Source organism: Mustela putorius, unplaced genomic scaffold, assembly GCF_011764305.1.
Source record: "Mustela putorius furo isolate JIRA1106 unplaced genomic scaffold, ASM1176430v1.1 tig00000430_pilon_pilon_pilon, whole genome shotgun sequence".
Classification (NCBI taxonomy): domain Eukaryota; kingdom Metazoa; phylum Chordata; class Mammalia; order Carnivora; family Mustelidae; genus Mustela; species Mustela putorius.
In genome coordinates this window covers 5,252,850-5,396,629 of record NW_025421377.1, presented here as the reverse complement: position 1 = coordinate 5,396,629, position 143,780 = coordinate 5,252,850, and the positions used below count along the sequence as shown (strand labels likewise).

At 45.9% G+C, this 143,780-nt stretch overlaps 1 protein-coding gene, 1 long non-coding RNA gene and 1 other non-coding gene across 4 annotated transcripts; 1 reads left to right on the top strand and 2 right to left on the bottom strand.

Annotated features, from left to right (window-relative positions):
* Positions 1–2,342: 2,342 nt before the first annotated feature.
* LOC123392030 lies at positions 2,343–4,661 on the bottom strand. Its single transcript, XR_006606708.1, has 3 exons — positions 4,544–4,661; positions 4,130–4,262; positions 2,343–3,148 (listed from the first exon to the last, which is right to left on the bottom strand). It is a non-coding gene; the product is annotated as an uncharacterized LOC123392030 (long non-coding RNA).
* On the bottom strand, positions 3,539–3,660 carry LOC123392091. The gene has a single exon (XR_006606752.1). It is a non-coding gene; the product is annotated as a small nucleolar RNA SNORA26 (small nucleolar RNA).
* Positions 4,662–35,604: 30,943 nt separating the features above from the next.
* Positions 35,605–92,911, top strand: USP46 (ubiquitin specific peptidase 46). 2 transcript variants are annotated; one of them, XM_045079743.1, is made up of 9 exons: positions 35,605–35,819; positions 58,793–58,873; positions 61,359–61,572; positions 62,991–63,220; positions 75,812–75,888; positions 82,504–82,587; positions 84,717–84,914; positions 86,166–86,244; positions 87,326–92,911. In XM_045079743.1, exons 1-9 carry the CDS (start codon positions 35,784–35,786, stop codon positions 87,425–87,427), a joined length of 1,101 nt encoding a protein of 366 aa, XP_044935678.1. In that variant the 5' UTR covers positions 35,605–35,783; the 3' UTR covers positions 87,428–92,911. The 2 variants fall into 2 exon arrangements, with proteins under 2 accessions (XP_044935678.1, XP_004765011.1); XM_004764954.3 differs by lacking the exon at positions 35,605–35,819 and adding an exon at positions 38,191–38,300.
* The last annotated feature ends 50,869 nt before the right edge of the window (positions 92,912–143,780 follow it).

Genomic DNA, 143,780 nt, shown 5'->3' with positions numbered 1-143,780 from the left:
TAAATAGCCCCATGTGACGTGTGACTTGGGCATATTGGGCAGCACAGTTCTAATATCTATAGTTCTAAATTCTGAACTCTGAGGCCCATTAGGAAAAAAAAGTAGTGTCCTTTTTTTTTCCCCCTGTATCTGGCTTAAGACTGCTTCCATCTTCCAGCTGCTATTGTTTAGTCTAATGGACTTAAAACTTTTTAGCACCCAAACTTTTTCTACTGGGGGGCACCTGGGTGGCTCAGTTGCCTTCCGCTCAGGTCATGATCCCAGCATCCTGGGATCCAGTCCCACATCGGGCTCCTTTCTCAGTGGGGGAGTCTGCTTCTCCCCTCTGCCTGCCACTCCCCCTGCTTGTGCTAGCTCTCTGACAAATACAGAAGATCTTTAAAAAAAAAAAAAAAAAAAAGGCAACAAAAAACTGGAAAACCAAAGTGTAAACTGAGGTTTGGTAGTGGGAGAGGAAGGGGGTGGGTTGGGGGAGGACCAGTGGCCAACCCAGGGTCTCCACCTGTTCACCCAGCCCGGGGTGACTCTTCTAGGGGCAGTGGCAGCGGTTGGTGACACCAGTGGTCATTCTGGGCAAGCGTGTTTGCTATTCACACCATGCGACAGTGGCTGGAAAACAGTGTTCCCTTGGCCCCTTATCCCTGAACCACTGTTGATGTCATGTTTTACCAGAACTTGGGGCTGCTTTAGGACTCAACATTCTTCTTTCCCTTTTCCCACTTAGCACTTGAAGTCACCTCATACAGGCCTTTTGTTCTCCCAACCACCGGGCACCCCCCGCACCGCCATCCTCCACCTTGCTGACTAGTTCCTACACTGAGCAAGGAAGCCTCACGGGTCTTTACAAGGGAGGACTCCATCAGCGGATCAGTTCCACCAGTAGTCATGGACTTTTGTCTGCTTTATTCACTGATGTGGTCACAAAACCTACAGCCAGTACTTGGCCCATGATACATGCTCTAGTATAGAAATCAAAGCCAGCATTTTGGTATAGAAATAGTAAACACCGGCACTGTCATTTTATTACAAGGACCATAGAATATTATAGAAATGATCCTATAGTTCTACCAATTAATGACATTTACTGAGCACTTACTACTCACCAGGTAGTTACTATGTATAGACTCAATTACTGTGTAGGACTGAAGTCAGAGCCCTGTGCTGGTGCCTCTGAAAAGACTAGTTTTATTAGTTATACTATTCAGGTTTTTTGTTGTTTTAAAAAGACCCCCAAAAATCCAAGTCTGCATTTGGTGGAACATAAGCCAAAACTAATTGAGTTTAAACTATGAGGATTAGCAAGAGACTGAACCTATGTTTAGTGTTGTGCCCCTTCTAGTGTTCTTACTGGCTCTAAGCCACTCACTTGAGTGCTGTATATAATTCAACCATTATTGATATTAGGCTTAATTATGATACTGCTCCTTGTAGCATACTCGTGATGGGTTTAGGGTTCAAATATACCAGAATCATAATGACAGGAGCTTGATTAGCCCCTGAGAACATGATAGAAATCTAGATTGGGGGGCACCTGGGTGGCTCTGTGGGTTAAGCCTCTTCCATCTGCTCAGGTCATCTTAGGGTCCTGGGATCCCCCACAATGGGCTCTCTGCTCAGTGGAGAGCCTGCTTCCCCCACTCTCTCTGTTAAATAAATAAAATCTTGAAAAAAAAAAAAGAAAGAAACCAAGATGGACTTCAGTAAAGTAGGGGCAGGGCAGTCAGGTAACCATCGACTAGATTTTTAAGTATGACAAGGCTGTTATAGGATGCTAGAGATTTCTAGAACAAGAGCACTAATGGGGGGGGGTGAGGGGAGAGATGATAGTGACCACAGAGAAGTTGGTTAAGAACAGGAAAGAGTATGGGTGGTGCTAGGGAACATTTCTGGGTAAACATTACAGCATTCAGAGACCCAGGAGGCCAGAAGGTTATGAAATACCATCTTAGCCTGCATACAAGCGGTCATTTCTCTGCAATTTCACTTTGCTTCCCCCCAAAACCTTTACACACTTCTCTCTTGGGGCCTTTTTGTTTTCACTCTGCCCAAAACATTCTTCACCCAAATACATACAGAACCACAGCATCTCCAGATCCCAGTCCCCGTCCTCCTTGGCCAGGCCTGAGCTCATGTCCTTTACTTAGAGTGCACATACATGCAGTTCCTCTCTCCCTTTCCTACTTTCCTCCCCTCTAGCAATTGCCTTCTCACGTAGTTGTTCAATGGATGACCTGAAAAATAACCCCGAGGCTGGATTTCAGTGTCATATGCAAGTGTAAATGAAGTTTAGAAGGAAAGGCTGGCACAGTGTTATGAAATAAGCATTGAGAGGGACTCCAAGGTGAATATTCAATATCTTTATTGAAAACTTCTGGAAAATGAGGTATTTGCAGACATTCAGGGCTGGTCATGGCAAACAACACATACTAGGCTCTGTTCATCTTGCTACACTATCTCATTTCTTCCCACAGGAAAACTTCCCCATCACCTTCAAGATTTCCAGATTCTAACCATCTAGCACCACTTTATCCTTTAAATCCCCTCACAGCTCCTTATGCTCATTCACCAAAAACCCCGAACATGCAGACAGATGCCCCCTTTCTGCCAAATTCTGGGTAACTCCCATAGGTTTGATGTAATTAAATACTAAGAAGACCTTATATTCTTAACAGCTCTAACTGTGGTCTCCCCTGACCAAACCGGCCTCAGCTATTTCAGTATTACTATGGTACCACTAGAACGTTAAATGCCGAGAGAGAAGTGACTTTCCAGGAGGTCACATGGCGAGAAAGTTATATTAGGACCCTTGTTCAGGGTTACACATGTGGTGGGATCTTGAGTCAGTACCTAACCTGTCTGTTGCTTCATCTGTAAAATGAGAACAGTTCTGACCTCACACAGTTGTCAGAACTAAAGGACAAGATGTAAATAAAAAAACACCTGCTATGCTGCCCGATCACTACCAGCACTGTCCTGTTGCTAACAGCTGCGAAGGCCATGCTGGACACATGGCTGATCCAAGTGAGGAGCAATATTTGACCTCATTAGAGGCGTGTGTGTACCATAAACTGCAGAATTGGTATAAGTCAGTAAATATACCAGCATTGGAATATCCCAGCTTCCACCGCTTGTGCCTGTGGTTTTCAACCTATAAAGAAGAAAAAATTCCAAATGACCTTTCAAACCGAAAACACCTTGTGTAGACTTTTTTCCCCACCTTCAAAGATAAGCATCTCTGGAAGTATCCTCAAACTACGGTTGGGTTTAAATTCATCACTGTGCTAGGAACTGAATAAAAATATCATGAAGGAGCTCTTGGGTAGCTCGGTAGATTAAGCATCTGGCTTGGGCTCAGGTCATGATCCCCCCGGGCCTGGGATGGAGCCCTGGGTTGGGCTCCCTGCTCAGCAAGGCGTCGTCTGCCAAGCCCCCACCATGCTGCTGACCTGTGCTCTCCACTGCGTGCACGTGCCCAAAGATTAATAAAATCTTAAAATCACCAAGGTGCTTGAACCAAAAGAAAATGCCCCTCTGGTTCAGCTGTGACTCCAGACAGGATCCAAAGAGGAGGTCTACGATCTCTTCCCTGGGTTTTATGGAGACTTACTTTACCCTTCTGTGTTAGCCTCTTAAGGCACTGCGTCAGCCTTAAAAGGGCACAAGAAAGGGCCAGTGGGTTTTCTACAGGGTTCTCTAGGATCCCTGCACTCCTCTCCTCTATCCCCTGGATCTCAGCGCTTGATTTTTTTTAAAAGATTTTATTTATTTATTTGACAGTCAGAGAGACATCACAAGTAGGCAGAGAGGCAGGCAGAGAGAAGGGGTGAAGCAGGCTCTCTGCTGAGCAGAGAACCCGACGTGGGACTCGATCCCAGGACCCTGAGATCATGACCCGGGCTGAAGGCAGAGGCTTAACCCACTGAGCCACCCAGACCCTCAGCGCTTTCTTGGAGTCCGAAAACCCACCGGAAGCAGCTGCTGTGCTGGGGGAGCCCGGGAACGCGCATTCCCCAATCTGAAGGGCCAGACAATCTGGGGTCCACTGAACCCAACACGTGGGTGCCCCGTCGCCACCGGCCACGTGCTCCGGGCCTGGGTCCTGGCATTTCTCTCCAGGACGCGGACCTACCTGCGCGTAGAGCTCAGCCCACTCAGCCCTGCACACGTCGGTGACAAACTCTCCGGTCCCCGGGTCGGGCCGGGCTCCCGCAGGCGCAGGCGGGCCGGCCCCGAACCCGCTACGAGGTAGCCGCGGCGGCGCCCTGGGGGAGCAAAGCGCGAGGTTGTTAGGGCGGCGGCCTCGGGCGCGGGGAAGCCTGCGGGAGGCTCCGCGCGGCGCCTGTGCCTCGCGCGGCCCCGGGACGGACTGGGCCGCCCGTCCCCCGGGCCTCGGAGGAGACTGCTCTACCCCTCCGTTCTGGCCGCCGGGAGCAGCGGAGCTCGGGGCGGGCAAAGCTCGAGGGGACGCGGGGCGAGCGTAGCCCCAGCCGGGCCCGCAGGCCGGGCGCCCTCCCCGCCGCACCCGCGCGCACTCACGACTCACCTTCGCGGGACGCGGGCGGCGCAAAGACCCGCACGGTCTCGCGGGCTGCAGGACTACCGCGCGGCGAGCAGGAGGCGGAGCGGCGGGCAGCCTATCCCGGGAAGCCGGCCGGGGGCGGGGCGGGGCGGGGCGGGCCCGGCTATTGGCGCTCGCGGTCCTCGGCCCGCCCAGGTCCTTCGGGCTCTTCCGCGGCTGGAGGACGAGCTAGGCCTGCGCGCGGAGCATCCTTCTTGGAATCCGGAGTCCTGGCGCCTCCCCTTGGCCCTCGTGGTTCTGGTTCTCGCGGGCGGGGTGCCTTCCTCGGGGTCCCTCCTGGGGGAGGGAGCGGGTTCACGGTCATTGTAGGGCTGGGCCAGGACCCAGAGAGTCCCTTTCCCACGACTAGACCTGCCTGGCGTGTGTTCCGAGTCCGTCCTGATGAACCGTAAGCTCCAAGAGAAGCCGGACCGAGTCTCTATGACCACGTTCACCCAGGGCCCCTCCTAAATCCGAGAGGACCATTATGCATTCATCAGCCGAGCTCAGTATGTCCACCATAAACGGCAGGGGTTTGGGGAACACCATAAACCCTCCCTAGGTGACAGTCTCAAACTTGACAAACAAGGGGAATAAAATCGGAGTACATGCGAAAATAAGAGAACTCCGATTACAGTCCTAAGAATTTGCCATTTGTTAACAGATTTAGCCTTAAAAGTATGTTTTCTCAGGCCCACGTTTTAAATGGGGAAACACACGCAGAGTAGCTTTCCGAGGTGACAGAGTAGCTAGCAAGTGGTGGATCTGGGATTTCAACCCCAAAAGTCTTATTAAAAAGTAGAGCCCCTCAAAACACTACCACACTGCCTCTCCCCAGGTGTGTGGAGCCGGATGGGAAACCAACAGCATTTCCATTTGACTCTCTGATCAGGAAAGGCCTTCTCTGTGTGGCTGGGGGTCAGGAGGCCCAAAGAGCAGGAAAGCACTTGACCTTTTCAGGACCCAAAAGTATAAATGGAATTTAAGGATGTGGGAGCAGAGTGGCCTGAGATGAGGGTGCACGGGGGCCAGACAATGCTGGAGGCCCTGGTAGAGTGTGTCTTTTATGCAAAGAACAATGAAAATCTATTCAGGCAGTTTTTAGGAGGGAAAATGATAGGATCCGAGGTAGGGTGTGGTTTGGGAGTCATTAAGATGCCTTTGCTGAGGAGAAGAAATGGAATAAATTTTTTTTTTTTTTTTAAGATTTTATTTATTGGGTGCCTGGGTGGCTCAGTTGGTCGGGCAACTGCTTTCGGCTCAGATCATGATCCTGGACTTTCAGGATCGAGTCCCCCAGTCGGGCTCCCAGCTCCTTGGGGAGTCTGCTTCTCCCTCTGACCTTCTCCTCTCTCATGCTCTCTCTCACTCATTCTCTCTCAAATAAATAAAATCTTAAAAAAAATTAAAGATTTTATTTATTTATTTGACACACAGAGATCGACAGCAAGAGGGAACACAAGCAGGGAGAGCTGGAGAGGGAGAAGCAGGCTTCCCACTGAGCAGGGAGTCCGATGCAGGGCTTGATCCCAGGACCCTAGAATAAATTTTATTAATAAGTCCCAGCAGCCAGCCACCCCCTACTTTGTGGATATTCGTAAGATGAATGTAAAATGAGTTAGTGGCAGAGGGCATATCACGTTGCTGTCCCTTTAACTTATCTCAGAGTCTTCTAATCATGTCTCTAGTTTTGCATCTGTTCTAGTTACAGTCCCTCTGGGTAGCAGAAAGGTATTACCTTTCCTTCAGTTATGGCAATGAATGTGGACAAGTTAACTGCCTGGGAAGACTTGTCTGCAAAGAGATGAATGTAGGAATTCAGGAGTGAACCCGCGGGCGTGGGAGTGGTTGTGCAGAATGTCTTCCTCCTGAGCCAGGTGATAAACACTGGATGAGGCCATGGAAGAATGACAGTTAAGGCTTCACTTGAACTTGGGAGAAATCCGCCTCTGTCTGAGGACTTCACACCTCTGAGCAAACAACTGTAGTTCATTTGAAATGGTAAAAACCATTGTTTGGGGTAGAGGAAAAATGTCTTCTCAACTATTAAAAAAAGCCAATTCAAATTAATACAGACATGAAATTAACTCATTGTATAACTGGTTTTTGAGTTAAATTCAGGGTCCTCTATGTTTGTTGTGAAAAATGCTTCTAATTCAGGTTGAAGAAAATAGAATCATTTCTTTATGATTATTTGACCTGATTATTTGAGAGAAATCTCTCCAGCCTGAGAGAATTTAGCTCGACTAAGAGGACCAGGGAGCCAGGTAGAAAAGCACAGGAAACCTGATGGGTGGGTACTGCCTTCATGCTTCCCAGAACTCCCACCTCTGTAAACCGGTACCTCTACCTTCCACACCATTAAATAAATCCCAGCCTCTGGGCTCCAGCCTCCATTCCGTCCAGCTTCCCTCCACCTCACAAGCTACCTGTTATTTGGGGGTATTTTTCCCTCCCTGTCTTGTTTCTCACTTCTCTCTGGCTCTTAGTTTCTCCATATATACACACTCTGTCACTTTCAACCTGAATAAACGTTCCCTCCATCAAATATGCCCCAGTCCCCAGATGTCACACTCTCCTCCCCTTCCTAACAGACCTTCAGAAAGACCACGCTGACGTAGGCCTCCATTGCCTCAACCTTATTCAGCCCCTAGGTCAGGTCAGGATAGTCTGACTGTCTTCTTCCCCAAACCCCTGAAACTGCTCTCCAAGGCCACCAGCGACCTGGCAGTGAGACCTCCTAGCCTCTCCCTGGCATCGGACATAACTGACCGCTCCCTCCTTGATTCCTCCTTCCCTCTGGTTTCTGAGTCTCCACTCATCCCTGCTTTTCCTCCTACACCGGTGGCTCCTCCTTCTTCCTCTTTGGTCCTCCCTTTTCAGGTGTGGGTTCGGGGTACGTTCTTTCTCGGCTCTCTTCTCTTTTTACTCTGTTCACTCTTGCTGACCAACTTCCCAGGAGTGACAATAATAGAAGCCATTTCCGGAATATCAGTCACTTAACACATGCCGGCTCTAATTCATAAGACAATCCCTAATTCATTGGAAATCCCTAAATGGCTCCTCACTGCCACCAGGACCAAGACCAATTCCCTGTCTGTCTTTCTGCCTCCCCCGACCACACACACGTGTTATGATTCCAGCCATGCGGAACTATTTGGAACTCCCCGGATGCTCTGGCCAGCACTGTTCCATACAACTCTCTGTGATAATGGAAATGTTCTATAATGGCCCTGACCAATATGGCGGCCACAGGTAGCTAGCTAGTCAGTATGTGACATGAGGAACTGATTTTTAGTTTTTATTTACCTTTAATTTAAATTTAAATAGTAACAAGTGACTGGTAGATACCCTATTGCATTAGCACAGCAATTTAGATCAAAGTGTGAGCCAACAGCATAGACCTCACTGAAAGCTTGTTAGAAATAATGAATCTTGGGTCCCACCTCTGATCTGCTGATTCATAACCTGCTTTTCAACCAACGTCACTTGTATGAACACTGAAGTTTCAAGAAGCACTGCACTAAGAGCATTTTTTTTTTTTTGAAAACAAAAAAATAGCTTTCCTTATAATTGAGTATTTCATCCTGAAAGGGGCTTCTCCCTTTCCTCATTGACTGTCTTTCCCCTTTTCTTTTCTTTTCTTTATTTTCTTTCTTTGTTTCTTTTAAGATTTTATTTATTTATTTATTTGTCAGAGAGAGAGGGAGAAAGGGAGAACACAAGCAGGCAGAGGCAGAGAGAGAAGCTTTTTGCTGAGCAGAGAGCCCGATGCAGGATTTGATCCCAGGACTCTGGGATCATGACCTGAGCCGAAGGCAGCAACTTAACCAACTGAGCCATCCAGGCGCCCCCAATTTTTTTATTTCTTTTCAGCATAACAGTATTCATTGTTTTTGCACCACACCCAGTGCTCCATGCAATCCGTGCCCTCTCTAATACCCACCACCTGGTTCCCCCAACCTCCCACCCCCGCCCCTTCAAAACCCTCAGGTTGTTTTTCAGAGTCCATAGTCTCTCATGGTTCACCTCCCCTTCCAATTTCCCTCAACTCCCTTCTCCTCTCCATCTCCATATGTCCTCCATGCTATTTGTTATGCTCCACAAATAAGTGAAACCATATGATAATTGACTCTCTCTGCTTGACTTATTTCACTCAGCATAATCCCCTCCAGTCCCGTCCAGGCTGCTACAAAAGTTGGGTATTCATACTTTCTGATGGAGGCATAATACTCCATAGTGTATATGGACCACATCTTCCTTATCCATTCGTCCGTTGAAGGGCATCTTGGTTCTTTCCACAGTTTGGCGACCGTGGCCATTGCTGCTATCAACATTGGGGTACAGATGGCCCTTCTTTTCACTACATCTGTATTTTTGGGGTAAATGCCAGTATGCACTAAGAGTTCTTGCTTCCTTGTCTTTGCATGTGCTGATTTCTTTGTCTGGACTGCCTATCACCTCTCCTTTGTTCCTTAACTCCTATCTATTCCTCAAGACTTAGCATCTACAAGCACAACATATCCTTAGTATGATTATCTGGAGCACAGAGGGTGGTGGGGAGGGGTGAGGAGGAGAGAGAAAATGTCTATGATAAAGCCACACGTATCTTGTAATCCCAAGTATCTAATATCTATATACTGTATCTATATCCATATGCACACATACTATAGTCTGTATGTCCTCATGCAAAGAACGTTACTGTTAATGGTGGTTCTCTCAAGGTGGTGGGACTTCGTGTATTAATTTCCTTCAAATATTTCAGAATTATTCAAATTCTTTACAATGAGCCTGTACCATTTATAAACAGAAAATAAAATAATCATCACTTTCATTACAGAAAATAAAAGCAGCTTAGTTTAGCCTTCTGTAAACACTTGTATGAACATGATATCAGAACAAAGTAGAGTTGACCTTTGAACAACGTGGGGGTTGGAGGCACTGAACCCAGAATAGTCAAAAATCCACAGATAACTTTCGACTACCCCAAAACATAACTACTAATAGCCTCTTATTGACTGGAAACCTTACCCATAACCTTAACAGTCCATTAACACACATTTTATATGTTATGTGTTTAATATACTGTATTCTTTAAATTAAGCTGGAGAAAAAAATGCTATTAAGAAAATTGTAAGGAAGAGGGGCACCTGGGTGGCTCAGTGGGTTAAAGCCTCTGCCTTTGGCTCAGATCATACCAGGGTCCTGGGATCTAGCCCTGCATTGGGCTCTCTGCTCAGCAGGGAGCCTGCTTCTTGCTTCCTCCTCTCTCTCTCTCTGCCTACTTGTGATCTCTGCCTGTCAAATAAATAAATAAAATCTTAAAAAAAAAAAAAAAGAAATTGTAAGGAGGAGAAAATAGATTCACAGTACTGTACTATATTTATAAAAAAAAAAAAAATCCACATATAAGCAGACCTGGGTGGTTCAAACCCGTGTTGGTCAAGGGACAACTGGATAGCAGTTGTCCCTTGCTCATACTTCCCACAGTTAGGGATTGCTCTAACCTTCCACAGTTAGGGACACTCACTGACTTAAGGGCCAGGAACAGCCTGGGCACCAGCCACCCCTCACTGAAATCAAACGAAGAAAACATCAGGATCTCCCTTGTGATGCCTTTGGTGCTCTCATGTCTACCCTGTGTCTCAACAGACATAATCCTGCAACAGTGATGACAGTCTGCCCTCCATCCCCTGTCTGGGTACAGGGGCTGCAGACTGAAAGGGGCGTTAGGTGTACTAAGAGGGTCACCTGGACTCATCAGAGGGAACTGCAGAGACATTCGGACGCCTTGGATGGCATCTTAGTTGGCCCTAAGCATCAGGGATTTGCTCTATTAAGAACTGATGATTTTGTATATTGGCTGTTGGATTCCATTCTTTTCTAAGTTGTGGCGATTTTTTTCCTTCACCGAAGCAAGCGTGACAGTTACCTATAGAGAGGCTTTTTTAAATTCGTGGCAAAATGTGTTCTGCTGAACTGGGGAATGCAATTTCTGCAAAGACTTAATGGGCTCAGCTCTGGAAACCCATGGGCTCCTTATAGAGTAGGGCCACAAAGAGCCACCTGCGCAAACAGAGGGGGCAGCATAGCCTGGGGCCAAAACATTCCGTGCAACAATTCATCTGCAAAAGCAGGGAGTGGTGTGAAATTTGATTAAACAGCAAGGTGAAGAAGGCGGTTTTTGGAGAGAGAGCTACCTCTTCAGGGTAGGATGTAATGTGTTCTTTTTTTTTTTTTTAATATTTTATTTATTTATTTGACACAGAGAGAGAGAGATCATAAGTAGGCAGAGCAGCAGGCAGAGAGAGCGAGGGGGGGGGGGGAAGCAGGCTCCCTGCAGAGCAGAGAGCCCGACGTGGGGCTCGATCCCAGGACCCCGAGACCATGACCTGAGCCAAAGGCAGTGGCTTAACCCACTGAGCCATCCAGGCACCCCAGGATGTAATGTGTTCTGAAGACAGATCAGAACATTTATACTCTTTCTTTTAGAGCAAAGGTGGCTCATCTCAGCAAATGAAGGTGTTTTTGTTATTTTTAAATTTTTTAATAAGTAATAAATAAATAAATAAATAAATATTTACTTATTTATTTGAGAGAGAGAGAGAACAAGCAGGGGGAGGGGCAGAAGAAGAGGGAGAAGCAGACTCCCTGCTGAGCAGGGAGCCGGACATGGAGTTTGATCCCAGGATCCCGAGATCAGGACCTGAACTGAAGGCAGAGGCTTAACCCACTGAACCACCCAGGTGCCCCAGCAAATGACAGAGTTTTAAATCAATCTTTTTAACATGTACAGTCCTATCTATAAGTCTATACCCACCTGTCAATCTCCCTGCTGTCAGCACTGGTGTGGCCATGTAGTGGGGGCGCCAGAGACATAATAGGACTTGATAGCAGGTGCAGCCAAACTTTGGGAGGCCTGAACTCAGATGATTTAAATGATCATCATCTTTGTCATCGTCGTCTTCTTCCTCTTTTCCTTTTTTTTTGAAATTCTCAAATCGATTTTTTTTAAAGATTTATTTATCCGTTTTAGGAGGGGGAGGGGCAGAGGGAGAGGGAAAAAGAGAACCTCAAGCAGAGTCCACCCCCAGCGCAGAACCCAACGTGGGGCTCGATCTCATGACCCTGAGATCAGGACCTGAACCGAAACCAAGAGTTGGATGCTTAACCAACTGAGCCACCCAGGTGCCCCTGAAACTCAAATTCTTAAACGATCTCTTGTGTATTTCCTTTGGTTTCCTCATTCATCTTTAGAGGGAAATAGTGTAGACCAAGAGTGGAGAATCTACCCTCTGAAGTCAGACCACGTGGGTTCAGACCTTGCTCTGCCACTTACTAGGTCCATATACGTGGGCGATCTCCTCAACCTCTCCGAGCTTTGGTTCCCTCAGGTACAAAATGCCATCATAGTAATGCCTATGTTAAGAGTCCTCACCTGCATGAGGGTGATCTGTGTCTGGTGCAGAGTTTTCTTCTTAAGAAAAAGAATGCAAGAACATCTTACTTTTATGCATCGGACAAAAATACACAACCATGCGAACATACCGTAGAACCCCTACTGGGCCTGGAACCTAAACTGGGCTCCAGTAAATGCGTTATAAATCCGCCGTGAGGCTGGGATGCTTGGGGGAAAGGTACGCCCTGTTCTCCTTCAGTAACATCCCCAGCACAGCATAGCTAAGGAGAAAATCCTGTGTTTGTACCACTGAGCCTTCTTGCTGACTCATCAGAATAATGGCCAGCTTGCACTGCATGCCTATGATTGTGGGCCAGGTGCTGTTCTACGTTTCTGTATTGCCTCCTTGAAGCCTCATATGAAAGCTGAGAAATATGTGATGTTATGATCCCTTTTTATACATGTAGAAACTGAGACCCGGGACAGGTGATAACTTGCCCCAGAAGATGCACCAGCTGTGTACTGAAGCCCAGGAAGAGGCAGAAGCTGGTTTCCAGTGTTTGAATTCCTGCCACGGTGCCCTTTCTGTCCAATTCTAGGACTAGAGGAAGGCGGGGAGGGGTCCTGAGTCACCATGCTGAGACCCAACACATGACTAGGAAGAGCTTGGTAAGAGTGGGCGGTACTGTAAGTGACTGGTTGGTCACTAGAAGACGGACCCATTTACCAGAACTGGGCAGAGGGTCCCAGCCAAGTTTGGAGGGCAGGTGTGGAGAAGCTTGGTTTTGAGCCCCAGGAATCTCCCCTATATAAAAGGAGATTGGGTTTAGAGATGCAGAAATGATAGGTCAACCTACAGAAAGCTTCCCTGAGAGCCAAAACTCAAACATAAAAAACGGTCGATTGCCAGGGGCAGCTGGGAGGCTCAGTCGGTTAGGCATCTGACTCTTGATTTTGGCTCAGATCATGATCTCAGGGTCATAAGATCAAGCCCTGCTTTGGACTTCGTGTTCAGTGGGGAGTCCGCTTGTGATTCTCTTCCTCTCCTTCTGCCCCTCCCCCTGCTCATGCTCTCTCTCTAAATTAAATAAATAAAATCTTAAAAAAAAAAAAAAAGATCCATTGCCTGCCCTCTCCCAACAGCCACCAAGCCCTCTGGATAAAAAGGGTGAACAGGCAACAATCTGACACTGCTTTTCTCCACCCTGTTTGGGATGGGACACATTTCACATGGGCTTGTTTTTTCCCACTTGCACACAAACACATTAATCTCAGACCATCTCGGAGGCCTCGTGTTGCTTCCCCCCCCCCCAAAACGTACTGGAAAACAATGATCCCTCAATGATGCACCGAAGCTCTCCGAGTCTTGCCCTCTTTCTTCTCCTCACGTTTTGCAGCAAACCCAGCTCGCTGACAGGTGATAAATGTCCAGAACGGAGCCAGACACCCACGCGCAGAAGAAGGAAGCAGTACCTGTGCAAAGGGAAACTCTTAACCAAGTACTTAAAAGCAACCCGTAATGTATCTGTAATACTTTTTATATTTGTTTTTGTATTTGCTTATTTATGATTTGTTTATTTATTGTTTATGCCCCCATTTTAGTCCAAAGAGGAATTAACTGTCATCTATAAGAATGCATTGCAATGAGTTTTAAGAAAACAGTGAGGAAATTGAAACATGGGGGCTAGTACACAAAATATTGTCCAGGAGGCTCTATACACTTGCTGGACGAAGGCCAAAGTCCTCCCCTGAGCTGCCTGGCAGTTGACGCAAAAATCAGAAAATAGAAGCCAACCAGATGCTCAAGAGAAGCACACATATTCCTGAAAGAAATTCCTCCATGGATCTTCATAGAGAGGGCACTGCAACCAACCTCCTGGAAAGAATCAGTATCAATATCCTGAAAAGAATCCCTCAAACGTTTACGTGGCCAAGATTTTTGATGTCCAGGTAGAATGTTTCCCAGTCAACGTTTTTGTCAAGTCCTAATTATCCTGTGGCAAGAGGGTTCTCGGTCAGGCGAGGTGACACTGGAGAAGAATGTGGGGTTCTGACTTTGAAGCAGATAGGTCATCCTTCCAGGTCATACTGAAATCGGTGTCTAAAGACAGATGGCAGGATCCCGTAAGAGAGATGGGATAATTTGGATGAATTCCCTGGTCAAAGATTCAGCATGAAGTTATATGTATATAAAGTATTATATAACATATATATAACACTAAGTTATATATGTGTGTGTGTGTATATACAGTCACAGATCTTTAAGGCAAGTAAATATCTCTAGTAAGATTATAAAAGTAAAATTCAGTTCTGAAACAATAGATTCCCATAGGAAGTGCTACACAATAAAATGCGGAGCCCAGGATATTAGACACAAATATATTTTGATGTGAAATTAATTTCTTGCTTGATGTATCAGCTATATATTTAGTTAACAATAATTTCATCCTCTTAGAACTTCAAAAGGCTTTTGAGGACAGACTTTCAATAGGGTTTTTCTTTTATAAAATGACCAAAGAACTTTGAGTCCAGGGCCTTTCTGTTTTGTCCATTTCATTTCTCTGAATTCAAGGAAGTATTCAAAATTCTCCCTCTGGCCTTTTCCTGCTGAAAAGCTCAAAACTAAAGACCTACCTCTAATATTTGCCCTTCAATTTCATCCTAACCCTTGGAGTATTTAAGCATACAAACTGAACTGAAATTTTTGAAATCAAAACAAATGAAGATAATTTGGAGTTCCTTTATTCTAAACTTTTATCATGAAAATATCCAACTATGCACAAAGATAAAATTCAACATACCCCTGTGTATTTATTTTTCAGCCCACAACTATCAACCAAAACCACCCATTTTGCAGAATATTTTGTCAAATCATTTTAAAGAAAACCCAAGATATCATGTTATTTCACCCCTAAGTATCTCAGTATTCATCTCTAAAGAAACAGTATAATCATACCTAATAGGTTTCAGTATGATTGCTAAGAAAAGGAACAATATTTCCAATCCATATTCAAATTATCTCATTGTCTAAAATTTTCTGTTGGATCAAGATCCAAACAAGGTCTACTCACTGTATTTGGTTATATTTCCCATTTCTTTTAAGCCTCTTTTAGTCAAGAAAAAAAATGTCTTCCCCCCCAACACCTTTGTCAAATGACTAAACACAAACAATTGAGTAACAAGATTGATGTCCCCCATTCAAGGGAAAAACGCCTACAGACTGGAGGAGTACAATGCCTGTCAAACAGTGGGTGTTTGTTGGGTGTTTGTTAAGTGTATGTTGGGGTAAGGTTTCTTTGAGAGGTGCTTCCTACATGTACAGGTTGACCCAGGTTTTGATTCATGATGAGGGCTTAGGCCACTGGGGAGGCCTCCATTCTGTTGAGTCCTGATATGGGAATTAACTTTATCAACTTCAACTTTTCTGTTAATAGTGTTGGACATACAATTCAGAGGCCATAAAATTCACCCTTTTAAGGTATATAGTTCAGTGGGTTTTAGTATAATCATAGACTTGGGCAGTCATCCCCCGTTACCTAATTCCAGAACATTTTCATCATTCCAAAATGAAATTGATCTGCTAGCAGTCACTCCCCCACCCTCCCTCCCCACGTCTTCTGGCAACCTCTAATCTACTTCCTGTCTCTGCGGATTTGCCTATTTAGGGCATTTCACGTAAATGGAATCACACAACATGTGGTCTTTGGTGTCTGGCTTTTTTTTTTTACTTACCATAATGTTTCCAAGGCCCAACAGACAAGAGCAGTGCTATGCAGTGCTGGACTCCGTCTTCATTCCTTCTGATGTCTGAATAATATGGCCTTGAAGGGATAAAGCAGATTTTGTGATTTATCAGTTGATGGGTATGATGTTGACTCTTTGAAGAAACCAGGCCCAGCTGTCTTGCAGTGTTCCACGTGCTGGCCGACTGCTTCCTCCTGCTGCTGGTTCAATTGTTGCCCTCTCCTGTTTTTCTCAGAGACTTGAGAGAAACCCCCATGCTTGATAACTTGGCCATCAAATGCTGTGGAAGAACCACTCTGGCCCTCTTCCTTAAGGTATAGAAATCTAGGCCCTATCAGCAGAGAGACTTGAGAGAGGACCCAGGAATCTGTATTTATTTTTTTTTTTTAACACACAAGGTGATTCTGCTGAGGGTATTACCAGAACCCATTCTGAGAAACTCTGCTGGGTGTCCTTCAAACTTGACTTCAGTGGCACTTGACATTTACAGGAAAGCCATAAAAACAATGATCGGCCATTGGCTAAGATGTTTTAAAAAATAAAGTTGGAAATATCCCAGAATTACTCAAAACAGCCTACGTTAATATCCTAACTGATGTCTGGTGGGTTGGAGATAGGCATTTGAAGGAATCCTGGCCAAGAGAGTTGTGTTGTGGGTGTTAATTAGCTACCTCGAGTGAGGGAAGCTGCCAAATTTAGCTTTAAAGGCAGCGAGAGCCGAATTAAAGGACTGCACAGATCTTTCCAGTATTGAGCTCAGAATTTACAAGGGTGCCCAAATCATTAATTAGAGCACTTTTTGATTCAGGAAATTTTAATTCCTAATATGGAGCCATTTTTTTTCGGTGACGAAGAGGAGGGTACATTGTAGATCTCTAAGAGAGCGCTCCCTGTGCTTTAGAAATATGCTACAACAAAGTACAACCATTTTTGCTACAATACTTTTCATTATTTCGTGTATTTTGCACTACCAAAAACTCCTGAGTGGGAAGAGTTGTTTTCCCTTAATTTAATGATGAGTTTTCTTTCACTTAATACATGAGTGATGCTTTTAAGGGTCTTTTAATGGTTCTCAAGCAGCTAAAGCAGCAAATGGAGTTCCATTTACACTGTGCGTCTCATTAAGCTATTATAGCAGGGAGTAATGTGGGTGAGGAAAATGCACCACTGCTTTCTTTTGGGCCATGAGTGGGAAAAAATGGATTTCTGGAGATGAAAACTAAGTTTTGATTTTCAAATGCCCTTCTCGGCGTGTTTATAGGGGAGTTATCACTCTAAAGGAATATTAATTCCCAAGTAATAATAACCTCAGCTTCTTGACTTCTTAGCCTAAAGAGTGGGTGCCTATAGTAAAAGGTATTTTTAAATTATTTAATTATTTATTTATAAGATTTTATTTATTTATCTGAGAGAGAGAGAGAGCAGGAGAAGGGGAAGGGTCAGAGGGAGAAGCAGACTCCCTGCTGAGCAGGGATCCTGATGCGGGACTGGATCCTGGAACTCCAGAATCATGAAGGATGTCGCCTAACCACCGAACCACCCAGTTGCCCCAAAAGGTATTTTTTAAAAAACTTTTTATTGTGGAAAATTTCAAGCTACCTTTGACTTAAGCCAAAATCAAGAGTCGGTCGCTTAACCAACTGATCCACCCAGGAGCCCTACGGTTAGCTTTTTCCATTTGGAACCCAAACAGGATCTATTTGGTTATGTCCTTAAATCTCTTCTATTCTAGAACAATCCTCTTCCTCACCTGACCACTGCTTTGTTCTAGAAACTGGGTCATTTGTCCTGGAAAATGACCTATGTTCTGGATTTGCCTTCTTGCTTCCCTTTGGTGTCATTTAACTTGGTTCTTTATTTTCTGTAAAAGGGCTTGATGAGATCTGAGTTGAATGTTAGGGGCAAGAAAACTTCCTTCTTCCTAGTGTATCACATTATGAGGCACCTAGTGGCACAGTTGTGCCGTTCTTCTAGGCTTCCTTGGTGGGTCTGGGTGGTGTCCCTGGGATTCTTCTTACACAGTTGGCCATCATCCTTTACTGAATGTCTTCAGCTTTCACTTCTGTTCATTCCTTATATTCTTTATCCCATTAGTAGCTATAAAATAGTAATTAGAAGTTCTTCAGAAATAATTTCTTCTATGTTTATTAGCTAGACTTCTGTAAACAACAACTTTCCCTTGGGGTGCCTGGGTGGCTCAGTCAGTTAAGCATCTGCCTTCAGCTCAGGTCATGATCTCAGGGTCCTGGGATCGAGCCCCACGTGGGGCTCCCTGCTCAGTGGGGTGTCTTCTTCTGTCCTTCCTTCTTCTTCTGCGGGCTGCGCTCCCTGCTCTCTCTGTCAAATAAATAAATAAAATCTTTAAAAACAAAAAAACACACACCTAGTTCCTTCAAGAAGGACCCAGCTGATAAGAATAATGTTATACGCTGTCGGCCTCCCTGCTGTGCTAGTCCATGGTTGCGACAATCTAGGTTCTTTTTGTTTTTGTTTTTTTAAAAGATTTTATTTATTTATTTGACAGAGATCACAAGTAGGCAGAGGCAGGCAGAGAGAGAGGGGGAAGCAGGCTCCCTGCTGAGCAGAGAGCCCGATGTGGGGCTCTATCCCAGGACCCTGAGATCATGACCTGAGCTGAAGGCAGAGGCTTAACTCACTGAGCCACCCAGGTGCCCCCACAATCTAGGTTTTGATGACTCCTTGTTATTAGAATTCTGGGAAACTTTTATGGCCCTAAATCCCATCTGGTGTGGTTCAACATGGCACTGAACTAATTTCTCCTGTGGATTCCCATGGCCAGTGCTGCTCATATCCACAGCTTCAGATCCCACACAGCTGCTGTGCCTGGGCCCCAGAGACTCCTACCTCGGGATCTCTGTCATCTACTCAGGTAACATGGTTCCTTCCTCCATCAGGACATGGCGCACCATTCGTATTTTTAAGTCTCAGTCAGCACTGTTCTCCTATGTTCTATTTTTGAATCGCTCATCTCCTCTAGGGAACTCATTCTCAGTATCTTATTAAAGTCCCCTAATGCCTGACATTTTAAGCCAAACATTTGTTTAGTTGGTTTTCCATAAAAATGATGATCCATTTTTATAATTTCATTGCCCTTTATTTATGGAGTTTTAAATAGCATTGTCGAATGCAGGGACACACAGGAGGAAGAAATACAGATGTTTGAAAGGAGACACAAAGTTGCCTATTTGTTGAATCTTTTTTGCACATTAGAGAATGTCAAAGCCCCTCACTCTGCATTTTTCTTCCCACATACTTTGGAAGAAAGAATGGGGATCAGGGTCCTAGGGCATAACACAAATCCTGGATCTCTCTGGATGAAGGAAGTTCCCAGTGTGTACCGTGAAGTTCTGTGTCCTACCAGTATACTGCCAACGAAGGGCGTGGCAGGGGCCATGATTGCACAATCCTGCAGGGAACCAGATTCTTCTAACTGTTGCCCATGTCTGGATTTGTTGCTTCCAGGCAGAAACCTGGACTTGAGGTTACTCCGTTCAGTCTCGTCTGGCTGAGGCCAGGAATGTGGACCCTGAACAGCAAGAGCTTTTGGCATTTCAAAGAGAAGCCAACAAACTGAATGCACACGTGAACTCTCTAGATTTCAAATGTTGGCATTAGTTCGAATGCATGTGAAACTAAAAATGTCTGTGGGCCACCATTTTGGGGCTTTTGATTTAGGGGATACTGTACTGTAAATTAATACCACAATGAAATAGACGAGAACTGGTATTTCCCACATCATCATCACATCAAGATGAGTACAAGTTAGAGCCTAAAGCCAGTTTGCTGATGCCATTAGCAGAGACTCAAATCATAAACCTTACAGGGATAGGTTAGCTCTATTCTGGTCACTGGCCAGAGGCTAGAAGTTTGCAGCTGTGTGCTATTTGTCATCTAGAAGCTCTGGATGGATGCATTCAGATCAGTGCAGAGCCATAACTCAAAAGTTCACGCTCTATTGATTATAGGTCAGTGGTGACATCTTCCTACAAGGAAGCGATTCCATTACGGAGCTAGCCCCCCTTCTCGAATCCTCATAGGAAAACAGAGCTGAGTGTTGATGTGGATTGCTTCATGAAAACTCTAAGGCTTGATGTGCAGGACGAGAAGGTAGTGGGAATTTAGACAGACTGCTTTTGTCTTTCTCAAGAGTGATAGCCAATAACATATTCTGCTGGGATTAGATTTCAGTGTCAAGTTTTCTTCTAATTAGTCGGAGGGAGAAAGCATGGTGATATAATTACAGCCTTTGGACTGTTCAAAAGAAACAATGGGTCCAAAATGGAGTCCCTTATGTTAAGCCCCACAAAGACTTAATACCTTAATACCTACTGTAGTTTTGACCTCTCCTATGAGTGGAATTTTAAATTCGGTCTGGAATTTCCTGATCAGCACTAGTAAGGTAATCTGCTTAAGACTCCCCTGTTCTTCCCTCTAAGGGAAGGTCACCTTCCCTGAAACCCCTGAAATTGTCCTTTTTTTTTTTTTTTTTTGGTAAATAACTCTCTTGTCCTGCCCCAGTTGTGCATAATACCCAAGCACTCCATTTTCCACAGTCACTTGGAACATTCTGTGGGATGTTGCCCCGTTTGTGAAACATTGAATAAATCCAATTGGATGTTTTAATTTACTCCATTGAATTTTGATCTCTCTCTCTCTTTTTTTTTTAAGATTTTTATTTATTTATTTGACAAAGAGAGATCACAAGTAGGCAGAGAGGTAGGCAGAGAGAGAGGGGGAAAGCAGGCTCCCCACTGAGCAGAGAGCCTGATGTGGGGCTAGATCCCAGGACCCTGTGATAATGACCTGAGCCAAAGGCAGAGGCTTAACCCACTGAGCCACCCAGGACCCCCTGAATTTTGTTAACAGATTTGGTGGCAGTGGTGAATTGAAGAGAACTTCTGGTGTGGTGCCCACGAACCCTTCGTGTTCTCATCCTATTCCCAAGGGCTGTTGGTAACTTCTCAGCTCTGAGTGCCTTTCTCTTTGCTTTGAGCTCCTGGTCTGACATTCCACAGTTCCCTGTTTTATCCAAAAATCCAGCCCTTGGTTCTACCCCCAGATCCCACACGGAGACCTGCTGGTAGCAGCTGTCTGGAAACAGTCTGCACTTCTTTAAGGTCTGCTGGTTCCCATCTTTCTCCAGTCCCCAGATTCCACACAGTGCTGGTGGTTATTACTGACCAGAGTTGTACTGGGTCCAGGGCCACACTGGATCCAATTTGGGCGAGATGGGGTCCAGTGGAAGGCCTCAGGGGAATATTAAATGAGGGCTAGCTGCTAATAGGAATCTCAGAAGTCAACAAAGCTAGTGAGCACAGATAGCATTTAAAGGAGGTAAGAGCATGCGCCAGCCCAAGAAGATTCCCATGATAGGCCCCCTTTGGTATTAGCTGGGCTCCAGGAAATCCAAAGGCCTAGCTAAATTAAGAAATGGAATCCTTTATATCCGAAGCGTTGAGTGCACCGCCTTCCAGCACACCTGCTAATTTTATGTTTAAGAAGTATAGTCTGGGGGCACCTGGGTGGCTCAGTCGGTTAAGCATCTGCCTTCCACTGGGGTCATGATCCCAGAGTCCTGGGACTGAGTCACTCATCGGGCTCCATGCTCAGCGGGGAGTCTGCTTCTCCTTCTCTCTGCCTGCTACTCCCCCTGCTTTGTTCTTTCTCTCTGTCAAATAAATAAATAAAATCTTTTTGTAAAAAACCTTAAAGTAACAAGAAGTACCTTAAACAAAAAAATAATGAGACTGATGTGACCTCTACTGCTCCCCCGCCATTCTGTCCTTTTTTAGAGTACTCACATTTTTACTAATGGTCCGTCTGAACTGCCCTTCCATTCTGAAGAAACCATGAGACAGATTCCTTTTAAAAGAAAACTTTGAGGCCACAGGTGAACCTCCTCAGGTACCCTGCACACCTTGGCCAAAGATGGAACTAAGGGCCATAGTTAAAGAATGCCGTATGCCTAGGGAGGAACCCTAAATTGTTAGACGAATTTAGAGTCATCATCAGGGGCTGTGACCCTGGGCTACCCGTTCTCTATCAGCTTGCACAGATGTTGGTGTGATCTGAGGGAGCAAGACGGCAAAACCCTAGGATGATGTTCAAACCCTTGGCCTTCAGCAGCTCAGGGACCAGCAAAAGCTCACAAAATGGCCGCCACACTTTTATAAGCCGCCGGTAGGCTCGCCCCTGCCCATCCTGTTTGATCTGTTATGTAAACTTGCAAACAACAACAACAAAAATAACTCTCTGGCAGACTTTAAAGCTTGCGTGTAGACCATTTTCTATGGCATTTGGGGTTCCAAGCAATAAATAAGGCCACCCAGCCTGCTCTGGCTGCCCTCTTGGTACATGGCTTATCTCCCGAGATTAGTGGTTCAATAAAAAGGCAGAAAACAGGATAAGAGGCCTCTAGTCTGACTGAACTCGTGACCATAGCAGAGCATTTTGAGAGGACCCTGGAGCAAGATTGCAAACAAAAATCTGCCAAGCTATTAGCTTTACAGCTCCAAGGGCAGACACCCAAAGCAACAGCTGGGCCTCCAACCCTGCACCTTCCTAGGGGTCGTTATCAAAACACTGGTCCAAAGATCAAGGTCACAGCTGTCATCGATTGGGGCATTGGAAAAGAGATTGTCCTCAAAGGTCCTAGGCAAATTCTTTTCTTTTCTTTTTTTAATTTTTTAAAAAAGATTTTGTTCATTTATTTGAGAGAAAGGAGAACAGAGAGAGAGAGAAGCAGACTCCGCATTGAGCAGAGAGCCTGACGCAGGACTCGATCCCAGGACCCCAAGATCATGACCTGAGCTGAAGGCAGACACTCGACCGACTGAGTCACCCAGGGGCCCAGGCAAATTCTTCTTAAATGCCCCCATATTTCCCTGCAAAGGAGAGCCCCTCACACAGTTCAAGGGACTCTGAAGGCTTCTCTGCTAAACCATTACCAGAAACTCTCTTAAATAGCCAAGCAGAAAACTGAAGTCAAAATTAATGGGAAACCTTGGCAAATTTTAAGAGATACCGGAGTTACACTTTCTACCCTGAACTCCACGCTCAAGCTGACAAATCGCTCAAGGTAAAAAGGAGGTTTCCATCGTTGGGGAGTAAGGGGCGTCCGATGAAGTTCAGACAGAATTTTTATCTGTGGCACATGTGGACGAAGTCCATTCGACTTCTGCAAAAAATGGCTCTTCGTTGCCAGATGTTTGCTATCCTGCTGTCCTGGTAACATGGCAACACTCTGCGCCGGAATCAGAGAAATAAAGATGGGTGAACAATGGCTATAAATGAAACAAACAGCTGGGCCTAAACCTAAGTCCATTTTTCAGCTTCTGTATTCCCTCCCCCACCTTCAGACATTTATGATGACCCAAATTATAAATATATATTAGTAGGGACACTTCTGTAAAATTGCAAAAACAGTCTACCAGCCATGTCTGACCTGCCACGGCCACAATCCTGGCAAACCCTTTTTGTCCCGGGAAGCCTCAGATCTCCTCCCTCTGGACCCTCAGAATGCCCGCACCTGGACTTCATTCAACTGCCACTTGGTATGGGTGATCAATGTGTCCTTGTGACCATATGTGTGTTTTCCAGGTGTGCTGACGCCCTCCCCTGCCACAAGGCTGATATCCTCATAGTGGCCAAGAAACTGTTGGAAAGTATGTTTCCCACTTGGGGCTTACCTTCTATAATCTCTGGGGATCAAGGCGCCCACGTCACTGGAGCCTTAACCAACACCTTGCAAACCTCTTGGGATTACCACTGTCTTATCACCCTTCAATATCACGCAAAGTTGAGAGAACTAAGGAGAGCCTTAAATTTAGAATGTCAACACTTGCAGAAACCACTGTATTTCCATGGTCACAGTTTTGTCTTTGGTCTTGCTGACTAGTCACAGCACTCCCTTTGGGAAAGCTCCTCTACACACGATAGTCACTGGCAGATCGATGTCTATTGGTATATAACCTTCTGCGGAAGATATACAACTTTCTTTTTTTTTTAAGATTTTATTTATTTATTTGACAGAGAGAAATCACAAGTAGATAGAGAAGCAGGCAGAGAGAGAGAGGGGGAAGCAGGCTCCCTGCTGAGCAGAGAGCCTGATGCGGGACTCGATCCCAGGACCCTGAGATCATGACCTGAGCCGAAGGCAGCGGCTTAACCCACTGAGCCACCCAGGCGCCCAAGATATACAACTTTCATGCACGAATGCCCACCTACAATAAGGCTTATGCTGATGTCTCCTGCTTACGCATGTCATCAACAGATTAAAGCAGATTTTCTGGATCCCATTTCAAGGGATCCTGTTGGTCACAGTTTAGAGTGATCAGAGGATAGCCTTGTTGTGCCTCATTGGAAGGGATCATCCCAAGTGCTTCTGACCACACTCAACTGCAAAACTAGAACACCTGGAGCCTTGGGGACATGTCTGACTGATAAAGAACACTCTGCCTGACATCTGGCCCCGGGCAGATGATGCAGACCTACAAACTGAATTGATAAGGAAGAGAAGCGGCCGATTGAACTAGACTGCCTTCACCAAGATACCGGATCAAGAACTCATACTTGAACTAAACATGAAAACCCTTTCTCCTTTCTTTACTCTGGCATTGGCCTGGAAAGATAATACTTCTCATTGTATCACTCAGGCCATTGCTAAGGGGCAGAGGTGGGGGTGGGGTAACTCTCAGATCTCTAGATTTGTCACGATGCAAGAAGTCCTCCCTGGGACCAATTTCTCGTGGAATCTCAATGTCAATCCCCAATCCCCCCTCCCCCGTGCCCCACTTAGAAGTATCCATCCAGTTAGACACATTTCCCCTTGTGAATCTTAGCACATTCTGACTCTTCTGTTCCCATGATTATCTAGACCAGGTCCTCCCCCACTCCCTGAGACGGCTCACTAGCAGCACCCATCTTTGTAAGGCACTCAAGATGACTTTTTATTTCAGGTTTATTTCTTTATAAATAAATATATATAATACACATTATATTATATATAATCAATATAAATATTTATAAATAATCTTTATTTCTTCCTATATTTGCTAAAACACTGACCCCGGGTTTAGGAGTAAATAGAAATGAGCATATGACTAAAAACCTCTCTTTCACTCTTGGAGACCCTGCAGATTCTGCTGCTAAGATACCAGCTGCCCAGCAAAGATCCTTGGCTGAAGCTGTTGGGAATAGGGAGGTATCTGAGCTGTGGCGCCCAGAACCTGTTGTACCTGGATTAGCACTTCTGGGGAAGCTGCAACTCAATTAATTTGAGATTTCTGAGCAAGCCCCTTGGCTTAATAGCGTGATTTCTTCAATGGGGTCATTCATTGATGGGTTCGGTCTTGGGGACCGTGGCCCCAAAGTGCACTCCGAGTGTTGGGAATTATCCTGCTTATAGGTACAGCGATCTCCCTGGTGTGCTGTATTCTCCTGAGAGCTTTAAATGCATGTCTGCAGCCACCAAACAAACGATCTCCCTAAGGTTGGAATGACAACAAAGGAACAAAGAGAATGACCAACTACCAAATTGTGAGCCTGAAGTCATGACCCGAGAATGCCACAGAGAGTCAGAAAAACTCAAGACGAATGAAAGCTTCGAGAACTAGAGCAGTAGCTGAGAGTGGTGTCAATGCCTTGAGTTTTGATCACATCTCTCAGCCTGAGAGTTGGAGCAAGAGAGGGGAACCGTTAAAAAGAAACACCAGGCCCCTAAAGGAGTCGCCAAGACTTCGTGTCTAACCTAACTGCAGTTTAGGCTTCTCTGGATTTTAAACTCATTGGTTGGAATTTCCAGATCAGCCCTACTGATCTGCCTGTCTCCCTACCATTTGTTTCCTGCCCACTCCCACCAAGGGAAGGTGCTCTTGCCTGAAACCATCCTTTCTTTTCTTTTGCTAGTTAACTTCTCCGTCCCACACCCATCTGCCTATCTAAGGCTCTCTGCCTGCCTCTCTGCCTACTTGTGATCTCTCTTTCTCCCTGTCAAATAAATAAATAAAAATCTTAAAAAAAAAAAATAAGGCTTCCATTGTATACAACTCCTTGGAACAGCCTCCTGTTTGTTAGATGGGATGCTGCTGACTCCTCATTCTGAAATAAAGCCAATTAGATCTTTCAGTTTGCTACGCTGAACTTTCTTCTTTAGCAAGACATAGTGGGCAGCGCCTGGGTGGCCCAATCAGTCAGGTGTCTGCCTTGGGCTCAGGTCATGATCTCAGAGTCCTGGGATTGGGGAGTTGGCTTCTCCCTCCTGTCCCTCCCCCTTGACACCACATACTCTCTGTCTCTCAAATAAATAAACATCTTAAAAAAAAAACACACACAAACAAAACAAAACCCAACAAGACAGAGTGGTCTTTTTCATGGTTAACTTAGTGCACTTACAAAATTAATCTGAACTTTGGGAAATTAAATTTAAAGAATTTCAGATTTCAGAAAGTCAGTCCGTGGACTAAAATTCCGGGTATCCTGTGAAAGGCTAAGGGTGTATGGACCTGAATTCTACTTCTGGCTCCGTTGCCCTGGATCTGGGTTCTCATGTAACCTCTCTTGGCTTTAACTTGGTTGAATGAGATGAATCTAATTGTAATGGTCAGTTCTTCTACCGTTTATACTTGGCTTTTAAAAATTTCGTGGTTTTCTGTTATTGCTTACAGTTATTGACTCTTTCTCTACCTTGTTTTGTTTCAAGAAGCTATCAGGTGAATCCTTTTGTTGGCTAGATAGGTCAGATGGATGGGTCACACCTCAATATCATTGTTTTTGTATTAGCTAGGTCATGGACTGATCATTGAGATGGACCGAAGAGGAAACAGGCTGATGTGCACTCATTACCGAAAACATTGTAATGATTTTTATGAAATTGTACGTGGCTCTCCCTGTTCTGCTATAAAAGGAAACACAATTAGTTGTTCATTAAAATACAGTACTCTAATAACCACCATGAAATATAGCTATATACACACACAACCGTATATACACAACTATATCAATATATACACACAGGGGTGCCTGGGTGGCTCAGTGGGTTAAAGCCTCTGCCTTTGGCTCAGGTCATGATCCCAGGGTCCTGGGATCCAGCCCTGCATGGGGCTCTCTGCTCTGCGGGGAGCCTGCTTCCTCCTCTCTCTCTCTCTGCCTACTTGTGATCTCTGTGAATGAATACATAAAAAATCTTCAAAAATATATATATACACTCACAATTACATGAATATATATACACAATATATAATATATATTTATATACATATACATTTATATTTATAACTTATATATAATTTTATATATTTATAAGTATAAATATATATATATATTTATATACACCCTTGCCAAAATGGCTAAAATTAAAAATGGCTAAAGTTAAAAAGCTAGTACTAGGTATGGGGAGGATGTGGAGTTTGGGACCTGATACTCGGGTAGTGGGAGCACCAACTGGACCATTTTAGAAAACGTGTTTGGCATTATCTGCCCAGGTTGAACACACTCGATGACAGCATCTCATGCCTTGTATGCGCCCAGCGGAGATGTGTGCATGTGTATGCCAGAGGACACAGAAAGAATGCTCATAGGAGCATTTCTGGTCATAGCTTCCAGGGAGAAAAAACCTAATACCTAGCAGTGTTGAATTTGTAAACAGACTATTGGCTCTTCAGACGATGGAATGCCACACAGCAATATGAACTAAGGAACCACAGCTTCTCTGAGCAACGTGGCTGAATTGCCTAAACATGATATTGAGCAGAAGAAACCAGGCAAAAAGGCTACATCTCACATGTGCGTGCACCCCCCGCCCCCACCCAGGACCCAGGCAAAACTAAGTGCAGGTGTTAGAAGTCATGACAGGGCTTACGCCTGGCAAAGAGGGCTCAGGGATCTGGAGGAGCGTCGGGAAGAGCTTCAGGGATGCTGTCATGTTCTCTTCCTTCCCCTGCGTGGCATCTGCCTGTGTGTGTCTGCTTTGTGACGATTCCCTTAAGACTTAAGCCCCTTTCTGGATGCATGTTTTAGTGAAAAATATTAAAAACAGAAAAATGTGATGGTTTCTGCTTAGTCAAAATAATAATAGCTCTTTTAAAAGTTATAATAACCTGTAGGACTCTGTAACAGCTGCTGCTGAAGCTCATTATTTTAGAACACTGACTTTGACCAAATGGCTCATAATTAACCCCTCTCCCTGGGGGGGGGGTGGGGAGTAAAAACTAAGCTATCTTGAATTGTCCTTATTTATTCTTTTTAAAGTCCGCACAGCAATGAGTGTAGCATGCCTAAAATTAAAACATCTACAGTATCATCATTGCAAAGGTTCCAAGTGAACCAGAATACCAATGAAACAGCAAAAACCATTTGTAATTATTTGAGTTAAATAGTATTCTTGAAACTTTTGAATCCATTTGCCTAGCTCGTGTAGATCTTGAAGGGCTTACTCAATGCCTACAGCCTTCTAAGCCAGTCAGTCGCTTACAGTCTACATCTTTGGGGTCATCCTGATGGTGAGTGATGGATAGGGTGTGTATAGAGATTTACAAGGCACAGAGTGGCACGGTCTCCACCAGGAGCATGCCGCTCACTGGCCTTGTCAATGGCATCCTTAATCTGGCCTCTGTTTTCTAAGAAGAAATGCAAGAGTTGAGCCTTAAACTGCCTCCCCCCCAATGCTGGGCACAAAGCTGAACAGACAGTTCAGGACAGTCATATCTTGTTTCCAGTGGTTGCCAACTTTCTAGAAGGGCAGGGTGGAAGAGGAGAATTACAGGCACTGCCCCCTGAAGGGAAAACTCCTTCCAGGGGCCACATGTGAATCCCTGCCCTCCCACCAGGTGGCAATGGGGTTTATTAAAAAGATGGAGATGATCACATGTGGGCCGCTAAGGGGAAGGGTATAATTTGGCAAAAAGACCTACATTCCCTTTATTGAAAATAGTGTTTGTGGATATGGAAGGACTGTACATGCCCCCAAGGAGAGCCCGTTCTATTGCTGATCCGGCTATAAAAGAACTATTCACCTTACCTGGAGAGTCTCTACTTGGAGGTCTTCCAATCTTCTTTCAAACACTTGAAATAATATCCCCATTCAACAAATATTTACTGAGCACCTACTATGTGTCCCCCATTCAACAGGTATTTACTGAGCACCTACTATGGGTCTTACTATTCTAGGGATATAGCAGTGGACAAAGCAAAAACCTCTTCGAGTGACCATGGAGTTTGTATTCCTTCCTGCCTACTTTACAGAGAAGGAGGCTATTTCCTGTTAATTTCCTCAACGTAATGGATGGACTTGTTCCTTTCCAAAGCTCTAGGGCTCCTGATCTGTCCCTCTACCCTACTAATAACTACCTTCATCCAGTCTCACTGCTAGGTTCACTAGCCCCCCATTCTTTGATGACAAACACTCAGGGTTCTCCCCACACTAATAATCAGGATAAAAGGGACAGATAATATGGTCAAACCTTCAACTGATTACCTTGCCTCCCTTAGAGCATCGGAGACCTCTCTTTATCACCAAATCTCTCTAGAAAATCACATTTATTTCCTTCCTTCCTTCCTTTTCTTTCTTTCTTTTTTTTTTTTTTTAAGATTCTATTTGTTTGAGAGAGAGAACAAGCGGAGGGGAGAGGGAGAAGCAGGCTCCCTGTTGAGCAGGTCCCAGGACCCTGAGATCATGACCCAAGTTGAAGACAGACACTTAACTGAGCTACCCAGGGGACCCTCTCTAGAAAATCTTTTCTAAGGGAGGCTCATTTGCTTCAACTTCCTTACAGCGCACTTCCCTTCCAAGCCCCGCCCTCCCCTCCCCGTGAAGGCTGTCAGTTCTATAGAATTCGGATCAGAACGTGGAGAAAAGAGAAAACCACCGGGAGAGCAGGACAGTGAGTAAAATGCTTCTGAGCAAGTGAGCCAAGCATTTCACTTAAAATAATTACCTGCGAAGCGAGAGCCTCTTGTTGGGTGCTTGGCATTGTGCCAGGAATTTGAGGCTTGCAGAGAAATACAAAAAGTGACCTTTGATAAAAACTTAGCAAGGGAAGATGAGGCTGAGAAGGCTTCCTCGGGAAGTAAGGTTTGAGCTGAGTTTTGAGGAATGAGTGAACTTGCACTAGGAAGAAGAACTGGCTGAGGGTGGGCTGAGGGGCGTCACGAGCCTGAGGACATGGAAGCAGGACACAAGGATGATGTTTGGCTTAAAACTTGGAAGAAGTGGGGCAGAGCCAGGGTAGCCATGACCTTGTAGACCAGGCAGAGCCACCCATTCAAAGTACTTTTGAGCATGTCAAGCCTCTACCACCCCTTCTCTTTCCCTTCAAAGTCAAACATCTTTACTGTCTTCTCCCTCCCTTCCCTTTCGCTTACCAGCCCATTCCAATAGTTGCTCTATCCTAGCTGCCCCCTGCAAACTGCCCTGGAGAGAATTCGAAGGACTCCTGAGTAATAGGCTTTGCTGAGAGGATATTCTCAGGGATGGGGCAGATTACGTAACACTCTGAGCCTCAGTTTCCTCTGAAATGGGGATGACAATATTGCCTTCCGCAAAGGGTTGTCGGAAGGATTAAATGCATCTTAAAGCCTTGCTCAAGAACTGAACATTGTTACTGTTATTGTTTCTCTTCCTTGAGCTCTTAGCTGCATCTGACTGCGCTCTCCATCTTGGAATCCTCTTCGGCTTTTCCTTTTCCTGGCTTTCCACTAGTTTTCTTTAGATCTTCCTCCTCCACCTGATCCTCGCATGGTGGAGCCCCTCGTGACCTTCCCCTTGTCTTTTCCCACTCTACACACGCTCCCTAGGCAATTTCATCCATAACTCCATGTCCTGTGCTGGCTTCGATATATTAATTAATATTACATGCATCTCCAATCCGGACATCTCTTCTGAGCCCCAGACTTGATAGAATTCAGGTTTATCATGGTTATCTGAAACTCAATACCTATGAAATAATCTCACTTCTTTCCAACCATCAACACCTGAACCTTCTCCTTCAGCATTCCCTATGGTAAAAAATAACATTCTTGGGGAGCTTGGGGAGCTCAGTGTTAAGCGTCGGAGTATTGATTTTGGCTCAGGGCTGTGAGATCGAGCCCTACCTGGGGCTCTGCGCTGCGTATGGAGCCTGCTTAAGATTCTCTTCCTCTTTCTCTGCCCCTCGCTCCCCCACCCCCCCAATATATTCTTTTTCATTCCAGTTGGAAACCTGGGACTCATCTTTGTCTCATCCTTGTCTACCACTTTAGCCCACTGTCTCCAAAAGGAGTCTTCAGTTAGCCCACTTCTGTTTCTCCACTGCTGCTCCTAAAGTAAACCCAGGCTACTGATAGCTCTGGGACTCTCCTGCCCCAGATTTCTAACTGGCCTCACAAAGAGTGCTTTTGCTCCTTCAACCTTTTTTTCCCTGGCTGGTAGCCAGCTTTTCTTCAGTTAATCAAAATGTCTCAGCAAATAAGAATCTAATCAAGTTCCAACCTAGCTTCAAAATCTCTCCATGGCATTTCAGTTGCCACTTCAAAATAAGCCAGTTGTTCCAAAGGCTTAGAGACTCTTAACCACCCATGAATACACTCATGATTTTCGAGGTAGTGTCCCTCTAACTGGAACTCTAATTTGATGTTCACTCCCAAAGTTAGCTTAGCCGTATGTTATCCTTATTGCATGTGAAATGTAGCAAAGATAGTCATGAACAATGTTAATATAATACTGCAGTAGAAATCAACCAGTATAAAACTGGGGCTGCCTTCTTTTATCCTAGGATCACCAGTGGCTCACACAGCTTTAGGCACAGGTATGTGTTTCGTAAGCAGGTGTCTGATGCATGATGAAAAGGAAAACGGCTGCCATAAAGTTCCTTACGGAATTGAAGTATCATCCACAGAAACGGCTTTGGTTGCAAACTCGACAGCCCGCAAAATATTTTCCCCAGGGAGGGCCAAATGTTTACTAGCATTTGCATATCAAATGAGCTGCGATAACCTATTTGGCGATGAGGGGAAAAAGAAAGGAAAGAATGTGCCAAGCACAGTGCCTGAGACCTGGTGAGATTTTTCACAAATGCCCGAGACAAGCTTCTTTCTCTCCAGGAGCTTCCAGGCCACTTGGAGAGAGGCCAAATTGTCCAAAAATTTAACGTTCAGTCTCTTGCCGCCTCCTCCTATGGAAAAGGCAGTGGTCTTCCTTTAAATGTAAAATGGCGAGTGAAAACAGGGCTGGCTCTCAGTCTCATTATGTCTCATAAGGGCTGAGAATCAGACATTAATCAAATAATCACGGGCATAATAATAGCTGCTATTCTATCTAGTGACTAGTATGTGCCAGGCATATTTTTAGTCCTTAAATAAATTAATGCAGTCACATTCTATTGAACTCTTACTATCGTCAGTTCATAGAGACAGAAACTGCAGCACAGAGAGGTTAAGAAACTTGCCCAAGGTCATACAGCTGGTCCAGGCAGTCTGGATCCAGCCTCCGTACTGTATAAGATATGGCATAGACATATTTACAAGGTCCACAAAGGGAGGGTGGGTGATGCTGTAAGAACATCTAACAAGGGCATCTCAGTTTGTCTGAAGGCTGAGTAGTGTCAACAACCAAGCAAAGAGGAGTAGTGGGAGAGGGAAAGACACGAAACTGGTAGGAACAGGAGGGGAGAGTGTGGAACCACCTGGATATAGTGGTTGATTGGTAGTGGTGATGAGTGGAGGGAAGGAATCTGGAAGACCTCATGGAGGAGGCAGATCTGAAGGAAGACCGTGAAATAATTGGTTTAGTTTGTAGAGAGGATAGGAAAGGGGAACATGATCTCAGACTGAACCTAATTAATTTGGGGGAGAGGAAGACACTGGTTATGAGGATTCTTCCAATCGCCAGCAGACAGACACTCAGATGGAACTGGACAAAGAAAACAAGGACTTCACTGGCTTGAGCTGCGGAAGAGTCCGGAATATAGACTTGGCAGCGGGGAGATGAATGATGTTAGGGTCGCTCTTCCATTCCTCAGTTCCATTTTTCTATGTTGGTTTGGATCGCAGGCGGTGGGAATATGGAAGCTCTGGATTTTATCCTACCACTTCGGCAAACTCAGGAAGTGGGGTGCTTGTTTCTCTAAAGACCCTGTGTGCACCCCCGTTAGCTCAGCTTATACTACGTTCTCCTGGTTGAGTCAATCACTGTGGCTGGACCATGAGAGGTCCTCCCATTGGCCAGGCCTGGATTACATGCCTTCCCCAGGAAGCAGAGGGCAGGGTCGGCCATACCTGAACCATAGGTTTTGAAAAAGGGACAGCTGCCCAAAGTAGAATCTGGGAACCAGGCAAGCAAAAACTGAGAATGCCATCACGAGTGATTGGCTGGACGGGTGTTCCTCACACGTCATACACAGAATCTCATCTAATAGGTTTGGGCTGGGACCTTAGAGGCCACACTTCTAACAGCCTCCCGGGTGAGGTCAATGCTGCAGGTTCTCCAACCGCGCTTCATGCGGCAAGGGGCATACCACCTGTGACTGTCTCCCTCAAATTTCTTTACGTGTGAAATACGTTTCTTCCCTGTTCTCTCATTAACGTGTCAACATTTTTATGACTTTGCCTCTTATTTCCTCCAAACGTTTACTCGCTGAGTGAAGCTGGGGTTAGGCTTCTTCCTCTTCAGCTGATGCTATTTCCAATTTGGACCTGTGAATACTAACCCTGTAGTAGTGTAAAAATGTATTTAATTATTCACAAGCCTGACAAGACCTGCTGTGTTCATTGATTTGTTGTGTGTGTAAGTCACTGCCTGAGTTTCAATCTGGGTGTTAGTCTATATTGAACACTTCGGTTTTAGGCTATAGGCTGTTAGAAGGTATGCAAAATACCCTTTGAACGTGCTGATGTAGCACTCGGTAATCAGGTGATGTCCAATTTTCATTGTGTCAGCAGTGTTTTCAATCTTCTGGACTTTGCAAGCCACTGTGCCGACACTGGCAGAAATACGGAACTCAATTATGGTACACAATTTCTGTAGCATTGAAGGCTTTGGATTAATGCCTTTAGAAAGGAATGTCTGTGAAACTGAGGCCCAGAGCCTGAGTTTTAGACTCAGGTTTGCTCCTGAACTTGTTTTGTGACTTTGTTCAAGTCTGGAAACCTCTCTAGGCCTCTTATTGGACTAGACGCTATATTGGGTGTCTTGCTGCCCTCCACTCTCCCATGGTGCTCGGCCAACTTAGCAGACTCACTTCATTTGTAACATGGGGGTGACCCCATGGAGGTAAGACACCTGACTCTGGAAGCCTTCTTTTATCCATCTGTCAAAGACAATATTAATCATTGACGTGACCATGGCAATGGGAGGTCACGAATGTATAGAACATCAAGACGGACAGTGGTAAGAAAATCATAGTTAACTATGATCCATCGCTAAGTTTTTGGAATGAAGGTGTTGGCTGAATGACTTGACATAAGCAGGAGTATTATTCCTTAAATCCATTGAAATATACAGAGCCACCATGACCCCAGGGACTGTCACTCAGCAGTTGTCTTTTCTTTACACCCATGTTCTGGAGATATCAACAATCAATGGCTCACACACCTGACACAAATCAACATAAATCGTACATCAGGGAGGATAGGAAGCATGATGTTTTCGCAGTATGTTAGCCTTGGTTAGGAAAAAAACTACCTTCAATTAGTTTCTATCCTCATTCAATTTGTCATTAAATATATCTATCGGTTTACGAATTATCACGGGTTCCACTTGTACAACCTCCGTTGAAAGCATTGAACTGCAACTTTGTAGAATTGTTTCACGTTCGGGAATGGAATCCCCCCACTTCACCTGAACAAATCGGCTGAACGGTGTAGATTGGCGCTTTGAGCCAGAAGCCACGACCTTTCATGCGGGAAACGCGTCTACACCGATGCAGCAAAACCTTCTCAGAACCTAAAGACGCTGGGTCCCGGAGAGGTCTGCTTTTCTTGATGCGGAAAAGTTTGGTTCTCGGTGAATCCGGATTCCAGTCGCTGCTTGGACGGTCTCTAATCCTCCTCCAGGATTCAGACTTCTGTTTTGTACCTGCTACTGCCACAAACTGCCCGAGCGCGCCGCGGCTGGCCTCCGCCCAGACCCAGATTCCTCTCTCCTCCCGGCGCCCTCGACCAGGCAGGCGTCCCGCTGCTGGCCAGGGCTCTCCCACAACCCCGCGTCCTGACCCCATTTACTCCTTGGGTCCCCGCGGGTGCCATCTGGCTGGAACCGCGGGGGAGAAACTAAAGGTTGGACGTAGTCATCCCTGCTCTCTGCCGTCTTCACGCGCCCCAAATGAAAAACCGGGGCTGCTGGCGGACGAGAGGCAGGAAGGAAAAAGCTTAGACGGGAAACGGCCTCGGGGCCCCGCCGGCCCTCTCCGCGGCGCCCGCCTTCCCCGGCTCGCGGGCCGCGGCGCCCCCCGGAGTCGCCCCGCGCCCGAGGCCGTCCCCGGGTCCCCGCCGGCTGCTGGCGGCGTGCGCCCCCTCGTCGGGGACGGTCCGGGGGACGCGCGAGGAGCGGCTGCTGCAGCCACGCGAGCGAGGGCCTGGCCCCGCGCTCCGGCCCTAAGAGGGTGAAGCAGGAAATAGGCGACGAGCGAGGCCGGGGCGGGGGAAGGGGGACCCGGGGCGCGGGCGGAGGGCGGAGGGCGGCGGGGGCGGGGCGGGGGCCGGGCGCGCGGCGGGCGCACTCGGAGCGCGGGCTGCACGCGGCGCGCTCGGGCCGCCCCTCCTCCCCGCGCCGCCGGCCGCGGCCCAGGCTCCCTCGCTCCGCCACTCCCCGCCCCTCCGCTCTCCCTCCCGCCTCCCCGCCTTCCCCGCCCTCCCCGCCTCCTCCACCTCCTCCTCCTCCTCCACCTCCTCCTCCTCCGCCACCTCCTCCTCCTCCTCCCTCCCGGCCTCCCTCTCCCAGCCAAACTGCCCGCCGGACCCCAGGCCGCCTCCCCGCCGCCGCCGCCCCGCCGCCCCGCCGCCGCCCGGCCTCCCCGCGAGCGCTCCACCATGGACAGTCCTGTTTTCACCTTATAAAGATGGCGGTGCGGGATCGCTGCAACCTTTAGACTAATGACTGTCCGAAACATCGCCTCCATCTGTAATATGGTGAGTGGCGGCCGCCGCCGCCTCGGGGGTCGCGCCGGAGGCACGGCGAGGCGAAAGAAAGGGAAGCCCGGGCCGCCCACCCGCCGGGCGCCGGGGTGGGGGCGGGGGGCGCCGGGGTCCGCGCGGCGCGGCCAGAAGTTCCCGGCCCCCGCGCCCGGCGGGCGGGCCGCAGCCCCCCGGGGCGGCCGGGGGAGGGGCCCGATTCCCCCGCCCCCCTCCCAGCCCCGGGACCCGGGAGCCCGCCCGCCGGTGCCCGGGCGCGCCGCCTTGCCTCCGCCCTCGGGCTGCGGTGGAAGCGTCCTCGGGGGGGATAAGCTGAGGATGGGGGGGAACCCATCCCGCCTTTGCGGTAGATAAAGCCCTACGGGTCTCCCTGTCCGCCCTCGTCTCATTTTGACTTCGCTCCTTAAACTATATTTAAAATTCACTTTTGCAAAGGCAGTCGGTGTATCTGGAGAAATTTGAAATGTAATAAAGCTGAAAGTGCAGAATTGTGGTTGGAGAAGTGAACTTCTACCTGGTTTGGAAAGCACGGTCATGTGCTTTGGATGCCTCAATTTCTCCACCTGTGAAAGAGGGACAAGGTTATTTGGCGGTAACATTTGGAGGCCCTGAGGGCGGGGCCGTCTTTGGGCGTGGAGGAGGTCTCCAGGGTTATCTGGCCTGATCTGCTGCAGACCCCTCCGAGGCTGGTGAGCGTGGTCTGGTGAGCGTGGTCACAGCAAGCGGATGTCTTCGGGCTCTGGCGGGGCTGGGTCCATGATGCGGTGCTCACTTTAACTTGGTTTTCTCCCATTGCTACTCTCCCTTCTTTTTCAGTGTTTGCAGGAACAGCTTCCAGCCCTTGGGTTCCCAGGGTGTACCTTGCTGGCACCCCCACTTGTCAGAGCTTTGGGAAGCTCAGCTTGCCCCCCTGGAATAAGGCAGTGGCCCTCCTGGGCAGGGTGAGAGTGTGTGTGTTTTGCCTTCACTCTCGGGTGGTGGGGGCATTCCCCTCCATCAAAGGGCCCCTCCCCCGGCTGGAACACGTGTTCATTTAATGCCAGTTTGGGGGAAACCTCCCTTGAAGCTCTCATACAGGCCCCAGAAGGGAATCTGAGAAGGCAAGATTGAGAAGCCCTGGGGTAAGGTGATCTGGCTACCCTTCCCCCATCGCACAGCTTTTTAAATCTTCTGTCCCACATTCTCCTGCAAGATTAGCACAGAGGGCAAAGGAGCATTCAGGAGCCATGTGTTCGCTCAGGGGTGCAGTCAGGACCCACTGGCGCTGGCTTCAGTTCTCAGCACCGCCAGCAGAGCAAATGCTGGGGCTTCCCGGAGTGAGAGCTGCAAAGGTACTGGCGCAGGACCAGTTAGATGTGGTGGGTGGCTCCTGCAGGAGTTCCGTTTTCTCTCCTTTCCTTCCTTCTCCGCACAGAGACAGGTCTCCTGCTCCTTCCTGTCGAGTGGTGTTAACATTGGTTTGGTGCAACGAAAGGGTGATGCCTTGCTTCCTGGTTTTCCTAAGACCAGTTTGTGAGGGCCACCGGGAAACCGGAGCATCTCTGATCCTCCCTCCTGCCTGCTGTGTGGCCTCAGGCTGCTGGGCCAGTGAGGCATAGTCCTAGCTCTTGGTGGTGTTCCTTTCCTGCCTGGGTGCGGTGACACCCCTCTGTAGTGAAATAGCCTGGGAACTTGAGAGCTCACAGGTCCCAAAAGGAAGCCAGCATCTAGGCCGCCCCCCCTCCCCCATGCAGCTGGGGCTTCTTGGCACACCTGGGCAGAATGGCACAACCAGGTTCCAGCAAAACTCAGGCTGCAGGGAAGACATCAGTACTGTGTCTGCAGAGTTGACACCTCGTGTGGAGTCCCTGAAGCGGCACCAAAGTTAGGGTGGTCACCCGGGTGAAGTGAGGAGCCAGTAATTCCTAAGTAGGGAGTTTTCTGTTCCTAGTTGGACACTGTCTGGAGCAAGTGCAGGTTCTGGTTCGAACATGTACCAGCTTTTTGTCCTTGAACAAGTTGCTGTCTTACTTTCCTCACCTAGAAAAGGGATGACCGTGGTTTCCTCCCTCATTAGGCTGTTGTATTAAATGAGCTCCTGTACTACAGGGCCTAGTACAACGCAAGCATTCAGTGAGGGCTCGCTGTTATTATTAACATCTTTCTCATTATTATGCCACCTTCCAGTGTGGCTTAAAGAATAATGAAGATGATAGGCTCTTGGAAGCAGCCACTAATATAAACAAGCCCACGTTCATTTGTGCAAGTTCATTTATGCAAACCAAGCCAAAGGGCAGGATGCAAAGGCTGGGATGAGAATCCTTAACCCCGCCCCTTATAAAAGCGTGCTCAGGTCAGCCCTGCCCCTCCCAGTCTCCCTTCCCACGGGAGGGAGGGAGGGAGAAGGCTTGGGGATGAGGAGACTGTCTTCACCTGATCAGATGTACATTTGCACCAGACCCCTCCTTAGGTTCTTCCTGGATGATGAATTGTTTCCAGGTAGGTCTTCTCTGAATCTCTGTTGACTGGTTATAGTTTCTCTCTGGGGCTCTCCTTCGTCTTTTCTGCTCCTAACATGATTAGGTCCTGGCTGGTTTGCGTAGTTGTAGAAGGAGCAAGTGGCAATTGCCTTTTCTTCTATGCAGAAGAAAGTTTGGCGTGTTTTAACCAGGTGGATATGTCCAGAAAGGGTGTTAAGAGGTACCATTCTCCTAGGTGAGACTTGAACAAGCCAAAACCTAGCTTGGAACAGCGGACTTGTTTCCTCTGTCAGACAAGAAAGGACCCAGCCGAGCAGAAACAAAACTTGTAGCAAATCCTTTATGTGATTGAGGAATGAACCCCTTCTCTTTCCCTCATACTTCTCCCTGGTTTAGATACGGAAAAGATCTACATTCCTCGGCTTGTCTCCTTATACACTGAGGTTTTATTGTCCCTTGGGAGGGTAATGCTGGTTCCTACCGATTTGTTTGAGTTTTACGTTCGTGTGAAATCCTGCCGCCATGGTTCTTGATCAACTTGCTTGTGTCAGCTTTAGCCACCCGGTGTGTCTGCTTCTGAGATAGTAAGTAAGCTTGTTTGGCTAGTGTGTTGTAATTTTTAAAATGTACTAGCTGCTACCAAGCATGAGGAAATGTGCCTTGTTGGTAATCCTCTGATTTTTGTCCAGATAAATGGATTTAACTTCCTATTAATCACCTTGCAAATGGAAAGTTTTTTGGTTTCACCCCCCTGCCCCCCCACCCCCCATAAGATTTCGGTTTGAAGAGCTTGAGAAATTTTCTCTAGAGGAAGCCTTTGCTGGGAGAAACCAAATGTGTCCTCTAGACTTGTACCAATGCAAATTGGTCTGAATCATCGAATCTTCATTTCATTTGTTAATAGTGCTGTAAGATGTACCATAGAGAACATGCTGGGTGTCAGATTGACTACGTTTCTGTTCCCGTAAGCAACCATTTGTTGAGGACGTGCTGTGTTAGCGTTGGCATGTACTATGGGCAGGTGCTCCATAAATGAACGAGATGAGGCCCAGCAGTTTCTTATTTTGTGGGTGTGACACTGGTAAAGACTGAACAGTTTCAGTAAGGTGCATTTACCTGCACAGCTGAAGGTGCTGCAGAGTCTCAGAAGCAGTACAATGAAAAGGCTGATACCACAGCAGGTGTTTCTTTAGTATAGTTTGCATTTGGTCCGAGTTTGGTTTTTTTTTTTTTTGTTTGTTTGTTTTATATGAGGACATGAATCTAGTTAGTGTACCTTCGAATGGGCATCTGTCGCAGTGCCTGTCTCTTCAGTTAAGCATGAGCGTAATGGTAACGTTGGACAAATTGTTGTCTTTCTTGGGACCCAAGTCTTTCTCACCTTGTAAAACTGATGTGTTTTTGGGGGGCTGTCCAGAGCTTCTTAGTGAACAGTATTTCTTCGAGTCTTTATAAAAAAAAGTTCCTTCCCAACATGGGGCAAGCATCTGAAAGATAATTCAAGGCACTTTGTGAAAAATCTGATGATGTGGGAGGGGCCAGGTGTTCTAGAGGCCCATGAGTTGATCCACGGTCCATCCCTGACGATGCGGCTGTCAGAAGCTCATGGAAAGATACAGGCTTTGGGATTTCTCAAAAGAGGGTGCGCCCAGGGTGGGGGCGGAAGGGGTCTCTCTGGCCTGGGGGTTCACTTTCTCTCTCAGTCGTCTTTGGGCCAGTGGCACCTACTTACCATCGACTGATGAAAAAAGTTCAGCACACAGATGGGAAGTCTTGTGGAAGGCGGAATGTCCTGTGAGGACGGAATGTCCTGTGAGGACGGAATGGTGGGCCTTGGCCTCACCAGCATCGCAAACCAAGGGAGAAGTTCCCGTCCCTAGATGGGCACTGACCTGTCCTTTCTTCACTTTGAAACTCCTCAACACACTATGTCATGAACCAAGCACTATAATTTCTTTTTTAACTGCTTTATTGACATATACATTTGGCATATATTTAAGGTGTTAAAAAAAAAAATCCTTAATTGTCTCTCAACCATTGAAGGACCTAACCACCTTATTTAAAACTGTCGAATATACCAGATATTAGCAACTTAGTATTCCTTGAACAGTCCCAGGATATTATTGGATACCACAGTGAGTGCCGTATTTGAATTGTTTTAAATAAATGAAGTTTTTCTGATATGAAGGGTAAGTAGAACTAGTAAAAATTTGAAACAAAGCTAGAGGATTTTATAGAGATTGTTTTATCTTGTTAAGTCAATCAGCTGAGGCAGTATTTTGAGACTAGTTGGGAAAAAATTTTAAAACTATTAAAAAAATATGTACATCTTGTAACTTGGGAGGAGACATAATTTATCTCTTCTTCTAGTACTGTCACTGTTGCTTCCCGTTCTTGAAGATAATTGGAGACTGTAAGCTTGGTTTAACGTATCATCTGGGAGTGGTTAAAGTCACATGTGAGGGCCTACTGTGATAGTCATCAGATTTTAAAAATTGTAGCCTGGGGTGGGGTGGGCTGATGTTTAAAGAAAAATTCTCTTCTTCTGGTCTCTTGGTGTAACATGTAGATGTTTGTGTTGGGTCAGGACCTGACAATTAGGCCTATAGCTTTTTCTCTGTTTTTTCTTGGAATCCTAGAGGAAAACAAAGTTGAATGCCAGTATTTAGTTAGCATGAAAGATTGTAATATTATTTTCTAAATATCCACTTTTTATCTAGTTCACCGATACAATAAAACCTACTTATTTTTTTGACTAATGTGGAATTTTGGTATTTTGGCTTGTAATAGAAAGTAATTTTCAGTTTGGGTCCTCTTAGCATTTAAGAGAAATTTCTGTGGTTTTCTTGTCCTCTTTTCCCCAGCCTGCTGTGTCTAGTTCATTCAGATGACTTGAGGCTTTATGATAGTGTGTAATTCTGTGGTATCATCAGAAAGGTCTCTCCTGGTGGCTTTATCTCCAACCTATTCATGGAACCAGCCCAAAACAAAGGGACTGGAAGAGTTCGGTGTCTTTTAGGAGATGTAATACTTCTGGCCTATTTTAATGCACATTCTTGTTACGTCTTTGATTGTGATGAAACCAAATGCTAATCTAAGGGTTTGAAAGGCCTGATGATCCTTTAAGAGAAAAAGCCACCCCCAAATGAATGAGCAAATACTTTTTTGAGAGAAATAAATTCTGTATCAACAATCAACCCTGTCATTAAAGGCTTCTTGGAATGTTTCTGTACTGAGCTTGTTGCCAAGAATTTCGGGTATGTCGTAAGTCCTTGACATGCAGTTTTACTACAGTTTTAAGAACGGTTGTTTGTGCTGGATGTTGGTAAGTGTGGAAGAAACCCTGTTGGTTCTCAAAGCTTTGCTTTCCACCTCTTGGTCCAGTCTTCTGCACTTCCAGTTCTGATGCCACTTTCAGAGCCTAATCGTGCTTAAAAGTAGTTTGGACTTCTGACTCTTTTTCTGGGTGATGATAGATTTCAGGCGCACACAAGAATACGGAGAATAAGAGAGGGAACCACCCGTGTGTTTCCATCTACCACCCAGTGAAGAAAGAAAACACTACAAGCACAAGCGAACACTTCATCATCTCACTCCCCCTTCTTCTGGACAGTGACTGCTGCTCCAAACTTGACGTTTATAGACTTCAACTAGATGTGTCCGTCAGCCGGATACATTGTCATTTTCTCCTGTTCGAAACGCGCTCTCTGATACTGAACAGCTCCTTCTCAGTTTGCTTTTCCATCATTATGGCTTTGAGATTTACCCATTGGAATGTGTGTAATTCTGGGTTATTCGCTGCTATCTGAGCTTCCATCACGAATCTGCTCCCAAGTATTCATTTTATTTTATTTTTTATATCAATTCAGTTAGCCAACATATAACGCATTGTTAACTTTTTTTGGTATTGATTTTATTGTTGAGTAGCACTTGGGTTTATCATGTGTTGTGTTTGTCATGACAGCTTTGAACTTGTCGCCCTATGCCTCTGTTTAAAGTTTCTCTGTGGGACCTGCCTCCAGGAGAAATTGCTGGATCCAAGGAAAGGGGCATCTTCAGCTCTTAGTACATTGCCAGGTCGCTCTCCGGAGCAGGTGTGCCCGTGTGCGTCCCACCGGCGGCGCTGCGGAGCGCCAGCTGCTCCGCGGGCTTGCAGACGCCCGGTATCCGGAGTCTGACATTTTGCCAGGCTGATGGGTGGGAAGGGGTATCCTGGTGATTTAAAATGTTTGCTTCCCCGTTTACTAACAAGGCCAGACATCTATCTTTTCCTGTGTTTATGGGGCTGGGTGGTTTTTAATCCAGGGACTCAGGGGACAGTTTTCCCAGGCTTGAGAGTCAGGATGGCAGTGTGCCTTCTGTCTGCAAACGGGGAAAGGGAGGACGCAGGGGAAAACTGGGAGGACCGAAGGGCAAGTCCAGAGCGGGAGGGCGGGAATGGAAGCTGGAGGCTGAGGGAACGGGAACAAGGAGGTGAAAGTCTCCAGTGAGAAGATTACAGACCAGAAGTGAGATGGTGCATTCACGGAGCGCCGGAGCGCTGAGAGTGCGTCTGGGCTGCCTTACTGCGCTGTCCTGGCCTCTCTGTTCAGGGTACGTCGTGCACGCTTTGACCGAAGTCGGCTTTGGTGAACATGTGTCCGTTTCCGGGGCCTCTTCCGTGGAGAGCGGCAGCAAGGCTGGACGCAGGGAGTTTTCCTGTTCACCCAGTTGCTTTTTGACGTTCTTTCAGAAAGGCGGTGTGTTTCTCTGGAAACGGCGCTGCAGTGAACTGCACACGTGCCTTCATTTCTCCAGGACGGAGGCCCTGAAACGGAAGAGCTGTTCCGACGATGCGCCTGGCTGCAGCTTTCCTGGGTGTTGCCAAAGGGGCCCCGACACGGTTGCATGATGTGGAGCTTTTCTGGTGTGTGGCTTCTGTGGCCCTAGTCCCAGAGCCTCTGCCTGGGCAGGGTGTAGGTAGCTCTGGGGTGGGTTTTAGGCACCTGGGATTTTTATTTTTTGTAAGTGCCACAGCTGATTTTGATAAGCCTCTGAAGCTGAGAATCCACCGTGTTAGACGGGCAGCTTGGCAAGGACAGGGCGTTCGGCACAGGCACATCTGTGCCAGCTGCTCAACCAAGGATTACAGGAGAAGGGAGTGGGGGGCTGTATGTAGCGAGCTAGAATGGAAGAGTTGCTGTGCCCGGAGGCAGTGCTCATCACATGTCACTGTCCACAGGAATTACCTGGGGATCTTGTTAAAATGCAGAGTCAAATTCAGTGGGTCTGGAGTGGGGGATGAGATTCTGCGTCTCTAGCATCCCCAGCTTGGGGAGCACACTTAGAACAGCAAGTCCCAAGGGGGAAAAAAGAGACCGACTTCTTTCTTCCCTACAGCTTTCAAGTGCACAGAGTTTTGGATTTGGAATCCTGCTAGGTAGATCTCGAAGCCCGTTTCTTCCTCTCTTTATAACACAAAGAGGAAGGTGATAAAATACCTTTTGCACAGCATTTTTGGGGAGACTCAAAGGAGATCATACTGCCTGTGAAAGCATTTTGTGAACTGCGATGCTCTCACACACATTACGTTCTGTAGTCCTCTTTCTTGTAGGGAATTAATGGTTTCCTTCAGTTTGCTCAAAGCACAAAGCTATTGTTAAAAGAAATTGAACAGATTTAGGGAAAGCTACCAATAAGTTGAGGTAGTTTACGGATACACCGAACACGGGGAAGGACAACACACCGACCTCTGAGACTCCCTGGTTTATTGGAATTCTGCTTTCATTTTGACCGGCTGTCTGCAGTTAGTGGGCATTTTGGGAAGAGTGGGATGGGGGTAGGGGTTGGGCACAAGCAGAGGCAAAATTCACCTTGTGTGGTTCTGAGTGCAGGTGCTAGGAAGCGGGGGGTTCCCTTCTCACTGGTTTGTGGTGGGAGAGGAATGGGCTAGGGAGAGCCCCACAGCTCTCTCCCACTCAGCTCTGCAGATGATAGGACAGTAGGGAGGCCCTCGGATTTATTCCCCAAGTCAGACACTTCTCTCACAGTGTGGAGGGGTGTACTCCAAGTGGTTACTGGGTATTACTGATCTACTGAAGGTACAGGTAGAGTTACTCAGCACAGACCAGGCTTGGGGTCAGCCCCAGGTTAAACCACCAAAGGACACGGCCATTTAAGTGCAGCATTTCAGGGTGCTTTATTTATTGGGGATACTGCCTTATCCACCTGAGAGAGGCAGTGTGGTCTACAGGGGGAGGGCGAATAAAAATAAAAAAGTGACCTTCAGAGCTGGTGTGTATTGAATGCTGCAGTTTCTTCCCATTCCCAGCCTCCACTCTTTTTATTCGCACTTTTTCTCTATGTCTTTGAATCACTTGAATGTCATAGTAGTTTTCCTTAAATCTGTGCAACTTCATTTAATCTGGCCTTGTTTTGTGCTAAGACATCTGTGAGGTAATGGGTTTGATGAGCTAGTTATATGCTTTTCTAATGCATATCAAAAACATAATTGCTAGAGATGCAAATATCAGAATCATTCTGCTGTACACCTGAAACTAATAGAGTGCTGTATGTCGATAAGTCAATAAAAAGACGCAGAATTGCTAGAGTTGGAAGTGTTCATACTGGAGCTACCTAAGATGATCTCACCTCCCTCTGGGATTCATGGGTTTAGTTTGGGGAGGCATTGGCTCAGATAAGAGTTTCTTCATGGCAGGTTCAATTAACTGGCTATTTGAGGAGCCCCCCCCTTTTGTAAGTAATCTCTTTGTCCACCTTGGGTCTCGAACTCATGACCTCAAGATCAAGAGTCTTCTGCTCTACCGACTGAGCCTGCCAGGCACCCCTGGAGGAACACTGTTACACCAGTTAGTAGATGACAGGTTGGTCAGCTTCCTTGGGAGGCCGGTTAGCCTGTGGAGGAGATCTGGTTGGATGTCCCCCGCTGCTGTGGGTTGGGTGTGAGAGTTGCTGTTGTTCCCACTCCCAGAGATGCTGCTTGTCACCCGTAACATGGGGGTGACAAGAGAACTTCCCTCCCTGGGGCATTGTGGGGCTGCAATGGAATCATTAACGTTTGGTGCTTACCCAGGACCTGACCTTTCTACTAGTGTTTTCTTCCAGTGCCCCTGGCTTTTGCACTAGCCCTGGAGTCCAAACGATGTAGCAGAAAGTGCCCTGGTGTCCAAGGTCTCAGGTTCCAGTGTTGACGCTGCCACTCTGTAGCTTTCCAGACACGGGCCTGGTGACTCAGCCTCTCAGAGTCTGAGACATGAGGAGCCCCTCCTGCTGGGAGCAGTGTGAGAAGAGGAGCCCCGCGGGGCAGGGTAGCCTGGCTTCCAGTTAGAGACCAGATGGGGGCCGGGCGAGCACAGAGGGGACAGAAGGAGGAAGAAGCTGTGATTTCCTACTGAAATGTCGATGGTAGACAAGGTGCTGATGGCGTGTGGCGAAACTTTTGTAATCATCAGTAAGATACTGTGTTTTTCCCTTTCCTGATGATGAGGGCACATCATGTAGGCGGAGACTTTTGGCCATCTCATAGGCATCTTACAGACTCTTGTATTACCTGGCGCACACAGTTCGGTGTTCCTAGCTGAGAGACACATGAAGTAGCTGAGTGCAGTTTCTTTTTCTTTTTTAAGATTTTATTTACTTATTTATTTGAGAGAGAGAGAGCATGAGCTCGGGTGCACCTGCACAAGCCGAGGAGGGGCCCAGGGAGAAGCAGACTGCCCGCGCCCCAGGTGGCAAGCAGGGAGCCCTCCGCAGGGCTCTGTCCCGGGACCCTGGGATCATGACCTGAGAGCCAAAGGCAGGTGCTTCACCGACTGAGCCACGCAGGTGCCCCTAAGCTCCGTTTCTTCTAAAAAAAAAAAAAATCGCCTGGGTGGCTCAGTGGGTTAAGGCCTCTGCCTTCGGCTCGGGTCATGATCCCAGGGTCCTGGGGTCGAGCCCTGCGTCGGGCTCTCTGCTCCGTGGAGAGCCCGTTTCCTCCTCTCTCTCTCTGCCTGCCTCTCCGCCTACTTGTGTTCTCTTTCTGTTAAATAGATAAATAAAATCTTTAAAAAAAAAATCAAAAACAAAAACAAAACTTAAACTTTTTTAAAAAAGATGAGTTTCCACCGTAGGAGTTTCCAACTGTGCAGAAGGCTATAATGTTGACGACACACGCACCATCCGGTCCTGGCCTCCGCGCAGTTTCTCCTCGCAGTTCCCTCTGCTTCCGTTCATTGGTATCTTATGCACGTAGAAGCAGATATGTTTATTTCTCTCGTCGTTTTTTAAAAACACAAGCAGTGCTTTTAGCCTGTGCTGGTCTATCCTGATCTGCCCCTGCTTTCTGTGCCTTGGAGGTGGGTAGCGCTAGTCTGGGAAGAGCGTCCCCATTCTTTTTTAATGGCTTGCAGAGTATTCAGTATCTTGAATGTACTGCCCTGGCTTACCTAGCCCCCCACAATGGGCAGAAGGGTAGTTTTCCAGTCTTGGCTTTTACAAACAAGGCTATAGGGAACATCTATCCATCCATATGTCCACATACCATTTTCACGTGTGGGGATAGAGCTGTCACCTCATTTCTTAGAAATGGATTTGCATTTGTAACTTGGATGGATTTCGCCAAGTTGCCCTCCACCAGCAGCAAGCAATATGTGCGACTCGTTACCCGCAGCCTTGCCAAAGCCGTGTGCTCTCCAGAACCCTTGTGGTCTCTGCTAGTCAGGGGGAGAATGGTGTCCTCGTGCACTTGTAGTTTGCGTGCCTCTCCTTAGGGGAGCTTGAGCAGCAATTCACACGTTCAGGAAAACAAGCTCCATTTCATTTAACTGTTTTGTTGTTGGCAATTATTTTCCAAGTCTGTAGGGAAGGACCAGTTTTACTTTGCCTTTCAATCTGTCACAGACTGGTATTTTTGTAAAATACAATAAAAAAGAATTATTAGCAAAATGGAGTTAAAAACTCCCAAGATACATAAGCACACAAACCCCTCTTTTATGATTAAACTTGACAGATACAAAATTACTCTATCCATTCGTCTTACCTGTTCTTAATTTCTGAACTTAGCTCATGGCAGTAATGATACCTTGAGTGATATTGCTGTAAAGAATTCCTGACTCGTCTCTTTTCTCCTATGGCCACCCTGTTTGGGGATGAGAGAAGAGAGAGCAGAATTTTCTATTTTCTTTCTTTCTTTCTTTCTTTTTTTTTTTAAAAGACTTTATTTATTTGTCAGAGAGCGAGCAAGCACAAGCAGAGGGAGAAGCAGGCTCCCTGCCGAGCAAGGAGGGCTTGATCCTAGGACCTTGAGATCTTGACCTGATCCAAAGGCAGACGCTTAACGGGCAGAGCCACCCAGGTGCCCCGACTTTTATGTTTTCTATTTCAGAGTCAGTACTAGATGCTTTCATTCCACTAGAGTAAAATATGTGTGATGGTGCAGGCCTGATTCAGAGGGCAGGGGTGCCGCGCAGACCCATCCGGCTACACCAGCACCTTGCGTTCTCCCATGCTGGGATGGGGCACTGGTGTCCTGGTGTTTCATTGATGAAGAGCTCGAGCTTGAATTACTAGAGGGCGTTGGGTGGGTGGAGAACGCTCAAAATCCCCATATAAGTCAAATTTGCAGAGCTGTCCTCTTTGACCTGGGGCTTTGCTGGGAGCCCGGGCCTTCCTGTGCTGCTTTTCTGGGGAGTGACGTGACGGCAGGGGCTCCGGGGTGAAGTAGGAGCTGCGGAGACCTCATGAGCAGGGTGGCATTCTTGGGGGCTTGGTTGTAGAACGTTGGGTTGGGAAGGAGTTTTGCTTGTAGCACACGGAGTTCAGTGACTGTGGGTGAAAGTTCCTTTTTCTCCCCCTCAGCCAGAAGATAGACACCGACCAGGATCATTTGTTCTGCTTTTGAGTTGAAATTTTCTCTTTGCATGAGGACTTTTTTACACTGTCGCTAGGCATGTGGAGAGCTGTTTTACAAACCGGAGTCTCTGGCTGCTCTTTAATGTCCCTTCCCGTGATGACTGGGGATCATTATGTATCCCAGGGTCATCTTTCTTCAGCAGCCAGACGTCTTTGTTTCTGTGTTATGATCATTAAATGAAGTCATGTTGAGGTTTTTTTTTTCACTTCTTTCCCTACCCAGTATCCTGTAAGGCGTGGAAATGGCCCGCTACGGTGGCGCAGGATAGAAATGTACTTTAACTGCCTTCTTGTGGATGACGGCCCCCGGGGAAAGCCTGGAGAGACCCGGGAGGGGGCTGAGCGCGCTCGCACCGGGAGCTGGGGTTGCAGTGTGACGGTGTTCAGATCCCGGGTTCACAGCAGACCTCTGCTTCATACGACCACCTGACCTTGGCCAGGTCCTCAACCTCCATTAACCTCATTTCCCTTAGCTATGAAATGGGGCTGGGGAGTCCCCGGGAATGATTTTTCTGAATGGAGAGTTTTGTTCAGTGTTGCTCGCTGGGACTGGGTGACCGGTCTGCTGTCTGAGCAGGACGGACATCCATAGCCACCTTGGGCTGTCGCGCCCCCGGGGGTTAGGTGACGAGGGCATGAGTGCCCGAGAGCCAGGGACCACGCGGTCAGAGGCAGCTCTGGCTCTCTGCCTAGTCCCTGGATCTGCAGTTCGGGAATTACTAAAAATATGAATGAGAAGATCCTCTCCCCTGACTGGCGGTCAGGGGCCTGGGCTCGGAATCCGAATGGCCTACATTAGAGTCGTGTCTCTGCCTTTACAGACGGAGTGAAGGTGAGCAGGTTCTTCCCTTTCTTCAGGAGTAGAAGAAGGATAATAAGTGTAATCTGGCTTGGGCTGGACGAGAGCGGACGAGAGGGATGGAATATATGGACGTGCAGTCTCTGAATGCGTGGCCTGTGCTACTTACCCCCTTACCCCGTTTGCACATTATTCAGTCGGCAGATTGATGTCGGCGCCTTATTACACGCCCGAGGCTCTGTTAGGTCCTGGCAAACCAACCAGACCTGATAGAGCCTGGCTTCGTGGAGGTTATGGTCTCATGTAGAGATCACCAGGCTTTTCGGTCAAGGGCTAGATGGTAAAGATATTGGGCTTTGTGGGCCACAGTGTCTCAGTCACAACTACTCCACTATTGTGAAAGTAGCTGCAATAAGTCAGTGGACACTTGTGACCGTATGCCCGTACAACTTTATTTACAAAAGTAGCTGTGCCGGATTTGGTCCGTGGACCATCACTTCCCAACCTGTGGTTCAGTGGGAAAACATGTTAAATAATCACCAGGATGTTATCACAAATCGTGGTAAGCTTTATGACGTTCCATACAGGATTCTGCGAGAGAGAGGTAAAGGAAGCTAGCTTTGAAGAAGTGGCATCGAAGCAAACTGGCGAGGGGAGGGGAAAGTGGGGGCCGTAGCTCAAGGGCCAGGGAAGTGGCCACACCAGTTCTGAGCCTGCATTTCTGCCTTTTAGAGCTACAGTGGATATTTTGTTCAGAATTACAGCCTGCATTTCTATTTTTTAGAGGTATGACAGCTCGCAGCTTCCTTTGGATTTAAAAAAAAAGGAAACTTTCCTGATATATAATTCATTCCAGTTCTCTCCCCCTTCCCCACCCCCTCACCCCGTTATAATCTTAACACTGAGAATTGAGCAAGCTGTATTAATAACACATTTTGGGGTGCCTGGCTGGCTCAGCTGGAGCGTGTGACTTTTTTTTTTTTTTTGGAACAAGAGAGACAGAGAGAGTGAGCACATGAGTGGGGGAAGGGACAAAGGGAGAGGGAGAATCCCAAACGATTCTGCACTGAGCTCGGAGCCCGTTGGGGCGCTCGATCTCACAACCCTGAGATCATGACCTGAGCCAAAATCAGGAGTTGGATGCTTCACTGACTCAGCCACCCAGATGCTCCTGGAGCGTGTGACTCTTGATCTCAGGGGTTGTGGGTTTGAGATCCATGTTGGGTGTAAGAGGTTACTTTAAAAAAAAAAAAGAAAGTCTAAAAAAATATATTTTGTTATGCGTTCTTGTGGTGGGTTCTTTTTCTATGACATTGTTTTCCTTATATAACCGTCAGTAACTAAAAATTTACAAGTTAGAGCAGTAAGATTGCACATTATTTCATTATTAGGTATAAAGTGTTTTACCCCTTAGAACTCATTTCTATTTTGTTTTAAAGATTTTATTTATTTTTGAGAGAGCGAGAGAGCACGGTAGGGGAGAGGGATAGAGGGGGAAGCGGGCTCTCTGGTGAGCAGGGAGCCTGATGCAGGGCTGGGATCATGACCTGAGCCGACGGTAGACACTTAACGGATTGAGCCATCCAGGTGCCCTCATTTCTACTTTTTGATGCTGTTTTCTCTTTTTGCCTTGTTAAACTTAATATTATTTACTTTTCCTGCTTGGCTAAAGGTTCACAGCACTTAAAACCATTTGGGCCAAAAAAAAGTCCGTTTTCCTATTGACTACATCCCGAGTTTTTCCTGACTTCCAACCTCCGTTGTATATTTGCTTTAAACAGGTTGCAGTGTCCTGTAGAGATTTTACAGAAAAGGACAGGTGTGCTGCTCACTGTGGCTATTTCATGGGGTGCCTTGGAGTTAGGGGTTTGCCTGTACAGCTTTGTGACCTCTTCAGGTTTTCCTTCTGCCATTCTGGGGTTCTCTTGACGCTCCTTGAGAGTCAGAACAGTTTCGTGGTCGGGAGCCTCCTGGGGTGAGTTCAAACCCAGTTCGCCGCACTTGGCTGTGCGAACTTGGATAACGTTCACTACCGTCTCTAGGTCCCAGTCCTCTTATCTTTAAAATGGGGACAATAATGGCATTCACCTCCAGAGTTAAATGGTGAGGTGATGGTGACAGGAGTAAAATACACATCCCGTCCTGACGGCAGTGACTGGGCGTAGTAAGGCTGATGTGTGTTATCTTTTGTTGTTATGATGACTAATTATGCAACTCCTCCGTAACCATGCCTAAATTGTGGCAGGTGGCTCCTGACTCATCCTGAGCTCTTGGGCTGTGTCACCTCATTTTCATTTCACTCTCTCTGGGAGGCTGTAAGAATGACCTTCAGTCGTCAGAAGTCAGGGACTGCTAGTCCTTGTGAAAGCTCGTTCTTGGTGTATGTTTGTACTTTGAAAACTTAACTTGATAAGTAGAATAGCCTTTTGAGCATAGACCTAAAAATGTGTTTTCAGCCAACAACATTCACTTTGTCATATATTTTAGCCCTTGGCTTATTATTAGGGACTTGTTCTCTGAGTACTCAGGAAATCCTTACATGTTGTTTTTGGCCTTTTGTGTGTGTGTCCCTTCTTTGTGCAGCCTTGAGCGAGGCTGCCTATCCTAGGATTCGCAGAAGTGGGCTGTCCTGAGGTGATCTTGGGCAAGGAGGCTTACTTCTCTGGGTCTGTGAAATGGGTCTAGCTGATCTCCAGGGATGCTTCCTGGTCTCTGTGGTTTTCTGCTCAGGCACTGCCATATGATGGCGATCGTCTCATTGGCTTTTATAGACCTCGTAGTGTCGTTCTGATTGTATCATTCTCTGGGGCGAGATTCTGTGTCTTTTTTATTCCCCCGTGGAAGACATTCTAATATGCTTTCCTTATAAACTGCTTTTAAAATCGCTTTGAAAAGAAACGCCTTTTCTCTGTGCATCTGAGGCATCTACGCTTCACCCTTCCCGGTTGTTCTTGTTGTTTATTTGCTGATTTTGCAGCCCCCCCCTCGGCAGAATTGCTCTCAGAAGGGCTCTGAAGAGCTAACATTACAGTCTTCTTGTTGGAACTTGTCCCAGCCCAGATTCTATTTTTAATAAAGTGTGGCACATTGTTTTTCAAAGGCCACCAAATTTTTTACTGATGGAAATAAGATCTTTGTGCTTCTATACCTCCAGACCCTGTGATTTACCACCACAGATTGGGTTTTTTGTTCAGCATCTGGCCTCGGAGCGATTACCCTCCGTGCCTCCCACTCTGTCTTTTGTGCGCGAGCAGGAACGCAGGCTCCCGGCTTTGTAGGCTGCCCTGCCGTTGACATCGTGTTGGTGACAGCCCGGGTTCTGCTTGACTCTCCCTGCCTGCCGAGCGGTCAGATGGGCTGGACACCAGCCTCTCTCCCCTCTCAGCCAGGAAACCGAGGCCAAGAGAGCGGAGTGACCAACACCAAGGGCACATTCCTACTGGGAGGAAGAAAATGGCCAAATGCAGTCTGAATTATGTGCTGTGGGCTTTAGATAGCTGGTCTGCTGGCTATTAGTTTGCTAATTTTTATTAAACTTTTTGTATGACAAAAATAATACATGCTCAGAGTAAAACATGTAAATGGTTGAGAAGAGAACCTGAAAAGCCCCTTGGTGATCTCCCAGCCCCGCCCTTAGGCCCTAGGGATGACATGAATGATTTCTGCTGTATTCTGGAAGGGGCTTCCTTTAGTGCAGGGGCGGTGAGTGCGGGCAGGCCTGGTCGGCTGTGTTCACGTGTGGGCCTCAGGTCGAGTGCTGGGCAAAAAGCAAGGCTCTGCGTCTGTTGATGAAATGAGTGACATTTCCAGTATTGGCCTATGCATCGTCACTCTCTAACATGCTTTAACTTACTACTGTATCTTGGACAGATTTTATAGCAGTACCTGTGTGGCAACTTCACTGGTTGCACATGCAAGGGAGTGAGAGAGAGAGAGAGAATCTGAAGCAGATTATGAGCTCAGGGCAGAGCCCGACATGGGGCTTGATCCCACAACCTCGAGATCATGACTTGAGCTGAAACTAAGTGTTGGATGCTTAAGCGACTGAGCCACCCAGGTGCCCATTAACTTTACTTTTTAAACAGCTGCACGGGACTCCGTCATATGGTTCACTGTAACTTTTTAACCAGTTCAGATTGTTTCCACCTTGTTTTCTGTTACAAACCTTGCCACAAGGACCCTCTGAGACATTGCCTGCTAGTTGTTCCCTCATTTTCCATCTTCCTTTTCTATTTTTCTTTAAGATTTTATTTATTTATTTGACAGAGAGATCACAAGTAGGCAGAGAGGCAGACAGAGCGGGGGGGGGGGCAGGCTCCCCACTGTGCAGAGCGCCCGATGTGGGGCTCGATCCCAGGACCCTCAGATCATGACCCGCGCCGAATGCAGACGCTTAACTGACTGAGCCCCCCAGGCGCCCCTCCATTTTCCATTTCTAATGTTCGCTAGTCATGGCTGCTCTTGCCAGCCTCCCTCGCAGCTAGGTAGGGATGCCATGCGGGTGCCCCGGGTGGGAAGCAGGGCTTATGTGGTGGAAGTTTCCTATTGCTGCTGTAAAAAAAACACCACATACTTAGTAGTTTCAAATGACACATTTATTCTCTTAGAGCTCCAGAGGTCAGATGTCCTAAAATCAAGGTGTCACCAGGCTGCACACCTTCCAGAGGCTCTGAGGGAGGATGTGTTCCCTTGCCTTTTCCAGTGTCTGCAGCTGCCTACATTTCACAGCTCACAGCCCTTCCTCCGTCTTCACATCCCCCCTTGGAACTCTGCTCCTGTTGGCGCGTCTCCGCACTGACTCTTGCCTCTTGTGTCCTTCCTCTGTGGACCTTGTGGTTACCCCGGGCTCACCCACATAATCCGGGTCATCTCCCCATCTCAAGATCCTTAAATTAATCACACCTGCACAATCCTGTTTGCCATGTGGGGTCACAGATTCACAGCTCCAGGGACGAGGGCGCAGACGTCTTGCAGGGGCCACTCTACTTTCCGTGACAGGCACTCCCGGAGCCTGGGGGTGGTCAGCGAGGAATTCCCTGAGAGCGTGATGGGGCGCAGCCTGGTGAAGAAGCTGGGGAAGGGCCTTCAGATGGGGGGGGGGGGCGGAATGTGAGGTGTGTGAGGTGTGTGAGGAGTGGAATGAAGTCGGTCCTGACAGGCAAGGCGTGGGTGGCCAGAGCTGACCCCAGAGATAGCAGCGGGGACTTGGTGGTTTTAGAGTAGATTTGTATTTACGGAGAATACTCGTGCTGCCATGTTGATGTGGGGTTAGAGGTGGGGACATGGGTGTTAGGACGCTGTCATAGCTCCAGCGAGAGTGGCCTGGCCTAGCTGGCGATGACAGGAGATTAAAGAGGAGCAAAAGGCCTGAAAGGTGGAAGGAGCGAGAACCCAAAGACAGGGTGGGTGGGTCAGGGAAGGCCCCCGGGCTAGATCTCCTCACAGCCAGAAAGCAGGCAGCATTGTCATTTACTCTGTGAGGAAAGACCAGGAAAGGGTTGGATTTGGGCGAAGGAGAAGGGGAGGCTCTAGTTTGGAATAGACTGATTGGGAGCGCCTCAAGCCATTGGAAATGCCCGTTCACATCCAGTCTGAAAGAGCTCAGAAGTAAGTTTTCTGGGATGAAGATGAAGTTGGAAATGGTAGCTGCTGCTTGAGGCCCCATGAGTGGTTATTGCCCAGACCCTAGAGAGGGGCATGGAGAAGAGGCCTCAGTGCCTGGAGAAGGCCAGCCGCTCAACGTGCGCCCTGGAGTTGGCCGTGTTTGGAGCACGTCAGGGATGAAGTGGGGGTAGAATCCAGACGAGAGATGTGGAGGTGAGGAAAGAGAGACAAGCCTTCAAGAGTATTACGGACAATCTCTAACAAATTGTATTAGTGTCCTGTTGCTGCTGTCACAAAGTACCATAACTCAGTGCCTTAAACAATCCGGATTTATCATTTTGCGGTTCTGGAGGTCAGAGCTCTGAAGTGGGCCTCCCTGAGCGAACATGAAGGTCGTACGGGGTGAATCCTGCCTGGAGGCTCTAGCAGAGACTGTGTCTTCCCTTATCCAGTTTCTAGAGGTTGCCTGGGTTCCTTGGCTCCTGGCCCCCTTCCTTCATCTTTGAGATTGGTAAAGGCCGATGGAGTCCTTCACACATGGCATCACTCTCGTCTACCATTCTGCTTCCGTCTCCCACCTTTAAGGCTCTTTGTGATCACCTTGGACCCACCAAGAGAATCCGGGACAGTCTGCTATCTTAAGGTCAGCCGACTGGCAAATTAATCCCATCTACAGCCTGAATTTCCCTTTGCCATTAAGGAAATATAATCACAAGTCCTGGAAATTAGGACATGGGCTCTTCAAAGGACCATTACCCTGCCTGTATAGGTACTTTTTTTTTTTTTAAAGAAAGATTTTATTTATTTACTTGACAGATATCACAAGTAGGGAGAGAGGCAGGCAGAAAAGAGTGGGGGGGGAGTAGGCTCCCCGCTGAGCAGAGAGCCTGATGCGGGGCTCCATCCCAGGACCCTGAGATCATGATCTGAGCCGAAGGCAGAGGCTTAACCCACGGAGCCACCCAGGCACCCCCTGTACACGTACATGTTGTGGTGTAGATGGAATGGTGTAAGAAGCCCCACTACCCAGCACTCAGCTTCAACAACGAAATTATATCCCCATGTCTCTGCACCTCAGCACTGGATTTTTTTTTGTTGTTGTTTTTAAAGTTTTTATTTATTTATTTATTTGAGAGCGAGTGCAGGCATAAGAGCTCTGCAAAGCTGGGTGGAGAGGCAGAGGGAGTGGAAGAAGAAGGCTTCCCGCTGAGCAGGGCTTCATCCCAGGACCCTGGGATCATGGCCTGAGCCAAAGGCAGACGCTTAACCGGCTGAGCTCTTCAGGGGCCCCTCACCACTGGATTATTTAAAACAAATCTTAAGACGTTCTATCTGACTCGTCTGTAGTTGTTTTGGAATAGAGAGTTCTTTAAAGAAGTTGAGCCGTGATGCGACGGTGACACTGGTGGAGGTCACTGGGGGAGAGGTGTGGGAGAGTGTGCACGCATGTATTTAGTGGGAGAGGCACTGAGGCATGCTAAATTCTTCATGTTGACCTTCAGAGCCCGGGGCAGAAATGACATGGTGTAAACATCTGCCACGAGCCTTTACAACAGGTATGTTCAATTCTGATGGGAAGGATCTAACCGTAGAGGAGACATCGGATTGGACAAGAGAGAGGGCTCCTTCATTAACCGAGGGACATAGGTTGGAAGGTTTGGGAGTGGAATTAAGGGAGTTCCTCCCTGCTGGTTTAGTTTAATTCAGTTAATTTTTTTTTTCTCCTGTATTGAGTTGGAAGCCAGGGAGAGACACAGAGGAGATCTAGGGGATGTGGAGGTTTTGATGAGCTCCGGGAAGGTTGGAAATTGTCGTCGTGGCGTGGAGAATGAGTGCCCTGAAGAGACATTGTTTGAAGTAGGACCTGTTCGGGGCCACTTGAGTGAATTCGGGTGAATCCAGCCAGCGTGGCTGTGTGACTCCCACTAGCATTGCACATCTGTGTGGGGGTATGTGTTCAGAGAAGGTGGACAGTTCGGTTCTTGCTGGGTTGGTTTTCGCTAGGTGGTGTGCCCAAAGGACAAGGTGTAGGTTGTTTGTAAGAGCCGTGGAAGTCAAGATCCCTGGGCTCTAAGCTGAATAAGAAAGAAGGGGAGCGAGAGGGTCTGGGCAGCACATGGAGTGTGGATGCCTCAGGAAGCCGGCAGCCAGAGCTGAGCCTGGGTCGACGTCAGGGCAGCGAGCAGATCCGGAGGACGTCTCTGGGAGCGAGGTGCTCGAGTGGAGTGGAAGAGGAGGCAGCTGGAAAACAGGACCTCCAGGGACGGAGAGAGCGGACTGTGGGACTGCTCCCCCACATGCGGATGGGGACCACCCTGATGACGGCAGCAGACGGAGGGTAAAGGTGGGTCAGCCAGGGAGGACACAGGAGGGCCTTGCCAGCACTGGGAGGCGTGGGCCTCAGAAGGACAGGTGTTTTGAATAGGTTTTTTTCTCTTAAACTTTGCCCTCCGTATGAATGATCACCTCCCCAGCCCCCCCTCCAATGGGAAAGTATTAAGATAGGTTGAAAGAAGCAGACTCGATCCAAGAATTCCTGAATAGCAAAAAGCACGGATCAGCTTGAATATATGGCTGCCTCGTAAAGGGAGATTTAATGAGCTCTGTCTCCGTGTGCTGTACTTTTATATCTGACATTCCTCCTGGGCTCTAAGCCATATATTCTAATGCTCCTTCCGATATGGCTGTGGGGGTATTTAATATGCATTATTTGTATTGATTTATGATTGAGATAGAGCTTTTTTGAAAGTTTTTAGTGATTTTGTCTATGCCATAAAATCCTGCTATAATATGCTAAACATTATTTAAAAGATCCGGCATTGGGGCGCCTGGGTGGCTCAGTGGGTTAAGCCTCTGCCTTCGGCTCAGTCATGATCTCAGGGTCCTGGGATCAAGCCCCACATCGGGCTCTCTGCTCAGCAGGGAGCCTCCTTCCCCCTCTCTTTCTGCCTGCCTCTCGGCCTGCTTGTGATCTCTGTCTGTCAAATAAATAAAATCTTTAAAAAAAAATGAAAGATTTGGCATTATATATGGGGTTGCATTATTATGAAAGGTGGTGAAAACTACACACATACACACACACACAGTGAAACTGTTGAACACACAGATGACCACCGAACTCAAAGTCTCAGAAGACAGGACAAGGAATTCAGAATGTGGGCCGTGTAATGGACCTAGAGGACATGGGAAAACACTTGGCCCTTAGCAGTTTGTTCCATGTGGTTGCTCTCCTAGCATTTGTTAAGATCGTGGGCTCCCAACTGTGACTCCTGGGTTCAGGTCCCAGCTCTGCCACTTATAGACTGTGGTCCTTGGGCGGATTTTTAACTTGTAAACCTTATGTTCCTATTAAATGGGGGTTATGATAGTACTTACCTGTTGGATCGTTTCGAGAGTCAATAGCACAGTCCCTGGCACATAGTGGGACTACCCAGTAACTTCCCACCATCTTGTTGGAGCGTTAAACTTGACTTACTAATTTGATGCATTTGGGAAGTGTTGGGTTTTAAAGGGCATTGCTCCCTTATTCACGATATTCCTTGGACATTTCACTTTCCCAGGCAAGACCCTCCCCCACCCATTGAAAGCGCCGACTGTCCACACTCCACCCTCCTCCACCCCTCCTCCCTGCGGTCCACACCCTCAGTTCCGACTTTACTTTTCGTCTCGGCACTCACGACTTTCCAGTATATTGTCTAGCGTATTTGCTTTTTCTTTCTGGCTATCTTCATCCACTAAAATGTGAGCTCCGTGAAAGTGGGCTTCCTTGTCTGTTTCTTTCACTGTTGGAGTGCCACTGCCTAGAACAGTGCCTGGCACATAGTAGGTGCACAGTAAGTCTTCATCAGAAAGGAGAAATGTGCTTGGAGAGTGGTGATATGAATCTTTAGACCACTAAGTATTATAAAAGCTGTCGAGCTTAAACATGGTTTATTCACAAGTTCTTAATGATAGTTTGCTTCTTTGCCTATCAGACCAACTTTCCTGTTAGAAGATCATCGAAGCCACCAAGTAGAGCAGGTTTGAAGGGATGATTCGGTTGGATGAGGGGAAGAATAAGGCTGATATTATTAATTCATTTGCTGATTTACTTCTGACACGTTTTTTCCTAGCGTGAACATCACCACCCACCATGAGGACCCGGGGATCAACAGAGGACTCTGCTAAGGGTCTGTTGTCCATTTTACCTACAACAGAACTTTTCTTTTCTCTTTCAGGGCACCAATGCCTCTGCTCTGGAAAAAGACATTGGTCCAGAGCAGTTTCCAATCAATGAACACTACTTTGGATTGGTCAACGTAAGTATTCAAAAATTACTATTTTTATCAAATGTTTGAGAGCATTAAAAGCAACTTAATGGTAGTTTTCCTTACTACCAATTTTTAAATAATTTTTCATGTGTCTTAGTTCCTAGGAATGGCACATGTTGGGAAGGGAGAAGTTTAGTCCAGTTTTTAGAAGTGTCAGTTGTCCCAGTAAAAGGGTTTAATTATTGCCTTGTTGGGTTGGATTCTCACCACCCCCCCCACCCAACTTACACGATTTCCTTTGTACACATAACTTTCGGAGCAGTTTTGTTAGACTTTATGTCCAGATCAGCTTATATCATCTGGACGAGCTCCTTGGGCAGTCTCTGTTTCAGTACGCGTCAGTACAGCCAGAGCGTTAAGGGTGTTACCAGCTCATCCCCAGTAACCGTTTAACCATATAAGCTGATGGTGGTACTTAAAACAGAGGTGGGTCGTGGGGGAGAACCGGGACCCATGGATTGCAGAATTCCTTGGCCCCATTTTGTCTGTGCTCGGCAGTGGCTCCCTTGTGTGTGGCCACGGTTGGCAGGCTCTGCTTCCTTGGTAAGTTGATCCTACATACTAAGGCCATATTACCCGCCACCCTTGTGAGCTTTCTTCCTCGCCCGATCCTTCCCCCTCTGGCACGGAGGTTTTCCACACACCAGGTGTTAACTCCTAAGAATCCGGTTTTCGGGAACAATGGCTCTCAGCAGAATCTGCCCATACCCATGTGTTGTAAGTGGTAGTTTCACTGGGGAAGCTAGAAGTGTTCTCAGTGAGTGAATGCCATGTGTGGTTTATGGAAAGAACGTTGGCTTCGAAGTAATATGGACCGAGTCTAAATTGTGCCCGTGCTGTTTACTAGCTGTGTAGTCTTGAGCAAGTCAGTTGGCCTCTCTGAGCCTCCATTTCCCCAGCTGTAAAGTGGAGACCATGCGACCTCTATTTCGTGAGTTAGAGTGAAGGATCGGTGAGAGCTCCTAGTGAAGATCCTGACAGGAGTCTGAGACACACAGTGGACACTCCGTGAATGTTAGTTCCTTTTCTTTCCCGGGAGTCATCCCCTGGCTCGGCTCCAAGCGTTACTGAAGTGTGTCTAGGTCAGGGCAGGGCAGTGAGTCGAAGGGCAGAGGATACATGGGAATATAGGGCGTTGTGTGGGTGAAACACTGACTCCTCTAATTTTATTAGCTTTTTCTAGTCATTATGCACAGGCCTCTGCTTAGCTCTGTGAAGGTAGTTACTCAAGTTGTAAGAAATTCTGCCTTTGCTAGGGAATATACGAATGGGGAGAAGAGAATGAAGGCCATTTCCTAGTTTGTGGAAGTGTTGTGAGATTAAATGTATTAATAGCTTCATTTATGTTCACTTCGAATGGTAATTCATGAAAGTTCCAGCTTCTCTTTAAAAAGAGGTTTGTCTCCTGTTACATAATTGTGTCAAAGTAGATTAAAGTATGTAAAAATAGGAAGTGTTCTATCTTAGCACACGTAGAAATGTCACATTAAGTATGGCGGAGCATCTGTTTCACTCTTGGGAAAATGGCACACCAGCCAACAACCAGTCTTGAGAAGATGTTCATGTTCTATTTTAGTCTTACACAGCGTCTTGAAATCTATGTTATTAATCTTGTGATTCCTTTAAATTTTTCCCTTTTCGTTTTCCTGTGTGTGGAAAACTCTAAAGGGATAGTGATAGTCCTGGCTGTGTTCTGCCACGGAGTCGCAGTCTGTGGAAAACCAGTGAGATGATGGCCTTTTCCCTCTTTGATCATAATCTGAGTGTCCATGGTTCTTGAGAGGAACAAAATATTACGGCGTGGGTCCTCCTGTGAGTACGTAGGCGAGCAGGAACCGAGTGCTGTTGGGTTGGGACACTCGCCATCTTGGCAGAAACCAGATGGAGGGTGACTTAGGAGCTGGAGGGGAAGAGGCTGGTGGGATGACCTAGGGGGGACCCCTCTTTGCCTCCGTTGCTCTGGAGTAAAGGAGGGCTTGCATTCTGAAGCGATGAGCAGGGGCACTAGAATCTTGACGGAGAAAAACTAAAGCAAGTTCCCGTGGAGTTGAGGGTATTTCACCCGAGCAAATGGTTCCTAGTTCCTGGGTTTCTTTCTGATGGATTTTTATTTTCTATCCTAGTGGTTTCCATGTGTTTCAATGGGACCTCTCGTAGCTACTTGCCTGGGTCGCCATATTATGTCCCATCCCCCCCCCCCCTTTTAAGCACCACGTGGTCTCCTTAGATTTTTTTTTGTTTTTTTTTTAAACCAAAGCTCATATCATTTTAGGGACTTTCATGGGCCAGAGAGGCCCCAGGTGGATGTAAATTTCAATCCTTTCCCTGGTGCCCAGATAGTCCCCGGTGTGGCGAGTGGTTTGCTCGTCTCTCACGTGGCGAGCAGGACGCTGCCCCTGGGGGGTCTGGGCTGGTTCCCGGAGGGTGGGCTTCCTCGGACCGTGAGCTGAAGTGCCCCTGTTGTCCCTCGCAGTTCGGAAACACGTGCTACTGTAACTCCGTGCTGCAGGCCTTGTACTTCTGCCGGCCGTTCCGGGAGAATGTGCTGGCATACAAGGCCCAGCAAAAAAAGAAGGAAAACTTACTGACGTGCCTGGCAGACCTCTTCCACAGCATCGCCACGCAGAAGAAGAAGGTTGGCGTGATCCCACCAAAGAAGTTCATCTCGCGGCTGAGAAAAGAGAACGGTGAGTCCTGGGTTTAAGGGTCCGAAATACGAATTCATCGTTCTGTGCCTCCCCCAAAGGGCTTTCCCCTCTGCCTTTTTTTTTTTTTTTTAATTTGGAAGGGAAAAAGAGTCTGGCCAACTCAAAAATCACTTTTTTTTTTTAAAAGAAGATATAATTCTCCATTTCTACCCCGCTAACATAAAATAAATCTGCATTAAAAAACATGTGTATAAATTCAGATTTATCATTCCATTTTGGAACGGTTTTTTATTTGTTCCACCTTGGGAGTTGTTTTTCTGGGTAGGACCTTTGTGAGAGAGAAATTGCCCAAGGCAGCCTTGTGAGCAGAACGCAGGTAGGAATACATAGGTTGGTACAATAATCAAATAAAAGAGTACTTATATAAACTTGTCATAAGTGATTAAAGTAAATGTATATTTTCTAATCAGAGCCTTGCTGTTTTAAAAAGAATACCTCTGACTTTTGCCTAAGACAATTGAAGGATATTAAATTGGAATCTTTATATTATTAAAATGGCCTGCTGTCACCTGATTTTTTTTTTTTCCCCCTGGTTTTTCTATCTTCTTTTTCGGGAAAAGTGGTAGTAGAGATGAGCTTGTTCCGGAAGCTTCGCATTGGTAATTTCTACGACTAGAAATAGTTGATACAGCAACTTGTGTTTATCCTAGATTCCAGCCTTACTGCAGCAGACTTGCACAGTGAATCAGATGTTTGTTTTATAAAGTCTCATTTAATTTGATTGCTGTCTTTTAAAGTTGTTGTAGTTTATATGTACCAGAATAAAAATAATCTGAGCAGGAAGCAGAGCACTCCCGAGTCTCATCGCGAACATGATTAATAATGAAGTTTTCCAGCTGCGTTCGCCTCCTGATTGTTTGTCCTTATGGCAGGGAGCAGCAGGAGGCTTCTGGAATCCTTTGTATTTGGTTTCAGAACTCCGTCAGATACAGGGGTCCCCCATCTCCCATATGTGTTTCCTTTAAGCTGCTTCCAGTCTGGGCCAGGGCTTAAGATGATCTTTGGGAAGAGACCCCAGTTGCTCTAGATAAAATTGCAGAATGAATAATGGATTGTTGGAGGTCACATCATATTAAGTATTGATATTTTATCAGGGAGCGTATGATGTAATTTCTGGGGGTTTCTGTAGGATAAAAATTCTGGTTGGTGTTTTATATATGGGATGACTTTAGGGAGCCTAGGGGAAGTGTAGTTCTTGGTGGGTGGTAGAAAAAAGGATAAAAAAACAAAAATTCTTCCGAAGTTTACCCATTAAAGTTGCAGAATAGAGATGGATAGATGTGGTACCTGTCCAGTTGACATTTCGATATGAAACTTGAAGTGCACGCTTAAAATGAAGCGTTTTGTGTTTGCCTTTCAAGAACCGCAGCTCGCACTCATGACCTGCTCTGTTCCAGATCTCTTCGATAACTACATGCAGCAGGACGCTCATGAGTTTTTAAATTATTTGCTAAACACCATTGCGGACATCCTGCAGGAGGAGAAGAAGCAGGAGAAACAGAACGGGAAGTTAAAAAACGGCAACATGAATGAGCCTGCAGAGAATAATAAACCGGAACTCACCTGGGTCCATGAGATTTTTCAGGGAACGCTGACCAATGAAACGCGATGCTTGAACTGTGAAACTGTAAGCACTGGGAGGGCGTGCGCGGAGCTGGCCTGGGTCTGTCCGTCCGGGCTCCGTTGGGCACGAGTGTGCTGTGGGCTGTAGCACCTGGCAGATGTCTGCAGCAGATGTGGACGATTCTGCTGATGTCTGTGAGCCCCGAGGACAGGCTTTGGGAAGCGTGTTCCCATCCAGGATGTCTCCGCTGGCCCAAGCAGACGGATAAGGGGAAAATCTCAAAAACTGGGAGGGTCCGTGAATTGACCTTCACCAGTTACCTTGAAAAGGGTTTGGTCACTCAGAGGTCATGTGAGACGTAGACTAAAACATCCCCCCACTTAAAGGAATCAGCCGTGGGTTGGTGAACTTGAAGTTGGAAGTCGGGCTTGGCTTTTGATTCCGCCCCAGTTCACTGGGCGTGCGGGCGAGTCCCTCCCAGTGCTGTTGCCAGGGCCGGGGAGGGGTGTGGGGGGGCTCGTGTGTTTGGATGAGTCTGGCACACAGTAGGCTCTTCCTGTCATTGAATTCAAAGACACGGTCTCCAGCGCATGAATGACTCAAAATGTCACGTTTGCTTGGTGTCTTTGATTTAACCCTGTGAGTGGCCTCATCATTCGGTGGTTAAAAGCCCACTTTAGATCCAGGCTGCTGAGTTCGTATGCCGGTTGTGCCAAGCCTTAGTTACGGGACCCTGGGCGTATTTATTATTCAGCCTCTCTGTCTGCACTCTCCTCATCTATAGATTGGGTACGATGAGAGCACCTATGTCATCGAGTCGTTTGAGAGGATGAAATGAGTTAATAGTTGGAAAACAAACGGAGCCTGGGTGCCCGTGCTTGGCCCCTAGCAAATAAGCAATGAATTGTCAGCTCTTATTATGTTCTGTAACTACTCACAACATAGCAAGTCTCTGAGTTCATAAGCAATCTCTCTGTTTCTTCACATCGCTCAGAAAAATTCTGTAGGATTGTGCATCTTTCTGGAGGAGGGAGAGAGCATCTCTCATTAGTTTCTGCAAAGAAACTAGGACCCAGAAATGATTAAGAAATGTGGATTTGAGTGGGAGGTTCTTTGTTTTTTTTTTTTTTTTTTTTTTGGCAGTCTTTCTCCTGTCCTTTTATTAAACAGTTTTTGAATCAATGTTCTGATTTGTTCATTGTAGAAACAGCTAGAAAACATAGCTAAGCAAAAAGAGAAAGAAGAGAGTAAAAGTTACCAGTGCTCTCCCCACCCTGAGATGATGAATTTGTAACATTTTCTAAAAATTGAGATCACATTTGCCCAGAGAGAACCGCTTGAACATTTTGAGATACATCCTGCCAAAACATTTTCTACACATACTTTTCTATCTAGAGATCTTTCCTCCCTCCCTTTTCCTTCTGTCCCTTTATATTTTATATTCCAGTAAAATCCAAATGAGTACAGAAGTAGAAGAGTAGAGTAAATCCCATATGGGCATTACTACGACTGTTAACACGCCGGCCCATCTCGATCATTTCTTGTTTTATGCCTCCTCCCCCACCCTTGCCAACCTGGTCATTTTTAAGCAAATCTCAGAAAACTCATCATTTCCCTTATAGTTTCTTCACCACTTTGTTAGCGATCTCTAAAAGGTAAGGTAAGACATCTTTTTTTTTTTTAAACAAAAGTACTTTACCATTATCACCCCTAAAAATAATTCCTTTACATCGTTATTCCCTTACTGTTCAGGTTTTTCTGATTATGCCATTTTTTTTTTTTTAAGCAGTTGGTTCATTCACATAAGGATCTAAACATCATTCACACACTGCCTGCCTCCCGCCAGTTCTGTCTCGTCTAGAAGGTACCGCCCACTGCTCCCCCTCCCTTCCTTTTTTCCTTGCATTTTAGTTACTGAAGAAATCATGTTGTCCTGTAGAATTTCCCACATTCTGGAAGCATCCTGTGGTATTCACAGGTACAGTGAAATGGCAGTATGTTCCTGCCGTCCTACTCTGTCTGTAGCTAACCCTCTTGTTTTATATTCCTTTGCCTTTCTTGCCGCCTTTTGTATCCGTGATACTATTTATTTATTTATTTATCTGTGCATCGGCGGTACTGTTAGTTCCAGATTCTCTTAGCGTTTACTCTAGAGACTGCCACATACATCTTTGCCTCAGTTAATTTTTTTTTTTTTTTTACCACTTCCCCAGCATTGCGAGACCTCGTGGACTACTTCACCTCCGTTTCCTTCTTTTGTTTTATTGTTTTGTGATGGCTCGTGACTTTTAGCATTTAATATGTTTTAAATCCATTGCCGTCTTTTATTCTTCTTGATACCGAATGTGTTTTTAGCCCAACTTCACTCCCTTTTAAACATCAAAATCCGGTCTATATTGTAAATATTATAATTTGCAGTTTTATAGTCTTTTTTTTTCTTTCTTCCCTCTTTTTGATAAGGGAGGATTCGTTCCTTGGCACCGTCTTCACCTCAGCTCTTGAAGCTGCTCCTTCGTCAGGTTCTGCTTGTTGTGTCTCTTCTCCACCCTCCACTTCTCTCAGTCCCCACGGCTCATGCCCCGGCTCAGCAGCGCCCACCCCCACCCCCCACCAGCTCTTCACTGCCAGTCTCAGCTGAATTGCAGTAACTTCTTGCTGGATTTTCTGCCCTTTCTCTTGCCTCCTCCATGTTACTGTCCTGTCCAACTAATAACAGTCTGTTCTTTGAATATTTGGTGAACTTGTGACTTACTGTTTTGAGTATTTAGTGAACTTGTAACTCAGATGCATCATTCAGTTTGTCTTGTTTTTTGTCTTCGTGTGAATGAAATAATACAGTATGTATTCTTCCATGTACTGTGTTTTGGTTTTGCTTTCCTGTCGAGTGTCCCTTTGAGATTCAGCTGTGCTGTTGCGGGATGCGGTCATTCGTTTTCGTTGCTGTATAGTACTCCATGCGTGAATAGGGGCCAGTCCACTAGTTCATCTCACTGTTGGCGGATATTTGATTGTTTCCAGGTTGGGGCAGCCATGAGCAATGCTGCTATGAACATTCCAGTTCATATAATCCAGTGTACATAAATCTCTCTATATATTTTTTTCCCTCTCTATCTATATTTTTTAGGTCCTGTGGTATGCTTATCAGAAAACTTCTTGTCCCATTTTACATGTGGAGCATATGATCATTATTTCTCCACATTGTTGTCTATACCTACTATTCTTAGATGGCTTCACTTTGGGTAATATGGTGGCTGTGGAGCTGAGTCTTAATTTCGTTCTGTAAGTACCCCACCCCCACCCCGCCTCAACCTGCTGCGTAAAAGCACAGATACCGAGGATACAGCGAGAGCCTTGCCTTTCTGGAACTTGGATGTGGAAGGCAGACCTTAACAACAAAAGGAGTAGTGAGTTTTGTCACGACGATTGTAAAATGGTGTGAAGGAGCGGTACAGAGTCCCCTGTGAGGTTATGCCACAGGAACCAGAACACTGGGGCGGCGCGTTTCTGTGGTTGCCCAGGAAGCCCGCAGCAGACAGTGTAGCTGGGCTGTCCTTTTCGGCTGTCACGGAAATTGATGTGGTTACTAAAGCCCTTCTGTGGAAAACTTGGTAGGAGTTTTCAGGAAGGCTCACACGAGAGGCTTAGTGACGTCTGTAGTTTCTTTTTTTAATCTGTGAACAGGTTATTTGATCCCAACAAATGCAAATAATGCGCCCTCAAATAGTTGTGTGGCAGAAACTCTCACCAGCCTGTTACTTTCCTGGGGGCCCAGAGATTCCCTTCAAAACTTTGGGGTGATGGCGGGGCACCTGGGTGGCTCAGCCAGTTAAGTGTCTGCCTTCAGCTTGGGTCATGATCTCAGGGCTTCTCCCTCTCCCTCTGCTGCTTGTTATAATGGGATTCCAGCCATTAAAAATACTTGCTTTGTGGAAGTAAGAGCAAATGTATGAGTCTGTCTTTATGGAGGATGGCACACTCTGAAAAACCTGTAGTTTTTAATTTTTTTTTTAAGATTTTATTTATTTGGAAGAAAGAGAGCATGAGCGAGGGAAAGGCAGAGGGAGAAGCAGACTCCCCACTGAGCAGGGAGTCCACCGTGGGGCTCGATCCCAGGACCCTGGGATCATGACCAGAGCTGAAGACAGATGCTTAACCAACTGAGCCACCCGGGTGCTCCTGTATTTTTTTTTTTTTTTTTTTTTTTTTGTCTCTTCAAGGGATTAGAGGCAGGAGTTTTCTCCGGAGCTACTTAGGTCATCACCTCCATTTCTTAGATCCTTTAACTGGATGGGTTCCTAGGAGTCATCCAATCCTTCCCTGCCAGTGCTTGCGTCCCTTCTGTGACATCCTAGCCAGTTGGTCACCAGCATCTCCTGTCCTCTGGCCAGAGATGGGGAACTCAATCTCCTGGCGAAGCGTTCCATTTTTAGAAAGCTCTAATTGTTAGGCAGGCCCGCTACTTTCGAAGAAAATACATAGCCTGCAGGCTGTTTTTGAGGACTTAGTGTAAAAGAAGACCTAACATTTAAGTTTTCCTTCACGGGGTGAGAAATATGGGTCCCCCCCTGAGTAATGTCTGGCCCAAGGCAAACAGCCTTTAGATGGTTCTGCTGTGGCAGTGTGCGATCTCACAGTGGGATTCCGCTGCGTGAGGTCCTGAGCTGCTCGTTAGCCCCCGGGGGAGCAGGGGGCCTTGCCACCGTAGCCAGCTCACCCGCCGGTTCCTGCAGTTGAGCAGAGCTCTTTGTGCCAGCCTTCATGCTCTCCGGAAACGTGAATTTTTTTCTTCTTGGTCTCACCCTTTGTAAATGTTGCTGGTGATTGCAGTGCAAATGTCAACCGAACGATTTATGGAGACGAACAGTTTCACTCTGCAATACACTTGCAGAGACTGTTTTAAGGGGGTGATTCAGTACACACTCGCCCATGTAACCTTGATCAGGGCGCTTCAGGGCTGCAGCATGGGGACTTCCCAGCCTAGCCTCGGTGCTTCTTCGGCTGTTCCTCGCATGGTTCCTAAGATTTGAGGGGCCACTTGGAGCTTAATTTTGTTGTGGTGCTTGTTGTTCATTTCCCCCCGTTCCATGTAAGCTGAGTTTCTGCTTTGCAAACCTGTGGCTTTTAGTGCTTCCTGGAGGCTTTAAGGCACATTTAAATCTGTCACTGGAGCCAAAGTCGGTCTAAGGAGCTGCTTTATTAAGTGCCAATTGTACGGCTCCTCCTTGCTGTATTTGCAGAGGTTACAATGGATTTAGTAGAGCTTCTGAGCCCTTTAGACATGAGGAGTGGGGACGGGCGAAGTGGCCGGGTGAGTTCACTGAAACATGACTCTGCGTCCCTCAGGTGGGCTGTCGTTCCCGCCTTCCCTAAGCCCACTGCTCTGTCACACTGCTCTGAAACAGCATATTTTCAGTTCCTGGCTGATCATCGTGCAACAGCCGCTTGGCCACCTTTTCTGCTGCGCCAAGGAAAGGAGTCTGGGGATTCGAAGCACATTTGAATATGATGTTAATTACTCAGGACCTTTGGAAAGCTCGTGATTTGTAGGTAGGTATGTCCCACATACTAATTTGCCCTATTAGTTTGATTTGTAATTAATTAAATAAAAGGAAGAACAGGTAAGGTCACTTAATTTTCCTAGATACCTTTTAAGCTAGTTTTGGGGGAACTCCATGCCCAGAACTAGGGAGAAGAAAGAATAAGACGTAGCCCTTGCTTGCTGAGAGTATTGGAGTCTTAGTGACATATATGTTTCCTTGGAGACAAGCTGTATTTTCACTTAGACCAGAATGAGATCCTTGTGTGTGGGAAGAAAATGGTTTCATTATCTGGCAGCTTTCTGGGGAGAGAGAAAGGCAAAAAAGAAATAGAAAAAAAAATTGCGCGATCACCCATTGTTTTTGACTGTATCAGTCTGAGTCAGAGGGAGAGAAAAATCCTAAAGGAAGGGTTTAGAGCCCCGTGTTCAAATCTGCCAAGGGAGTGATCTCCCTGAGCAGTGTTTGCTCACACTCTAAATTCTGGAAGCAGTTTACATTGGGCACTAGGGGAAGGTACAGTAACTTTTTTCATTCAGTTAATTAGGTTTGTACCTTTTTCCCTTTCCTAGAATAATTAAGAAGAGAAAAGATTTGTGTCCAGCAGGAGACAATGTTTCTTTGTCTGTGCATCCTTCCAGTAAAAGCTTTCCTGGAACCTGATCTTTGCTCTCTAAGTTACATATGACTTCAGTTGGCTCTGATTCTTTTATTTTCTCCTAGAGAAGGACCATTTAGGGTTAAAAAGTTTTACTTATTAAAAAATAAAATACCTATGGATTATCTTTTACAGATTGGACACAGGAATGTATAAAAAGAAAATCATTTATAATTCTGCTATCAGATGCCACCATTGGATATTACAAATCTTTCCATTTGTTCAGTTACACGGTCATGCATTTAGTAAATATTTATTGGGTCCCCACTAAATGCTGGAAATTATTTTATGCACAAGGGATGTAGCATTTAAAACAAACAGAAGGGGCGCCTGGGTGGCTTAGTCGATTTAGTGACGGCCTTCGGCTCTGGTCATGATCGCAGGGTCCTGGGATTGAGCCCCACATCGGGCTCCCTGCTCAGCAGAGAGCCTGCTTCTCCCTCTCCCCCTGCCTGCTGCTCTGCCTACTTGTGCTCTCTTGCTCTCTGTTAAGTAAATAAATAAATAAAATCTTAAAAAAAAAAAAACCAGAAAAGGTAGTCCCTGCTCTTCTGTTTACCAAATATGCACATTTAAAGCTACATGTATTCCTTTAAGCACTGCTTTAGCCGCATCCCACAAATTCTGATTTTTTTTTTCGTTGTTAGTTCAAAATGTTTTCTAATTTTTCTTGTGCTTTTTTCCCATGATCCATGTATTACTTAGAAGTATGTTCTTTAAGTTGCAATTATTTAGGGTTTTCCTAGATAGCTTAATTTGATTGACTTCAGATTTAATTCCACGTGGCTCGGGAATGTATTCTGTATTGTTTCAGTCTTTTAAAATTTACAGTGACATGTTTTATATCCCAGCACATGGATGATCCCAGTAAGTGTACTTTAAAACAAGGTCTCTCAGCCTTGGAACTCTTACTCTTTAAAGTCGGATCATTCTTCGTTGTGTGTTCCTGCCCTGCCCATCATAGGATGCTTAGCAACATCTAGCACACCTACTAGACACCAGTAGCAGCCCCCAGGAGGTGACAGCGGAAATGTGTCCAGACATTACCACATGTCCCTCGGAAGGAAACATTTCCCTTGTTGAGAACCCCGGGGTCGAACAGAATATATACTTTGTAACTACAGAGTTCTTCAGATTTCCCAGGTTTTCCTTGATTTCCCCCTAGCCTTTCTGTTAGTTGCTGAGAAAGAGGGATTAAAATAACCTAACTGTGATTGTGGGGGGTGCCTGGGGGGTACAGTTGATTATGCATCCGGACTCTTGGTTTCAGCTCAGGTCGTGAGACTGAGCCCGTTGTTGGGGTCCACACTCAGCGAGGAGTCTGCTTGAGAGTCTTTGTCCCTCTTCCCTCCCACTCATGCCGTGTCTCTCTCTCAATTAAATAAACCTTAAAAAAAACTTAACTACAATGGTGGGATAATTTTATTTCTTTCTGTCAGGTTTTGCTTCATGAACGTTTTACCTTTTTATTTTTTAAAGATTGTTTAAGATTAGAGAGGGGCGCCTGTGGCTCAGTGGGTTAAATAAAGCCTATGCCTTCGGCTCAGGTCATGATCCCAGGACCCTGGGATCGAGTCCCACATCAGGCTCTCTGCTCAGTGGGACTCTCTCTCTCTCTGCCTGCCTCTCTGCCTACTTATGATCTCTCTCTGTCCAATAAATAAATAAAATCTTAAAAAAAAAAAAAAGATTATTTAAGAGAGAGAGAGAGCAGGGGGAGGGGCAGAGAAAGGGAGAGAGACTCCTGAGTCAGACTCTTCACAGAGCACGGAGCCCAATGCAGGGCTTGATCCCAGGACCCCGAGACCATGACCTGGGCCAAAATCAGGAGTTGGCCACCCAGCTGACTGAGCCATCCACCCAGGCACCCCGCCTTTTTTTTTTTCTTTAAGATTTATCTATCTTAGAGTGTGAGTTGGGGGTTGGGGAGGAGAATGAATCACAGATTTCCCCACTGAGTGTGGAGCCTGACAAGACAACACCGGGCTCAGTCTCACAACCCATGAGATCCCAACCTGAGCCAAAATCCCGAGTCGGTCATTCAACTGACTGAGCCACCCCAGCGCCCCCTCTTACTTTTTAAAAAAGCAGCTTTATTGATGTATAGCTTATATGCCATAAATTTCATCCTCTCCGTAATTTTTAAAGTAATGTGGTGAGTTGTGCAGTTATCATCATCATCCAGTTTTTTCTAATTTTTATTGGAATCCATATTCCAGTTTTAAAACATTTAAAACATTTCTGTTACCCCAGTACGATCCCTTACACCTAGCCAGTAATCTCTGTGGCAAGCCTCAGGCCACCACTCATGTTTATTCCATTAATGTTTAATGTACTTACTGGTATGGTTGGGTTTGGGGCTCCCACTTTATTATTTGTTTTCTATTGATTTCCCCTCTTTTTTTTTTTTTGTTTTTATATTCCTCCTCCTTTGCTTTTTTTGAAAAAATATTAACATATATACATATATATTTGTATAAACAATTCCATTTTAGTCTTCCTCTTAATATGTGTTTGTGTGTGTATTGTTTGGGTGTTTCTCTAGAGATCATAATATACATTCCTTACTCCTCACGGTCCACATATAGTTAATAATGTTACTATTTCCTATAAAACAGCTTGTAACCATACAGGTGTATATTCCTTCTGCCTGTCCCTGCCTTACTGTGTCCTCATGCTGTAGCTGTTGTATGTATTACATTTATGTATATTACAAACCCCACAGGGCAGTGTCAAAATTACTGTTCTTTCTTCTTTCCTGAAGATCTGGATTTCCATCTGGTATCATTTCCCTTTGGCTTGAAGAACTTCCTTTAACGTTTTATTTGCAGTGCAGGTCTTTTAATAATGAATTCTCCTTAATTTGTCTCCATTCTTGAAGGATCAATTCATGGCCAATTGACAGTTTTTTCTTTTGACACATTAAAGATGTTGTCCTTCTGTCTCTGTCCCCCATGATTTCTGATGCAACATCAGCTCCCACTTGAACCATTCTTTTGTAATACGTCATTCTTCTCTCAATGTTTTTAAGATTTGCTTTTTACTCTTGACTTGTTACAGTTTGATTATGATGTGCCTTGGCTAACCTTCTTTGTATTTATCCTACCTGGTGTTTGTTGAGGATCTTGAACCTACAAATGTATGTCTTTCAGCAAATGAGGAAATATTTTGCCATTATTTTCCAAATAGCTTTTCTGCTCTATTCTCTTTCCTCTTCTGAGACTCCAGTTATAAATATGGTATTTTCTAATAGTTTTCTGAGTATCTGTTAATTTTTATTTCTTTTTTCCTTTATTCTCGTTGGATAATTTTCTGTCGATTTGTCTTTAAGTCCACTTTTTCTTTCCTTTGTCATTTTCCAGTTCATTGTCAAGTCCATCTGGTATATTAATTTTTCACTTCTGGAATTTCTGTTTCTTTCTTTCTTTCTTTCTACTTCTCTGCTGAGATTTCTTATCTGCTAAAAAAAATAATTGTGTCTGCTAATTTCAACAACTGCATCCTCTGAGGACTGGTTTCAGTTGTCTTAAGAATATCTTCCATTAACTAGGTGATGGACACTGGGGAGGATATGTGATATAATGAGCACTGGGTATATATAAGACTGATGAATCACAGCCCTGTACCACAAAGCAAATAATGCATTCTGTGTTAATTAAAAAAGTAAAAGACTGTCTCCCATTTTCCTAGTTCTTCACATGTTTTATAAGTTTGAATGTTATCTAGGACACTGAGGATGTAAAACTTGAGACAACTCTGGGTTCCGTTATTTTTCTTCAGTGAGTGTTTTGTTTTCTTGAGTCCTGACAGGCGGTTCATCTTGGCTGCACTCAAACTACAAATCCGTTTCTTAGGCAGCAGACCCTTGGTCAGCCCTTTCATCTCTGGCTGAGTTGCTGAGTCTACTCTGTGCATAGGTGGTTGAGTGGGCAATCAGAAGTGTTGGGAGTCGCCCAGAGTTGGGAATACCCGCTGAGATTCCAACCTCTGTGGCCCATAGACATGGTTTCCCAGACTTAGTTTTCTGGTTCCAAGACCAGACAGACTGCATTTGTTCCCCTCCAGATGCCCAGGTAAAGGCTATGAAACCATGAACTTAATCTGTGCAACTCTTCTCCCCGTCTGTGTTTGTTCTCCAGGACCTTCAGGTAGCTACTTGTATTTACAGGTAGCTGAGTTTCATAGCTTTCTGGAGGAGTGTAGGAATGGCCAGATCTTAGTCATTACCAGAGCCAGTCTTTCATTTTAGTGAGGGAGAGTCAGACAGTAAAATAATACAAATGAGATATTTATAATATGAAGTCATTGTATGGTTATCTGTTGCTTTGTTACAATCTACCCCAAAACTCTGAGACTTAAATCAATGTCATTTATTACAATTTCTTCAACTCTGGAGTAGCCGAAGGCCCCCTGGTCTAGGCTGGACCTGCGCTGAACTTGTGTGTTAGTATTTCAGCAGGCTCACTCCTGTATCTGCAGGCTGCCTAGGCATTTTGCTCTAGACTGGGCTTGGCTGGGGCACCCTGGTGAGAACAGCTCTCTTTCATGGGCCTCTCATCTTCTTCCTGGGCATAGCGGACCAGCCTGGGGGCCCTTGGGAGGCTCAGTCGGTTGAGCGGCTGCCTTTGGCTCTGGTCATCATCTTGGAGATCCTGAGATCAAGCCCCATGTCGGGCTTCCTGCTCAGTGGGGAGTCTGCTTCTCCCTCTCCCTCTGCCTCTCCCACCTCCCCACCTCTTAGGCACACACTTTCTCAAATAAATAAAATCTTAAACCCCCCCCCCCCCACACACACACATTGGGCTAACTTGGGCTTGTCTTTCTTATGGTGACAACAGAAATGCAAGAGAGCAATTTCATAAATGCCTGTTCAAGCTTCTGCTTATGACGTGTCCTCTAATATCCCACTGGCCAAAGCAGGTCATATGGCTGAACTCAGAATCAGGATGAGAAACACATCTCTTGATGAGAGGATCTGTAAAGTCCTCCAGCAAAGAAGCCAGTGTAGGCAGTTGCAAATATTTGGGCCTTTCATGCATTCTGCAATAGCAGTAACAAGTGCCATTTACCAAAAAAAGGCAGAATGACGAAGTGTGTGTGTGTAAGGGCATGTGTGTGTATGTGTAAATGTATACATGCCTTTTTTATACAAAATTGGAGGTCAATTCTATAAGGATGTATAGCCTGTGTGTTAATTTAATATGATGCAATACCACCAGGTAGTAAACCGTTCCCAGCTCTTGGCTCATTTGAGGCCATTTGCAATGTTTGTACCCCTCCCCGACTTACTGAGTGTTTACCTTTGAAAGCACCTTACATGTATTATTTTATCTTTACAACAACCTGATGAATATCTACTCTTACAGTCCCCACTTTATAGATGAGGAGACTGAGGCACTGCAAGGCTGAGTAAGTGGCCTGCGGTCATTCAGTGCGTAAGTGGCAGAGACCGGAGATGAAACTGGGAAGTGTGTCTCCGCACCCTTTGTTGTGTGCAGTAATGAAAGTATAAGAGATTGTGTCTGTGTTCTGAGTATTTCTTTAGAAAGTGGCCTAACAGTGGAGTATCGGGTCATAGAGTGGTTGTCCCACTTAAAGAAGTGTTTTCTCACTTTCCTGCCGATTGATTGAGCACTTCAAGGTCATTGCTGAGCTAGTCTGCCCCTCCCACAGCAAGGAAGTCAAATGCCAGGCTTGCTAGTGAACTGCTGGAATGCTGGCCGTTTGTAACTCCATGAACTTCAGCGAGTTGGAATGCCAGGTTTGGTGTGGTCTAAACAGTGGGCGCCGAGGCACAACTGGGCTGGGGAGCCAGCTCCCGAAGGGTGGCCCTCATGAGCCGGTGCTCCAGGCCGGCTCCAGGTCCCACTGATCACAGACAGCTCAGGGCTCTGCCGTGAAGGCCAGATGAAGGCCATTCCCCAGCTCGGGGAGGGGACAGGTGCACCTGCGGCCAGTGTCCCCTCCAGCCCGGCCCCCGTTATCTCCCTGGCCCCATACATACTCCTGCAGGAGTGATTTCAGGGGACTGGCTGAAGGCACCGCCCACAGCCTCACAGAGGTTGGCCCTCAGAGTAGGGAGTTTTAGAAGTCTCTTGTCTTTTTTCCATTTTTTCTTCTTCTGCCAGTTTGGGGTCTATGGGTGTTTTGTCTGATTCTTCCTACTTTGAAACGATGGGAAAAATGAACGGAGAGGAAGCGAAATCTGGTTGAGTGTGAATTATTGAAAGTTCTGAAAGAAAGCTGGAACAGGAATACAGGTACATTGAGAATTTGGGGCTTTCTCTAGATGGGGTTATTTTCAGTATATGTTGTTGCCAGTGAGCATACAAAACCACGCATGACTACACCTGTGGTTTTGGGTTTTAGTTGCCTATAAGTGTTGAGAATTTTATCTACTGTATCTATTATATATTTTGTACCTAATCTTTTTTTTTTTTTCTTTCTTCTTTGCTTCAGGTTAGTAGCAAAGATGAAGATTTTCTTGACCTTTCTGTCGATGTGGAGCAGAATACATCTATTACCCACTGTCTGAGGTAACCTCCTGAATTCTGACCATGATCTGAGCTTTTGATCAGGCCAGTAAATATGTGGGGGGAAAATACTGTATTTCCTCGGGAGGTAATCTTCCTTTCAGTTAAACCCATATAATCCTATTATTTTCTATTTCTTCTTTCCCAAGAGAGATTAAAAATAAGTATATGTGGTGTAGAGAAGAAGGATCATGCTGAGAAGAAAGAGGATCAAGTCATTAGTCCTTAAGTTTAAAAATAAGTTTTAATCTTTAATACAGATGTGGGCTTTGGCTTTCATCGGTGTCTCTCTCTCTCCTGTTTGTCTCTGACACACATGGTTAACACACGCTACCCATGCCTACCATTACTCTTTCTAAGCCAATTTAAAAGATTACGTACTTTTGAGTTGAGAACCAGTGGGGGAACCGTCTGTTCCTCCATCTTTCAGTGTTCTGTGGAGATGAGTGATGAAAAGATATGCCTCCTTGTCAAGACCGAGAGAAGGTATGGAACCCGGAGGGCAGAACGCCACCTGCCCAGGATTTCCAGGCGTATTGTGTGTTGACTTGAACATTGGAAATGTGCCCAGAGGCGATGCAGAGACGTGATTCTGTTTCCCTTCTTCCATCCCTTCCCCTTCCACACCCCCAACCCCCTACCCCCGCCCTGCTTTTGTGAGGGCTTAGAAGCAGCCCAGCCCTGCTCTAGACACTGGGCACGGAGGAGCAAGCCTCAGACACATTGAGGCTCTCACAGCCCTTACATTCTAGGAGGACTCCACAGGCGATGATCGGTGCCCTGAAGGACGTTAAATAGGTCTCCAGAGTGCTTGGTTGTGCGGATGCCAGGCGGGACCTCATGGTCAGGGCCGGCCTCCTGTTGCTTAAGGTACCATAGCTTGGACATTGTCTAGTGTCTGATGAGGCACAGTGGATCTTTATCGATGGTGATTGAGTGACAGAAGTGTCATTTCAGGAGTTCAGGTAACTTGGAACCTTTCAGAAGGAGAGCTTAAGGGGACTGGCGGTGGTGGTTGGCTGTTAGAACGTCGTCTTGCAGGGCAATGGCACCAACGCCAACACGGAAGAGCTTCTTGGCTCCTGCGCCTGGTGTTGTGTCATGTGAGTGGGTGTTGGGGGCGCTGATTGCTTTCTGGTTTCCCAGGGCCCCATCGGCTCCCTGCGCTGATGAGCTAGTTACATGGAGTTTCCCGCGGGTGTGGCGCACCAGCCCATGCGTCCAAGTGCCTCAGTTCCAGGTGTCTAGGACTAGTGTGTTAACTCTTTGTTGGCAAAGTGTTTTGTAGGCCAGGGCGGCCTTTGTTGTGGAAGATTCTGTGTAAGCATGGGTCCCTGATAGTCCTGTGACAGGAAGCCATCTCTGATTTCCCCAAGGTGTAATGATCACAGGCAATGGAAAAAGCCATGGTTTTGCCAACTTCAGCTGCACGTGAAAGAATGGGAGGAAAGATACTACTTGCATATTCCCTCCCCGTTTGTTTGGGTTTTTTTTTTTTTTTCCCAAACACGTTGATGTTAGGGAGAATTTGGTTAGGTTGACTACTTCTCCTCCCTTCTAAGAAATTCCTGGGCTGCTCAGAAGGACAGATGGCTGGCAGTGGCTGTAGCTTTGAGATCTGTCAGCCAGGTAAAGGGCTGACTGGTGAATTATGATTTTAATCTTCGGGGAAACTTGTTATGAAGAAATGTAACTCAGATTTATGTTACCTTGATTGATTGATTGATTGATGAGTGGATTTGAGAAATGTGTGTATTGGTCATGCCTGCATGAGGAAGGCAGGCTGGGGACATTTGAAGATGTTGAAGCTGGGGTAGGAGAGTATGAAAGAGCTTTGGAATGCCTTTTTCTTTTTTTAAATTTTTTAATATTTTTCAAGATTGTTTTATTCCAGAGAGAGCAAGTGAGCAGGAGAAGGGACAGAGGGCGGCGGGGAGAGAGAGAATCTCGTAGACTCCCCTAAGCACGGACAAGAGACTCGATCTCACGACCCTGAGTTCTTGACCTGAGCCAAACCAAGAGTTGGACACTCAATGGACTGAGCTATCCAGGCGCCCCTGGATGCTTTTTAAACTACATTAGATTTGACTGACTTACCCACACCTGCCTTCACAGGTGCCTGACATCTCACCTCTCCAACAGGAAGACTGGGCTGGGCTGGGTGTTGCCCCTCACCCTCACACTCCCAGGGTTTGGGGCTGGGAGTGGCCGCTTTCTAACCTATCCCCGGAGAACAAAGTGCTGAGAAAGGCCCGGGAATCAGTGATGCCCGGCTGACCCATTAGCGTTTTCCATCTGAGGAAAAAGAGAAGGGATGAGTACAGTCATTTTGGGGGGGGGTTCCCCTTTCATGGTTCAGTTTGGTTTGCATTCTTAAGGGTTTGTTTTTAAAATTTGAACTGTGAATTTCCTTCTTACCATGTCTGCATTTGTCTTCTGATGTGATATGTTACCTTTCTTTCATTTTGATGGCGAAAAAGAAGTTAAAAATCGAGCTGAAATTGTAGTATTTGAATGTAAGGTCTCTGCCACCTCCTTCCAGATGATTAATTCCATTATAGTTTCCTGGCTTTTGTCCCAGAGGAATGATGAAGTAAGCAGTGGTTACAGTCAGGGAACAGGGCTCCGAAGCTGAACTAGAATCCTCACATTTCAAATTTCAGGACTGTCTAGGCAGGGTGAGCCATCTGTATCGCAAGTGAATACCCAGGATGTTTTTTCTTTTCTTCTTTTTGAAAAGCTCAAGGATGGCCTCAGGCAGAAACTTCAGATACGTGAAGTTTATCTTAATTATCCTTCCATGGCCTTCTGGGTATTTTTTGCAGTTAGCTCCAGTGCCCGAGTTCCTTCCCCACGGCTCCTTCACAGAAACCTCCTCTTCAAGGGTTGTTCAGAAGCCACTCTCCCGTGCCTTGTCCTCCTCGTATTTAAAGTGCCGGCTCTCCGGGTGCCGGGGAGGTCCGCTGGGAGGGAAGAAGCTCTTCATTCTCCCGTAGCTCTGTTTTAAAAATGGATCTTCTCTAAAACGAGTTCCTTTTCTACTTACTTTGAGAAGCCTCTTTTAAGTCCCCTCTGCCTGACTTATTTCACTTAGCACTGTACTCTCCAGCTCCGTCCATGTTGATGGAAATGGCAAGATTTCATTCTTTTTTATGGCTGAGTAATACACACATAGCGCCCCTCCCCATTCATCGACCCGTGGACACTTGGGCTGCTTCCACAATTTGGCCCTGGCCGTATTCAACTTCAATGAGCCTAGGCCTCTATTTTTTTAAAGATTTAATTTATTTATTTGACAGAGAGAGAGATCACAAGTAGGCAGAGAGGCAGGCAGAGAGAGAGGAAGGGAAGCAGGCTCCCTGCTGAGCAGAGAGCCCAATGCGGCCCCGATCCCAGGACCCTGGGACCATGACCTGAGCGGAAGGCAGAGGCTTTAACCCACTGAGCCACCCAGGCGACCTAGGCCTCTATTTTTAATTAATTTTCTACGTGATTCTAATACCACCGAAGTTTGAGATCTGCTGCTCAGATAGTGGTCCATGGGCTAGCATCACTGACGCCCCCGGGAGCTCATTAGAACAGCATCTTAGTCTTCCCCAAGAACGAATGAGCGAACCAGGATCTGCATGTTGACGAGATCTCTGGGTGGCACAGGTGCATGTCGAGGCTGACAAAGAAACTGGGAACAGTGGCTGCTCACACTTCCAGGCGTATTGGAACCACCCGCTCCAGCCAGAGAGCTTCTGTGTGATTGAGTGGGGGCCAGGGGAGGGACTAGGCACTGAGATTGCTTTGAAAGCTCCCCAGGTCATTCTCAGGGGCAGCCAGGAGAACTGCTGGTATTGCCGATGTCAGCCTTAGAACAAAGCTTCCCACCTGGTGCACCCCAGGAAGGAGGTTACCGATGTCTCTGGATTCCCCTCGGCTTCTGGGAGGGAGGGCAGAGCAGCTGCACTCAGTGACCTGCTGGGGTCAGCCCCTTCTCCTGACCTAGCCTCATTGTCCCATTCTCCCCCCGCAGATGCCCTGGGAGCGTTACCGTGTCCCTCTAAGGAGTGGGTTGGGGGGGTCGGTGAGCCTCCAGCAGCTGGGGTGGGGCAGGATGGTGGTTATTTGTAATTTGGGCCTTTCAAGCAAATACTAACTTTGGTATATTTCCACCTATTTGGGTCTGCAAATACTTCAGGGAACTTGCTTTGAAGAGCAAGAGTAGAAAGTATGTAATTCCTTATTTGCTGTGGGGCTTGCCTTAATGATTCTGGTTCTTCAGCTGGGTGCAGAGGTGCGTCTGTGGTGGACATCCCAACGATGTGCAGCTCCACCGTCACGCAGACTCTCCTCTCCCCCTCCTGCCCCGCACCCACCAGCTCCACCCCAATCCTGTGTAGGCCAAGAACAGCATTCGCATTTGTTACCTCGCTGAAGAGTTAGCCTGTGTTCATTCAGCTAAGTCTGAGTCTCCATTAGGCCCCAAGCACCTGAGATCTGCGAGTTGAGTTTAATTGCCTCCTAAATTGTTTTCTGGCCTCTTAGCCCCTCTGGTCCTTCCTCCATAGTGCTACCAGAAATGGTATTTCTCAAGAAGCACTGATTATGTCTTTTCCTTGCTGAGACCTGTTAGTGGAATTCTAGAGCCACGGGGTCCGCACTAGCTTGTGGGACACAATCCCCACCTCGCCTCCATGTCCCTGTGGGGCAGCAGTCCTTCTGTCTGGAATCCTGGACTGTTACCCACCCGGCACACTTTCCCTGAGAACCTGACTTCGGCATCACCCCTTGGGAATGGCGTGCATCACCCCAGTTCAGGTTCATTTCTCCTTCCTCGGTGCTTTCCCCTGGACTTGATACACTTGCTTCTGTCTTCACTCAGCCCACAGATGGAGTGCCTTGGTGCTTTGGGCCTGTCCTCAGGGCTGGGGACATGGCAGTGAGTGAGACAGATGGAAGGAACCACTGCCCACAGAGAGAGGAGGCAAGCGATCAAGTAAATAGGAGGAGAGTTTCGGACGGTGCTGAGTGCTCAGAAGAGAGCGAGACAGCCAACTGGGTAAAGGCTGGTGGATTTGCAGAAAGTAGACAGAGAAGTCTTTTCCCAGGAGGTGATATTTTTGCTGAGCTCTGAGCAGTGAGTGGAGCCAGCCATGAAAGCATCTGGAAAGGAGCTGTTTGGGGCAGCGGCACGTGCAGAAGCCCTGAGGCAGAAAGGCTGGGTGGCACTCCAAGGGAGGCTCGGAGGGAGGTCAGAAGAACAGTCAGGGGTCCGGCCCGGGCAAGGTATCTGGTTTCATCCCTAAGCGAATTGGGCACCGGCTCGAGGGCTTTAGGTGTGAGAAGTGTATGCGGTGGTTTTGTTTTTTTAACCTGTGGGGAGCACTGCCTGTTGTGACCGGCTCACTTGCACGTGTCTGTCAGAGTGAGGGCAGCGTGAAGCGCAGGCGCTTCTGCGAGCCCCTGCACCAAGCCCAGGGGACCGTTGCCTAACGTCTGAGTAGTGAACGCATGAGCCGTCTACGGTTTCTTTGATAAGCTGTGTGTAAGTGTGTGAGTCAATAACACCATGTAAATAACATTTTCTCTTTAATAAAATCTGATCATTCTGCTGCTTGGACGCTCCCTGTGCATAAAGAAGTACCACAGGCTCTCTCTGGACTCCAGGGTATTACATTCTGGATGTGCTCCTCAGCCTTTGAAGCCTTACCACAGGAATGTTAAGTAGAATCTCAATGACCAGGAAAGAATGAAAAGCCGTGACATTTAAAAAATGAAAACCATAAGTAGTGCAGTAAAACCTCATGATGGGGGTGAATACAGATCTAACGTCGCAGCGGCATTTGTCCTCAAAGGGATCCAGGGTGCGGGGTGGGGAGCAGGGGATTGGAGGAAGCCGGCATCGCCTGGTAATTAGGGGTTTTCTTAGTTCAGTCTAAGGGCAGTTGTATGTGGTTTAAATACCATTATCTTTACCTTTGTGCCCTTTGAAAATATAGATCACCCGAGATACACTGTTTTTCACTACCTGATAATGTCATCTTCTGTTTTATGTGATTGACTTTTTTGGACATGACTACAATGTAACAATGGGTTTTTATGATAGTGAGTACTTTTCTGTTCTAATTTTTAATCGCCGGGGTACTGGTAGTCTTGTTAAACCTTGAGATTTGTTTTTTGAATCCATTAGAAACCCTCATTTATATCCACCCATGTACCATGAAATAAAGATGCCTTTGAACATCTCCGGTGGTGAAATCATAACCCAGTCCAGCAGACATGGTCTAATGGTAATCATAGCACTGACTCAACAGAAAGATCTGTTCTCATTACTTCTTCCCCACATGCACTTAAAAATTACCTATAGGTCGCCTGGGTGTCTCAGTCGGTTTGAGTATCTGCCTTCAGCTCAGGTCATGATCTCAGAGTCCTGGGATCGAGCCCCAGGTTGGGCTGACTCAGGTTCTCAGGGAAAGTGTGCCGGGTGGGTAACAGTTCGACTCTTTCTCTCAGAAATAAAGAAAATATTTTTTTAAAAATTACCCTATGGGTAATAAAGAGTTTAAAACATGGTGTATAGCAAGTACATTTTGGACTGTGTTTTGAGATGGAAAATATTTTTCTCCGCAGAGACTTCAGCAACACAGAAACACTGTGTAGTGAACAGAAATATTATTGTGAAACGTGCTGCAGCAAACAGGAGGCCCAGAAAAGGTGCGTAAAGGATTTAGCCCAGAGGGTGGCTTTGTGTTGAGGGAAGGAACCATGTCTGATTTTGAGTCCCAGTTCATGGGCTCATGGCCAAGTCGCTTTGGAGAAGTTAGTTGCCTTCCTCCTTGCAGAAACAAGGGTAAGAATGCCACCTTGGGGACTTGTCCATTTGTCTGACTGTGGGGTCCTTTGTTCATTCATTCATTCTACTAATATTTATTGCATGCCGTGTGCCAGATACTGTGCTGGGTAAATGAGTGAGATCAGGTGTAATTACTATCCACTTGGGATGAAAGTCAGATTATAAAAAGGACAGGGCGTACAACACCTAGTAGATCTCTAGTAATATTGTTGGGATTGCCTGAGTGTTGGAACTTCTGTGCGTGCACAGAGACGCAGAAGGTGAAAAAAGTTAATCACTGAATGTGGAAACATGAGGAACTGCTAGCACATCAGTTAAATGGATGGGCAATAAGAGGTCATCACTTTCTGAACTGATATTGGATCCAAACTCACCTATCTTTACCAGCACCAGCCGGTTACAGCCCCTGGACAGTCTGCAGTAGTCGGGGCTTCTCTGTGGTCTGCCCCAGATATCAGGAAACTTGACATTTTAATTAGCCCGTGAGGCTTTCCCGTGAGTTAAACTTACCCTGCTTGTGGTTGTGGAATATTCAGAATAACTCACAGGAGCTCGTTACTGCTGTCTGAAGCCTTCCGGGGTCTAGAGCCCAGGTGGAAGTAGTTCCTGTGCCAGCCTCCCTGGCTCTGCCCGCCCCCCAGACGTGCACGTCTATCCTCATTGCATCAAAACTCACGAAAGGTCAGTCATTCTGGCAGATGGGAATGGAGGGCAGAGCTGGTGAACTCTTGGGAGTGATCAGCGAGCTCATTTCTGCTCCCTGTCCTTAGAATCTGTCTGCCCACGGCCAGCCCAGACCTCCCCATGTGGCACCAGTATGTGTCCTGCTCAACCTTGGAGGTTTTATTGGTTAAAATAGCGTGTGTTCCTATAAAATATGGCGTTCCCCATGATTCTTGAAAAATAGTAAAATATGGGGTTCCCCACGATTCTTACATTTCTGCTGGCCTTACTATTTTCTTATCTTTATGAACAGGGTTTTACTTCAGTAGAATCCTGAACAGTAGTCTCTTAAAATTTATAGTCTCTTTAAAATTATTTTTCAAATAAATATGCTTTGACAGCGTATACAAGCTGAACGACATTGATGCGGACCCAGGAGGGGGGTCCTGGAAGGTGACCGAAGGGCCTCTCTTCTAGCAGAGTTACCTACATAAACTGTTGTTGGTGTGAGTTTTTTGCTGAGGAATATTCATGGTCACCTAGGGAAAAAAGCGTTCTGTGTTCATAAAAGTTTGGGGAAGGCCGCATCCAACATAGGAGAACACTTCCTTCACTGTAGGATTTCGCCAGCCCTTCATCATGCCGTGCACAGCAGAACTTCAAAATAGAAAGTAACCCTGTGCACAGCAGCACCCTCAAAACCCCGGCTCGGTGAACACCTCCGGTGCTCCACGAAGCCCATTTTGGGGAGAGTAGCCCGAAGCCAACCCCTGCATTTTCGGAGGGGCGGCACCGAGGGCCGCACTGGGGCTCGTGCTCCCGGCTCCCCGGTGGCTGCGGAGTAGTCGGGAAGCGCCCCCGCCGGTCCTCAGAACTCGCAAGTCCAAACCTCAGCCTTCTGCTTTCCGTCCCCCCGCTTCTCTCAAGAGCTGTCCCCCCGCCTCTCCACTGTTTCCAGATGGGGTGGAGGGGGCTGTGGTTGCCCAAAGACTGTTCCTTTCTGGAAGGCAGCAAAAAGCAGGCAGTCATGGAGAGCAGTTGCACGTCCTGGGTTTTACTGGTACAAACTCAGGACGGGCTCCTTTGCCCAAACTGAAGCCGAGACCCGCCGTGGCCCCTCGCCCTGGCCGGCTGTGCCCCGGTTCGCCGAGAGTCGGGGGAGCCGGCTCAGCGCACGCACGCTCCTCTGGTTCTTGCGAGCGGTCCGCGTGTTTGCGGGACTGACGCCCGTGAGCCCCTCCTGCTGTCCGCTGGGGTGGTGGCAGCGGGTTCGTGTCCCCCTGACGGCCGTGGGGGACAGCTGACGGTCTGTTTCGTGGTCCCCTAGGATGAGAGTGAAGAAGCTGCCCATGATTTTGGCCCTGCACCTGAAACGGTTCAAGTACATGGAGCAGCTGCACAGGTACACCAAGCTGTCCTACCGGGTGGTCTTCCCGCTGGAGCTCCGGCTCTTCAACACGTCCAGCGACGCCGTGAACCTGGACCGCATGTACGACCTGGTGGCCGTGGTGGTTCACTGTGGCAGGTGAGGGCAGGCGGGGAAGCGGGCGCTGCGGGACAGCGGGAGGCTCTGCTGGTCCCCGGGTAGCCCCAGCTGTGCCTTCCCGGGCCATAAGATTCCGTGGTGATGGTACTTTCGAGAATGTCTTCTGAGCTCCTCCTTACTGCAAAATAAATCTAAAATACACTCTTTAAACTTTATTTTTTTAAGATTTTATTTATTTATTTATTTATTTGACACACAGAGATCACAGTTCGGGGGCTTTGGGAAGCAGGCTTCCCGCTGAGCAGAGAGCCCAATGCGGGACTCGATCCCAGGACCCTGAGATCATGACCCGAGCTGAAGGCAGAGGCTTAACCCACTGAGCCACCCAGGTGCCCCTAAAATGTACTCTTTTTAAAAAAAAAATTTTTTGTTTACATGTACTCTTAAAAATATTCTTTATGCTGTTTGTAGTCTTTACCCAATCAGAAACAGAGTAAGAGAGAAGGCCCCTAGATAATGGAGATGCAGAGTTTTTGCTGGAAGTCCTTTTGTCCTTTGGAGCAAATATTTTTTTATTCCTTAGCTATAGATAGAAGCATGGAAAAACATCCATTGAAAATTCATCCATTTATGATTCTATCCTCAGCTGGGACAGGATTGTGTGTGGTCTCTTTCCACGCTGTTACTCTGGCTTTTTTTTTTTTAAGATTCTATTTTTATTTAAAAGAGAGAGAGAATGAGAGAGAGAGAGCTTGAGAGGGGAAAGGTCAGAGGGAGAAGCAGGGTGCCAGCAGAGCAGGGAGCCCAATGCAGGACTCGATGCTGGCACTCCAGGATCATGACCTGAGCCGAAGGCAGTGGTTTAGCCAACTGAGCCACCCCGGCGCCCCACTCTGGCTTTATTATTCATGGCCCTCATTACTCCTTGAAATATTGTATTTTAGTTCTGCCTTGAGAAGGTGGGAACTTTATTTTCGTTGCTGCTCTTTTGTCTGAGAGTCAGGAGACAGTCTGGCACACAGTGGGTGTCCAGTCACTGTCGAGTTTGAATGCCTGCTTTTCCCCATGGGACTGTGGGTCTTCAGAAGACCCGTGTCTTTGCATTTTTGCAGAAGACTCCCTCACGTGCCCCACAGCACGCCCTGCGGCTCTCCCTCCCTGCATTTCCACCAAACCACCGTGGGCACAGACTCGAGATAGTTTGTTCTCGTAAATCACTGCTTACATGGAGTGACATAGTCTTTTTTTAAAGAAGTAAATGGTAACCTGACAACTTTTGTCCTTTTCCAGCGGTCCCAACCGTGGGCATTATATTACGATCGTCAAGAGTCATGGCTTCTGGCTGTTGTTTGATGATGACATTGTAGAGGTTGGTATGCCAGTTACCCTCAGTGGGGCTGGGGCACAGACTGTGTTTGGGGGAGTTTGTGGGGGCGGGAGGGGGCACTTCCTACAACAGGCCTGTTTTCCCCTCAAATGGTTTACGTATCTCTTGAAACTAAACTCTGCCGCTCTTCATTCTCTGTGGAAAGAGACAAGGGGCTGTGATGGGGGCTCACTGATACTGATACTATGTTCCTGTTGACTGGTCCACCATGGATGTGAGTTCTCTGTGTCCCCCGAAATCATATTTATGTCTAAGCCCTGTTTTCCACCGCGACTGAAGCCCTGTCTGGTACAGACCAAGTAATAAACCTTAAAAAAAAAAAAGGTTCTATTAGAATTCTTTCATTATACCAGATTTTCCTTGTATCGGTTGTTAAAAATTCCTTTTCAGTTTGTTGGACCTAAAAATCGTTCCATCACACTCAAGTTGTTCCGTGTATTGATTTTGTTGTAAAGGAGTCCTAGCTGAAGAGATGCCACTGTCGGACAAGGCCCATTTTAGCTCACAGGGTGACACTAAAGGGAATGAACTCTGATGATCTGAAGAAATTAAGGTTTTCCTCAAGACCCCCCTGGTCTATCCTTTGAAAGGCAGAAGCCCCGCCTTCTTCAGAGAGTGCCCACATATGGTGGCCTCATAAATTAAAGGGTGGCTTTCCTCCTCAACAATTTGCAGTTTACGTAACCGTGGCCCGTTGTCAAGTCTGGGGCACTGCCAGGTGGCTGCTGAGAGTTCCCAGTTGTGCTTTTATTTATTTTTTTTTTAATTTTATTTATTTGACAGACAGAGATCACAAATAGGTAGAGAGGCAGGCAGAGAGAGAGAGAGGAGGAAGCAGGCTCCCTGCTGAGCAGAGAGCCCGATGTGGGACTCGATCCCAGAACCCTGAGATCATGACCTGAGCCGAAGGCAGAGGCTTAACCCACTGAGCCACCCAGGCGCCCCCAGTTGTGCTTTTAGAACTGTGTTCCTTACATTCTCTTGTCCATCCTGTTCACTTTTCTCTCCTTCTCTCCATCCACATGTTAAACAATGGTATTGTTTTGTGTCTCTTCTGTTGCAGAAAATAGATGCCCAAGCTATTGAAGAATTCTATGGCCTGACATCAGATATATCAAAAAATTCAGAATCTGGATATATTTTATTCTATCAATCAAGAGAATAACTTAAAGAACTGCGGGACTCACTCAAATGGGGGGAAATGTTCCAAGCACTCCTATGTGGTTTCCCTGCACCCTCTCCTCCCCAGCTGCCCACCAGGGGTAGGACGCCACGTCTGATGGTCTGGCTGTGTTAGACTTTCTCTCCCTTTGGTTTATTATTTTTTTATTTTATTTTATTTTATTTTTTACATGCAGCACTACTCGTGGTTTTATTTTAGTCTGAGGTAGAGTTAACTGCAATCAGATTGTAGTAAGATTTCTATGAGTAACAGTTGCTAATTTTAGGATCGGGTAAACGCCCCACCACTGGCCGTGTCTGGCTGAATCCGAGTGACATTTCCAGCGAATGTCTGCAGTCTGTTTGGGTCTCTGCTGCACGGCCTAAATGCCTCCCGGGATCGTGTCTCAGTGCATTCCTTTGCCTTGTCCCCAGACGCACTGCTACCCAGTGTTTGCTGCTCTGCCTCGTTCCCGCCAGAAGGACAGAAGAATTGGGTAGATGTTCACCTTTTAGGGGGCTGCAATCATAGCTTTAAGTTTGTGCAAACGAAAACGTTTCAAAGTGAGTAACCTCAGTACGCAAAGCCTCCTCCAGGCCGAACAGGGTGACGAGAAACTGTTCCTGGTGGCTGGTGGCTGGTGGCTAGCGCCAGCCAAGGGCTGTGAGCCCCCGAGGCTAAGAAGGGAGGGAGCTCAGGGCAGGCGAAGCCCAGAGGAGGAAGCATCCGTGGACAGGGAGAAGCTACTTTTCTGCTCTTTCTACCAAAACCATGTGGCAGGAAAAGAACCCTGTGCTGTTTGTCTTTAGGGACCCTCTACTTCCGTGAGGTCCCGTGAGTTGTCTGTCCTCTCTCTGGCACTGCTGAGCATTGTCACGGGTGTCTCTCCAGGCCTGCCGGTGTTGTGCGGTCTGTGGTCGCAGGGCTGGGACACCGTGGCCACTGCTTCCGGCCCAGCCCTCTGTGGCCAGGCAGTGCCCACATCCTTCTCGCTCAGTGAGGACGGCGGCGCTGCCCCCTCGCCGCCATCGGCCTCGTTGCCCAGCCGTTGGCTTTGTCACGTTTCCGGCCGTTTGTGCAGGCACCGATGAGCCCCGGGACTGCCATGGAACCTTCCCAAGAGGGGTTACTGGAGTTAGCTGGGTGTGGAGGTGGGTCCGAGGAAGTGCGAGTGGGTGGGCGGAGGAATGAACAAAATGTTGGCATCTCTTTGGCTCAGACTCCTTGAATGCTTGACAGGACCGCTTTCTGGAAGAACCTCATCTCACTAGAGTTACTTTTACCTTTTTCACTTTTGTTATGTATGTATTTATTAGATCATACGCGTGTTGGTACCTTTTATTGAAAGGGTCAGTTTGGTGTTTTGCTGTCGAGCTGGTTTTTGGATTCTTTCAAGTAACTATGGGTCCTAGATCTTGGCGTCCTTTGGGAAGCCAGTGACTTCCATACACTCTAACATACTGTGAACGTATTATTTTGTTACCTAATAAATCGGCGAGTGAACACGCAGATGTTTGGCATAATGTGAATTAAAACTGAAATCGAACATGTTAGCGGCCATCTTGTAACAATGAAGAGCATAGCACTTTATCTAGGTGAAAACTGGATTTCTTGTCTTTAAGATACCTTGAACTGTTTATTGCTCAGAACCTAACTAAGCATGCCAACACTTCATTTGTTCATGCTTGTAGTGAAACGTTTTGCTTTTTACTGGAAAAGACAAAAACAGGGTGATCTTCACGTTATTGTTTTATACAAGTGACGAAAATATACCTTGCCTTGTTTAGAGGCAAATTCGTATTTATAAATATTTTGTCTTTTTTTTTCCTCCATGAAACATATGCAGTAATCACTTACCTGGAAGGTGAGTATTTATTCTGTTTTTAAGGAGAGACACTTCGCAATTGAAGGTGACTGATACAAGGAATTGTTTGTACTATATATAACCCATATATTTGACTGCAGGTTGCAAAGTTTTAAGAAAAAAATAATGATGGATCATATCTAATATATTTGGAACTGATTCATAAGAAAAACTATTAAAATTATCTTTGAAATGACTCTTGAAGCTAATTTATTAGAAAAAAAATTTTCAATTGGAAGCCTACAGTAGTAATATCTAAATGCCAAGTCCTAGATTCAGAGCATATTCTTTATTACTAATATTATTTCTTTTGTATGTGTAAAGAGTTTTTCCCAGTGACTTAACAGAAGAAACTGAAAGGATCAGTTAAAATTCAGTATTCCTGGATAGAGGTTAGGAATAGAGAACAAGTATGGAAGGTAATGGAAAAGCATTAACATGGTGAGGCAAGAAAAGAAGATTGGAGAAAGACCAAATCACACTTATCTGCAGTCACTCCATCAGATTTTTAAACTTCAGAGCTATCTGATCATTTCTTTCCTCTTCAATAAATGAGACAAACACAAGGCAGCTACATTTCCCCTGTATCATTTCACTTCATGTAAAGACAGTAGCATGCAAACACTTCCATTTTTCATCCCTCATTCATCGTGGAAAGCAGAGAATGGTGTGAGATGTGTGCGACCATTCTGAGGTCAACGATAGCACAAAGGCTCAGCAGTATTCCCTCAAATCGCAGGGGTTTTGTGTGTCATTTTCTAGCGGAGAGTGAGTGGGCCTGCTGTATTTCTTTTAACTGCTGCGGTTTCAGAATAAGTTACAGTGTTTCCCACTTGAACGAGAGAAGACATGTTTGCTTTATTGGTTACTTACTAGCTGAGCACCTAGGTTACGGTACAGTTTGCTAAAAAGGCATTTGTGTGAGAACCAATTTTGACGAAATGCTGACCCCCAGTCCTGTTACACGGGTGCATTTTCCATTCCAAGGCAGCAGTGGGCTGCTGTGCAGAGAGTCAAGGAACACTACAAAAAGGTGTTGGCTTGAATCGGAAGCCAGTCGTATGTGGCATTACGGCCTGGCATATTTTGGATTTCAGATGAAATAGGGAAAAAAATGATAGGAATGGTCCCTATACATTTATTTTCATGAATGTGCTTAATTTCACAGGCATGCCTAACCACGAACTATGTTCTAACTGGGGCTTAGGACTTATTTTAGCTATTGGAGTGTAGCTTTATTACAGATGGGTTTTATCTTTAAACTGCATTTTGATCAACTTTGTATATTCACATGTATTAAACTACCGTGCACTAAATGTTTTGCCCTCATTTGCTCTTAGATGGTCAAGGCATTTATGCACACTGTTGTGAATAACTCATGTAAATGGCATGGGTCAGAGAAAATTATTTCCCACTTTTCTGCCTAATTAAATTTCTGTTTTCCAGTATTACATTAATTTATTTTTGGCTTTCATTTTTTTTTTTTGTAACCAAAGTAGTTACTGTATTTGTGTGGCCTTTGTTTGATTTTGTTGCTAAAGAAAAGAAAGTTTAGTTTTTATTTAAAATAATCTGTACCTTAATTTTCTTTTTAATGTAACCAATTCAAGCACTTTAAGCAGTAACGTCAATCTTGTGAAAGTTCAATCAGTTTAACACCCTGCGTCTAAAATTGTTTGCAAAAAAATAAATAAATGTAATAGGAATTCTCTTCCTAGAGAATTATATCTTGGTAATGTTATACACATGGGTTATAAAACCCCTTTTATAAAATGGGAGTTATTGGCAAGTCTCCGGCCCCGGTGATCATTCCCAACTTAATTTCGAAGCAGTGGAAGTGTAAATAACCTTCTGATTGCTGGTGATAAATAATTGCAGGGCTACTGTCCAGGTTGATAAAGTCAGTGTTCTGAAGGTAACTTGGTCCTGTTTCTGAGTTAAAAAGAAAAGAAAAGAAAAAGATCAACAGAAGTAATCCAGAAACCTGTATTTGGGAAATAGCAAATTGAGGCTCTCAGTTAGGGGAGAAAAAAGGGGAGGGGGGTCAGGTTTATTAGACATCACAGTGAATTCCTTAGCTCGGGCTCTGCATATAAAAATCTTTTACCAGTTATGAAATAGAAAGATCCATTCCCCATATAAGAAAGTGGCTTCCAGCCTCTGACTTCTAGGCCCGAGTTGGGGTATGATCCTGGCCCTCTTGTACTGATAGCCGGCCCGGGGTTTCTGGAGGTTTCTGAGCTGTGGGGCCCCCAGCGGGGTGCACCCCACTCCCTATAGGGACCTGCCCCGTGGGGGCAGCATGTTGTCTCCTTCCTGAGACTCAGGCTTGCTGTTAAGATGCTCTAGGCTTGCCCCCATCTCTCCCCGCCCCAGGCCAGTCCCTTCAGGGGTCCGCGTGTGGGCAGGAGTCGTCATCTGAATGCATCTTGCATGCATCTGCCTGGGCCCAGTGATGGGAACTAAAGACCCACAGAACAGTTTCCATCCATCTTCTCTCGGGGCAAGTCAGCTGAACCCGACGGAACTGGAAGGTCGCCAGGGGCTGCCAGGAGGGTCGTGGGAAGGGAGGACCCTAGGAAAGCCTCGCTCTTTTCTAGGCCTGGTTCTGTCCATCGGTTAAATGGAGTGCGCAGGATAGCTATGTCCCCACCAGCAGAACCCATTTCTGGGGAATGAGATGTGTTCTCCATTTATCCTCCGTTTCTGTACATCGACACCCAAATACCTTTAACCGTATGAAGCCTGCCTTTATCTTCTGTTTCCACGAACATAAAAATCCTCGTGAAGTCGTTTTCCCCGAGGGAAGATTTTGACCTGGGGAATGGTACTAAAGACAAACCACTTAGACTTGTCCTAGAGATGCTCCAAGTGGAGAGATTTCTAATGAAGTGACCATTCAGCACCTATTACGTGCCAGATTTGTTGCGAGTCAGGGGACAACAAAGGGGAGCAGACAGGACCCCCTTTCTCATTGTTTACCTCAGGAAAAAAAAGAAAAGGGTCTCTGGAAAAGAAATTTAAATGGAAATACTGTGTCTGAGGGGAATTCACAGCTGAGCACAGTTTGGCCGGGGTCTCACGGAGCAGGTGGGCAGTTAGGTAAAGCAGACCCGTCCCTTTCTCCCTTGGGACCCCCTCTTGGAATCCCACTTGCGACCCTGCCTGCTCCTGCAAGGGGCAGCCCATTTTTAAAAACCAGTGTAAATCTGTTACATTGTAGCAATGGCCTTGAGCATTTTGCCTCTTAATTTCATGTCAGGAGAGCCAGAATATTGAAAGTCTTAACAGAGGGTTTTATGAATAAAATAAACAATCCTTTTACATTGTTACCAAATAATTAACAGCCTGTCCAAACGTTAGCCAAACCAGTCTGGGCATGAGCGTTTCTAAGCTATGTGACTAAATGACTTTATGGACTTAACCAACCTGTGTTCCCCTTTTTGAGTTCCCCTACGTTTTAAAAGCGCTTTGAACAAAGCACGTGAGGAGCTTACAAATGAGAAGCTTCATTTCGGTTGTGAGACACCAGAGTCAGAAGCGACATTAAATGTTGTAAAAAGAATTCCTAATTTTGTGCTCATTTCCCACACGGTGGTTCATAATAAAGTATTTATTAACGACCCGGGGGTATCCTGTCTGTGTTGTGAGTTACATGGATGCATCTTCGTTTTATCCCTTCCCTCGACTGAGCACACAGCTTCCATGGGGGGTTCCACCAAGGCTCTCCCGAGAGAGGGTTGGGCACTTGTGCTGTGGGTTGAAGCCCTGTTTTGTTCTTACCTCCTCCTCGTCGTACAGAGCTTGGAGAAGAAAACAGAGCTGTAGATCTCACTTGGCAGGAGGCAAAACAATTTAATAGTTGAAGCCACCATTTCTATGTCTTTAAGCGAGTTCTCCTGTGATCCAACTCAACTGTGTTTGTATTAAAGAGTGTCTTAGTAGACCTTGCCTGGGAGAACATTCTGTGCTAAGGTAACTGAAAATAAACATGGGAACAATTTAAGAGTGAGCCTTCATCCCTCAATCTCTTTCCCGGAGAGCTCATCTCCAGGTTGAGAATTGCCTCTATCCCACACTGAGGGGTAGAAAAATATTTTCTAATGGGTTACGAAATCTGCGTGAAGACTCCTTCTCTCCCCCCGCCCCGGATTTGAAAAACTGAAAAGTTGCTTCTACATATTTTTCCATCTCTTCAACCCCCCCACCCCCAGCCCCTTCCCGCAAAGGCCAGGGAACAAAAATAAGGATGACTTGCCCGCGGATGTAGGTCATCTGTGCTGGTCTGAGGAGTCAGCAGCAGGAGGGGGAAAGGCTGTGGGCTGGAGAGGATCCCTCTTCCCGGATGATCACTGATGGCCCTGCTCTAAGTTACGTCCTTGGAGAAGCCAAAGGTTATGAGGAGCAAACTCCCCTCAGAATCTGCCCTCAAGAGGGAATTCGTGCAAAGCATGGGGCTCTCGGAGGCCTCAGCGGAGGGGACTCAGGTTCGAGCTTCTAGCCTGCGTCTCCCTGCTGCTCCTGGCCCAACCTACATCTGCCCTGCAGGGTTAGCTGAATCCCAGTGAATCCCACAAGCACTAGAGGTGCTAATGCATGGTATTTGGCAAAGGGGCCCTTCTGCAAGGTCCTCGAGGGGCTTAAAAACACAATGTCCAGAAACAGTGGAAAGCCTAGAGGAGCTCGTGTCTGCGATGAGGACCTGGGGCAGTATGCTCTCCTGCTTCCTCTGACCTGATCCTCCGCACATCCCCCAGGCCTGAAAGACAAGACCAAACAGAGCGGAGAACAAGAAAAACAGCCCTGGCAGGTGGGAACTAGCTCACAACAGCCACGTTCTGGATGTGGTTAGGAGCTGACCCGGTGCTCCGGCTGGACGTAAGCAATGTCACGGAACACCAACCTCGGTCAAGGTCATGCTGTGACCACGATGCTGTGGCACAAAACAAGACCCCTTCGGAGTTTTATCTAAGCACAGGTGGAAACAAGGTCCCTGCAGACCACAGACTGCCCAACATTCCTCCCGCCCACCAACCCTAGTCACTGCCCCCGCTCTACCAGTGACGGCCTTAGCTGTGCTCTCCTTGGTCCCAGCTGAGATACAGTGTCAGCGACGATCGCAGAGTTATCCCCACTTCCGGACAGCACCCAATCTGGAGCTAACCCCTCTTCCTTGGACCTTCCCCCAAATGTCCAAACCAAAGCCCCAATCCGTAGGTTCTCTCTGCACACTCTTACTGGGATGCCCCATGCTTCCCCACCACGTGTGGTCTCACTGCTATGAACATCAAACACAGTTCACTCGACCACCGCTGTGTTCCTGTTTGGTCCAGCTGGAGACCAGCCACAGAGGCATACTAGACTGAGAGATAAGCCACTTCCTAGGGTCAGCCTGGGGATCTGCCATGCTCGTGGCTGGAAGAAAAACGAGCCACACACGTTCAAGGTCGTCACTGGTGTCCCGGTACCTAGTTGATCTATGGAAACTCCTGGCCAGAGGGGGGATGGTGGTGTTGGTCTGGATGCCAAGGGAGGCTCCTTAGAAGGGACTTGGGATAAACCTGGACTCGGGCTTTCCTTACCTGTAAAATGAAGTTAGAACAGGATCGTGAAGTGCAGAAACTGCTGGAACGTATGGTACGTCTGTGACATTCACAAAGACCTCTGACAGGCATGAGGCTTCAGATGTGCAAGGGACACTCTCTGTCTTCAAAGAGATCATTTCTTTTCTCCGTTGTCCCTTTCCCTTCTGAAACTTCACATCCAGAAGAGGTCTTGGAGCAAAAAAGAAGTGCTTGATACCACGCCGGGGCTTGAGGGGTAGAACCTAAGAAGAGTGGATGACAGTTGCTTATGGGTGCCTCTTAGCTCTTTCACGCTACAGGCAGGCAGAAGAAGAATGGAAGAAAGGGGTAGAAAATGGCATCATCGAGGAGCTGCTACAAAGTGAAGTTAAGTGAAACGTCCGACAGCTTTGGTATTCTGGAAGGTGATAGGGAGAGGGCCCCACAGCAAGCCAGCTAAGATGACAAGGCATAACTTTAATCTTCACAGTTTTGCTTAAGGACAAACATACTGTTTTCCTCCCGTTCCTCTGCTATTCACAATTTGGTTAAAATTCTGAAAGATTTTATTATGTATTTGAGAGAGAATGAGAGAGCGCATGCACACAGGAGAGGGAGTGGCAGAGGGAAAGGGAGAAGCAGGGAGCCCAACTAGGGCTTGATCCCAGGACCCCAGGACCATGACCCGAGCTGAAGGCAGATGCTTAACCAACTGAGCCCCCCAGGGGCCCCCACAATTTGGTTAAAATTCTACGCAAGCTCTTGATTTTTGTGCACATAGGCTGGAAGACCTCTGCAAGAATGATATGGGGGTAGGGATTAATTTGTTGTTTTTGAATTTCTGGGAAATCATTCCACATCTTTGGAGCAGACTTCCATTATTCTTGCTAGAGGCGTTTATTTGTAATTATGTCCACTGACTCCAAACTATAGGATAGATCATAGAATTTTAATTACGTTAGGCTCAGGATTATTCTCTTCTCCGTTTACATATGCGAGGGAGTGATGGACGGACAGGTCTATAGTGACATTCGAGAACAGGGACTGGGAATGATGGAACGAGGTACATGTGAGAAACACAGCCAAGAAGAAAAGTTGCAAAACAGAGCCAAAGGGATCAAGGAGAGATGGTGGTTAGTTTCCTTAGGGATGGCTGGTTAGTGCGTGACTTCTGTCACACTAAGATTTAGTGGAAGGTGAAAGACAGGATCTATTCTAAACTCAATTTCAGGGAGAGCAGATTACACACACACACACACACACACACACACACACACACATTTAAACTGTATGATAAGAAAGTCGAGAGAACAGAGTACTGGACCTGCATGAACCCGTGACTCGTCTTCAACAGGTAATTACAGCCGATCTTGGTCTAGACGGATAGAATCTTCAGTTTGTGCTCCAAAGTGACCAAAACTCAGAAGCTTCCAACTCCTCTGGATATCTAAATGACAAAAGGGCACTTCAAAGCCCTCTAGCTTGAAATGATGTGTCATTCCTTGAGCCGGGAACGTTTCTGCATAAAGAGGAAACATTTTTGCACTACAGAGATTTTATGGTGGAAGTAGACTTACTTGCATAGTGGCTAAATCACATGGAATATAATGAAAATGAAGCTGAGGTGTTTGAGGATGACCACATTTATTTGGAAAATTATAATGAAATCACTAATGGCTCTTCTATCAGTTGTAAACTAATCGGGGTTATAGAACATAGTCTTACAAATGTTTAAGCAAAAGTGCGAATTTTTGGGGCACATAGGTGGCCCAGTCAGTTAAGCATCTGACTCTGATCTCAGGTCAAGTCTTGATCTCAGGGTCGTCAGTTCAACCCCGCATTGGGCTCCATGCTGGGTGTAGAGCCTACTTAAAAAAAAAAAATAATAATAATAATTGGGGCGCCTGGGTGGCTCAGTGGGTTAAAAAAAAAAAATTAAGAAGTGCAAAGTTTTACAGCTCACATCTGTCCCATATGCCTTCTCTTCTAGGTTGTCTACCTTTCCATCTACTCCTTATCTTTCTGGAATTTTCCCAGAGGGATGGGGCCAGGCTCAGTATTTGTATTTGTCTCTGCCCTTTCTTGTTGGTATTTTCCCTCCTGCCACGTCATGAACAGTTTTCACTGGTTAATAGATTAAATCAAGGAATGCCAAAGCAGAAAGGAAGTTCCCAGTTAATAGTGCAAATTTTCCAAAGCTAAGACAAGGAAGCCCTGAGATCTTAACAAGACTTGCTTGCTTTGCTTTCCACGCTGGTATGACCTAGAGAAAGGAGGGAGGGGCTGGCGGAGGTTCCCTTGGCATTGAAGAAGGGGCACCATTGTGTGTGGTGGACCCTTGGAGCAGGAAAGGGCCACAAGCTCCATGTTAGTGTTCCAAATCTCATTTCCACCTCTGCCCGCTGACAGGGCCTCAGAGCTGCAGGCATCTGGGAAGGGAAAGAGAAACAGGTGGTCTTAGCAATCAGGGCTAGAGCAAAACCCTGAGGGTCTTAGGAATGGAACTTCACCCTCCCCACCCCATTGTCCAAATGAGCTAAGGCTGAGGTTTTCGAACCTTTCGTCTAGGGGACGCCTAGGTGGCTCAGTCAGCTGAGCAGCTGCCTTCCGCTCAGGTTGTCATCCTGGGGTCCTGGGATCAAGTCCCGCATCAGGCTCCTTGCTCAGCAGGGAGCTTGCTTCTCTCTTTCCCTTTGCCTGCTTGTGCTCTCTCTCTAAAAACACTTTTCATTTAGTAGCACAATCTTCTTTGATAAATAAAATCTTATGTAGAACCTTACTAAGGGTGTACATAGTATTTTCTGTCTCATTTTATTAATGTACATTTTATAAGCTAACTTTATAAGATCAGGGAGAACAATGAGGAGGCTATTGATGACCATGATGTTTTGAAAGTGGCAGTGTTTTATAAGTCTCAGCTCCCAGCTATGAATCTATGAATTGGTTTTGCTCACACAGAATTAAGAAAATCCAAGTTCACACAGACATATATATATATAGATATATCTATATCTATATATTTACAAATAATATTTTGTTTTATTGTTTTTCTGTTGTTTTTTAAAAAGCTGTCTTGCAAATTCCAGGATTCTTTTCAATAGAGAGAGAGAGTGGAGAACTTTTATTTTTGAAATCTTCATAAAAACAAGCTAACCTGCCAAGTCAACTCAGTTGGTAGTCTCCAATGAATTAAAAAAAATCTTTTTTTAATTTTATCTATTTATTTGACAGACAGAGATCACAAGTAGGCAGAGAGGCAGGCAGAGAGAGAGGAAGGGAAGCAGTCTTCCTCCTAAGCAGAGAGTCCAATGCAGGGCTCTATTCCAGGACCCTGGGATCATGACCTGAGCCTAAGGCAGAGGCTTTAATCCACTGAGCCACCCAGGCGCCCCTGAATTTAAATTTGATTTAAAACACACTGGAGTATGTCTGTTGATTATTAAACCAAGACCTATTTTTAAAAAGCGAAATCCTAATGAAAACGTTTCTGGAACCCCTAAAAGAGGGTTTCATGGATTTCAGTTTGAAAACTACTAATCTGGTATTCAAAAGGTAAGGCTTCAATGGAGCGCCTGGGTGTCTCAGTTGGGTAAGCATCAGACTCTTGACTTTGGCTCAGGTCATGATCTCAGGGTCCTGGAATCGAGTCCCATGTCCGGGCTCCAAGCTCAACGGGGTGGGGGGGTCTGGTTGAGATGCTCTCTCTCGCTCTCTCTGCCCCTCCCCTTCATGCATGACCTCTCTCTCTCTCTCACTCTCTCTCTCTCTCTTTTTAAATAAATAAGTCTCAAAAGGTAAGACTTCCTTTATTTCCTTACCCAAACATCTTTCAGCCTTTAACGCTGCCCTTTCATGGTTTTCTCCCCCTTTAAAAAGCACATTGAGGTGATTTTTTTTTTCATCTTTATGGAGATGTAATTGACATATAACGTTGTATCCATTTAAAGCGTACAAGGTAATGATATGAGGTCCATATATGTGGCAAAATAATTTCCTCAATTACCTTAGTTAACAGCCATCACCTCAAAGAGTTACAGTGTTTTGCTCTCGTTTTTTTGTTGTGAGAACTTTTAAGATCTACTTTCCTAGCAACTTTCAAATAGGGTTGAGCTCATTTTAACTCTGTTTCACTAAAATAGTACTTTTGGCCAGAGGATAGAAAGGAGGCCAAAGTAGCCATGGCTAGCAGAATGGCCAAGGAGGCCATTCTGCCCCCGCCCCCCACCCCGCCTCGGGGTGGGGAGGAGTTCCAGTGCCAAGTAAAGTGATCAAATAGGTGGGCTTAATTCTCATGGCTTCTTCAGTCCTCCCATCAGACCTTCTCCCTCCCTGTTCGGTATCCCATGACTCAGACCCTATTTCTGCAAGGTGTTTGCAGGCTATACTGGTAAACCAGTTCAGCTGCTATGTCTACTGGTAGTCTTTAGCAAGTACTAATTATTTGTATTACATATTTATTGAGCAATTTCTATGTGTGAGATAGTATGCTAAACACATTACATGGGTTACCTCCTTGGATTCCCATAACAACCCCGTGAGATGGGGGTCTAGTAGTATCATTCTCACCTAGGGATGGGGAAACTGAAGCTGACACTTATGAACATTTGTTCTGATACCACCAAAGCCACCTGGTTTGAATTCCAGGTGCAAATGGTGAGGTAGTTCAGAACCCAGCTTTGTGCATTGGAAGAATAGATTTTCCATAAGTAACACAGCAGTGAAGAACACTAATTTTGAAATCAAATTAACGTGAATTAGAATATAGGCTCTGCCACTTACCACTGGTGTGTTCTTGGTCAGTCTCAGTTTCCTTATCTGTAAAATGGGGATGATGATGATAGTAGTACTTATTTATAAGAGTCATGAGGATTAAATGAGATGAAATATATCAGACACATAACACAACCTTGCCTCTGTGTTCAGTGCATTCAATACACTCGATGTTGTAAGTGTTCAGAAATTATAAGTTGATATTTTGTCATTATTAATTCATGAGTAGGTCTGGGCTAGCTGAACACAATGGTACCAGTCAAATCTTCAATCTATTTAAAATAGAAACTAATGAAGTTGCCTGGATTAATTTAAGATAAGAAGAAAGACTATGCTAACTCCATTTAGATTTCCTTTTTGAGATTTTATTTATTTATTTGAGATAGAGCACATGCAAGAGAGCATGAGTGCAGGGGTGGGCGGGGTGACAGTGCAGGGGCAGAGGGAGAGGGAGAAGCAGATTCCCCGCTGAGCAGGGAGCCCGATGTGGGACTCGATCCCAGGACCCTGAGATCATGACCTGAGCCGAAGGCAGATGCTTAACTAGCTGAGCCACCCAGGCTTCCCAACACCATTTAGATTACTTCTTTTACTCTTTGGAGGTCTGATCACTTCTCCGAGAGACACTAGCTCATGTTTTGTGTCCGCTGTGGCCTGGTTCTAAGGTTGGTGTATGTGTGGGTTTTTTTTTTTTTTCATGTAAACCTTTTGTTTTAATAAATAAAACATTCATACCTTAGATTTTAAATTGCGTTTATAGATGAGGAACACATCTAGGCCTAAACAGGTTAACAACGAAGCTACTCCTGCTACCAGGAATGCGTGCCCCCCACTACCCCCCACCCCCGCCCCGTGCCCCCCACTACCCCCCACCCCCGCCCCATGTATTTTAAGCCTAAAGAGCAGAGACTTGATGTCCGAGAACATAAGATTAGTGTTTCCTATCTTCTTCTCCTTTAGGGCAACAAAGTCAGCAGATCCGGGGCTGGGCGTAGATGCGCGCTGTTCTGGCCAGCCAATGAGAGAGCAGGAGGAGCCGAGACCAGCGAGTCCTCGTTCCTGCACTTTGAGTGAACTTCGTCTGCAAGCAGCTTTAGGACACATTTTTGCCCCCTGGGAGCTGTTCGGGCTGGTGAGGTCTACATCAGTCAGCGTTTTCTCCAAAAGGACGAAAGGACAAAAGGACAAAGGACAAAGCGCTTGCCAGCTGCGCGTGGGGCTCAGCAGCCTTGCGGTGGCCCGACTCTCAGACGCTGCAATCTCTCCTGGGCCCAAAGGGACAGTCACGCAGGCTGCCTGGCCACCGAAGACTGGCCCAGCCAATCAGCTGCTCCAGGAATTTCTTTTTTTTGTTTTTATTTTTTTTTATTTTTTTTTCCTGTTTTTTTAAAATTAATTTATTTATTTTCAGAAAAACAGTATTCATTATTTTTTCACCACACCCAGTGCTCCATGCAATCCGTGCCCTCTATAATACCCACTACCTGGTACCCCAACACACCCCCCCACCCCCCGACTTCAAACCCCTCAGATTGTTTTTTCAGAGTCCATAGTCTCTCATGGTTCACCTCCCCTTCCAATTTACCCCAACTCCCTTCTCCTCTCTAACACCCCTTGTCTGTAGGAATTTCGCAGCCCCTTTTCAGAGCCCTGTAGGGATGGCCCCTGGCTTTTTTTTCCCCCCCATTCTGAAACACCATGTTTTCCCCTAGCTCCACTCCTGCAACGTGTTTACCTTTTCTTTGGAAAAAAAACAAACCAAAACAAAACAAAACTGAGTTATTTTTAAAATAAAGAGCATATGACATTTATTTTTTTTTACATTCAACTTACATAAGTGACACGCAAATCACGATTACAGTTCAAAATTCAAAACTACCTAATAAAATAGGGTAAAAACTGAGAGTCCCCTTTTCCAACTGCATTTCCTTCCCCAAAGGTAACTAGTAATGAGAGGTATTAGAAGGCCCTTCCAGACCTTCTCTTGCATGAACTCACATATATATGTACATGGATGTATAAATATGCAGGTGTGTTTGTTTTTGACTTTTAAAACTTAAAATGTTATTAAACATTATTCTGCAGCTTGTTTCTACCCAACTCAATTGTCTTGAAGAACTTTCTATATGAGAACTACTTCATTAAAAAAAAAATTGCAGGGGCGCCTGGGTGGCTCAGTGGATTAGGCCACTGCCTTCGGCTCAGGTCATGAACTCAGGGTCCTGAGATCGAGTCCCACATCGGACTCTCTGCTCGGCGGGGAGCCTGCTTCCCTCTCTCTCTCTCTCTGCCTGCCTCTCTGCCTACTTGTGATCTCTCTCTGTCAAATACAGAAATAAAATCTTAAAAAAAAAATTGCATATAATTCTATAACATAATGTATCATAACTTATTTAAAGAGCATTTAGGTTTTTTACTTGCTATTATAAGCAAACTTGTAGTAAGTGTCTTTGCAAGGGACTCATGAAACTTTTTTTTTTTTTTAAAGATACCTCTATGCCCCACATGGGGCTCGAACTCAAGACCCTTGAGATCAAGCGTCACGTGCTGTACCAACAGAGCCAGCCAGGCACCCTTTACTAAACCTCTTGGACAAGAGCTAACACTGAACTTCAGAACTCCTTGGGCTTATGAATGCCCAAAGAGATTTTTTATAGTTTCATGTGTGTTTAACACTCACAGACCCGGGAGCCATCATCTAAGGGGAGTAATTGGAGACATAATTTTAAATTTTCTGGAAGACAGTGTAAAATGCACTTGACGTCTATCCTCGTCTGGTGTTTGGGATTCTTTCAAGTATCCTACAGCCAAGAGAGGCTTGAAAGTTGATAATGTGTGTTTTTCCATTGTTCCCCTTTCACCAGGGTCTAGAATTTCCAACTGGTTCACTTGTGAAACTTGTCTTTTTGCTGAAGTGCTTTTCCCTTGATTTGGGATTGTTTTTTAACCGTTGCCAAAGTCACATGATTTAAATTGCAAATGCCACAAAATGTATTCTCCTGCTGTTATTCCCGAGATAAAATGTACAGATCTGAAATTTGAAGGGTAGGACTTGGAAAAGAGCAGGTGGGACTTCAGAAGTGACTGTTTTAAAATCTTCATGAAAGCGATGACTTCAGTCCTTACTTTGACTTTAAAGCCTCTTAAATAATCTTGTTTGTCTGTCAGACAGTCGCTGGGATGGTGAGTAATAAACCTCCTCTAGCCTGCGTGGACGGTTGCTCTAAAATTCTGAGAGAGGCAAATGCGCCAGGAGTCAGAGACAGGAATCCAGACCCCGACGACACCTGGAGGGGTGGCTGTCCCCCTGAGTGTGCCCCAGGCCCAGCCGGCAACTCTCCGTAGCATCGTTTCTGGGTCTCACTTAGCCCAGATTTAACTCATCACCCCTTCTGCAGGGCTTATAGTTTATCCTCGAGCATTTGTCACATCAGTGGAAACCAGTTATTAGTATGTAGTCTGTAATAATTACGTTAATGATAACGCTTATTATATTTATGCTTGTGGTGACTTGAATGGTTATTGTAATATATTGAGAGATAATATTATGCTAATAGATCAACCTGAAAGAAACTGACCTATAGACTTGGGACAATGACAAATGTCCATCGGATTCCTCTGTCTCTTCACTCCCCAGGCCCGTTACTTTACCTCGAAGACATACATTAACTGCACAGGTGTCTCTTCATGTCTATGGTCAAATGCCCAGTCCAAGCCTCTTTTCTGTCTTGCAGGGACCAACCTTCTTCTTCTTCTTCTTCTTCTTTTTTAAATTTATTTATTTGACAGAGAGAGATCACAAGCAGGCAGAGGTGGGGGGGGGACAGGCTCCCTGCCGAGCAGAGAACCCCAAGTGGGGCTCGATCCCCGGACCCTGAGACAATGACCTGAGCCAGAGGCAGAGGCTTAACCCACTGAGCCACCCAGGTGCCCAGGGACCAATCTTCTTGACCACTTTCTCCAACCTATTCATGACACTGCGGCCTGAGGGATTTCTTTTACCTTTTTATTCTGAAAAAGTTGCAAACCTCCAGAAAAGCTGCAAGAGTAGAATAATAAACATCCATATACCTTTACCGAGATTTACTGATTGCAATTTTTTCGCCTTATTTTAAATTAAATTTAAGTGTCCATGCTAGGTTTGCAATTTAGAATTTAAATTGTTTTTTTTTTCCCCCCCCTTTCAACTCCTCCTGGGGGCAGAGGGAATATCTTCTTTTGAAGTGTTGTAATCAGACTCTGCTTCAATACCTCCCTAATGCTAATTGCAAATGCCTTCATATGATGTGGCATTTCCTAGCTGGTTCATAACCAGAACTGGCAAGGTCTTGCCAGGAAGTTTGTATTGAAATATTTTAAAACTTTATAAAGAAACTTGCATACTCATTTAATAAGTAGATATTTATTGAGTGCATACTACGTGGCAGGCAGGGCTGGGCAATCATGGCCACATTTCTGCAGCCTGCTGTTTGGCGTGGGAAAATAAATTTTATCACGACCACCTACTGAAGTGAGGATTTTTACAACCTAGACACTGGGTTCTGGGCTCTCTATATTCATAATTAAATCTATTGACAGTCCAGTGAGTAAGGTTTTACTACCCCTGGTTTACTTTCTTTTAAAAATTAATTTATCGGGGCACCTGGGTGGCTCAGTGGGTTAAAGCCTCTGCCTTCAGCTCAGGTCATGATCCCAGGGTCCTGGGATCAAGCCCCACATCGGACTCTCTCCTCGGCGGGGAGCCTGCTTCTTCCTCTCTCTCTGCTGAACTCTCTGCCTGCTTGTGATATCTCTCTGTCAAATAAATAAATAAAATCTTAAAAAAGATAAAAATTAATTTATTGAGGTGCCTGGGTAGCTCAGATGATTAAGCTTGTCTGCTTTGGCTCAGATCAGGATCCAGACCAGGTCCTGGGACAGAGCCCTGTGTCGGTCTCTGTGCTCAGTGGGGAGTCTGCTTCTTCCTCTCTCTGTGCCTAAATCCCCCTGCTTTTGCTCTGTCTCTCTCTCTCTCTCAAATGAATAAATAAAATCTTTAAAAATATTAATTTATTGTTTTAGGTAGAAATCAGCATCAAAATATTTGTGATGAGATATAGGCGTTCATCACCCAAAGATCATGCAGCCCGCCAGAAGTAATCTACGCTCACAGGTTTTAACCATTTCTCCCGGTGTTGGCCTCTGTATTTGTAAATAATATGCTTAGATGATTACTAAAATTTTAAAACTGTGCTTGAGGTTAAATAAAATACCAATACAAAGTCAATGAACAGTGTTATGGGATACAGCGAGTCCAACGCTTTGTAATTATACCCAAAGCAAGAAAGAGAACTTTGTGAGCCAAGTGCCCGATCCTTATCACTGTCCCTCCTTTCCCTGAGGGACCCTCTCTGCTGGCTTTCTCTGCTATCACTTTCTTGTATTTTCACAATTGGTCGATTACCCAATGTCCATCCTTGGCCACTATAGTTTGTTTTGTGCTCATCATTTAAAAAACGGTTGTGTCTTTTTAGGCTCTTTTTCATCCAAAGTTTCATCTTATCCTTCCCCCACCCCAACAAAATGCACAATCTGGATTTTCTTGGTTTTGATCTTGGATGGTGTCCTTCATGTGACCTTGCCCTAGTGCCTCGAGCCTCGGATACCCCTGCTAGCTGTGCAAATAGAGATAACCTGCCATAGGAGACATTTTTACATCTATCATTTTTTGGTGAAAGACGTTAAATACACTCCCGTCATCATTTTGTAAAGCAGGAAGATGAGGAGGGAATAGAAGTGTGGGTGCTTGGTACAGACTGGCAGGGTATTACCCAACATGTTTGCCTTTAGCAGAAAAATAACCACTCCGATATGTATAGTTTTGAAATATAAAAGACTTTAAGAATTGCATCTTGATTAAAAGCAGGTGCTCTGATGTGTGCCTGGGTTCAAATCCTGGCCTCCCTACTGCTGAGTGACTGTGACCTTGAGCAAGTTACTGATTTTCCTGCTGCCTCAATATTCTCTTCCGCACTATGGGGGTGAGGACTGTGGTGGGGAGCCCATGAGTTCACACATGCAGAGTGCTTTGAACAGTGGCTGGCAAGCACAAAGTCAATGTTCCGTGTTTTGAGCTGCTTTGCAGTGGGAAACAGATTGAAAACGATCTGCTTAAATCTGATGTACATGGCGAGGATTTTCAACTCATTTATTTGCTTTTCCTCCTGGTACATTTCCAGATCTCATTCATGTGATTGGGGATAAAATTAATTCATCCACAGCTGTTCTTTAATCTCTGGTTATTTTCTGACTCCTTGGCAAATAAATTATCAACCTTTAAACTAAACAATTACTCCTAGCTTGAAAGAATTTGTATATATCTCCAAGGCCAGGCACAAAGAAACAAATCCTTTGTTTCCTCTGTTTATACATAAACTGTGGGTTGGAACTACTGAAAATCTCTCCTCTTCTCTGTGGCATTTCAGGAAGGGAAAAAAAGAGTATAGTAATTAATTCTTAGCTGCAAAGAGAAAGCTGGTGTATGTCTATGTACATCCTTAAAACTCAGAAAACTCTCTAAATCAGTTTCCTGCAATTGTATTTTCTAATATAAATGGTTATTCCTCTGCGTAGAGTTGAATGTATCTCGCAAAAGAAGTATCCGAGTCCTAAGCCTCTGGCATCTGTGAATGTGAACTTCTTTGGCAATAGGGTCTTAGCAGATATAATTAAGCGAAGGAGCTAGAGATGAGATCATCCAGGATGTGGGATAAGCCTTGTATCCAAGGACTGGTCCTTGTGAGAGACAGAAAAGGAGACCCAGACTCGGAGGGAAAGCCAGTGAGGACTGAGGTAGAGCTTGGAGGGATGTGTCAGCAAGTTAGAGAACACAGGGGCATTTCCAGAATGTAGTAGAGGCGCAGGGGGGATGCATTCTCTCAGAACTTCCAGAAAGAACCAACCCTGCCAACACTTTGATTTCAGACTTCTGGCTTCTGTAGCTGTGAGAGAATAAATTTCTCTTGTTTTAAGCTGCCACACTTGTGATCATTGGTTGTGGCAGTATTAGGAAACGACACTAACACTCATGATAATAAAAAAACATTCTGTAAAATTTTAAATCAGAAACTGAAAAAAAAAAATCGCAGCATAGACCCAGATCTTCTTCTTCTGTCAGTATAAATAACACCCCTTCCTCACACACTCGCCTTTTATTTCTCCTAAGTCATGCATAGTTAGGAAAAGGGCAGGTTCTGGTTAACAATAGTGTCCCACAGCAATACCCATGTTTTTCAGGAATCCAAATATTTAAACTACGTTGCACAGAAACTACTCATTCTTAGATGACTCAGAAGGCCCGGCATACTTGCAGAGGCTTGGAAGTCACCTGTGACCTCCCCATCACGCTCACCCCGGCATCTGGTTCACCTCAAGTGTCACGGACATTACCTTCAAAATACCTCTCAGAGGTATCTACTTCTTTCCCTTCCTCTGCACGCTCTGGTCCCAGCCACCACTTGCTCCCCCCTGACTCCTGCAGCCGCCTCCAAAGGCCCCCTGCCCATCCGCTCACTGCATCGCACGCAACCCATTGTCCTTACTACGCAAGTCTCATTATGTCGTCTCCTGCCGAAAATTCTTCCGCAGGCCTGCAGGGCTCCACCATCACGAAGACCAAACTCCTGGAGAGAAGAGACTTTGTTTTCTTCTCTTCTCTACTTAGATGCCTAAAGCAGTACAGGGCCACAGTAGGTGCTCAGTAAATGCCCCTGGAATGAATGACCTAAACAGTGCTCTGTCTCCTCTACTCCAGTCCCCACAGGTGCTGGCCGTGTGGCTTTGGGGACAATCCCGGAAGTCCTCAGGCTTCATCGGGGGTCCCGCTCTCCCTTGCTCACCCTGCCCCAGCCATCCTGGACCACTTGGCTCTTTACGTCTATGGTGGGTTCCTTCCTTCCAGAAGGGCTTTTACCAGGCAGTCCCCACCTCTTTCTTAGGCCTCATACTCAGCACCTACACGCCGAATGCCACTTCCTCGGTGACACTTCCTAGGTGAGGTGACATCTCATTATAGAACCTCATAGGACTTTACACATTTCCATCACCTCACATATGACTGTAATTCCAGCTGATGCTTGAACAGCTCGGGTTTGAACCTCGTGGGTCCACTCAGATGCAGATTCTTTCCCATGAAGACGGTACAAGACTATAAATGTATTTTCTCTGCCTTGTGATTTTCTCAATAACGTTTTCTTTTCTCTAGCCTACTTTATGGTGAGAATAGAGTTTATAATATATATAACGTATAAAATGCGTGTTAACCATGGTTTATGTTGTTGGCAAGTCTTCCCGTCAACAGTATACTCTTAGTAGTTAAATTTCGGGGAAGTCCAGAGTCACTTGTGGGTTTTTGACGACACAGCGGGTCGGTGTCCCTAACCCCTGCATTATTCAGAGGTCGGCGGTATCTACTTATTTGGTGATCACTTGTTTGCCATCTGCCTACCCACGATGCTCCAAGTTCTATAAGAGGAGAGGGCCGTTCTGCCATGTTCCCCACTGTATCCTCAGAGCCGGGCACAGTGCCTGGCACATAGCAATTACTCTGTAAAGGTTTGTGGAATGAAGGGTTTGCCTCGTGGCGTCTCAACATTGTCATTATGTGTGACTATCAAAGTGCACAGCATGTTCTGGTTTGGGGGTTCGTTGAATACGGGCATTCACGGCAACATTCCCCAACATGGCTGGAAGATTCTGTCTGATACAAGATTGCCCTCGGGCTCACTGCTGGTGTGTGATGAGCCGTAGTGGTGCTGGGGGGAGGCAGAGGTGGGATGTGGCAGGCAGAGTATAAGAGGAAAGGTACAAGAAGCAGCGAGAACAGTAGGGCTTTGGTCCTGCCCCTGCCTTGTGCACCTGGCAGTCCCAGCCTGATGAACTTGCGGTCCCAGGAGGAGAGGGAACCACAGGATGGAGTCAGAGGGAGGAGAGAGGGCAAGTCCACACAATGCTGTATAGATGGCGAACTAGAGAGATGTTGAGCCTTGTTTTGGGAAGTAGTTTTCCAACTCTACACTTGGCGGTTCCCACGAGAAATGAAACAATATTTAGCAGCGCTTCAAAGTCTCATTTTCTCCCTGATTTGGCTATTATGATGTTACAGTGTATTTCCAGGCCAGGAAACTGCAAGGAAGGTTGGGAACTGATACTTTCTGAGAGCGTTCGGTGGACCAGGTTCTGTGCTGCTGAGAATTCTTGGTTAGTTCCTTCCTTCCTTCCTTCCTCCCTCTTTCTCTCTTTCTTTCCTCACTCCCTCTCTTCCTCCCGTCCATTCACTACCCAGCCCTGTGTCAAGCCCTGGGAACATATTGATGATTAAGACACGCATGGTTCCTGCTGTCATTGGGCTCACCCTTTAGAGTTTACATGTTTAATCCTCCCAACAATCCACTGTAATATGTATTGTTTTTCTGATGGATAAATACAGCCTAATAGGTTAGGGCAATTTCCCTCAGGAAATGGCGGAGCTGGATTCCATCTTTAACCTACATCCCTATCATAAGCTGTGTCCGAGTCCCTCCCTCTCCGGCTACAGGTGCTGCCCTTGGGAATGTCACAGTACCCCCACCCCCAGGGTGGCGCTGGGAGGACTCAGTGGCGATGGGCTGGGTGAGGGAGGGGCACGCACGGGCAGGAGGAGCCTCTGCTTGCACACGGGAACCTGGCAGGTGCTGTTGCCCCACCCCCAATCCCCTCCGCCTTCAGCATCCTAACACATGGAGGAGGTGCCAACCCCTGGGCTTCTCCACACAAAGGTTTGCTCTCCGTCTGGGCTGGTGCTAGGCTGAACAGGCCAGGGAGTTAATGCCCTTGGAAGTCCCTCAGCCAATGACAGCAAGAGGTTGGAGGATAAACACCCCTGGGTGGCAGGTGTTACTTGATCTCCCAGAGCCTCCCAGCAGGATACGCATCTGGTACCCACAGGGGACACATTACCAGCTTCCTTCCCTTTGTCTCTCATTTCTCCCTTTCCTGGGATGCCTCTAAAATTAACTATTTGCCTTTAAACCCTTGTTTCAAGAGTCTGCTTCCAAGGATTCCATGCTGAGAAAGGCAGTAACGTTTCACATTCTAGCATATTCCAGGACCGACCTCGCTCTTCGATAGCCACATCACCTTGGAAAGAGCCATTTAAGTGAAGTTCGGTTTCCTTGGTCTTAGAAACGGGGAGTGGTAACATCTGGCATGCCTCCCTCTCAGCCCTCTGGGGAAGCCGTGAGAAATGCCTGGTAAATGAGAGAGGAGTCCGCAGACACTGGGTGGAGGAGACTTGGTCGAATCAGAAAGGACCTGCGGTGCTGACACAGTTGATGTGTTTGCATGTCTCAAGTTCAAAGGCCCCCTGGGGACCCCTGAAAGGGTTCCTTGTCCTTGGACCTTCAGAAGCATGGTGCAGTTTTGCAGTCTCTCTCTCCCTCTCTTTCTCTCTCTCTCTTTCCCTCTTTCTCCCCCCCCCCCCAAACGCATCCTGGCCCTCGAGGAGGGGTGGCTATGGCCCTGATGGAGGCTCTGGAGAGCAGATCCCAGCCCCACAGGTCCCTCACTGACAGACTGCACCCTTTGTGGTGGTGAAAAAAGAAAATGCAGCCAGAATTTTTTTTTTTTTAAGATTTTATTTGAGAGAGCACGAGCATGAGCAGAGCATGAGCCTGGGGTGGGCAGAGAGGGAGGGAGCGGGAGAAGCAGGCGCTCTGCTGAGCAGGGAGCCCTGCTGGAGTCGGGATCCTTTCCATCTTCTTCCCACGCCTGCCATTAGCAGATCACTGTGGATGTTTCTTAGAACCCAGGTGCTCTGCTGGCCTCGTGGACATCACCAGCAGTAACCCCCATCACAGCCCTGTGAGGGAGGCCCCCGTCCGTTGTCCCATGTGTCCCGTGGGGCAGACTGGCACCGGAGAGGTCCACACCACACGCCCTGGATCACGCAGGCAGCTAGGCACAGAGCACAGATTGCAGCGGGGCAGCCTGGCCCCGAAGCTCGAACCCTCAGCCTCATGGCTATGCTGCCTCCCTGAGGGACTAGAGCAATTAGACCCCCAAGACCTGGGTCCAAAACCCAGTGGCGATTAATGATTGCTCCTCCTAGAGTGGTTGGGAGTATTAGCTGAAAAAACACACACGTGGGGCTTTACACAGTGTGGAGTATTATGCAAATACCTGGATTTTGACAAGGATTCCTGCAAGACAGAGGAAGGGAGGGAGAAGGCGAGCCATGATACTGACCTGGAGGGACAGGCAGGACAGGAGTGGGGAAACCAGCTAGAGCTCATCACACCCATGCCTCCTCTTCCTGGGGACGGAGCGAGACTGCATTTCTAGGTCTCTTTTGCCGTTAGAGAGCCTTCTGCCCCTAAATCCTCAAGCACGCTCCTCCTTGCTCTCCTTCCTTCCTTGTCTGCTGGCCAGCAGCAGGGGGGGTCTAGGGACAACCCTAAGCCTCAGCTGGAAGACAGTGGCCCCCAGCAGACTGCCTGCCCAACAGCCGCTTGAGCTGTGCGTGCGTAAGAAAGAAAATTATCTCGTGTGATGGTCACTGAGATTGGGATTCTTTGTTGCCATCGTGAGTGTACCCTTATCTCATAGAGATGACGAGAATGTTTGCCTAGTTTCCTCCTTATTTATTTATTTATTACCTTTTTGTTCAGACCCGATAGAAATCACACTTTGGAATTCGAGGGGTATATCAGCTGGGTACAGACTGCTTTGTTCAAGCTGAGCAAAGATGGAATTCTTTCTTTCTTTATTTTTTTAAAGATTTTATTTACTTATTTGACAGACAGAGGTCACAAGTAGGCCCAGAGGCGGGTAGAGAGAGAGGGGGAAGCAGGCTCCCCGCTGAGCAGAGAGCCCCAGGCGGGGCTCGATCCCAAGACCCTGAGATCATGACCCGAGCTGAAGGCAGAGGCTTTGACCCACTGAGCCACCCAGGCGCCCCACAAAGATGGAATGCTTGCTCCATATTGTTTTAATTAACACACCAACCAACAAATAAATTGCCGTCCCTTTAATGTCATTTTCTAGCAAAATGAAAAGCAGGCTTTGAATAATAGTAATTCTGAGAAACTTCGGGGATACACCCTCTGGGATTAATCCTATTCCCAAAGCTCGTTATCCATGGAGAATCCCTGACAAAATGAACCAGGAGCTTGAGCTCTCTCCTTAGATCGGAGGCTTCTCCTGGGGGTCTGCGATCTGTGGAATGTGGTTCGAGTTAAGCTTTCCCAGCAGGGGGCTTACTCATGAGCAAGGATTACCTTGTTGGCTAAGCCCCTTTAGAAGGTCACCATAATTAGCAACTGAGCACAGCAACCCCATTTCAGAAACCAGGCCCAATCTTGGAATTGTAGGAGAACATAAGAGGAGGCCTGCCCTCAAGAGAACCAGGGCACGTTGGTTTTGGATGCTAGACCAGGAATCTCAGCAATTCAAATCACCATAGCAGCTCCTGCAAAACCAGGAGGGGTCTGTCCTAGCGTGAAATGTACATAACCGCAGCCTGTCGCAAGCCTTCTGGACCTCGGCAGCACGGTGGGGCCCCTTATGGCCTGAATGCTTGTCCCCGTCCACCCTCTGTGGAAGCCTGAAGCCCCAAAAGGATGATAGCAAGAGCTGGGGCCCGTGGGAGGTAGTGAGGTTTGGAAGAGGTCATGGGGGTGATGCCCCCATGATGGGAGTAGTGTCCTTATAAGGAGAGGAAGAGACACCTGAGCTGCTACCTTCTCCCTCAAGGGAGGACCCATTGAGAAGGCGGCTAGCTATCTGCAAACCCAGAAGAGGGCTCTCCCCAGACCCCAAGCATGCTGGTCCCCTAATCTGGACCTCTAAGCTTCCAGAACCCTGAGAAATATATGTCTGCTGAAGTCGCCCCATCTGGGCTGTTTTGATATAAGAGCCAGCGCTAAGACGATGGTTTATTTGGCACTTCGGTTTAAAAAGAGGTGTTTGGGGTTTAGAATGCAGGAACTGGATTCCTTCCCTTGACTCCATGATCTCCTAGAGCCCTAGGAGAGTCATTTCCTTCCTGGACTCTGAGAGACCCAGGAAGTCTACCCCATGAGGCAGTTTCTTCTTCCAAGTGAGATCTCTCCAATCACACGTCCTCCCCATACTTACAGACGTGTAGGTGCCGTAGTGCTTGACGCAGACAGTGGTATCCTCTCTCCCTCCTCTCAGCGCTCCCAGCTCCCGGAGCACGACCTGGAGGGTCTGCGCTCTGCACGTCTCTCCCATCGGATCTGCTGGCCAGAGCCCGTTTTCCTTCAAGTCACAGAAGCAAGGCATCCATTCCCCCTACCCAGCATCAACTCCCAGTTCATCAACTAGGCTTCTTTCTTTGTGAGTGACAATAAATACAATGCAAACTGTTAGGTAGAAACAGGAGATGATTCACGTAGTTGTAACGTCAGAGCTCTACCTTCAGCTTCTAGTACAGTTTGATCTCGGGTTCAAATAGGATCACCAAGATCCCTTTTCTTTTCCATCTTACCTTTCATACCTTGGTCTCTCTTTCAGCTTCATTCCCCTCGGTTTTAGTTGTTATCTCTCATCTGGTTCAAAGATGGCTGTGGCCCTAGATCTTCCGATGTGTAAGGTTCAAGTTCATCAGGAAAGAGCACTTGTTTCTTTTTAGCATTTCTGCAGAAGGTCTCATTGGGGTTCCCTGGTTCTGATTAGAACATGTGTTGATACCTCAGACCCATCCCTGTGGGTCTGAGGATTGGAATGAGCTGGTTGGCTGAGGTCATACACTTCTTCCTCTTTGGTGCTTGGGGGTTGGGGGGGGGGGATGATGGGGTTGGGGGAAAAGAGGGCCACTGTGCATCGGAGCCCCAAGGCATAAGAACGAGGGAGAATGGATTCCTAAAGACAAGGAGAACAGAACCTGTTCATGAAAACAGCTTTCAATGGATAATGGATGACACCGAGTCAACACGGGTCCATTACTGGTCCTGTCCAAACCTGTCCTTCCCATTAAGATAACAAAAGAAGTCTCTAACGCCCTAAATAGTTCAAGGAAGCATCAAGTTTCCCAGTGTTGTTGCTCAGGGTTGTAGGAGAGATTTTAGCTAGAGAGTAAATCCAAATGCTTTGGGAGAATCAAGTTTCAGGCAAGAACGGATGTTTTGGGGAACGCATACGCATGCTGTCAACCTTGAACAACCAAAGGTAAAGGGGGCCGTTAATGACAGCAGCCGCAATGTCAGCTACAATGTAAGCATTGTGTTCAGCACTTCACGTGTGTTTCTGTGTCTCATAGAGAAAATGCAGACATTAAAAATTAGGATGTTAGATCATCAGCTCTGCAATGGATGGGGAGGGACATCTAGTCCAAACCTCATATGGGGCTCAGGAAACTGCCTAATCCTGCTCGGCCACCACCACACCATTTTGTTCCCATGGCACCATGGTCTGTGCTCTTTTTGAGTTTCTGTTTTCTTTTAAGAAATCTTTTATTTAAATTCAACTTAATTGAAATATACTGTATTATTAGTTTTCAGAGGTAGAGTCTAGGGATTCATCAGTTGCACGAAACACCCTGTGCTCTTTACATCACGTGCCCTCCTTAATGTCCATCACTCAGTTACCCCATCCCCCACCCACCTCCCCTCCAGCAACCCTCAGCTGTTTCCTAGAGTTAAGAGTCTCTTATGGTTTGTCTCCCTTTCTGTTTCTTTTTGAGTTTCTTAAAGATTGAAGAACCTAAATGAATCACTTCTTATGAAATTAGGATGAGCGGGTATATTTTTCTTAAAATTGGTCTTGCTGCCTTTAAATTTAAGCTCTACATCATTCCCCCTAGGACGTAGGATCCATAAGGGTCCTTCCCTGTGGTTTTCCTGGTCCATAGAACAGTGCCTAGCACAGAATGCTTCCCAGACTGTTAGGGGAACTCACTTAGGCTCTAACAGGATGCCTGGAGGCCAGCAGAGAGGAACTCACCGCTGGCTATGGTGGGGGAGTGGAGGAAGTCTAAGGCCTGCCCTGGCAGCACTTTAAAATAGAGCCACGAGAAGCCAGATAAAACCAGATAGGCCCCAAATGGCTGACAAAGTAGGCTGGAAAACCCTCACCCAATAAGGAAGAAAAAGCTGGAGGCCCTGCTCCCCAAACTTTTCTACTTTAAGTAATGAATATTCCTCCCCATGTTAACAACTGTCAATAAAAGAAACCCAAACCCCAGGCACAGCTCTCTCTCAATCTTTCTCTCTCTCTCGCCCACTTGGTAAAACCAAGCAGCTCAAGACAAAAGAATTAATGATCTCCAGGCCGATCTACCAGAGAAACCCAATGGTCAACCAACTTGGTGTATACAGAGTTTCCGTTCTTTGTCACTTCATTTTCAAATGAATTTTTGAAAAAAAGAATAAGGTAGAGGTGTAAAGTGGGGTCGGCAAGAAGGCTGTGCACAAAATGGAAATGCCTGGTTGCTATGCGGGTGCCACAGATGGGGCTCACTTAACTGCCCAAAGGGAGGACAGTCCCGTGCTTTGCAATAACCACAAGTTAAAATGAATCAGTGGCTCCTCGCTCCGTTGTCTCTCACTATAGACTTATCTCCTAGCAATGGTTGCCATGGACTCTTTGTCTGGACTCTGTTTTTGTAGACTGAGTGTCTGTCCTTGGGGGCATCTTCACAAAATTCCAGTAGCTCTGGTTCTGTTTGAACTAAAGGCACCCTGACCGTGTCTATCACTCCCACAGCCGGCACACGCACTTCCGACTTCATAACAACTGATGAAGACACCTCCTGGGAAAAGTCTGTCATGCCTATTGACTTCTAACCCACCAATCCATTAGGTCTCCAAAGAGGATTAAAGGGATGGTGGAGATTAATTTTTTAAAAAGAAAGAAAAAATTTCATTGTAAGGGTTGACTTCTAAAGCTCTCACACCCCAGGGGCAGGGTAGGGAGCCTATTGGCTCAGATGCCTGTTTCTCCATGGAAATTTTTCTGAAGGGGCATGAGTTATTTTCATACTCTAGGTCTGGGACTTGGAACCTCAGAGTGCCCTCAAGAAAGCACGCATGCAATTAACCTCAACGCAGGATATGCCCCGTGCTCTGCAAATTTGCTACATAGACGTATAAAACATACATCTTTTTCCCTAAAAGCCTGCGTTCACTCCCTTCTGACATTCCTGTAATATCTGAACAGTATAATATGGACAAAGTCATCCTTTCTTGATGCAAAATGATCCAGGAAAGTAGAACTTTGTCCCTTTATTAAAAATGGATAGGACAAGGAATCCTGTGTGCAAATAAGGCAATTTATTTTAGATGTTTTATTGTACTTACTCACAATGCAGGTTGACTCTCTACTATGTGCCAGGCGCTGTGTTAGATGTTGTGATACAATATTAACAAATGAGACCCTGCCTTCTAAAGGGGTTCATGGTCTAGTGGGGAAATTGACGCAGAAACTTCACTGTAATACACATCTCGATCAGTACTTTTAGATAGGTTTGCAGGAAGTGCTGCAGAATTACAGGGAGGGTCAGTGAATTCTTTCCCACTGGGCTGGGGGTGGGGGTGAGGAAGGGTGATGTTAGGGAAGACGTTGTGAAGCCATGCTTGTCTTTTCACTTTTGTACAGTAAAAGGACAAGAAAGTCCAAAATCGTTCAACTGGAGCATCTACGGAGTGAGCGCTGTCAGTGGATATAAAGATATAAAGTGCTTGGCCTTGAGAAGTGTCTTGCTTCTTTTGAGTCTGAAATCTATTTGGTTTCCTATAAGCAGCAATCATTAGGAAAATACGTATTTCATATGTGTTGATAGGTATCCAGATGTTTGATCTAAAGACTAAAGAAGAGATGATTTGCCTAGTCTGGAAAGGCAGAGCATGACTCCTGACATTCACGGAGGCATTGATGGAACAGGCATCGGGCTTCTCCTGTGCAGCCCTGCAAGGCAGAAGTAGGGCCAATGTGTGGAAATTACATGAAGGTAGTTGCAAGTCCATTGTAAGGCACTTATTTCTCTGATATTTAGAATTCTCTAAATCTGGAATAAGATGTCCTGTGGAGTGGTGCGTGCCCTGTAAAGCCAAATGTAAAATAATACTCAGGCATTATAAAAGATGGAGGCAGATTCATTCTTTAACAATTACATCTACCATACGCTCAGCATTCTGCCAGGATCTAGGCATTTAATAATGAGTAAGTAATAAATCTTGCCCTCAAGGAAACAGAGAGGTATACAGGTAAGTACATGTAGAATGAGGCATGACAGTAAATTTAAACGTACTGGAGGGAATTATGGAAGGCTTCATAGAGAAGGTTCTTTTTACTTTTTTTAAAGATTTATTTATTTATTAGAGAGAGACCATGAGTGAGGGAGAGGATGAAAGAGAGACTTTCAAGCAGACTCCCCACTGAGTGTGGAGCCAGAGGTGGGGCTCTATCCTGTGACCCTGGAAACATGACCTGAGCTAAGATCATGACCTGAGCTGAAATTAACAGTCAGACACTTCACCGACTGAGCCACCCAGGTGCCCCCAAGGAGGTTATTTCTAAGCTGAGATCCAAAGGACAAGGTTATAGCCAGGTCAAGATAGTTGAAGAACAAAGGTGGAGGCGTCACACTTCTGATTTCAAAACAGTATAGTACTAGAGTAAAAATAGATGGGTAGACCAATGGAACAGAATCAAGCCTCTAGAAATAAACACAAGCATATATATGAGTTAATATTTGACAGGAGAGCCAAGAATACTTAATGGGGAAAGTATAGTTTTTCAATAAATGGTGTTGGGAAAATGGATATTCACTTGCAGAAGAATTAAATTGGACCCTTATTTTACACGCCTCATAAAAATGAACTCATCATCGATTACAGACTTAAACACAAGATCTGAAATGGTTAAATTCCTGGATGAGAACATAGAGGAACAGGTCCCTGACATTGGTCTTGCCGATCATTTTTTGCACATATCACCAAAAGCAATAGCAACAAAAGCATAAGTAAATTAATGCGACCATATTAAACTAAAAAGTTTCTGCACTGCGAAAGAAATCAACAAAATGAAAAGGCAACCTCTAAATGGGACAAAATAATTGCAAACCATACACCTGATAAGGGGTTAATATGCAAAACATATAAAGAATGTACACACCTCAATTGCAGAAAAAGCAATCTAATTTTAAAAATCTAATTTAAAAACAGGCAGAGGTCTTGAATCGATATTTTTCTAGAGAAAACCTACGAATAGCCACCAGGTGTATGAAAAGCTGCTCAATATCACTCATCATCAGGGAAATGCAATTGCAAGCTACAAGGAGATACCATCTCATACCTGTTACAGTGGTTCTAGTTTTTAAAAAGGCAAAGAAAAGAACAAGGGTTGGTGAGGGGGTGGAGAAAAGGGAAGTCTCATGTACTGTTGGGAATGCAAACTGGGACAGCCACTATAGAAAACAATATGGAGGCTCCCAAACCTGTCAGTCCCACTTCTGTACTCCTCCTGTGTTCACTGCAGCCTTATTCCCAATAACCAAGATAGGGAAACAACCTAAGTGTCTGTCTGTGGATGAATGGATAAAGATGTGAGATACGTATATATATCTGTGTATCTGTAATATATATTACATATGTAATATATTATATACCATACATATGTACTATATATTATCTATCACATATGTATAATGTGATTTATCATACATGATTCATAATACATGCAATACATGTAGAGTGTATATTATATATAATACATGTAATAGTTACATGTAATATTATATATCAAATGTGAAATACGTAATATGTATCATATATGTGTTATATATATCCTATATAATACATATGACTATTATTCAGTCATTTGCAATAGTATGGATGGATCTTGAGGGCACTGTGGTATGTGAAATAAGTTTGACAGAAGAAGATAAATACTGTATGATATCCCTTGTATGTGAATTCTAAAAAAATCACAGAAATCTAAAAATCATAGAAACAGGATTAGTTTCTGGGATGAAGAGGAAGAGAGTGGATGGATATATGCTATCAAAGGGTAAAAGCTTCCAGTTGTAAGATGAGTAAGCTCTAGGGGTCTCACGTACAGCTTGAGGACTATGCCTGATGACACGGTAGAGTTGAAAATAGCGAAGAGGGTATAACTTCAATGTTTTCACCAGAAAAATGGTAATTATGTGAGGTGACAGAGATGTTAACCGAGCCTACTGTGATCATCATTGGGCGACATATGTGTATTATGATCTCAGGGTTGTGGGTTCAAGCCCCACCTTGGGTGTAGAGATTACTTGACAAAAAAATCTTTAAAAGTAAATAAATAATGCAATATACGTGTGTCAAATCATTATGTTGTAAATTTAACTTACCCAGTGTTATCTCAACTATATATCTATAAAGTTGGGAAAAAAAGAAAAAAAGCACCACAGAGAAGCACACCTCCAAGGTGTTTGGGTTTGGTTCCAGACCACAGCAATAAGGAAAATAAGCTAGTCAAATGAACATTTTGGTTTCCCAGTGCATATAAAATTCATGTTTACACTGGGCCGCAGTCTAGTACATGTGCAATAACATTATGCCTAAAGAAACAAAGTTCTTATCTTAATTTTAAAAAATGCTTTACTTTGGGGGTGCCTGGGTGGCTTAGTTAGTTAAGTGCTTTCTGCTCAGGTCATGATCCCAGCCAGGGTCCTGGGATCGAGCCCTGCATTGGGTTCCCTACTCAGCAGGGAGTCTACTTCTCCTTCTCGCTCTGCCATTTTCCCTGCTTGTGCTCTCTCTCTCTCTTTTTCTCTCTGTCAAATAAATAAATAAAGTGTTTTAAAAAATGCTTTATTTTTATACTTAAAATGCTAACCATCATCTGAGCTTTCAGTGAGTCATAATCACTCATCACAGATCACCATATGATAATAATGAAAAGGTTTGAATATTGCAAGAATTGCCAAAATGTGACAGAAAATGTGACAGAGACACTAAGTGAACAAATTCTCCTAAGAAAATGGCGCCCATAGACTTGCTCCACACAAGACTGCCAAAGACCTTCAATTTATTAAAAACAAAATAAAACAAAACAAAAAACACAGTATCTGCAAAGCCCAATAAAGAGAAGCCCGATAAAATAAGGTTTGTCTATAAAACAGATTGAGGTTCCCCTGAAAAGCTTTCCTAATCCTATTTCCTCTCTTCCCTCCCTAGAGGTAGCCCTTTGCCTGGACCTGGTATTTATTTTCAGTGTATATATGTTAAGACTATTGTTGCCATGTCTGTATCCATAAACAAAAACAGTCTTGCATTGCATGTTTGAAACTTTTTAAAAATGGTACAAGAACACTTACTATTTTTTTTATTCACCATTCTATTTGCAGACTTCTCTATGTTGATACATTTTTATTACACTCCTTCTAACCTATGTATAGAATTTCATTGTGTAACTACAACACAGTTGATTTTTCCATTCTCTGCTTGCAGTGAACATTTTAGTATATGCCTTACTGTTGACAGAAATACAAAACTTTCCTTAGCATTATGAACTGAATGTTTGTGTCCCCCCAAGAATTCATATGCTGAAGTCCTAGTCCCCAGGGTGATGCTATTTGGAGGTGGGGCCTCGGGCGGTGATTAGGTTGAGATGAGATGGTGAGGGCAGAGCCCCCGTGATAGGATTAGTGGCCTTCTAAGAAATAGAAGAGACCATCTGTCTGTCTCACTCTCTGCCATATGAGAATATAACCAAAGGGTGGTCTTCTGGAGAAGGAAGAGGGCTTACAGCTGGCATCAAGTCTGTTGGCTCCTTGGTCTTGAACTTCCCGACCTTCTGAATTGTAAGAAATAAATGTTGGTTGTTTAGCCTCCAGTCTATGATATTTTGTGACAGTGACCCAAATGGACCAAGACACCCAGCGAAGCCTCTGGTCATCAGAGAGTAAAGTCCTGAACCCAACACTTTCTTAGTGTTCTTAACTGTCAAAGTACGGACTCTGTCCTAGCTGGTTTAGATACACGTAACAGTGATCTATTGGAGGATTCTGAATGGAACAGAATCTCGAGACCGGGCAGAGAAGCAAACTTGGAAGCCCATAGTAAGGAAACCAGTCCACCGACAAGTCAGATTGTCCCTGTGGATACCTGCTGTGGCTACCTTTAACAGGGGTGCTGCTGTTCTCTATGGGATGCCAGATGGGGAGGTCATCATGAGGAATTCTGTGTCTACTGCCTCCAAAAGGCCAATGTCACATATCCTCCATGCCAGAATCTGTTCCACCCCACTGTAAATCACAGGTTCATTAGGGTACATCTGAATCGCAAAGCCTGGGTCATATCCCTTGGCTTTAGCAGCAAGGGAAACAGGAGGCTGGCCTTTGCCCAAGGGAAGTGGAGCTAAGGGTAAGAAATTTCTCCAATGGAGGACAGTTTCCAGAGGGCATTTGGTGGCTAAAAGATAAAGTAACTGACCACTGTAGTACCCCAGATTAGAATTTCAGGTTTGAAAGCAGGGATCTCTTCAACCTACTAGATTTGCTGAATTGTTTTCCGAATGATTGGGCTTTCACTAGAAATGCCTTAGTCATCGATTGCTGTGTAACAAATTTCTCCCAAATTTAGCAGCTTAGAACAACAAATATCCATTATTTCACAGTGCACACAGGTCAGGAATCTGGGTATTCCTCAGCTGAGGGCCTCTTGCTCAGGATTTCTCAGGAGATTGCAGTGGGTCTGCCGAAACACTGACTGGCAGAGGGTCTGCTAGGCTCACTGGGGTCGTTGTTGGCAGATCACAGAATACTCGTTTCTAAGCCAGCTCACATGACTGCTGTGGGGTCCCAGAACTTCTCTGGAGGCTGGCTGGAGATACCAGTTTCTTGCTCCGAGGGGCTTCTGCACAGGGCTGTTCCCAACATGGCGGCTTCTTCCTCCCTTGCTGCCGGCATGACAGACGGGAGCAACAGAGACAGAGTAATGGATTTTAAGCCATTGGTTCACACAACAGTGAAGGCTGCCTAGGAAAGGATTGCAGCTTGAGTCCAAAGGCAGACTGCAGGCAGAATTCCCTCTTCTTCAGGGGAAGTCTGTCTTTGTTTTATTAAGGTCTTCCACTGACGGGAATGTGGCCCTCTACTTTACTCAAAGTCTACCGATTTAAATGTTAATCTCTTCTAAAAAAAAATGCCTTCACAGAAATATCTGGAACAACGTTCAACCAATTATCTGGATAGCCTAGCTAAGTTGGTACATAAAATTAGTCATCACATCACATGTGTATGTGTATGGGGGGGTGGGGCGGGGCAGACTGTCACTCTCTCACCTCTACCGCACTCCTGCTGGGACTGCACAACCACGTAGAGGGCTGACCTGATTTCAAGGAAATGCTGGGGATTAAGCAGCGGGCGGGGGGCACACTGTGGCTCCATCAAGCCTCTGAGAGGCACGGAGGAACTTGGGCAACTGAAGAAATGCTTATTTGCCGGACCTCCTCACCACTCCCCCACTCCCACACCTGGGGGCTTTCTCACGTCATCCAGGGTCACACCTGGCTGGGGCAACTCAGGGATGGGAGAATGAATTCCAAAGGAGGGTTCAGGTTTCTTGGATGGACTCCTCCCCTCCCCTTTCCACCCTCAACAGATAAGCTAGATATCTAACCCCCTTCCAAAATCTGTACAATAGCATTTACATGTTTTCTTTTCTTGTCCCTACAGATTCTTCAAATCTCCTGGTTGAACACTCTTTGGGGAGTAAAGCAAGACCTAATAGTTGGATTAATTTTTTTTTTTTATTGTCAAAAAGGTTAACTTTTCCTAGTAGAATGATAGAATAATCCTGTCTATTTTATGTTCAGTTTATCCCTCCTGTTCAATCTTGTTCTCAATATGCCTTTTGAATATTAACACACAGAGCCTTCGGGTAATCATGTATATTTCTTATCCATTGAAAAATGCTTAGACACCCTTTCAGCTAGAACAACTGTGTTTGCGGCTTTATTATTTTAGGATATCTTAAAGCCATTTCTTGTTTGAACACTTTCTACCTATCAAGCACAGGACTGAACTGGAGAAGAAAAAATTAGGTTTGACAGTTCAGTGAAAAATTGGTTGCGTTTTCCCCTCCCGCACTGCGGAGAGGTGTGCTGTTTTCGGGAGGGGCTGGGCTTTTTCTCTGGTGAGCATTCTTCTTTGTATTGTAAAGTTGCTTTGTTCCTTTTTAATGCACTGGAAAGTCCTTTGAATCTAAAGAAATCTGTTTGCCCCCTCTCCCGTTAGCCTATTTCTCTGGTTATTTAAAACACTTAAAGGAATTCTGGAGAAGGTAATTTCTGCAGATCATTCAATAGTGAAGTAGGCTCTCCAACCTCGCTTCCAATTTCTGTTTTTGAAACTAAGATAGATTTTTGGGAAAGTCTAGTCTTTCTGCTTCTGACTGAGTCTCACCCAATCCATTTCCCACAAGCACTGGAGTTTTCTAATAGGTCCCAGTATTTTTTACTGATTTATTAGTAATTAAGCGACGGTGTATGTGTGTGTGTGGTCACAGTTGTGAAGATGCAGTATAGGAATTACTGTGCCCTCATTCCCCTTTTTTCTCTGTCCTCTGTTTCCCACTGTGTTAGTGACTAAATTGGTGTGTTGGCTGCAACGTTTCCATGCCTTTCCTTGGCTCTGCATCGCATAACCTGGCACTGCCTGCGTTGGCAGCCTCATCTGGCATCCTGAAGGGGGATAATGCCTAAACTGCTTTGCTGCACCTCACTGTGGTAGGCGCTGCTGGTTGTCTTCTCCCAACTTTTTCAAATCCCCCTTTCCCTTGCCTGTGTCTCAGATACTGACTTTCCCAGAACCCTCTCCTCCTTCCCCTTTGCATCTGGGTGGCCACATGACTCAATTTCGGTATCTTTCTGCCTTTGGGTGTGTTATGAGAGAATGTGGTGGTTGTGGTGGTTGGAGTCCGTGCAGCCATTTTGTAACCATGAGGCATCGGGATGAAAAAAACCACCATTTGGGGTCAGTATAGTAGAAGGATGGCAAGAGACTGGCTGGAGACAGCAAAGTATTTCTGAGACTGCCCACCTGTGATGTTCTTATTAAAGAAGCAAAAATCCTTATTGTTTAAGCCATATTTCTTGGAGGTAGGATTTGCTGCCAAAAGTTATTCTAACCAATACATGAGCCAGGTACAATAGGGCTCAATATATACTTATTGGATGAACATACAAGAACAAATGAATGAAACTTCCATCTCTGCCACACCCACCGGCTCTCCAGTTGTACCTGACTGCTAACAGTTCCCAGATTAAGCTTTGCTCTCTGGCTTCCACATTTTGCACACCCTGTTCTGTTTCTGGAAGACTATTACCCTCATTGTTCCTAAGTATCATCCTTCAGGACTGAGCTCAAATATGAGTAGCTCTTGACAATCTTAGATGGCTTCCTTAAGTAGACTGAAAGCTTCTCTCTATGATCCTAGAGTGGCTATTCCAGTTGTAACAGTCTCCCTAAAACCTAGTGGAGCAAATAGCCATTTATTATGCTCCTGGATTCTATGGGTCTGGAATTTGAACACGGCATGGCAGGGATAGCTCATTTCTCCACAGCTGGGCCCTCGAAGGCCGGGCTCGGCTTGTCTGGTGACTCACTCTTTCACTTAGCTGGTAGTTATTGCTGGGGAGGGACGGACATCAGGGAGTTAGAACAGCAGGGACACCTTGAGCGTTTCTCTCTATACCTCTGTTGCTTTCCTACATGTTCTACTCAGCACTGCAACTTCAAGGTAGCTGGACTTTTTATAAGGTGGCTCAGGATTCCAAAGTTGCACGCTGAGAGAGAGAGATAGAGAGACAGAGAGAGAGATAGACAGAGAGAGGAATTAAGGAAGCTTGAATCCTTTATATGATCTGGTGTCAGGAGTGACTTAGCATCACTTGTGTCATATTATACTGGTCAGAGCAGTCGTGAGCCCACCTAGGTTAGAGAAGAGGGAAATAAATTTCATCTCTTGATGGGAAGTGGAAAGTTCTGGAAGATTCTGGAAAAGCACGTGGCACTGAAAATATTGCTAGGCCATTTTTGGAAAATCCAATCTGTGTCTTATACACAGATTAAGACACAGTCATGGGTCTTATACACATCTCTATTGTGATGTTTACCATCTTAATATAATTAGTTTCTTGCATGCTCTCCAAAATGTGAACACCTTGAAGTTTTGATGGTGTTTTATTCACTTTAGTGTCCCTGGCACTCATAAATATATGTTCAATAAATGGCTTAAACTAACCTCTCTGGGAATCACTTGATTAAAAAAAGCATCAGGAAGAGTGAGACTTTAGACGTGGGTTGCCAAGGTCTTTGCCTACTATGACATCCTGAGTCTGTCTCTCTTTAGGGGGATAAGAGGATGAGGGGTATAGCTGGTGTGGATAGAGGGGGTTATCTGCTCTTCCACCTGCCAAGCTCTACAGCTGTGCTGCTCTACAGAACTTTCTGGGGTGGCGGAACCCTGAGCTATCTGCACTGAGCTCCAGGTTACATGTGGCTTCGAGCCCTTGAAATGTGGCTTGTGTGACTGAGGGACTGAGTTTTAAAATCTGTTTAATTTCAATTCATTTTAGTTAGTTCTAAGTAGCACATGTGGCTAGTGGCTGCCTTATCGGACAGCTTAGGTGTAGAGCATAAACTTGGCCATTCGGTCTTGACCCCAGGACCAAAAAAGAAACAAAAGTCATAGAGTTTCTTTCCGTGTGCAATCTCCTTTTCTTTCCCACCAAATCACCCCCCAAAGCTCCCAAGATAGCTTTCAGTTGCCAGTGTCAACAACTTTCCCCTACTCACATTCTTTGTATCTCCTATTGTTTAACGAGTTGACCATGACCTATAATGTCTTTTGTTCCCACTGTCTTTCCTCTACCTGGAAAAATACGTGCTCGTGTCTCATCTGTATCTGTATCGCACACACTAACGTAATGATCTGTGAAGAAGGGTTGTTGATACTACATGAACCAGGTACCACTTCCCTGCACTTGAATGCAAGCCGCCTTTGTACATGTGTGATTGGTGGTTGTTGGTAGTGCTCAGGGAATCTGGCCTCTCCAGCAGCCTTGTTTGATGCCCATGGTCATTCTCTGCATGCTTCCTTTTGGCATGTCCCCTGTTTTGATTAACCTTGAGTCACTGGAATGTTCTGACTTGGAATGTGGCTTTTGGGGGGGTAAGGAGAGTTATCTCTTTCAGAGCAAAGAAAGGGGTGGGTGGTAATTTTCACTGACAAAAGTGTGCAGCTTTGTGACCCATTTTTGAACATTTTGAGAGGAAAAACAAATAGGTTTCCTGCCCTAAGCCCAGAGGTACGGCCACACAGAGAGCTCGGGAAGCATGACTAGGGCTCTGGAATGTTTATATTTGAAAAACAAACTTTATTTCCCCAAGAACAAGCATGAAATTGGAATCTGGAGTGACCTGGGGATTTAGGTTTTGCAGCAAATGCTCTGGAATGGAGAAGCCACGGACTGCCTGGGGGCATGTGCTGGAAACAACAGGAAGGTGAGAACAGTGGACCAACCACATATTTTGGACTTAACCCAGTGAATGGCAACTGTATGCATGGATTGAGAGAGAGGGAAGAGAGAACGAGAGAGAAAGGTAAGTGTGCAGAAGACAGAATTTTGTCTGTTTTCTTCACTCTTGCAACCAGCACTCATTCACTCAATAAATAGTAGGTACCATGGGCCAGGAGCCATGTCAGGGAGCAAAACAGGTGAAGGTTCCCACTCTTGGGGAGCTGAAATTCTGGCATGGAGTGTGTATAAGGGAGACAGACACTAATAAAAAACAATAAAATGAGTTTTAGTAGACGTGTGAGTATCCTTGCGAGTGCTATGAAACACAAGAGCATTGAGCAGAGTAAGGGCTAGGGGAAGGCTGCGATTTAAATTGGCATTTTAAGGAAAATGGTCAGGAGAGGCTTCATTGACATGATGATTGAGCGATTGAGAGATTGGTCCCTAAAAGGATGCCTGGCTCGGACCATACCTGTTCAAGGAACTCACAAGCCTCCATGCGCCTGGTGTGTTCTTCGGGTGAGCGGGATGGGGAAATCTGCTGTCCCTTGGGGAGATGTGGATCCTTGATCATCTCTCTGCGGGGAACATTCCATTTTCACCGCTAAGGATCTTCACGCATCTCAACTCCTGGTTGTCAGCTGACAGTTTCGTCTGATGTTCGCCTGATACTGGGTGATGTGTTTCAAAGCCAGAGGCAGAGCTGGTCTTGTCTGATGTTCTCACATGTGCATTTACTCAGCATTAACCTCTCCGGCTGGTACTCTCTCCAGCTGTGTGAAGGCCCGTTGTGCGAAACTCACACCTGTCCACCGAACATGACATTGCAGAGGGGGAGGGGATGGTTGGTGGGGGGCGGTGGGGAGGGCTGAGGAGATTTGCAGAATTGGGTTAGAAAAGCCAAGCTTCCCTGACTTTACAATTTTGCCCAGGGCCGGGCCTGTGGGAGAGTTTTAATAATGAACATTCTTCATGCTTCTGAAGTTATTTAATTTCATGGTGATTTTACAACTCCCATTTTTAGACTTGAGTCACAGTGAAAGGAAATCATTTATTTGTCTGAGGTTCTCCAGAGGGAAAACACTAAGGCCCATAAAACGTTTTGTGTTGCCGGAAGCCTGAGTTCTTGTGCTAAATACTAGATCCAAACAGATGGAGTTTAGAGGACTTGACATTGATCAAATAATTCATTCATTTATTTGAAAAGTATATTTGAGAGGCACCTGGGTGGCTCAGTTGGTTAAGCAACTGCCTTCGGCTCAGGTCATGATCCTGGAGTCCCGGGGTCGAGTCCCACATAGGGCTCCCCACTCAGCAGGGAGTCTGCTTCTCCCTCTGACCTCTCCCCACTCACGCTCTCTCTCTCATTCTCTCTCTCTCTCAAATAAATAAATAAAATCTTAAAAAAAAATAGAAAAGTATATTTGAGCTGTGTGTTGAGCCTCCAAAATGGCTGCCAAAGATCCCTGCCTCTTGCTTTTCATGTTCTGTGTGGTTCCTGCTCCAAACACTGGCGCTGACCTGGGAAACCACAGGACATTGCAGAAATGACGCGGTGTGACTCAGGAGACCAGGACACAAAACACATGCTAGCTTTCATCTCGCTTTCTCAGGGCACTAGCTGTGAGGAGAGCCATCATGTCTGAGTGGCCCCCTGGAGAGGTTCAAACAGCAAGGAGCTAAGGCCTCTTGTCAACAACCAGCACCAACTTGGTCACGGTGAGTGTGAGCCATTTTGGAAGTGGCCCAGTCACGCCTTCAGAGGGCCACAGTCTGGGCTGACGCCTTCGCTGCAACCACCCAGAAGGACTCTCCCATCCAGAACCACTCAGGTAAGCTGTTCCCAAAGTCTTTCCTCACAGAAACGGTGAGGTAATAAATGTTACCCGTTGACCTGTTTTTATTCACAAGGCTTCTGGAGTCAAATGTGTGTTGGCTGTCCAGCCTAACACCAATTCTCACGTTCTCTGCACACCAAGTGGGGGTGACAATTGGCTTCAGTTCTGACCCTGACTCCCACAAGACTCTCCCCACTTCAGATGGCAGCCACAGGTCCGGACCTCGCTTACTTCTGACCAATCAGCTTCTAAATCAGGGTTCCCACCTCCTCCTCATCAGATTTAATAATATGCTAGAATTGCTCACAAAACTCAGGAACACATTCTACTTACTACTACCAGTTTACTATAAAGATACAACTTAGGAACAGCCAAATGGTGGAGAGGTGTAGACCGAGGTGCCGGGTGGTGCTTGTTATGTGGCACTTCCCTCCCCTCTCTAGGGACATTACCTCAATATGCATAACCACCCAGAAGCCCTGGACCCCACTGTTTAGGGGGTTTTATAGGAGGTTTCATTATATACGCATGATTGATTAGATCATAGGCCATTGGTGACTGAACTCAACCTCCAGCCACTGGCCCCAGGTTGGGGATGGGCCAACCTGCTAGTTATGCCTTTTTTTTTTTTTGACCAACCACCATCCTGAAGCTACCTAGGGGTCCCCAGCCACGACTCGTCTTCTTAGCATGTAAAAGACACTTACCACTTAGTAGATTCTAAGGGTTTTAAGGGCGATGTGTCAGGAACTGGAGAAAAGAACAAATACATATTCCCCATTATACCGCAATTATTTTTTGTTTACTTGCTTTTTTTTTTTTAAAGATTTGTAAATTTATTTGATAGATAGAGATCATAAGCAGGCAGAGAGACAGGCAGAGAGAGGGGAAGAAGCAGGCCCCCCTGCTGAGCAGAGAGCCCGATGTGGGGCTTGATCCTAGCACTCTGGGATCATGACCCGAGCTGAAGGCAGAGGTTTTAATCCACTGAGCCACCCAGAAGCCCCTATTTGCTTGTTTTTGAGAGAGAGAATGCATGTGTGTGTAAGTATGTGGGGAGGGGAAGAGGGAGAGGGAGACAGAGAATCTCAAGCAGGCTCTGCACCCAGCACAGAGCCCGAGGTGGGGTTCTATCCCATGATCCTGACGTCATGACCTGAGCTGAAATCAAGAGTTGGATGCTTAACTGACTGAACTGCCCAGGTGCCCCACACCACAATTGTTTTTAAGCTGCAACTCTAAGGTAACGTTTTTACTCAGTCATTGATAATTAGTCTAGATGTTGGTTCTTAGAAGAGTGATGCCATCGTAACAAAATCTTGAGAATAGGAGTGCGATTTCTGAATGCGATGGAAGGACTTTGAGAAGAGTGCTAGTGAAAGCCCGAAGAATAACTAGGACCCCTGAAGTCACGCTCCATTGACATGAGGTTGGAATTTTACATTTTAAGAGAATTTTTTCCACTCAACCCCAGATGGCTGCTCCCTTCTCAATGACCTCCTTGTTTGTATGGGAAAAGATTTCTTAGGTAATTTCCAGAAGGGTTTCCAAAAGGAAGGACTCCTAAGCACCAGGACTGGTACAAATACAAAAGTCACCTTCATCCTGCTCTATAGTTTATTCATGAACTCCACAAACACTGAGCATCCATCACATTCCAGGAGTGATTTCAGGCACTGGAGATATAATTCTGAACACGACACATAGAGGCTCTGCTCTCATACAGCCTACATCCCATGGGTAGGAGATGGAGAATAAATAAGCTATTGGTCATAATGATTTAAGGGGGTGATGTAAATGGTCTGAAGAAACACAGTCTATGACAAGAGTAACTCTGATAAATGGTCCCCTTCAATCTCTGATGACCTGTGTATCTCCCAGTTACAACTTCCAGATTCTAAGACTTCTGTGCATATCCCACTTTTTATCCCACAATGCACTAATTGCCCCAATCTGGAAGCAACCAAGATGTCCTTGACCATAAATGATAATTTTGATACTGCTATCTCAGAATGGAACTCTCGAAGTAGCTGCCTCTCATAGAAGATGCAACACACCCAAATGCAGATGGAAAAATTTGGCTCTAGGTCATGACGAGGGTGGGTGGATGAGCAGGCACCGGGGACAAGCTACCTAAATTTTACAAGAAACCTATTGTGTTAAACCCAAGGTTATACCAAGGGCTACCTTATTTAAAAACATGAAGATGTATTGATTTTTTTAAATAAAATTTTATTTTAGAGCAGCTTTAGATTCAGAGTATACAGAGATTTCCCATCTACTCCCTGCCCCCCACACATGCACAGCCTCTCCCCTTACCAGCATCCCCCACCAAAGTGGGACATTTGTTACAATTGATCATAATCAACAAAAGCCCATAGTTGTGCATTCTCTGAGTTTGGACAAATTGACCATAACACGTGTCTACTGTTACAGTCATACAGAGGATTACTGCCCTAAAAATCCTCTCTGTTCTGCCTATTCAACCTCCCACCCACCTCACCCCCACAGCCCCTGGCAACCACTGATCTTTTTACTGTCTCGGTAGTTTTGCCTTTTGTAGAATGTCATACAGCTGTAATCACACAGTAGTATGTATCCTTTTCAGACTGGCTTCTTTCACTTTGTAATATTGTTTCCTCCCTGCCTTTTCATGGCTTTACAGCTTTCTTCTTTTTAGCAATGGACAAAATTTATTGTCTAAATATACCACAGCTTATTTATTTATTATCTACTGAAGGACATCTTGGTTGCTTTCAAGTTTTAGCAATGATCAGCATCTGTGTGCAGGTTTTTGCATGGATACAAAATTCCAATTCTTTTTAGTAAATACCAAGGAGCACAACTGCTGGATTGTATGATAAGAGCATGTTTAGCTTTGTAAGAAACTGACAAACTGGTTTCCAAAGTGGTTGTACCATTTGGCATTCCCACAAACAATGAATGAGAGTTCCTGTTCCTCCACATCCTCTCTAACATCTGGTGTTGTCACTGTCCTGGATTTTGGCCAGAAGCTGTAGTTGTATCTCATTATTATTTTAATTACCTGAAGTTTAAAAAGTTCATATAATTTACTTTTTAGTACACTTTAATTTTTAATCCACCCCCTACAGTTTTGAGTAGCTATAATGGGGAAGCATATACATACACAGTTTGATAGGAAGATAAAAGTAATCCTCAGGGCAAAATAGACATTTAAAAAATTTAGCTGGATTCTGAATACTGTGCATTAAGAAATAGTGGCTATTGTGTGGGTCATAAACAGCAAAGAGAAGACTGTCACATACCGGGCACGACCTACACAGTGGGTTCAATTCAGGCTGAGTGATGGCTGTGTCCAGGGATTAGTGTATGAAGAAGTAGGCATGGAGAATTGGTTTTTTTGCTTGGAACTCTTCACATAAATAAGAGTCATGCTTCCCACCTCCTGTTCCTCTAACTGTTGACAATGAATATTTGATATTGAATGAATGGCATATAAATAAGTTTTTTTAAAAAAGAAACATGAAGAATAGTATGTATGGCGAGTTATCACCTGTGTGAAATGGGAGAAACTTTATGCATAGATATTTGTTCATAACGAATATTACTGAATCTTACTATGCAATAGGCATTTTGCTAGGTGTTCAGGATACAGAAGTAAACAAAACAGGTGAAATTGCTACCCTCAGGGAGCTTTTACACCAGGGGCGTAAATAAGAGTGGTTTATTTTAGACACAGCTATTTGAAGTATGGTGCCTCGTTGCTATGAATCCAGTGAAAGAAACTTCTTTAAATTGGGCACGCTGGGGGAAGATTTTTTAGAATGAGCTAGTGATACTACTTTTTTGAATATACAAGACTCAAGCTAAATGTATTAAGAAAACAATTCAAGCTCGCTCTTTCTCTCTCTCTCTTTCTCTCTGGAACCCAAAACAGGGCTTGATCTCAAGACTCCAAGATCAAGAGCTGCGCTGAGATGGACAGCTGGACACTTGACTGACCAAGCCACCCAGGCACCCCCACAACTCGAGCTCTTTTAATCAAAAGCAAGTGGCAGGGTTGGGAGAAGGGAATTCCATGGATTTCTCAGACTTCAAGAATTTGAAGAGCTAATCCCAGGGACTGTGTGGTGCCCAGCTGCCACATTAATGAAACTCAGCTCTCGACGCCCAGTCTCTGTGCCCCTTCATTTAAATCTTTGACAGAGAAATACCATTATTTGATTTGGCTTAGGAGCCAGGCTCTCCCATTCCTCATGAGACAGTGGGAGGAACCTCACTTATTTCTAGTCATAAAGAAGGGGTAAAGTGGGGTCTGTTGGATTCTTCTTTTAAGGGGTTGAACCCTTTCACTCCCCACCCCCATTTTATTTCACCAAAGTAGAGCAGAATAACATCCTTACCTGTTTACTTTCTTTCTGTTGTCATGGAAGAGCCTGAGGGGGTCCAGGGCAGTGATGGGGCAGGGACCTCCAGCATCTGCAAAGTTCTCAAGCCCTTTATCCTGCTCCTGATATATCCGCCTGGTTCCACCGGCTACAAATGATAGAGAACCAACATACCCCAAAATGGTGCAGCCTTGGAAAGTGTGGAATAGTAAACTAGCCTTTCCTGAATTCTGGGAAATTATTTTAAAGACATTGGAGAGCTTAGTGGTTGACAAATGGGACACTGGAGCCAAATAGTAGGGGGTTCAAATTTCATCTCCGCCAATGACCAGCAGTGTGAACCTGAGTGGGTTTTATGATCGCTGCGTACTTGAGTTTCCTCAAGTGTAAGTTTGAGGCGGTAATAACAGTGCTTATCTCGTAGGGTTGTACAGCACACACTCACCCTTCAGACGCTGGAGCTGGACAGTCTGGGGTGGCTTCACTCCTGGCCCGCCACGCAACCTTGGCAAGTCATTTCCTCGGTCTGTGCCTCAGTGCCCTCCTATGCAAATCGAGATGATAACTTATCTAAGAACCTATCTCAGTGGCCTTTGGGGAAGACAAAATGAGTAAAATTATTTGTAGTGGGTCTTGTCCCCTGAACAGGAGATATTGAAGTCCTAAACACCAATACCTCAGAGTGTGACCTTATTTGGAAATAGGGTCATTGCAGGTGTAATTAATGAAGATGAGATCATGAGAGTGAGCCTTAAGCCAGGATGATGGGTGTCTTTTAAAAAGGGCAAGTTTGGGGGTGTCTGGGTGGCTCAGTGGGTTAAAGCCTCTGCCTCTGGTTCAGGTCATGATCCCAGGGTCCTGGGATCGAGACCCACATTGGGCTCTTTGCTCAGCGGGGAACCTGCTTCTTCCCCCACCCCCACTGCCTGCCTTTCTGCCTACTTGTGATCTCTCTCGGTCAAATAAATAAATAAAATCTTAAAAAAAAGGGGGGGGGCAAGCTTGGCCATAGATATACAGGGGGAGAAGGCATGTGAAAATGAAAGTGGAGAGTGGGATGATGTTCCTACAAGCTAAGGAACGCCAAGGATGACCAGCAAACCCCAGAAGTGAGGGGAGAGACAAGGATTGATTCTCTCTCAAAACATTTGGAAGAAACCCACTCTGCCACCACCTTGGTCTTGGACTTCCACCTTCTGGAAGTGTGAGAAAAGAAAACTCCGCTGTGTAAGACACCCATCGTGTAGGACTTTGTTACAGCAGCCACAGCAAACTCATACATCAAGTAAAGAAGCACTTGGAACAGGGCATTACTGGAGTTACTATGGGAACAAAAGGGGGCTATAGTTAAGTGGTCAGTGAAAGTCAATCATTGATTTTAGAACAAAAGACTCAGAGGTTCTGAATGACAGATAGCCTCATCACAGTTTCTTCCATAGAAAGAAGACTCCAGAAATAAAGGGAGGACTTGGCCTCCTTTTAGGGTGCATGGATGCTTGCTGTACTTTAAGGCAGTTAGGATGAGGCAGGGTCAAGGTCTGCCTGCAGCATGACTCACTGTTGAGTGAGAAACCCTCACCCTGGAAGTCACTGCCAAGGGCTGGAAGGAAGACAGAGGAGTGGCGGCCCCTGGGCCTGAGGGAGGTTGTTGGAGTTGTGCACAAACCTAATGAACAGAGGGCAAGGGATGCTGCTGAGGAGAGCAGAGTGTGATCATCATTGTTACTGGGATGGAGCTGGCTTGGGGAGCTCTTAATCCACTCCTGGCTGTGCCCAGGTTGGCCTAGATGGTCTCTCTGATTTTGATGGCAAGTTTCAACTGTCGCTCTTTCCCGAGCACTGCAAAGTGACTCACAGTCTTGAAAGCTCTTTAGCCTTTACGAAAGAGCAATCTGCCTGACGTGTTCTATTTGTCCTCAGATAGCACACTGTGATTACAACCTGCCTCTGCCATCATCTCCTCTGAAAAAGAAGGGCAGCTACATGAAAATTGTTGCTGGCGCTTTCAGCATGGGGGAAAAAAGAATATCCATTGGTTCTCAGCAGGCTTGATGATATCTTATGAAAAACCCAGTGGGTCATGGGCGGTCCCTCCGGGAGTAAAACAGGACAGCCTCCTCCACCTAACTCCCATTCCCACTGACCTGACCGTGTCCGCTTCAGTTTGTTGTTGAAGAAGAAGAATGATGCAATTATCATGATCCTTCTGAAGTTTCTCTGAGGAGGACAGAGAAAATTAAAAGTAGGTTATTTTGAAATGTTATCAAATAACAAATGTTATCACCTTGTTATATTCTAGTTTTATAAAACACTTCCCCAGAGGGCTCTGGGTGAGCCTACGTGTTTGCCCTGAAGACTTTGCAAGGTCTAGAATGAATGTGTTGTTCAGTTTTGCTCTGTCCAGTTCTGCTCTGTCCAAGCCATTAGCCACATGTGGTTACAGAGCCCTTGAAATGGGGCTGGTCAGAACTGACATGCGCTCTAAGTCTAGGATACACACCAGATTTCAAAGGCTTAGTACAGAAAAAGAAGGTGAAAGATTGCATTCGTGATTTTTTATTGATTACGTGGTGAAATAGTATTTTTAATTTGTGGGGTGAAAATGAAGGTTTCATTAAAATTAATTTCACTTGTTTGTTTTTACCTTTCACAATTTTTAAAAAAGATTTCATTTATTATTTGACAGAGAGAAAGGGAGAGCACAAGCAGGGGGAGAAGCAGGCACAGGGAGATGCAGGCTCCCCGCTGAGCAAGGAGCCCCACATGGGGCTCCATCCCCGGACCCTGGGATCATGACCTGAGCTGAAGGCAGAGGCTTAACCCACTGAGCCACCCAGGCGTCCCTCAGATAATGATGGAAAGTTCTATCTCTGACTTAACACATGTGCATTGCATTTGTCCAAATCATTCGTCCAAGTGTTTCCTCTTAAAGGTTATTTGGGTATTTTTTATAACGTTTCCCTATTGAAAGTTTAGTCCTGCCTTCTAGAAATTGATAACCAATACTTCATTCAGGTATTTTATTTCTCCTTGATTGCTTTTTATGATTGATTCAGCTGACTTAGTGATTTGCTACCAAATATTGAAATTTATATTTGAGTCTCTTTGCTTCAACAAGCGTATTTCTTCATCATTAAATCAGAGTCCCAGGCAGGATATAATCACTAAATGCTCCTTCCGGCTTTCGGATACTATGATTCTATTTTTAAATGAGAGTCCTTGTAAGGAGGAGGAAAATCTAGATTAACCTTGGAGGGTCTTGACATTGGAGGCATGATAGTTTTCCTGAGATAAAATCTTTATCCTGATTCTATTCCTGAGATGGAAGCCTGGAACCCCCACCCGGGGAGAGACCAAGGCCTGGCAGGCAAAGAGAGGCAATGCTGCCTCCTTCTGGGCTGGAGGGACACTGCAGGTCCAGCAAGTGTGTCCCACCCCATGCAGCCCCCCCCCCCCGCCCCCGCAGTGCCGGTCACAGCCCAGAGTGATGCCAGTAGTCAGGGCGACAGACACAGTGTGTGTGTGTGTATGTGTATGTGTGTGTGTCCCAATAACCCAGCCAGAGGCTTGTCAGGTCTGCCGCACACCCCTTGCCCAGGGTCTGACCCTTGATGCAAACAGGAGCTCACGGCTCACTTCTGGCTCTAGTGCTTGCATTGGGGTGTCTGTGGTCTTGATGGTGAAGCAGCAAGGATGTGAACATAGGATCTGTCCCCCAGTCCCCCTCTCCCCGCCATGGCCACAGCCTCAGGGAGACAGCAGGCCTATGAGAACATACCTGACAAGCCAGGAGAAGCCAGCGCTAAAGGTTGGTCCCAACTGGGCTCCTGCTCTTTTCCACCCAGAATCCTGACCGATACGGCTCATAAAGCATTTCTTTAGAAGAAGAACGGACTTTCTGAGTAAATATAACAGATCGGTAATGTCAACAGAAGGGACACACGTCCCTTTCTCTGTGTGCAGTATGTTCAAGAGAAGGGGAACCTGGGGCGCCTGGTTGTCTCAGTGGGTTAAGCCTCTGCCTTCGGCTCAGGTCGTAATCCTGGGGTCCTGGGATCGAGCCCCACATCAGGCTCTCTGCTCAGCAGGGAGCCTTCTTCCTCCTCTCTCTCTGCCTGCCTCTCTGCCTACTAGTGATCTCTGTTTGTCCAAATAAATAAATAAATTCTTTAAAAAAAGAGAGAAAGGGAATCTGAGGGACATGGGTAGCGAGATTGGTGCCAGACCAAAGTGCGACAAGGCCCACACGAGTTTGTCCATTTCTGTTAACCTCATTCCTAGACTCTACTACCCTATGGCCCCACTCTCCCCCCAAATTTATCACCGCTATGCTGCCCGTGACATCTTTTGACTTCTTAACTCACCTTCTCCACATACAACACACTGATGCACATTGTACACACACACACACACGCATGCACACGCACACGCACACACTCACACACACACGCCACTCTTTTGGTAGCAAGGAATACAAAGGAATGTATTGTGTCACTTCAAGTAAGGAGGGTATTACTACATGGAAATAAAAACAGGACTCTCACGCTTGTTGTCAGACTGTCTGGGAATTCGAAGGAAAACCACATAACCTCCCAAGAGGAGTCAGAACCACAAGGCAGCAGAGCACTACAGAGCCCAGAACAGATTCTGGCATGAGGACAGTCGTTCAGCCTTCGCCCTGTCCTTGACACCAGTTTTCCTGTTGCTGGACCCATCTCCTGTCTTCTCCCTCCCAGAAGCTGGAATGAGTTGATCTTCCAAGTGGTCAGCTATGAGGGGGCAAATCTCTGGTTTATCTCTCACACACGGTGAGGAACTACTTCCTTCTCTCCCTGGCATGTATTTTGCCCTTACAGCATCTGCTAACTCGGATTTCATAATTTTGACCTTCCAATATTTTTTCCCAGTCCTATTTGTCCTTTCTCTGTGTTATTTTCTGTCCTTCTCTCTTGCTACCTGTCTCTTCCTGTGTGCATTTTGTATTGCCGAGAAAGACAATTTGATGCCTTAATCACCATCATCTCTGTGGAGAGACATATCTCACCAGGCTTTCACATAGGCTGCTGGTCAACCCTAAGTTGACTGCCCTGAGGTTGGATGTCCATTTCTGGTTCAGTCAGCTGTGACTCTGGGGGCAGAGTCACACAGCACAGAATATGGCCATTTATGCTTATGGACTAGTAGCTTAACGAAGTGAGTAACCTTGAGTATAACCCTTTGCGGAGGGGTCAATGGGAATGGTGAGTTCTAACACTTCTCCTATTCCATATACACCTGTAGACTGCCTCTAAGCCTTACCGACAATGACATTTTCCTATCTATTGCTCATTTTCTCAGTCCAAGATCACATCTCATAGCTTGCCACCTGCCTTACTTGGACAGATGACTAGACTTTTCTCTTTAACTGAGGGTCAAAGATGGGGTAGTGGAGAGCTGGTATGATTTTGCTTCTTTAATCAGAAAAGATATTGAGGAGAAGGAAGTGTTTCATGGGGCTGTGAAACAACACACACACGTTGTCCATCATCAGTGGCAAGTGTGGTATGCTGGGACTCTTCCCAGAGGAAGAACTTTCTGGAGAATGAGGAGAAGAGGGGTGGGGTGGGAAGTGTTTGGAAAGAAACCTCAGGCATCTTTCCAAACACTGTTTTTTCCCCTCAGGCATCTCTCCAAACACTGCTGGTATCCTGTGACAGCGCCAATTAGGAGACCCCATGACCCAGTCAGTCTTTTTATGTAGTGGAAACCGAGAACTTCCCCCATCTATTCAACATCAATCTTCTATTCTCTTTAATAGCCATCGGTGATGGTGTAAAGAGTCTTCTCTTTAGAGAAGCAGCGTGGCTGCTCTCCTCACACTTAAATGAGCTGCTTTCTCTTGTCTCTCAGTGAAATCACTTCCCGTAATTCTGGATCTGGATGATCTGATTTGGGAAATCTGAGGAGAACTGAAATTGGGGAAAAAATACTTTACATTCTCTTCCTGGAGGTAGCATTCTCGTGCTTCAGAAATCTCAGTCACTATACTTCTCTGCAGAGTTCCAGAGTCTGTGTCCCACATGTTAATGATGACCTTGACTCTGCTGTTCAAACTAACCCGGGCTCTGTTTTCTAGTAAAATCTCTGGCTCTGAGGGCATAACTTCCCTCTACACACCAGCCACTGCTGTAGGAACTATAAGTTCACGATGATCAGGACAGATGTATTTGTTGATGTAATTATGGAATGTGGAGCAAATACACTCAAGAATGTGTAATGGCCCAAACACAATGGATGTTTGTTTCTTCCTCACATAAAGTTCACAATGGGCATGGCTCATGAGTAGATGCCTTGTCCAAGTCGAAATTTGAGGACCTGGATTTCTTTGTCTTGTGGTTGTGACATTTGCAGTAGGCGACCTGCAAGGTCTCTGTGAGCATGAGGGGTTTCTATGGACCAGGCCAGGAGGGGCGCTCACCACTTCCGGTCACATCGTTTGGCTAATGCCCAGTCCCATGACCTTGCCTAACCGCAAGGGAAGCTGGGAGATGGGAGCTGAGGTCAGGAAGGTGCCCAGTAAGAAGAGTCAGTGGACCTTGATGCACACACAGCAGTGTCTGCTACAATAAACAAGTTCCTTGTTTTCAAGAAACATTTAACTCTGATTTCAAGTATGGCAGATGCTTCAGAGCATGACAACTTGAACCAATGGTCCAGCCAACTTCCCTGGCTTTGAATACCGTTTAGCAAGGGCATAGCAAAGGCTAATTTGGCTTCCACAGAGTGGCTGTAGGAGAAGAATGCGTTCACGAGGAACCAGGGAACTCCAGTTCAGCATTCAGGTTGCTCTGTGGGGACAGGGACCACGTATTCACAACTTTAGCTCCTTGCCTGGCCCAAAGGATAACAATAGCTCATATTTCCAGACCTCTTCCTAGACGCTGATGTAAGGATGTTACACGCAGGGGTGGAATAGAAGGTTCAGACTCTACAGGAGAGGGAAGACCATCCTAGGCTTATGCTAAAGAACTGAATAAAAAGGCTGACTGAGTTTATGGCCCTCGTCACACAGTTCGTGAACGGTTCACGCCCAGGTGGTGTGACTCCGGAGCTGGTGTTAATCTTTTGCTGTATCTCCTTGTTAAATGGGTAGATCAGTTATTAAAAAATCAAACTGACATGGTGCTTTATGCACAGGTCTCTTTTGAATTTATTTAGGGTGAAGCCTGATCTCCCATATGCATTTGTCCTGGATGCACTGGTAACAGAACCTTGAGTTGCTGGATGTGCGAAGTGGAAAACTGTCTCCTGGCAACGAGGCTTTCCTCCTTCCAGAGGGCAAGAGGTTCCCTCAAGTGTTTCCTTCTCTGGTTTACTCTACTGCCCAAGCTTTGGTTCCTTTAAGACTTTCTCCCTAAAGTACAAAAACCACACATGGGTCAGAATGGCTAAAATTAACAAGTCAGGAAACAACAGATGTTGACAAAAATGCAGAGAAAGGGGAGCCCTCCTACGCTGTTGGTGGGGGTGCAAGCTGGTGAAGTTGCTCTGGAAAACAGGATGGAGGTTCCTCAAAAAGTTGAAAATAGAGCTACCCTACGACCCAGCAATCGCACTACTGGGTATTTACCCTAAAGATACAAACGTAGTGATCTGAAGGGGCACCTGCTCCCCAATGTTTATAGCAGCACTGTCCACAAGAGCCAAACTATGGAAAGAGCCCAGACGTCCATCGGATGAATGGATAAAGAAGATGTGGTATATATATATATATATATATATATATATATATATATATATATACTACTCAGCCATCAAAAAATGAAATCTTGGGGTGCCTGGGTGGCTCAGTGGTTTAAGCCTCTGCCTTCGGCTCAGGTCATGATCTCAGGGTCCTGGAATCGAGCCCCACATCGGGCTCTCTGCTCAGCAGGGAGCCTGCTTCTCCCTCTCTCTCTGCCTGCCTCTCTGCCTACTTGTGATCTCTGTCTATCAAATAAATAAATAAAAATCTTAAAAAAATTTTTTTTGCAACAATGTAGATGGAACTAGAAGTATTATACCAAGAAAAATAAGTCAATTAGATAAACAAGTCAAATTATCATATGTCAATTACCATAGGATTTCATCATATCATATGGTATCATAAAAATGTCAAATATATCAATAAGTCAATTATCATATGATCTCACTCATATGTGGAATTTAAGAAACAAAACAGAGGAAAATAGGGGAAAGGAGGGAAAAGTAAAACAAGACGAAACCAGACAGGGAGACAAACCATGAGAGACTCTTAATCATAGGAAACAAACTAAGGGTTGCTGGAGGGGAGGGTGGTTGGGGGATGGCGTGACTGGGAAGTGAGTCTTAAGGAGGACACGTGATGTCATGAACACCGGCTGTTACATAAGACTGATGGATCGCCGACTTCTACCTCTGACACTAGTATACATTATATGTTAATTCATTGAATTCAAATTAAAAAAAAAGATCTTTTCCCTACTTCCTTAATAAAAAGCCTATTTTGAAACTCAAAGCTTAACAATGAGTTATTTATTATAGATCAAATCTGCCTTCCCATTCCTTGGCCCTAGCCAAGGAATTTTAAAAAAGTTAAAAATATCTGAGTTATTAAGAATAATTGATACTTCAAAAAATTATACTGTCATTCTATGACTGGAAGAAAAAAATTCAATTGTCTTTGCTTTTAAAGGGAAGCATGAAAGCCAACTATAAGATTGTTTCCTATTTGTTAGCAAGCTCTATGTGTTCGGCATGACAGCAGATTTTGGAAATAGAAAGATGACAATGATGTAGGCTTGGCAGAAGAGACAGATGAGTCACCATACACGTTGAGTGCTGAAGCAGATGTAGGAGGGGCCTAGGGGACAGAGGGACTAATTCTATCTAGGAAGATGGTAATTTACTCATGACAAATGATAAAAACCAGAACCATGTCATGTAATATTATTATTAGGTATCATTTTTGCTTCTTGAACTTAATGTGTATGTCCCCAATCTTTCACTGTTAAATATTTGCTAAGATGTTTCCTTTCAGGGTGGGGGGTGGCTGGGTGGCTCAGTCCCTTAAGCATCTGCTCTTGGCTTAGGTCTTGATCCCAGGGTCCTGGGATTGAGCCCCTCATTGGGGTGTGGGGGGGTTCCTGCTCATCAGGGAACCTGTTTCTATCTCTCTCTCTGCTCGTGCATGTGCTCTCTCTCTCTCTCAAATAAATAAACAAAATCTTTTAAAAAAGAAAAGATGTTTCCCTTCTCCCACATTTTGGGAGTTTTGTTGCGGTCTGTCTTTGGCTTGTTTTTGAAGGAAAGAAATTGAACGGAGACTAGAGAATGCAGATGGGAGTTAGCATCTGATGGCAAGAGGCAGCAAAGAGGAAGCTGTTTCCTTCAGCCAGCCTTTGCCGAATGGAGGACCCCAACCACAGTCGAGGCAGGCAGGGGCTGGGCAGGGCTGGGGCTGGGAGACTTGGTGAGGGAGTGTGAGGGATGGTGGATGTCTTCACAGCTTCTGCCTCCAGAGACTGACTTCATTAAGTGTGTTTGAGAAGACAGGAGGTGATGTGAATTGGAGGAGGAGGAATGTAGGTTCTAAGGTGACATGGTAAATAGTTGGAAATACAAATCTAGAATCAAGATTGGGCAGAGAGCTTTGGGCAGCATCAGTGTGTGTGCTGTGTGTGGTAGGCACGGATGTCATGGGATTGGGTGAGGCTCCCTGGGTAAGTAGGCAAAGCAGGTGGAGAAGATGAACCCCAACCTAATGATGGAGGTAGGGAAGGGACAGCGAAGCAATGAAAGCACAGTGTGCTTGTCAAGTCTGACAATACCTAGGAGCTTACAAGAACAGCTAGCGTTTTTGGAATGTCTACTATATGCCTGGTACTATGTCAAATATTTTTTCATGCATTATGTGATTTGATTCTCACAATAATGAAATTGTTATAAAATTGGTATTATGCCCATTTTACAGATGAGGCATAGAGAGGCTTAAAGAGAGTAAGTAACTCACCAAAGATTACACCATTAGCCTATGGCAGACCTGGGATTTCGACCCGGAATGGTTAGACTTCAGAATCTTTGTTCTCTGTCAACCCTAGTTTGTTGTCCTGCCGTCTTGGAAACCAAGTGAGGACAGAGTTCAAGAAATAAGGGGGTGGGTGCTGAAGGCATTGGTGGGATAATGCATTTGCTTGTCCAATTCTTTCCAGTCTGGGTTAATATCAACAAGAGGGTGCAGATACTCGACTTAGGCCAGTTGAAGGAAAAGACAAAGACCCCTAATGTGAAGGTGATCCTATGAGTTCCCATGAGACTCTGCAGTTTGGGAAGAAACCTGAGTGCAATTCAATCCCTGAAAATCCAGGCACAAAAGAGACTGGAGGCAGGTGGAAGGTGACATAAAGTAGAGCCTCTGACAGGTACAGACTGTGACCTGATGATTTCCAGTTTCCACTCTTCACATGTGTCACAACCAGGGCCAAGTCTTCCAATGGCTGCGAATCCAGATTTCTCCTTTCATTCATTTCCTAATTCAGAAAAACCATGCAACACATCCCACGCATAACAACAAAAAAACCCAAACCACCCTAAAAGTTGTGAAACATCTACTCTGTTAGTACCCTGAAAGTGAAATTTTCTTCATTTCTAGGCTGATAATAGCTCAATGGTTATCAAGTCTTTACTCTGTCTTTATGAAGGACTGATTAAAGTGTTTATATTCACTACCATATCTAAGACACATCAATCCTGACAGATAGGTGTGACTTTTAGGCCTATTTTACAAATGAATTCCGTCTCTAGGGCCTGCCCTCTTAACCTCTGTATCCCCAGCATGAAGGATGTTGATAAGCACTTGGGCATTCTGCAAAGCCAAGGAATCTTCCTGTGTTTCTTACAGAATGAGTTAATGTAGATTCGGCGCATTAGGGGAGAATTTGCCATAATGATTATAATCTGCATGCATCAGAAGATTGAGTTTTGTTCATGAACTTGGTCCTTGGGCCACTTTGGGGACTTCTTTGAGTCTTAATTTCTTTCTTTCTTTTTTTTTAATTAAAAAAAAAACACAGTATTGGGAAACATACCTCATATATAAGAGTGTATAAAACATATCCATACAACATGAAGAATTATAATAAAACATCTGGGTGTCTAGCACCTGGGCCAGGAAATAATATGTTCCTAAAGCCCAGAAGCTTCCGGTGTGAGTTTCTCTCCTGACCTCCGGAGGTGACCATTATCTGAATTCTCTGTTAATTAAGCCATTTCTTTTCTTTTTTTCTTGTCTTTTCTTTTTTCTTTTCTCTTTTCTTTTCCTTTTCTCTTCTCATATCTTTTTTCCTTTCTTTTTCTTCTCTCTCTCTCTCTATTTCCTTCCTTCCTTCCCTCCCTCCCTCTTTT

Coding starts and splice junctions, on each gene's coding strand:
- USP46 (XM_045079743.1), top strand. CDS start 35,784: ATGACTGTCCGAAACATCGCCTCCATCTGTAATATG. Junction 61,573..62,990: donor GCGGCTGAGAAAAGAGAACG/GTGAGTCCTGGG, acceptor GCTCTGTTCCAG/ATCTCTTCGATAACTACATG. Junction 82,588..84,716: donor AAACAGGAGGCCCAGAAAAG/GTGCGTAAAGGA, acceptor GTGGTCCCCTAG/GATGAGAGTGAAGAAGCTGC.